General features: G+C 47.6%; 9 protein-coding genes, 1 long non-coding RNA gene and 2 pseudogenes across 23 annotated transcripts; 3 read left to right on the top strand and 9 right to left on the bottom strand.

Moving 5' to 3' along the window:
• Positions 1–19,763: 19,763 nt before the first annotated feature.
• LOC125407879 (amine oxidase [copper-containing] 3) lies at positions 19,764–27,304 on the bottom strand. The gene is made up of 4 exons (XM_048445720.3): positions 25,702–27,304; positions 23,554–23,839; positions 23,043–23,172; positions 19,764–21,934 (listed from the first exon to the last, which is right to left on the bottom strand). Exons 1-4 carry the CDS (start codon positions 26,162–26,164, stop codon positions 21,659–21,661), a joined length of 1,155 nt encoding a protein of 384 aa, XP_048301677.2. The 5' UTR covers positions 26,165–27,304; the 3' UTR covers positions 19,764–21,658.
• On the bottom strand, positions 26,250–27,302 carry LOC148120782 (amine oxidase [copper-containing] 3 pseudogene; annotated as a pseudogene).
• Positions 27,305–27,848: 544 nt separating the features above from the next.
• Aoc2 (amine oxidase copper containing 2) lies at positions 27,849–34,700 on the bottom strand. The gene is made up of 4 exons (XM_048445719.3): positions 31,408–34,700; positions 29,231–29,516; positions 28,921–29,050; positions 27,849–28,654 (listed from the first exon to the last, which is right to left on the bottom strand). Exons 1-4 carry the CDS (start codon positions 33,050–33,052, stop codon positions 28,388–28,390), a joined length of 2,328 nt encoding a protein of 775 aa, XP_048301676.3. The 5' UTR covers positions 33,053–34,700; the 3' UTR covers positions 27,849–28,387.
• A 145-nt stretch (positions 34,701–34,845) lies between these two features.
• Psme3 (proteasome activator subunit 3) lies at positions 34,846–41,889 on the bottom strand. 2 transcript variants are annotated; one of them, XM_087909958.1, is made up of 11 exons: positions 41,623–41,889; positions 40,906–40,938; positions 40,722–40,784; positions 40,402–40,506; positions 38,827–38,875; positions 38,346–38,458; positions 38,080–38,148; positions 37,930–37,997; positions 37,779–37,833; positions 37,576–37,662; positions 34,846–36,561 (listed from the first exon to the last, which is right to left on the bottom strand). In XM_087909958.1, exons 1-11 carry the CDS (start codon positions 41,662–41,664, stop codon positions 36,481–36,483), a joined length of 765 nt encoding a protein of 254 aa, XP_087766084.1. In that variant the 5' UTR covers positions 41,665–41,889; the 3' UTR covers positions 34,846–36,480. The 2 variants fall into 2 exon arrangements, with proteins under 2 accessions (XP_087766084.1, XP_087766083.1); XM_087909957.1 differs by lacking the exon at positions 41,623–41,889 and adding an exon at positions 41,021–41,110.
• A 5,572-nt stretch (positions 41,890–47,461) lies between these two features.
• On the bottom strand, positions 47,462–48,895 carry LOC125407830 (protein FAM50A pseudogene; annotated as a pseudogene).
• A 4,810-nt stretch (positions 48,896–53,705) lies between these two features.
• Positions 53,706–67,263, top strand: Becn1 (beclin 1). 2 transcript variants are annotated; one of them, XM_048445712.2, is made up of 12 exons: positions 53,706–53,860; positions 54,136–54,264; positions 57,082–57,149; positions 60,245–60,303; positions 60,949–61,039; positions 61,144–61,280; positions 61,399–61,593; positions 62,415–62,561; positions 63,971–64,120; positions 64,867–64,927; positions 65,434–65,576; positions 66,558–67,263. In XM_048445712.2, the coding sequence occupies exons 2-12, from the start codon at positions 54,138–54,140 to the stop codon at positions 66,724–66,726; spliced, it is 1,347 nt and encodes a 448-aa protein (XP_048301669.1). In that variant the 5' UTR covers positions 53,706–53,860; positions 54,136–54,137; the 3' UTR covers positions 66,727–67,263. The 2 variants fall into 2 exon arrangements, with proteins under 2 accessions (XP_048301669.1, XP_048301670.1); XM_048445713.3 differs by lacking the exon at positions 53,706–53,860 and adding an exon at positions 53,897–53,987.
• On the bottom strand, positions 62,001–76,300 carry Cntd1 (cyclin N-terminal domain containing 1). Of its 5 annotated transcripts, XM_048445715.3 has the most exons (8): positions 75,835–76,300; positions 71,865–71,940; positions 71,467–71,635; positions 70,421–70,583; positions 69,394–69,538; positions 68,642–68,738; positions 63,787–63,833; positions 62,001–62,594 (listed from the first exon to the last, which is right to left on the bottom strand). In XM_048445715.3, the coding sequence occupies exons 1-8, from the start codon at positions 76,001–76,003 to the stop codon at positions 62,540–62,542; spliced, it is 921 nt and encodes a 306-aa protein (XP_048301672.1). In that variant the 5' UTR covers positions 76,004–76,300; the 3' UTR covers positions 62,001–62,539. The 5 variants fall into 5 exon arrangements, with proteins under 5 accessions (XP_048301672.1, XP_048301671.1, XP_085551948.1 ...); XM_048445714.3 differs by lacking the exons at positions 62,001–62,594; positions 63,787–63,833 and adding an exon at positions 66,822–68,153 and having other exon boundaries at positions 75,835–76,296; XM_085695822.2 differs by lacking the exons at positions 62,001–62,594; positions 63,787–63,833 and adding an exon at positions 66,822–68,153 and having other exon boundaries at positions 75,839–75,977.
• On the top strand, positions 71,591–74,347 carry LOC146893310 (uncharacterized). The gene is made up of 2 exons (XR_015003836.2): positions 71,591–71,720; positions 72,111–74,347. It is a non-coding gene; the product is annotated as an uncharacterized LOC146893310 (long non-coding RNA).
• Positions 76,301–76,343: 43 nt separating the features above from the next.
• Coa3 (cytochrome c oxidase assembly factor 3) lies at positions 76,344–77,345 on the top strand. Its single transcript, XM_048445716.3, has 2 exons — positions 76,344–76,601; positions 76,863–77,345. The coding sequence occupies exons 1-2, from the start codon at positions 76,388–76,390 to the stop codon at positions 76,973–76,975; spliced, it is 327 nt and encodes a 108-aa protein (XP_048301673.1). The 5' UTR covers positions 76,344–76,387; the 3' UTR covers positions 76,976–77,345.
• A 526-nt stretch (positions 77,346–77,871) lies between these two features.
• Wnk4 (WNK lysine deficient protein kinase 4) lies at positions 77,872–94,051 on the bottom strand. Of its 8 annotated transcripts, none has more exons than XM_087909966.1 (19): positions 93,325–94,050; positions 91,710–91,882; positions 90,667–90,887; positions 90,266–90,423; positions 89,705–89,793; positions 89,406–89,622; positions 86,590–86,854; positions 86,246–86,367; positions 85,949–86,007; positions 85,736–85,850; positions 85,358–85,474; positions 80,774–80,911; positions 80,223–80,265; positions 79,543–80,123; positions 79,397–79,457; positions 78,893–79,292; positions 78,604–78,803; positions 78,394–78,449; positions 77,872–78,244 (listed from the first exon to the last, which is right to left on the bottom strand). In XM_087909966.1, the coding sequence occupies exons 1-19, from the start codon at positions 93,931–93,933 to the stop codon at positions 78,242–78,244; spliced, it is 3,627 nt and encodes a 1,208-aa protein (XP_087766092.1). In that variant the 5' UTR covers positions 93,934–94,050; the 3' UTR covers positions 77,872–78,241. The 8 variants fall into 8 exon arrangements, with proteins under 8 accessions (XP_087766092.1, XP_087766088.1, XP_087766087.1 ...); XM_087909962.1 differs by having other exon boundaries at positions 78,394–78,471; XM_087909961.1 differs by having other exon boundaries at positions 78,352–78,471.
• A 1,018-nt stretch (positions 94,052–95,069) lies between these two features.
• On the bottom strand, positions 95,070–100,334 carry Vps25 (vacuolar protein sorting 25 homolog). The gene is made up of 6 exons (XM_087909967.1): positions 100,176–100,334; positions 99,823–99,968; positions 98,977–99,030; positions 98,530–98,618; positions 97,683–97,758; positions 95,070–95,704 (listed from the first exon to the last, which is right to left on the bottom strand). Exons 1-6 carry the CDS (start codon positions 100,226–100,228, stop codon positions 95,592–95,594), a joined length of 531 nt encoding a protein of 176 aa, XP_087766093.1. The 5' UTR covers positions 100,229–100,334; the 3' UTR covers positions 95,070–95,591.
• A 5,252-nt stretch (positions 100,335–105,586) lies between these two features.
• On the bottom strand, positions 105,587–107,795 carry Ramp2 (receptor activity modifying protein 2). The gene is made up of 4 exons (XM_048445704.3): positions 107,262–107,795; positions 106,731–106,796; positions 106,185–106,290; positions 105,587–106,043 (listed from the first exon to the last, which is right to left on the bottom strand). The coding sequence occupies exons 1-4, from the start codon at positions 107,689–107,691 to the stop codon at positions 105,788–105,790; spliced, it is 858 nt and encodes a 285-aa protein (XP_048301661.3). The 5' UTR covers positions 107,692–107,795; the 3' UTR covers positions 105,587–105,787.
• Between the last annotated feature and the right edge of the window lie 14,903 nt (positions 107,796–122,698).

Genomic DNA, 122,698 nt, shown 5'->3' on the forward strand with positions numbered 1-122,698 from the left:
AACTGTTTTTTTTTAAGTATTTATATATTTATTATGTATACAATATTCTGTCTGTATGCCTGCAGGCCAGAAGAGGGCACCAGACCCCATATGGTTGCTAGGAATTGAACTCGGGACCTTTGGAAGAACAGGCAATGCTCTTAACCTCTGAGCCATCTCTCCAGCTCCTTTTGTAGCTGTTTTAAGCACACAAGACTGGGATCTCTCAGTCAGTAGAGTGCTCGTATAACACAAGGCCCTAATTTCACCCCCAGCCAAAAATAAATCCAGCCTAGTGGTAAATGTCTGTAATCCCAGAAAACACCTGTAAGCCCACTCTAAAGTCTACCAGTAATGTTTTCCTATTTTTACTTAAGTGAGTCTTGTCTTAGCATCTCTATGTGTGTATCATCCATCCATTCATCTATCCATCATGCACCTGGTAGTCTTCATTTTGATCACGATCCACAAGTGAGAATGTGTAGGTCCCTTCCACCCCCAGGAAGCAGAGCACTGTGAAGTCCTTTCTTCAGTTCACCCCAGTCCTTGAGACCACCCACCATTCACCGGGTCCCACACAAGACTTCTCTCTATGGAGCTGTTCTGAGGAGCCGCTGTTCTTAGCAGCAAAACCCACCACTTATTGCCATGGCTGCTGTCCAGCTACAGGGAGAGTTTGTTTTGACATATCTCTCCCTTTTAAAAGGACTTATTTCCTTTGTTCTACATGTCTGAGTGTTTCATCTACAAGTATTTATGTGCACCACATGTATGCAGTTTCTAAAGAGGCCAGAAGAGGGCACTGAATCTCCTGGAACTAGAGTTACAAGTGGTCGTCAGTTGACATGGAAGTGCTGGGAACCAAGTGTGGGTCCTCTGCAGAGCAGTAAATGCTGCTAGCCACTGAGCCATCTCTCCAGTCCCTGACATAACCTCCTAATGTGGCTCAGGATGGCCTAGAATTCATTATAAAATTCAGGTTACTCTCCAACTTATGATCTTCCTGCCTCAGCTTTCCAAATACAGATTCCAATGTGAGCCACAGCACCTGGTTACATCATCCAATTTTATCATTTATTAAAAGTGTGTGTGTGTGTGTGTGTGTGTGTGTGTGTGCTTGTACATGCACATGTGTATGTAGAAGGACCTTTTTTTGTTTTACCAGTCAGTTCCCAAATAACCACACAGATACTTATTATTAATTATAAATGCTTAGCTGACAGCTTAGACTTGTTTCTAGCCAGCTCTTATAGCTTAAATTAAGTCATTTCTATTAATCTACATGCTGCCCCAGGCTCATTGAACTCATCTATGAAGTTCCCATGTTGTTTCTTCTGCATCTGGCTTACAGCTCTCCTGGCTCTGCTCCTTCTCTTCCCAGTGTTCTCTCTGCCCCCCCCCCATCTTGCCTAGCTATGGGCCAATCAGCTTTTTATTAACAATGAGAGCAACACATTTTCACAGTGAACAGGATTATTCCACAGTGTGTGTGTGCACAGAAGAATACATATGGATGCCATAGGACAGCTGTATGGAGTTGATTCTCCCCTTCCACCTTTGTGTGAATTCTTGGAAATAATCTCCTTTCTGGGGCATCTCTCCATGGAAGGCCATCTAGTCAATAGCTAGATGCTCTGGCCAGCACAGAACACCGATAATAGGGAAGGGGGCTACCATGACACTCCACAGCCACATCTTGCATAAGGAGGTATGAGGTAGGGGCTCCAACACCTGCTCATTCAAATTGGGCTAGTGTTGTGCACCAAAGAATACAATGCCAGTGCCTCCTGGGCAGATGGAGGAGGGAGGCCCTGCTGGGGCCTCTGGTCAGGGTTTCAGCCTTTTCAGTAGTTGCTGCTCCACTGAGAAGATGCATTTGTTGTGGGATGGCCTTCTGTATATCTGTTGTTTTTATTGGTTGATGAATAAAGCTGTTTCAGCCAATGGCTTAGCAGAGTAAAGCCTGGCGGGAAATCTGAACAGAGACAGAGAGAGAGAGAGAGAGAGAGAGAGAGAGAGAGAGAGAGAGAGAAGGCGGAGTCAAGGAGAGGCCATGTAGTCACTGAAGGAATAAACACACCACACTGGTAACCCACAGCCTTGTGGCAATATACAGATAAATAGAAATGGGCTAATTTAAGATGTAAGAATTAGTTAGGAATATGCCTGAGCCTTTGGACAGTGTTGTCATTAATATAGCTTCTGTGTTATTATTCTGTGTTGTTCTTCAGGTCTGGGTGGCCAGGAAACAAAAGCACAGTCCCCGCTTACATGTCTGGGCTGCACCCACCAACTTTGGTCCCAGGTGCTTGGTCAGAAAGCTCATCACAGCTGTTAGCTCCCTGAGGCTCAGGTCTGCAAACAGCTGACCCTGGCCAGGGTATGTCAGGGCTGGATAGTAGGAAGTATGAAGGAACCTAACTCCCTCTCAAGTTTTTCCTTCCTCGGTGCTCTTCCTTTTCCTAGGCACGCTTAATAGGCAGAAAGAATGAAGACTCCTACCACCTCAGGCTCCGGTTCTGAATGTAAGCGGGAAATAGAAAGGCCACACTACAGAAAGGACCTTGGCAAAAGATACCTCCCTGCCTTGTTAGGGTCCTGGTCTCTGGATGACACCACAAGCACACAGAAGCCCTGGGCAGAATGACAGGGACGGAGCAGGCGGGTACCAGGGCCAGACCAGGAGCAGAAGGGGTGACTGGCCGAGGAACCTTGACTTAAGTGACTCATGGAAGTCGTCTCTGTCCTGTTCCAAATCAAGCAACACACTTAAGGTCAGGGGTGAGAGAAGTCACGTTGCTGCCGGGTGAGCTCTGGAGAGCAGTTGGTAGGCAGCGAGCGTGCTCTGGCCCTGGGGCTCTCTCTCTCTGCTCTCTCTTGGTTACAAGCAGCAGTTGAACCTTGCCCTGCACTGAGTCACAGCTGGCTTCCCTCATTCCCACTTTCTAGTTTGAAGCACTTCAAACCATTTTCTGCCCCGGCCCCGCCCCATCACAACCCTCCAGTGGCTTTTGATACAGCAGGCAAAGAAAAGAGGAGACGCTCCGGGAGGAGGCGGGCTGCGGGACCGGGCTGTGTCCTTTTGTGGCGGCCTGAGAGTTCTAGGCATTGGAAAGGAGTGTGCAGTGCGCTGAGCTAGCTGGAAGCTGGATGCTTCCTTGATGAGGAGCAGGGAGCACATACCAGGCAACCGAAACCCTCACATCCCCTTGAGCATGATTGACAGGCAGGCCAGGTCAGAGGTTAGGTGCGGCTGGGGCATTGACCTCCATGTTACCCATTATAGCCGGTGCTTTCAAATGGAAAATCCTCCGTGAGGGTTAATGTTCCTCATCAGTTTGGTGGACCTGGAGTTACTTAGAATGTAAGTCTCCAGGCTACCTATGCGGGTTATTCAGCTTCGGAGCAGCAAGTGGACTATGCCATGGGAGGCAGGGAGACCCACGCTGGAAGTAGCTGGCACCATTTCCTGGGTTTGTGCTCCAGACTACATAGAAGATAGGAAGGGAGTCAAGCACCAGCATTCATTCTGCCCTCTCTGCTGCCCCCTCTTCCCTCCAGACAAGGTTTCTCTGTGTAGCCCTAGCTGTCCTGGAACTAGCTCTGTAGTCAAGGCTGGCCCGGCACTCACAGAGATCCGCCTGCCTCTGCTTTCCTATTGCAGGGGATTAAAGATGTTTGCCGCTGCCCGGCCCTCCCTGCTCTCTGACTATGGGTGCCATGTGACCAGCGGTGTCCAGTCCCTGCCATGCTGGACTGCACCTAAAGATAAACCCTTCCCTTTCTTGCCACGGTGGGCTAAAGTTATGTTTTAAGTTTAAATTACTGTGCTTAAGAGTGCTATAAAACAACAACACCAAAAATGTCTCTCACCTGTGAGCCCCACTTGCCCCAGAACAGATGACTTCCTGGAATGCTGTTGTTCTTGTAAAATAACTAGCCGCATGTTTTCACTTCTGTCAATGAGCTTAGTTGCCCCAACTGCACAGGATGTGCTTGATCACTTGCAGGCAGGAGGTACGTACGCAGGAGGTACATCAGGATGTACCCTTGCCCACAGTTGGATGAAGGTGAAAAGTATTCAGCCTTGTGAATGTTGCCTTTATGAGTCCCTGTCTAATGTAGTTCAGCACCATACTCTGGGAATCCTGAGTAGAGACCTGGCCAGTGTCCATCATCCTGGCCAGTATTTAATAAAGTTTGCTTCAAATTTGTCAAGCTTTATTAATTAATTTTTAGTTAAGATTGTGGTAATGATTTTATTCTTGCCCAGTGGCTTTAGCAACAGGTTATTTCATCCTAGCAACAGGGAAAGTAAGTGAGATGCCTTCTGTCTTAGTTGGGGCTTCTATTGCTGTAAGGAGACCCCAGGACCATGGCAGCTCTTATAAAGAAAACCACTTAATGTGCTGGCTCATTTATGGGTCAGAGGCTTAGTCCACTATCATCATGGCAGGAAGCAAGGCAGCATGCAGGCAGACGTGGTGCTGGAGAAGGAGCCGAGGGTTCTTACTTCTTGATTCACACACAACAGGAAGTAGTCTGAGACACTGGGCATGGCTTGAGCATATATGAACACTCAAAGCCCCCCTCTACAGTGCACACTTCCTTCTACCAAGCCACACCTCCTAGTAGTATCACTCCCTTTGGAGGATGTTTTCTTTCAAACTACCACACTCTCCTCCAAGATGGTGCAGAAGCAGAGCACAGTGGCCCCCATTCCTCATAGACCTCGGGTGGGGGCTTCTTTGCCAGGTGGTGGACACGGTGAGGCCACTTGAAGGGAATAAAGGTGATGAGGGCCACGTAACGGTTCACACAAAGACGCCACTGTGGACATCTCCTTGACTTGGTTAAGATACAGGACGTCCAGGGAACCATGAGTAATAAACGTGACTGTTACGTAACTTGTTATATAGCTATGTAGAGAATCAGTGTGATACTCTACAAAATAGTCCTTGGAACCAAGGGCACATGTGCTCACTGAGTGAAGAAAGTATGTCACATCTGCCAGCAAAATCCCTGCATCATCTTTAATCCCTCAGCTCACTTCCACCTTCCTTTCTCAGTCCTCAAACTTAGCTCCATCACCACTGTCCACTAGACAGCCACATGCTGGCCAGAGGGCCTGAGGGTTCCAGAGAAGGGACCTGGTCCCCTCACATACCTGGAGTGGGGGCGGGGTTTACTTTTTACTGGTGACACGTCCAGGCAGAAATGCTGAGGGGACCTTAGAGACATTGTGTCTTGCCGGCACAGAATGGGAGGCTGTTCTAGTCAAAGGCAAGAGATGAACCTAATGGTTGTGAAGTGGGCAGGTAGATTGCCAGAAGCCTTCCTGGATGCTGGGAGTGGGGTCCCCTCAAGGTCATTGTTGCAGGAAGATGAGAGCCTGGAACTCAGTCTGGAGACTAAGTCTTCCCTGAAGTCACTGTGTCACTGGCTGGACTTATGGAACTTTGGTGGTGGCTCCTCCCCCTTCAGAGCTGTCAGCATGAGCTCATTCCAAGGCTGTGAAAACAGAAACTCTTCCAGTGGTATGGGATTGCCACACAGACGTGTGCTGTGGGACAATGGTCTTGTACTTTGAAAAGATTTGCCACTTGTATAAAATTCTGATTGGCCAGTAGCCAGGCAGGAAGTCTAATTGGGGTGACCAGGCAGGAAGTAGAGGTGGGGCAGCAAGAACAGGAGAATTCTGGGAAGAGGAAAGAGTCAGTCTGCAGTCGTCACCCAGACTGAGAGGAAGCAAGATGAGAACACCTCACTGATGAAAGGTACCAAGCCATGTGGCTAACACAGACAAGAATAATGGATTAATGTAAGATGTAAGAATTAGTTAAACCTGAGCTAATAGGCCCACCAGTTTATAATTAATGTAGGCTTCTGTGTATTTCTTTGGGACCAAAAGGCTGTAGAAACAGTCAATCTCTGTCAACAGTCGTGTGCCCCTGTCCCCGGTTTGTCTGTCCGTCAGTCCATCCATGTCCCTTCCCCCCACTCCACGGAGCAGCCCTCTTGTCCTCTCGTGAAGTGAGATGAGCTTCTTTCTTCCTCGTCCTGTTATGAGACCACTACCACAATTTAAAGCCACATTTGAAGCCAGTTTAAATAATTACCGTCCAGATGGATGAACTCTGGCCAGATTATCTGTGGGGTTCCAGGAAATGTCCCAGGACCACGAATGGCAAGGGCTTAAGAAAGAAAACCCATAATTCATTGCATTTTCTATCAGGTCCAACATCCTGACATAGTTCCTGCCTATGTACCTCCCGCCCACGTGTGATCAAGCACATCCGGTACAGATGGGTCAAAGGAACTTGCTTAGGGAGTGAAGATGTGTGACATGTCGTCTCCCATAAACAGTCACCTCCGTCCTCTCACCACCTCTCTGTCCCTGGGCGAGACGCTTGCAGGTCAGAGGCATTTTTGTCTCATGGATCTCTATGGCAGAGTCATTAAAACTTAAAATGTAACTTTGGCTCTCACAATCCGACTTTTGCATTCTGCAGCAGCTCTCTGAGGTAGGGGGTGGAGGACAAGACTTTATGATAAATATTGTTAACTGAAACATGTTTTCGGAACATTCTGGGGAGCATTTGGTAAACAAGCTCAAAATGTTTGGTTAGAGATTTAGAAAACATGACCGCAGGTAGCCTAGTTAGTACAGGATTTACCTGGTGTGCACAAAACGCCTGTTCCATCCCCAGGTGCACGAAAAACAGGCATGGTGGTGCACACCTGTAATCCCAGCCCTCAGGAGAAAGAGGAGTTCTGGGCTATCCTCTGCTACATAGAGTACTCAAGGCAAGCCTGAGCTACAGGAGACTTGACCTTCATTCTTTAAAAAAAGTATTAGACAGAAAGAGGATGCTGTGACAGACGCTTCTGTCATTTCTGATGAATTCCTTTGATTCCTCTTGCGTCTCCTTCCGGGGAGGTCCGGAGTGGACATGGAGGACAGATGGAGTTGAGAGGGAGCAGGAGGAAGACTTTGGAGAGCTTCCCTAACAAAGGAAAACACTGGGGAATTCTGTGGGACCCACAAGTGAAAGTGAGCATGTCCCTATCCTGGGAGATGAGGAACTAAGTCTTCTTCCCACCCAAGGCTTGGAGAAGTGACAGCCTCAGAGAGGAGCCCGTAGCCTGCTCCCTCCTCCACCACCCCATTATCAAGGCAGCAGAAAGGGGCTAGCCCTGCTGTGTCATCTAGATGAAGTCTGCACTGCCGCCTGGAGCAGTCCAAGCTCTGTTGTCAGAGACCGCTCCTTGGGTGTGAACACAAAGCACATCCAAGGGAGAAGACAGAGTTTATTCCTGAGCCAAATGTGCATTTTCCGTGTCCTGGTCTGGGACACGGGTTTAGGTTGCCTCAAGTAGCATATCTCAACGTGAAAATTATTTCATGAGTTTTTATAGTTACATACCTAAAGAAAGTCGTAAGTTATTGTGTGATGCTTTTGCTCTTTTGACTGTTTAAACTCTTTAGGCTTCTTGGGAGGCCCCCACCACCCAGCTCCCACATAAATCACACACGGAGGTTTATTCTTAGTTAGGAACGCCCAGTCTTAGCTTGGTTTGTTTCTTGCCAGCTTTTCTTAACTTAAATTATCCCATCTGACTTTGGCCTAGGGGCTTTTATCTTTCTCTATTCCTGTATACCTTTTCTTTCCTTTTTATTCTGGTCCGGCTGTATAGCTAGGTGGCCGGGTGGCCAGACCCTGAAGTCTTCCTCCTTCCTATTGAAAGACCCCCGAGGGATGTCTTCCTAGCGAGAGAGGCCCCTAACCCACGAACCCGACGAAGCCACACTTACGGATGCAAACAGCAAGAGGTTTATTCGAATACACAGGTACCTGGGGCGACAAGGTCTCTCGGAAGACTTGCGCGCCCCCAGGTTGGGGGTGAGGGGTTCTTATAGGAGAGCAAAAGCGCGGGTACAGAAGCAAAAAAAAGCGTGGTTACGGGGATTCATTCCATTGGTCAATTCAAATAAGGCTAAGCTGAGTGGCACATTCTTGACCTTTCACCTAAATACCAAGGAGGGGGTTGTCCAGGAGCTTCCTGTTTCCTTATCTCTTCCTGCCTTCCTAGCTGGAGACCCACCTGGATACCAAGGTGGGGGTTGTCCAGGGTGGTATTTCTTTTCCTTTTCATTCCCCCATTTTTTCTAGTGCCTAGTTCTAATCATAGAACTAGATTTCAGTATCTTCTTGACCTTATAAAGCACTGTATTGGAGGTGTAACATCAAAATCTGAACAGCACTTGTTCTTTTTCTAATAAAGGTAATATCAGTAGCAGAAGCAAAATTAGGAGTGGTCCCATAAGGGAGGATATCAAAGTAGTCATCCAGGGAGATCTATTCGCATAATCCTCCATCCTTTAAGAATAACAAATCTAATCCCCTTCTATTCTGTAAGACCACTTCTGAGAGGGAAGTCAATGACTCTCCGAGTTTGGAAACAGATTGTTCTAAAGCCCTCAAATCTTAATACATTGAAGTACTGAGGGGCCTGTATTAGGGCAGCAGTACCTGCCCCAACACCGGCAGCTTCTCTAAGGCCCAGGATTACTGCTAGTGTCAGGGAAATAGGTTCTCGTCGAAAGCGAGTTGGGTGCCTGTCAAACTCATACCAGTTGTGCAAGCACACAGTAATCTTTGGTATTATCAAAAACTTGACACGCAAGGCATCAAGCCTGTACTACAAACCCATCATCTACCTAAACCAGGAACCAAGTACCAGGTGTCAGGAGTCTTAGGGCTCTTTAGAGTCTCATTACATAACCTCAGTAAGAGTTCGTCTACGATTAGTCCTCCAAACACAAGCCTCTTGACTGGTAGTGTTGTCAAAAGCCTCAGATACTGTAATTTGGGTAGTTCAGGAGCTCGTTTCATGTGGGAGGCGTGGATCCAGGCAGAGATGCATACTTCTTTCAGTTTTTTTCAGATCTGGTGTCTCTCCACTTCAAGGGCCTTTAGACGGGGAAAATAAAGGTCTAGAAAGAATAACATCAGGATTATACATTTCATCCGACTCAGTGAGCAGTGGTGGTTCTCCACATAGGATCTCATAAGGGATGAGTTTAAATTGCCCTGGGGTATTCCAAACCTGGAACAGGGCAAAGGGAAGGAGGGCTGTCCAGTCATTTCCGCAGGTCTCTTTTAGAATTCTATTCATCCTTTCTACCTGTCCTGACTCTGGGGTCGGTAAGCACAATGTAATTTCCAATTGATCCCCAATTGGGCGGCCAGTCCCTGACTTACCTGGGCAACTAAGGCAGGTCCATTATCAGACCCAATTACCTTGGGTATCCCAAACCTTGGGAAGATTTCTTCTTTGATCTTCTTGGCCACCGCATTGGCTGTCTCAGTCCTGGTAGGAAAAGCTTCTACCCAGCCTGAAAAGGTATCTATAAAAACTAATAAGTACTTGTTGCCATATCTGGCTGGCTTAATTTCTGTAAAATATACTTCCCAGTAGGCTCCAGGCCAATCGCCCCTGAGCCTCTTCCCAGGAGCATATATGGAGTGTCCTGCATTAATCATAGCACAGGCCTTGCAGTTTTTGACTACTTCTTCTGCCAAGACAGAGAGTCTGCCATCTGATTTCCTTCAGCCACAGCATCTCAAGCTTTTTGGTGTCTTGGACAAGTATATGTCTTTTCCTGCAGATGTTAACAGTCCTCTTCGTCTGTATATTGCTCCATGAATATGGGCAGTGGCAAAAGCATACCTGCTGTCAGTGTAGATGCTGAGACTTTTTCCTCTGCCACTTGTAGAGCTGGTATCAAAGCCGCAAGTCTGGCTTTTTGTGCCAACGTCCTTCAGGGAGGCTATGCCCAGACTACTTGCTTCCCATCCACCATTGCTGTCCCCGCCTTCCGCTTACCTTCGATCATGAAACAGTTGCCATCCGTACACCAGCTCGGACTTTCAGGCCAAGGCTGATCCTTCAGATCATTTCGGGTACCAGCTTCTCAGCGCATTGATAAGTAGATGAGGTGTCATCAGTCTCAGGCAGTAGGGTAGTGGGATGGAGGACAGCAGGGGGAGCGAAGGTCACTGGTTCAGTCAACGAAAGGTTTTAATCATCTCCCGCCTGGTTCGAGTAAACCGGATCTGGGCCTTCAGCTTTGTTAGCAAGTCTCTTACTAATAAAGATAGGACGCTCGGGGATAACCAGGAAGGAATGAGTCACTTGTCCTCTCCCCAAATCTACAGTTCGTGAGGTGGTCCACAGATATTGTTTCTGTCCAGTTGCTCCAATTACTATAGTCTTTTATTCTCTCCCCTCTAATCATCTTCTGCTAGGGCCAGTACCTTAGAGTCCCTTCCTTTCTTCTTTGGGCATTTTTTTTTTGCCCAATGTTCTTTTTCTTTGCAATAAGCACATCGTCCTTTGTCCAAGGGGTGCCTGTCCATGTTCATCTTTGGTCTTCTGTTGCCCAGGTTCCCTATCTGTCTAGGTTCTATCTTTTCTTTCTTTTTTTTTTTACCATTGCGGCCAAAATTTTATCAAATTTTCCTTTTGTCTATGATCCCTCCAGTCTTCTTTCTTCTGCCTCCATCTCTCTTTCTCTCTCTCTCTCTCTCTCTCTCTCTTTCTCTCTCTCTTCTCTTCCTCCGTCTCTTGCTTATGAAACATTTTCTCTGCCTCCTTAACCAAATCCTGCAACCCTTTTAACCATTGTAACTTTTGTTAATATCTGATGCTGACTGTCCTATAAAGGCCATAGGTACCATTGACCCTCAGAGGTTCGGTCAAGGGGAGTATAATGTCTGTAAGCCTCCTTTAAATGCTCAAGAAACACAGATGGCAGAGCCCTGCGGTGATGGACTGTCAGCTGCTCCCTACCTGCTCTAAGTTTGACCTTGAAAACATACATTGGGAACTAGATAAGGCCCGTACCTGTTTATATTTTTTTAACCAAAATCTCCCTTGTTTTTTTTAGACAATACAGTAGACAACATAAAAACTCTTACTAAAGTCTTTCTTGTGGTTTTTCTCAGTGTGGATATATGGCTATATTTTAAACAAGAACAGCATATAAAATCCTATACCAGTGTGAAACATTTGAGATCAACAATAGGCTCTTTTTTAAAAAAAAAATAAAACATTAACCAATGATAATTTTTAAAAACATTTTGTAACCAGCCTCTATAAATGATGACAGATAGTTATAATATTTATAACCCATAGGATCTGAAAGAGTTCTTCATAGGTGGAGTTAGAGGTGCACAGCTCCCAGGGCAGACAGAGGGAACTCATCCATCAGCATGGGGGGGGCACTGAGGAAAAAAAGATTGTTAACCTCTTTAGGTCATAGTAATTACCCAGCCCAGCCATCCATACACGCATGCTGCTCCGCAGCCACGTGCTTGGGGCTGAGGCTGACTCTTTTTTTTTTTTTTTATGAAATGTACCCCTATGCTTATGGCCATATCTCTAAAGTCTTGTAAGTGATCACAATATCAAAGTCAAAGAAAGGCACAACATATATTACATAGACACACAGGACAAAGGCACCAAACAAACCAAAGACTTCAAGCTACTTCACGGGTGTGACCAGCCCCATTTCCAGTCTGGGCCGCGCACTACGCGGGCGCCGACGCCCCTCCATCATCACCCGGTTGTTGCGGGAGTTACTCATCGGGACCCGGGTTGTGGGCGCAGCCGCTGGCGGGGGAGCCGTGAGGGAGCCAGGCCCGGGCCGCACCCTGGGCGCCGGCGGGGGGCAGCAGCGAGCCCCCGCGGCCCGTGAGGGCGACTCAAAGGCGGGGCGGTGCGGTCACCGAAGAGCCCTTCCCCCCGGGCCGGGCTGCCTAGGCCTCCGCTCCCACTGGAGTCCCGCGACGGCTCGCAGGCCGAGGGCGGGCGGTCGTGGGCGGGGACTCTGCAGCTTGCCCCGGGCTCGCCTGCCGGGCTACAACATCGGCCGCAGGCAAACCTCGCTCTCCGCGGCGAGCGCGGCGGGAGGCCAGGCAAGCTGCTGGCCCTCAGCAACCCCCGGCTGCTCGCTCAGGCCTGGGCGCCCAGGCTTCCCTTAGCCCCCGCGCACGCCGCCGCACTGGGGGGTGCCGATCTATAGTAAGGCTTAAAGGGGTAGTTAGACACTGTCCCATGTTAGTATTTCAATAAACGAACAGACAGACCATAAAAATGAACAATAAAACGAACAGACTGACAATCAGACGCGCCGCACGGATTCAGATGGAGGCTTCAGAGAAGGTCCGGACCATATGCCTCCCAGAAAAACCACGTGACCCACGGACAAGGGTGGCGACCCAAAAAGTCCAGCTCTGGTCATGGGTTCCAACAGATGAGCCCCGAAAAATCGGGCTCCAGACAGATGAGCCCCGAAAAATCGGGCTCCAGACAGATGAGCCCCAAAAAGTCGGGCTCCCAACACCCTGGGACGTCTCCAGGGTCGCGCGGGGGGGGGGGGGGGGGGGGGGGGAATCCAGACCCGTCGGTCTCTCCCGAGGCCCGCCAGGTTCAGATCGACTCAGCTGAATCGAACAGAATTCAAATTCGCAGCGCAACACTCAGAAGCAAAAGACGTAAGACATTCACAGGACATAGAACATATAGAATGCTGGCCAGCTTACCTCCCGAAGGTGGATCGGTGGTCCCTGGGTGGGGGCCTCAATTCCCGGCCAATGCACCAAATGAAAGACCCCCGAGGGATGTCTTCCTAGCGAGAGAGGCCCCTAACCCACGAACCCGACGAAGCCACACTTACGGATGCAAACAGCAAGAGGTTTATTCGAATACACAGGTACCTGGGGCGAAAAGGTCTCTCGGAAGACTTGCGCGCCCCCAGGTTGGGGGTGAGGGGTTCTTATAGGAGAGCAAAAGCGCGGGTACAGAAGCAAAAAAAAGCATGGTTACGGGGATTCATTCCATTGGTCAATTCAAATAAGGCTAAGCTGAGTGGCACATTCTTGACCTTTCACCTAAATACCAAGGAGGGGGTTGTCCAGGAGCTTCCTGTTTCCTTATCTCTTCCTGCCTTCCTAGCTGGAGACCCACCTGGATACCAAGGTGGGGGTTGTCCAGGGTGGTATTTCTTTTCCTTTTCACTATCTCATTCCCAGATTTCTCCTTCTATCTATTCTCTCTGCCTGCCAGCCCTACCTTTTTCTCTCTCGCACCTTGCTATTGACTGTAAGTGCTTTATTAAACCATCAGATGTTTTAGACAGGCAAAGAATCACAGCTTCACAGAGTTTTTTTTTTTTAAAAAAAATGCAACATGAACGAAAGTAACACACCTTAAAATAATATTCCCCAACAATAAGTCAAGACATTTTCAAAAACATTGAAGGAAATCTTAGGTTAGTGGGATGTGGCAAAATGGGGAGATCCCTGGGATAGGTTTCAGGTGCTATCCAACATTATTTTTAGCTTTGAGGTGCTAGATGTTAGTTGTTTGCTAAGTGAATGCATCCCCAAAGAGTTTTTATTTGTTTGGTCTTTGTTTTCAGACAGGGTCTCATTCATCCCAGGCTGGTATTGAGCTCACTTGTAATGGAAAATAACCTGAACTCCTGATGCTCTTGCCACTGCTTTCTATATGTTGGGATTACAGGAGTGAGCACCCATTCCAAGCTTCAAACGATTTTACCATACAATTGCAAAGATGTTAGGCTAACCACACAAGTGGGTAACAGATGCCTCTTAAAGAGACTGAAAGTAACCCAGGATATCTTAGCTCAGAATCTGCAACATTTCAGCTCTCCACAACTGTGAATCAGTCATTCTGCCTTGCAGAATCTTTAACGTAGCCCTGGCTTTTCTCTGGGAATTTTAGTTCCAGGAGAAGCTGCGATTATTTCCTTAAATGCCTGTGTTGGTCACTTTTTCTTCTATTGTGATAAAACACCATGGCCAAGGTAACTTACAGAAGAGTTTATTTTGGGCTTTGGTTCCATAATGAAGTGGACAGCATGGCAGTGGGTGGCTGGAGCAGCTATGGAGAGTTTACACCTTGAACCACAAACAGGAAGCCCAGGGAACAGGCTCAACAAGTTCTCAAAACCCCGTCCCCAGGGACAAATTTCCTCCAGCAAGACCACACCTCCTAAGCTTCCCCCAAACAGGGCCACCACCTGGTGACCAAGCACTCAAATGCCAGAGACTACGGGGGGGGGGGGCATTTCTCATTCAAACCATCACAGTGCCTCAGAAAACAACTTCAGAAAGAGCTTTTATGAAACAGTTGGCATCTATTGAGAAACGGTCTTAAGGGCTGGAGAGACAGCTCAGAAGTTAACAGCTCTGGCCGCTCTTTCTGAGAACCCTGGTTCCATTCCCAGCACCCACATGGCAGCTCCCAACTCCCTTTTCTCCAGGTCAAGGGGTCAGATACCCTCTTCTGGCTTCTGCAGGCACCTGCACACACACACACACACACACACACACACACACACAGCAAAAGGGTTTGGGGGTCAAGGTGCACGCCTGCAGTCCTAGCACTGAGCTCCATGGTTGCCACGAGCTCCCAGTCAGTCTGGACGACATCATAAGCTCCAGGTTTGTCTGACCCACAGGGTGAGACCCTTATTTTACTTTGTGTTTTATCTTTTAATTCTTAAAGAAAATAAGGTGACCAAGTGTGATGGTCACCTTTAATCTCAGCATTTGGGAGACATAGACAGTATCTCTGTTTGTTTGAGGCCAGTCTAGTTTACATAGCAAGTTTCAGGATAGCCAGGGCTTCAGAAACCTTGTTTGTTTTTTTTTTAAAAAAAGGAGAGTAAAGAAGGCAGAAAAAAAAAAGAAGTAAAAGGTGTGTGTATAACTGTGTGTATCTGTGTATCATTCCATAATGTGTGTTTGATTGTACATATTTGTGCAGGCATATGTTTGTGTGTGTATGGACCTGTGTTTGCTGTGTATGTACATGTGTGAGTATGTTTATGTGTGAGTAAATAGATGTGTGTACATCTGTGAGTGTGTGTGTGTTTGCCTTTTGTGTAATTATGTTTGTATGTGTATGTACGCGTGTTTTGGGTGTATGGGTACATTTGGGTATATATGTGTTTTGTTTACTTGTTCACAGTGTGCATATATATTTTTTGTGTGTACAAGCATGTGTGTGTGTTTGGTCCCATGTTTATCTCTGCATCTGCGGATGTTCTTTGTGTTTACTTATACACATACTTATGTGTGCATGTATTCAAATACACATTTTCTGCCTGCATGAGTCTGTGTGTGTATGTGTGTTTGTGTGTGTGTTTATGTGTAGGTAAACAGGTCTTTTCCCCTTTTCTTCCTGGTGATTCGCAGGGCTGTTTGACCTCTGGCTCCCTGGAGATTCTGCACTAGCACTGGCTTGAGGGTATAGTTTAGAAAAAACTTGGCTCTCTTTTGTTATGGTGATTCCACCTGTAAACAAGGTTCCAGCTGCGGGCCCTATACGCCTGCCACGCCTGGCTCCCCCAGCTGCTTCTGGCCGGGCACCTGTAATCTTCTTCTACTGCTCCTAATGGGAGGGGGCCGTGCCCTTTTGCCCCCGTTGCCCACTGGTATAAATACCCGACTTGAGTTTAATAAAGTGGCCATTTACTCTTTGGTGAATGAGCAGGTCTCTTGTGTCTGTGTGTTTAAACCCTTAGGACAATCGTCCATTCTTGTGGACTTGGTTCAGGAAAGCGCGCACCTGGATCGGGTGTGGGCATTCACAGATAAGTGCGGAGGCTAACATTTATGCTTACAAATATGTGCCTGGTATGCATGTGCATGTTGGTGTCTTTAAATATGTGTGTACATGTAAAGATGCCTAGACAAAGGGTTGTTGTAGAACACGATAGTTTAGGTCAGAAAGACATACTTAGCCAAAACCTAATATCAACAGTCTGAAGTAAGCAGGAATAATTTTCAGAAAAAAAAAATGGAGGGCCAAGAGCACAGACCTAGAAAGAACTAGAAATCCCTGAAAGTCTTCTTAGAAAGAACAGATGCCAAGGAGGAAGTGTTGGAATTCCAGGTAGGGAGGAGCTCAGGGAGGAGTCAGCGGCAAGTGCTCTCCTCTTTCTCACCAAAGATGTCACTCTGACATTTGCCAAAGCAAATGACCATGACAGATGTCCATGGTCCATGGGTCACCAGGGGAAAGGACAACAGGTTGAGGGATGATTTCCTGAGGACAGAAGCCAGAGCCATGTGGTGTAGAGCACTGTTTGGAGGAACAGGTGTGCTCAGGTGAAGACAGAGAAATACTTCTGCCTTGTCAAGATGCAGGGCCCTAGGCAAGGGCCAATCAGTATCTAGAGATTGAAGAACCAGCATCTCAGCTAGCTCAGCAAGCTGAGAAAGGAGGGCCACACCTTTGAGGCCAACCAGGGCTATGTAGCAAGAAGGTTGCTCTGAGCTACATTTGTCTCAAAAAACCTACATAAATAAATGAATAAATATGGAAAGAAAATAGTGGGATATTCCTGAGGAGCTGAAATGGAGGCTTTGCCTCCACAGGCAGCGGAGTTGAGAATTAACACAAAGAAGAAAAGAAGCTGACAGGAATAAAGGCAGACTCTTTTACTCCCAGTAGTGGAAAGCAGAGTCAGGCGGGTCTCTACAGGTCATGGCTAGACTGCTCTGCATAGCAAGTTGTAGGCTATCCAGGGCTACATAGTGAGATCCTATCAAAACAAAAATCTTCAAAACGGGCTGGAAATTCTCCTCACTTCCCAAGGTTCATTCATTCCATGGTTTTCCAGCCAGGCTATACATTGTGCAAGTGCATACAAGTGATAAACCGTTTACTGGGAAATGAGCCTCCTGGAAAGGGAATTGATTGGTGGGGAGACTCTCTCTTTGATCAGCAATTGAACATGCTGTTCTCTGCCCTGGAGACTCTCCACATTCTCATCCCTCTATCCCAGGCAACGTCTATTTCTCTGTAAGATCAATTTAGACATCCCATCCTCTAAGACAGAGATTCTCAACCTTTCTAATGATGCGAACCTTTAATCTTGTGGTGACTCCAGCCATAACATTATCTTCATTGCTACTTTCTAACTGTAATTTTGCTACTGTTATGAATCATGATATAAATATCTGTGACTTCTGATGGTCTTAAGTGACCCCTATGAAAGGGTTGTTCAACCTCCAAGGGGGTCGTGACCCATGGGTTGAGATCCATTGCTCTATGAGGCCTTCTCCAACCCCTCATTACTGAGTATCCTTGATGATAACCACGACTCTGTGACCTTTCTTTGCCCTGACCGCAGAAACTGTCTGTGTCTGTTGGCACTGTATAGCAGGGCTGGAGTCCCTGAAGAGAGGCCAGGACTGAGGCTGAAGACTCAGTTGCAGCTGCAGTCCCAGAATTGAAGAGGTCGTGGACAGAAGTTGAAGCTTGGCACCATGTGGCCTGGTCCTTCTTTCTCTGAAGGGAGCCCAGGAAAGTCCATTGGTGATGGTGCAGCCTAGTCGCAGAGCCTGCAGCATTTTGGAGAGGCCAATACCCTGGAATAACCACTAGGTACGGCATAGTTGTGAAGCGGAAGCCATTCCGAGTCTGTGAGACAAACTATGCGCCATGGACGAGAGAGCCCGAGAAGTAGGACTGCTCAGATTCTCAGAAGCCCAAGAGATTGTGAGCAGATCCCAGACACTGAGTGGTTTACACTGTCGGAGTGACTGTGTCCTGGTTCCTTCTTCTTAGAGTAAGAAGTAGTTCACATTTTTCTCATTTTATGGGAGTCTGTAGTTAAGAAACATTGGCATTTTATAGAGACTTCAGATATTTTATGGAGGCCTGGAACTTTGAAAGAGATTTTGGATGCTTTAAAGAGACCAAACTTTTAAAGTATTTGAATTTGTAAAGACTGTAGAACTTTTCAACCTTTGCTATGCTTCATACTGTCATATGAACATTAACATACCATCTTGGGGACAGATGAAAAACGAAAGGTTGGGGGCTGGAGAGATGGCTCAGTGGTTAAGAGCACTGACTGCTCTTCCAGAGGTCATGAGTTCAATTCCCAACAACCACATGGTGGCTCACAAGCATCTGTATTGAGATCTGGTGCCCTCTTCTGACGTGTGGGCATACCTGGAGGCAGAATGTTGTATACATAATAAATAAATAAATAATCTTTATTTAAAAAAAAAAAAGGAAAGGTTGTAGCTAAACAGTGCAGTGCTTGTGTGTCAAGTTGATGAGGAGTTAATTGTGTTGATTAGTTTTTACATCAGTTTGACACACGCTAGAGACACTTGGGAAGAACACTCTCAACTGAGAAACCGCCTCCATATTACTGGCCTATAGGTCAGCAGGTCTGTAGGGCTTTTTCTTCATTAGTGATAGATGTGGGTAGACCCAGCCCATTGTGGGTGGTGCCACTCATGGGCGGGGGTCCTGGTTGCTTTAAGAAAAGCTGACTGAGGCCAGGCAGGGATGGTGCACACCTTTAATCTCAGCACTCAGGAGACAGAGGTGGGTGGATATCTGTGAGTTCAAGCCCAGTCTGGTCTACAGAATGAGTTCCAGGACAACCAGGGCTACACAGAGAAATCCTATCTCAAAAACAAAAAAACAAAATACAAAAAGAAAGAAAGGAAGGAAGGAAGGAAAGGGGAAAGGAAATAAAAGAAAAGAAAATAGAAAAAGCAAAGCCGACTGAACAAGTCAGTAAGCACCTCTCCTCCTTGGTCTCTGTATCAGTTCTGGCCTCATGTTCCTGTCTTGGGTTCTTGTCCTGACTTCTCTGGATGATGGACTATGAACCACGAGCTTCAATAAACCCTTTCTTCCTCATGTTGTTTTGGTCATTTTATTTTATCACAGCATTACACACCCCAACTAAGAGAGTTTTCATTTGTTTGGTTGGTTGATTGGTTGGTTTGTTGTTGTTATTTTGAGACAAGGTGTCTCTGTAGCTTTGGAGCCTGTCCTAGAACTCACTCTGTAGACCAGGCTGGCCTTGAACTCACAGAGATCCACCTGCCTTGCCTCCTGAGTGCTGGGATTAAAGGTGTGCGCCACCACCACCTGGCAAGTCTTTTTAATTTGTGTGTGTGTGTGCCTGAGAGTGTGTGCACCCTTGAGATGGGGAGGAAGGGAGAGAGAGAGGGAGATGAAGGGAGAGAGTAGGGGGGGAAGAAAGACAGGACCTTATAAAGTCTGAGGAGGAAAGACTCCTTTAGCCCATGGTTTAAGAAGGTTCTGTCTCTCACGATGAGGATGGTGTCGTAGAGCATAGCAGTTCACATCATGGTGAACCAGGAAGCAGAGAGAGCAAGACAGGAAGCGACTGAAGATAGCATATCCCAAGGGTTCATTCACCCAGTGGTCTGCTTCCTTCAGGTTGGCACCATGTTCTAAGTTTCTAGAGCCTCCCCAAATAATGCCAGTATCTTAAATCATGTATCTCTGGACTAAGTGCCTGTGGTGCTGTGACTGCAACTGACCTCACCATCACAGGGACAGCGAGAAGGGGTGAAAGGCCCCATGGTGGGGGAGCTCTTGAATGTGCCTCTCTGTTCAGAAACTGAGCGACACCGCATCTGTTCCTGGCACTTCTCCTCCCGGCCCGGCCTGAGCAGAGCTCCATGGCTTCTCACTTTCCCTTCCTCTGAGAGGCAGTGGGGATGGAGGGAGATGGAGGGAGCTACTGACTGAAGTTTAACATTTCCCCAGAGTTGACACAGGAAGGGCAAGGCAAGGGCAGGACCGCAGGCCACCTACTTCTTCAGGACTCAAGATCTTGGACTATCTACTTCTCCACCACGCACAACATATTTGAAAAAAAAGAAATAGAAAAGACAGGAAAGTTCATGTTGGGGCCACTTATTTATTTTGATGAAGCAATATAGTCACATGGTTCAGTACTTGGGATGTTCTGAGTGGCATTCAGTACCCAGTTTCCGCCCTCACCCATCCTCCTCCCCAGAGGTAACCAGTGTTACTCATTTCTCAATGCAGGAATAAACAAATACACACATACCCTCCTCATTTTTAGGTTTTCTTTGTCTTTAAAGAATACTTTTTATTTCTGTGTCGGCATCTGGGTGGATGTGTGCATGAGGACAGGTGCCCATAAAGAGGGCGCTGGGTCACCTGGAGCTGGAGTTACAGGTGGTTGTGAGCACTTAATGTGGGTGCTGAGAACCAAACATGGGTCCCCTGCAAGAGCAGTGTGTGCACCCTTAACCACTGAGCCTTCTCTCCGGTGCCTTTCTTTCATTTTAACGATGCTGAGAATTAAACCCAAGGCCTTGGACATGATGAACAATAACAACAACAAAAATGCATCTATATATTGTATAGATCTATATATTGTAAAACTGTGCCTCGGGTCCTCTACCCCCGAGTCACATTTTGAGCCCTTGGTTTTGTGAGATAAAGTCTCACTGTGTAGATCAGTCAAGCCCCCAGGTGAACTCTGGGATCACAGCTGGGCACTATCACAGCCCTCTATGTTCTCCTTGCTCTAAAAACACAAGTAGGGAGTGAACCAGAAGCATTTCTGCATGTCCTTTCCCCGTGAAGTTTGCTTCCTACTAACATGTAATGACAAACGGTTTTCAGGTCAGTTGGGTTGCACTGTAAGACTGTCACAATGGGCCTAGCTTGGTCAGTCTGCTCAGGAACGGTGCGTCTTGTTTCCAGCCACTGGTGTTTCTTTCTACCACCCCCTGTCCAGAACTCAGGGAAGCCAGCGACAGGAAGCCCTGAGGCAGGTCCCATGAAGCCACATCCCTCTCTATCATGCTCATTTGCATGTCTGCTTCTGATTGGACAGCCCTTGCTTTGGGCATGGAGTCCCAGGGCTTTCTGTTTCTTTGATGTCCTCACATGGTCCCTACTCCACTGGTCCCAAACTGGCTACTGCAGGGCACAGAGACTGTAGTCATGCATACCCATAGAATAACATAACTGTCATAATCATAGCAACTCCAAGCCACCTGCTGTCTCTACAACCATCTTCTTGAAGAGAGTGCAAAGCAAGACTGTAGCAGGGACAACGCCTGCTGTTGATATGTGGTAGGTGTTAGGAGCCAGGCAAGCCTGGTCCTTTCCTATAAAGATGTTGTTCCATTGCATCTTTGAGACTTCCACAGACTCGAGACCAGGAGAAGGGAGTACAGTTGAGAAATAAGGGCTGAGGGAACAGGAAAAACAGGTATCCCCTTTTAACTGAGTGGGAAATCCTAGACTGTAAGAGCGAGCAGGGACTCCAGGAGGTGAGGGCAAGAGAGAGGAAGGAGGGAGGCTGGGGGGAGAGGACTGTGTACAGGGGTCCCTTTTGGCTCATCTGTGAATGTTCCAGACTTGGCAAGACCCTACTCTGTGGTCTCTAGAGAATTATCCTCATTGCAGAGACCTCCAAGTGACTATAAAACTCTTAATAAAAACCAAAAAGAAGGAAAGGAAAAAGAACCATTTGGGGGAAAAAAAAACCATAGCCATCACTCCAGGTTCCGAGCCAGGGCACTCTTATCCCGAGGCAGGAACTCAGTACAGCCATGATCGACAAAGCCCAGTGTCCCTGTGTGTCAGGCATCATGGGCTCATCATCATGCTCAGGGAGGGGGAGACAAGGAGGGCAGCAGAAGAGAGATGGGATATCAGAGGTGTGAGGACAAACGAGGGAACCAGACTGCCCTGTGCACTGCCAGCTGTTGCTCCCCAGGGACCTTGGCTCGACTGTCCATCCAGGGGACACTTATTTGTGAGTAAAACCCCCATGGGAGAAGTCAGGGAGGTCAGGGGCACAGGTGGCAGTTTTGGGCAGGCAAGCCAGGGGGTTGACCTCACAGGCACTGACATCCTGGTCCTCCCGGAAATAGATGGAGTCAGCAGAGTAGAAGGAGGGGTCCTCATCAAAGAAGTTGTAGGGTCGGAGGAAGAAGCCCACCCCGTTTCCCACAGTCACCGTGTTGGGGATGTCTTCTGCATGTGGGATATGCAAAAACCCGGCTGTCACCCAGGCCACCAAGTCCTAGCGGGAGAGAAAAGAGGATGGTGAGGTTGGCTAGACACAGCCTCCCTACACAGCGGTCTGTTCATGAGTCCACAGAGCCTCCCTACACAGCGGTCTGGTCACGAGTCCACAGATCTTGAATCTTTAAACAGTGTCTCCTTCAGATGCCCCAGAAGTCAAAACGTAAAAAGCTCATTCCATTTTGGGAACCGCGGCTGCCTCCCTGAGACGGGGTCTGCATCTCCATCTCTGCTGTCCCCATCACAGCACCTTTTGCCTGCTCACACCAGAGGGTGATCACTTCAGGCGACTTCTGCTTTTCTTTTCTAATTCTCTAAGAGTCCCCAAAGTATAACTTAGGGGAGAATTGTGGAACAGGGACATTCAGGCCTTAGAAGGTGGGATCAGGGGCTGGAGAGATGGCTTAGAGGTTAAGAGCACTGGCTACTCTTTCAAAAGTCCTGAGTCCAATTCCCAGCAACCACATGGTGGCTCACAACCATCTGTAATAAGATTTGGTGCCCCCTTCTGCTGTGCAGGCACACATGCAGGCAGAACACTGTATACATAATAAATTTAAAAAAAAACTGTAGTAGCAAGTTGACATGTAGAATGCACCCTTCAAGGCAGGGCTGGGAGCTGTGGTCTGTGGTTTTCTCTGTGAATCCTCAGGCCTGGAAAGGGCTCAGTTTACAAACATGAGACTTGGAGGGCTTTAGGACCCAGTTGTTTGCACATGACTTCTCAGCTCTGGAAGAACCTAGCTAGAGCAGTGATTCTCAACCTGTGGGTCATGACCTCTTGGGGGGGTCACACATCAGATACTCTGCATATTAGATATTACATTACGATTCATAACAGTAGCAAAATTAAAGCTATGAAATAGCAATGTAATAATGTTATGGCTGAGGGTCACTCCAACATGAGGAACTGCTTGCACTAAGGGATCCCAGCATCCGGAAGGTTGAGAACCGCTGTTCTAGAGGTCATGATCACCTCCACTGACGTGCAAAAGGCAAGAACTAGCTCTTTTCCTGAGAAGCTCAGATGGTTTCCAGGGACCCACCCGTGAGGAGGTAAAGCTCATCCTTGTACCCTATCTCGGTTCATCCCACCAGCAGCTCACCTCTCCAGCAATGGTTTCGTTGCTGATGAAGTCAGAGAAATCCACAGTGGGAGTCCACGGGTCATTCTGGTTGAAGATGCTAGAGCTACTAGGCTCTTCCTCCTTCCTTCGGGTCACAGCCAAGTGGTACCTAGAAGGGCACTGGTTAGGTTTCCATGGATGCTAAGCCCAACATGATGCCCGTTTCCGATGGAGGCAAGCTCTGTGCTCTGACCAGCCTCCACATATGCTCACACAGCAACACCCGGCTCTAGAATTCCTGACACCACCTTGGAGGAGGGTCACATCATACCCCTGCCACTGCACAGTACAGCCCACCCCACCACCTGAACAGAAAAGAGTTCTTCCCTGACTCTAGTCCTCCAAGGGGATATGACACCCCTACCCATACCCTTTGTGCCCAGAGACAGGCAATGTCGGAAACACTCTGCTGTTTCCAGGTTCCCCTCCTCTGCCCCTGCCGCACCCCAAGGCGCACCTCCCCAACCATCTCTGATCACCTGCCACTCACCTTCCCCAGCTGAAGGCTTTCTCTATGGGGCTTTTTTGGGGCAGTGGTTCCCCAGTAAAGCTGAAGATCTGGATGCGGTAGCCTCGTCTATGACCCCACTTGTTGCTATGGTTACTGGCCAGGTACAGGTAGCGAGGGGTGACACCCCCCAGGGGGAAGGCAGCCTCCTCCTCAGTCTTCAGCAGCTTCCGAGTCACCTGCAGCCTTTGTATCTGGTACTCAGGACGCCAAGGTACGTTCATGGGGACAAAAGCCATGTCCTCTGCCCAGGCCCAGTTCTTCAGCCCTGTGTAAAGTGTGTAAGGGCTAGTCATTCAACCACTCTGGACATTTCTGGCATCCACCTGCCTTCAGAGCGTCCCTCCCTGTCCCAAGACCTCCCCCATCCTTCAGACAAAACTATTAACCCATAAATTTAAATATTCAGGTGCTGAAGATATGGCTCCAAGGTTAAGAGTGCACACTGGTCTTCCACAGGACTGGAGTGCCTCCCAGCACCCGTGCTGAGCCATTCACAAGTGCCTGGAACTCCAGCTTCAAGGAGACCCAACATCTCTGGTTCCAGTGGCATGTACCACTCATGTGCACTCATGTACTCATGTGCACATACCCACAGACACAGAAGTCAGAACAGAAAATACATTTTTAGTTTGGTTTGGTTTTGGCTTTTTGAGACTGGGTTTCTCTGTGTAACCCTAGCTAGCTGTCCTGGAACTCACTCTGTAGACAAGGCTGGCCTCAAACTCACAGAGATCCTCCTGCCTCTGCCTCCCAAGTGCTAGGATTAAAGGCATGCACCACCACTGCCTGGTTTTCTTTCTTCCTCTTATTTTTTATTTTTATTTTTATTTTTTTATTTAGTGGGATGCCTGAGCTTCTCTCTGAGGCCGGAGCTGAATAAACTTCATTATCACCCTCAGGCTCTCACAGGCCCACAGGGGTCAGAGAACCCATAGCCTGGCCTTGGGCGGGGGGGGGGGGGGGCAGGGGCGAGACAGGGTCTACATTCCAGGAATAAAGGTGCAGGCAGGGACAGGACTTCCCACAACCCTGGGATACCATTTCTGCCTACCCTTAAAGGATATCAGCAAATGTCGCGGAAGGCCCTTCTAGCTGGGAGTAAGGCCTGAGTTCAAACAGAAAACCTGTGTGCCCAGGACCTGGAAGCAGTGGGCACAGTTACAGCAGAGCCCTCGGAAGACTCTCGGGTGGGCTAGCAATGGCAGAAGGGAAGTACTCCTGCAGCGGACATTCTGGTGGGAGCAGCAGGCCGGCAGGAGAGGGACAGTTCTCTGTCTACAGAGTGGACCCTGGAACTAAGAGCATCAAGAGTGGACTGACCTGGGCGGTGGCGCATGCCTTTAAGGCCAGTCTCTGTGAGTTCAAGGCCAGCCTGGTCTACAGAATGAGTTCCAGGAGCAGGGCTACACAGAGAAACCCTGTCTCAAACTCCACCTCCCCCCAAAAAAGGAGTGGAAACAGTGTGACCCAGTGAGAGTTCTGAGATATTTCATATTGAGAACAGAAAAAAAATCAGGTGAGATAACTCAATGTACGGAAGAAAAAAGAAAGAAAGATGATCTTCAGGAAATCATGACAGCCTTGGCTGTCTCTGTGACACCAAACTTCAAGAGCCGGAACCTCTCCCCAGTACCCACTATCCCCCTGCACTGAAGCCAAGGGTGCCCAGAAAAAGCTGAAAAATCAGGGAAGAGGAGGGCCTATCTCCCACAGGAATGTGAAGCAACGGTTGTTCCAAGCCTGGCTTGCATGCCCAGGGACTCAGTAAACCCAAACACATCCAGAGCTGCAGTACCGTACGTGGGACAGAGCCGTGCTGGAAAACAAACAGCTGTGTGCTTGAACACAGGCCCGTGTGCACTCAAGGGACCCTGGGAAACCAGATGCTGCCTTCTCCCTCAGCTTAGCCATTTCCCAAGGTTTCCTAAGGCAGTCACATATGTAGAAACTGGCAGCTTTGCACCCAGCTTGGAAGCTACAATCCAAAGAAAACCCAGCTGCTATCTCTCCCAGCTAGCCCACAAGGAAGCATGAAACCCCAAATTGTTCTTTTGTGAATTACCTACATAAACCCCAAAGTAGGGATTACACTTATCCCCCTCCCTGATGTCCCTCAGACTGTCTTACCTGCCACATCCAGGTCCACTTTGAAGTGAGCACTGTGGGCATGGACCGTGCCCAGTGTGTGCTCCCCAACTCGGTTCCCGAATTTTTCACCAGCACCGAAGAAGAATGCTGAGCTGATGTAACCCGTGGCATGGAATTTGACTTCTATGGCCCCATTGGGATGAAAGATCATGTCCCACACATAGTCGTAATTGAGCAAGGTAGCCACAGATCTGACCACAAGCACTGTCTCCACAACACCCCCAAAATAGTGGGAGTAGAAATCCGAGTGGTGTCGTCGTAGCGGGAGGCCCTGGTTCTGTTCAAACACACAAAATGCATCACGTAGTGTCTTGGGGGTCTGAGATTCCAGAAGGAAATGCCAGTCCACATAGGTGGCTAAGTAAGGGCAGTCCACCCCACGGGTCAGTGGGGTAGAGTATTTGCCAATGCCAAAGTTACCATCCATATAGCAGGTCATCATTGCTGCTGGGGAATTGCCACCATACAGGGCTATGGCCTCCTGGACACTGATTTCATAGGCCACCCTCTCCCCTTGAAAGCGGATATCAAAGATCCTCGGGCCACTGAAAGCTCCAAGGCCAAAAGAGAAAGTCCACAATGAGGAGGTCACTCGAGTCCCCTGGACACTGAAGCGGGGGTCCCTGGGGATGGAACTGCAGAGGGGGAGCTGGACCTGGTGGCACTGAGGATTTTAGGGACCAGGACCCACCTGTGCCATTGTTTGGTACCAGCACCACATTTATCAGGCCATTCTCAAAGCGTTCCTCCAGCTGCATCAGACTGTCAAAGTAGCGGCCTTGATAGAACACCTTCTGGATGCTCCACAAGGCTGGGTCCAGGGCCTCGTGGTCTACCAGCAGCTCCAAGCCAATAGGGTGTGGGTAAAACCCAGCCCCTGAGAGGTTGTAATACAATCCAAACCAGGTGTTCCGCTCCCCTGATTGCAGACCACGGGGGGTTGTAGTCATCGTTAGCAGGTTGTGTCCCCCTTGTTTATAGAAGCAACAGTGATGGAGGAGCCCAGACACCTGGGGCAACTCCCTGTGGAAGATCATTCGGTCGATATCCAGATACTCTCTGGCTAGCACAGGGCGCCGGTAATAGGGCACAGGTCCACCATGACGCTCCACAGTCACATCCCGCATGTAGGACGGGCGAGGCAGGGGCCCCACCACCAGCTCAGTCACATTGGGCTGGGGTTGTGCACCAAAGAAGATGATGGCCAGCGCCTCTCGGGCAGGTGGCGGGCCCCCTCTGTCCAGGTGGGCCAGGGCTGCAGCCTTGGCAGGCAGCTGCAGCTCCACCGAGAAGACGCAGTTGTCTGAGGGCCGAGCCTGGGCAGCGTCCACCAGCCCTGGCCCCAGGTGCTTGGTCAGAAAGCTCATCACAGCTGTTAGCTCCTCGGGGCTCAGGTCTGCAAACAGCTGACCCTGGCCAGGATTTGTCCAGGGCTGGGCACTAGGAGGAATGGAGGGGCACTGGGGAGGCTGGCTCAGTCCACCCCCATCTCCACTCCTGCCAGCTAACAAAACACAAACCAAGGCAAAGATGGTAATGACAGCCAGAGCGAGGAGCACCAGGGTCGTCTTCTGGGTCATCGTTCCTTGCAGACGGCCAGCTTTCTATCAGACGGGACTCCTCTCGGCTGACTCCAGATGCTAACAGAGCTCCTTCGCATTCTGATGCTTTTGCTGAGGGCGGGGAGCAGGGAGGCTGGAGTTGGAGGCGGCTCTGAGCTGGCTGCAGTGATATTCACAGACCTTACATGGCTTTGTCCTCCGGCTTCCCCATCAGAATGTGCTCTCTGGGTCAGGGTTTGGGTTGAGAGAAGGGGGAGAAACCCAGTCTGTGCATGGGAACCCACTACCAGAAAGGAGCGGTGTCTGCCCCATAGCCCTGTGCCCCCCGGACCAAGTTCTTCCCCAGTTCCCACCTTTTGAGGGCCAGAGGCTTCCTTTGATCACTGGGAAGGATCCTTTGCCAAGGAAACCCCCCACCTCCAGCCTCTTTCCCAAGCAACATTCCTTGGCCAGGTCTAACCTCCCTTCCTGTGTATCTTTCTGTTGCTAAACGTCCTTGGCTAAAGTTCTTAATATTCTCCTGGGAACTCTACATGCTTTAAAAAGCCAAAGAGTAAACTCAAGTAAAAGTTTTGCAAACCATTTTATTATCAGTTACACACAACCATTCCTTTTAGATACACACATATAAGATAAGGTCTGGTGCAATGTGAACCCCAGCGAGTTTTGAAATGGTAGGATTTGTGGTGTTTTGTTTGAGTATTCCAAAAACACTTTAAAATAAATTATCATTTAAACAACTAGCAGAAGCCAAGAGTAGTGGTGCATGTCTTTAATCCCAGCAGTCCAGAGGCAGAGGCAGACAGATCTCTGCAAGCTGAAGTCAGCCTGGTCTACATGGCAAGTTCCAGGACAGCCGGGGCTACATAGAAAGACCCTGTCTCAAATAGAAAAAAACAACAAAACAAAACAAAACACAGGCAGGAGGCAAGAATCAACCCAGAAGCAGCAGCCCAGGGATTTAGTGTGGCAAGAGGCTGTTTTCTAAGGAACAGAGGGTGGAGATGGGGGGGGGGGGGGCAGGTGATAAAAACACAGGAGATAGAACAGAGGTGCATACATCTCACCCCCTGGCCCCCTGGGGTCTTACCACATCCTCGGGCCTATAAGCCTTCATAGGAAAAGGAGGGCAAGTTGGGGACACAGGCTGCCAGTTGTGGGGTGCAGGCCACAGGGTTGACACTGCAGAGCCCCGCATCCTCATCCCTCTCAAAGTAGATGTTGCCAGGGGAAAAGATAGAGGGATCCTCATCGAAGAAGTTGTAGGGTCGGAGAAAGAAGCCCACACGGTTCCCCACAGTCACTGTGTTGGGGATGTCCTCAGCATGGGGGATGTGCAGGAAACTGGCTGTCACCCAAGCCACCAGATCCTGCAAGAAGGAAAAGCGAGAGGCCTTTGGAGGCAGAGAATGTCCTCCTAGCTACAGTTTCCCAGCCTCCAGCCTCAGCCTGCCTTCTGCCTCTGCCAATCATATTCCTACACAGAACGCTTCATGACCTGTGTAAGGAGGTGGGTGGGGTCCCAGTGTGGTGACTAATTACCCCCTAGTAGGGATGACCTGTACTAGGTGGAGGCTGGACAGCCAAGATGCCAGGAAAAGCGAAGGCCTTCTCCTCTACCTCTGAAGCCACCAACCTCTCCTAAGAGGGTCTCATTGTTTATGAAGTCAGCAAAGGCCATGGTCGGGGTCCGCAGGTCATTCTGGTAATAGATGCTGCTGCTTTGGTACTCCTCCTCCTTCCTCTGGGTCACCACAAGCTGGTATCTGACCAGGAATTGTATGCAGGTGATGTTGGAAAAATCAGAGCTTTACAGGCTTACGAGTCCGTTGGATCGGATGCTGAGACCATTTCCCATCCCATATCTACTTGGATCTGAAGGCAGGTCCAGGGTACGGCTGGGGGACAAGTCCTTCCCTCACACCCATTCCCAGGGCCCTCCTCACCTTCCCCAGCTGAGAGCCCTTTCAATGTCACTCTCCAAAGGTACATGGATACCACGAGGGCTGTGGATCTGGATTCGGTACCCACGCTGGTGGCCCCAGGCATTGGTCTGGTTGGTAGCCAGGTAAAGGTATCGAGGAAGGGAGCTCCCCAGGGAAAATGCAGCCTGGTCCTCCGTGCTCAGGACCTGCCTGGTCAGCTGTAGGCGCTGTAGCTGATGCTCTGGGTTCCAGGGGGCTGCTACAGGCTCAAACACTGAATCTTCAGCTACCACCCAGTTTTTCAAGCCTGTCAGGATGAGGACAGGGACAATTCTACACTGAGGTGAGGTTGCTCAAACAGAATCCTTGGTCTCCTGTTGATGCCTATATTACTAGCCTGACCACAGGCATCAGAGAGTGCTATGCTTGGAGTCATAAGCTTGGGCAAGTGCTAACCCACCATTTCAATCGGATAATCGTTGGTCACATGTGGCTACATATACTAAAAATCCAGTCTTCAGTCACACTAGCTGCTCAGCATCGCTAAGCAGGGTGACACATACCTACAATCCAGGACCTGGGAGGCAGAGGCAGGAGACGGCTGCTAAGTCAAAGCTGGACTGATCTACATAGAGTTCCAATATAATCAGGGTTACACAGTGTGACCCTGTCTCAGAAATGAAAGAGAGAAAAAGGAAAGGAAGGGAGGGAGAGAGGGAGTGAGGGAGGGAGGGAGGGAATGTCCAAAGTCAGTCTACTAAATAGCGAGACCCAGTCTTAAACCACGTGGCAGTCACATATGGCTGGAGACTCTTAGGGCAGCCACAACACAGAAGGCTCTATTAGTATGGGCCTACCAGGTAGACCCTACAACAGTTTGCTTCTGACTCTCACCTTCTGAATCTCGATGGCAAACACAATACTGTTTTATGGCTATGCTCAACATGGAAAAACACATACGCTGATTGAAAAATTCCTGTGACTATGAAAGAGACTTGAAGTGACACGGAAAACCCAGTCCTCTCTCACAGATCCTGTAAATCCTCCCAGCTCCAGGACTCCACTCTTAACACAGGGGACACTACTGCCAGTCTTTTGAAAGTGAGCTTTATAGCTTCTTCGTTCCTACTGCATACACCAAATCCTGCATCATCCAACATAGCACTTTATCACTTTTTCCTCGAGGCTCAGGACATTTGGTTCCCTTAAATGTGACCATGATGCACACACTAGAAGCCTAGTAACTGGTAGCAGGCTCTTTAATGCCCAAAGAAGTTGAGTTTTTTTTCCAATTGTCAGATTGTATGTCAGATTATAATCTATGGCCATCATGTTAGTCTTGCTTCTCCTACCCCCTACCACCACCACCTCCCACCAAAAAACCACAAACGCAAGCACAGTGTGCAAGGTACACATGCCAGGGCCTCACACTTGAGAATGTTTCACAAGATATAAGCTTTGTCAGACATTACACTTGGGCAGCCACTTCCTTCCTGTTCCATCTCCCCTGCCTTCCTTAGTTTCCCCACGTGTAAAATGAAGGTCTTGGTGGAGTTGACTTCTTTCTGGATCCATGTCTGTGCTTTGATGAGTTTCTCTCCTCCAGAGTCTGCCAGGAGCAGCAAGCGCCAGACTGGCAGCCAGCCTATCCCAGGCTTGCCACAACAGAGGACTGTTAATAGTGACGACAGGAGAGGGTGGCCTTCCCACACTGTTAAGTGGCACTAACCGCAGGGCTACCCCCAACCCTGACACCTTCCTTCCCCATGTACAGACCACAGCATCCCTAGCCCTACTGCAGACTCTTCAACCAGACTTTTGGTTACCTCTGCTCAGGTCCTTGTCCCAGTCACCCACCCTGAGCTCAAAAGGCCAAGTGCTGGCTCTAGTCCCATCCAATTCTCACTGGGTCAATCCACTGGCCCAGAGGCTCCCTCTGGTTAAGGAAGCCGGGCGCAGCCATTACATTTAAATTAGTTTCACAATTGCAGATCTGGGGAAAGGGACCAGAAGGTGGGAGCTGGGCAGAAGAACCCTTTCATCCTTGGCCAGATGCCCAGGTGACTGCAGTGGCACTCAAACAATCCTCCTCCACCGGAGGCTAGACCGACCTCACCACCTTTCAGATGCAGCTGGGTCTGGAAGCTTCCAGCCCTGTGCGCTACTCCCTACCCTCAAGCCTTAGCCCCAGAACTCACCTGCCACGTCCAGGTCCAGCTTGAAGTGGAAAGCGTGTGTGTGCACTGCTCCCAGCACTCGCTCTCCCACGCGGTTCCCGAAGAGGAGGCTCTCAGCCCCTCCATTCAGGAAGGCTGTGTTGATATAGCCTGTGGCATGGACACGCCCTTCAAGCGCTCCATTTGGGTACAGTATAAAGTCCCAAATGTAATCATAGTTGCCCACTGATGACACCGACCTGATCACAAGGCCTGAGCTGGCCAAACCACCATAGAAATGACCCCCTACGTAGTTGTGGTGCCTTCGAAGGGGAAATCCTTGGGCCTCCTCAAATATACACACAGCCCCTGAGAGCAGCCGGACTGCCCCTGTGCCTACTAATATGTGGATGTCCATCATTGTGGCCTGGTAAGGGCAGTCCACCCCCCGAACCAAGGCTCGACTGTTTTGGCCAAGCCCGTAGCTGCTGTCCAAATAACGGAGCATCATTGTTTTGGGGGAATCAGCACCGTAAACAGTCAGGCACTCCTGGACACTGATTTCATAAGCCACACGCTCACCCTTAAACCGAACATCAAAAAGTCTTAAGCCAGTGAACACACCATGACCAAATGTAAACATCCAGAGGGGGGATACCACTAAGTTTCCCTGCACATTGTACTGGGGACTCTGGGGTGAGAACTGAAGAGGGGAAAGTGGGGGGTCTGGAGTAACTCGAGACCTCAGGGAGGAAGCCCCATTTGGTGTGGGTAGAGGAACACGAACCACTTCTAGGCGGCCAGCCTTAAATTCCCATTCCAACTGGGCCAAGTCTGCATAGTAGTGCCCAAGGTAGAAGACCTGCTGGACCACCCAGTGGGCAGAGTCCAGGGCTCTGTGGTCCAGCAGTAGCTCCAACCCCACAGGGTGAAGAAATATTCCGAGACCTGAGATGTTATGGTAGAGGGCTATCCAGGTAGTCCGGTCCCCTGATTGGAAGCCACTAGCAGAAGAATGCAGAGGTGCCAAGGTAGAGCCATTGTAGTTCAAGACAGAAGCCAGAAAGGTGGGTGCCTTTGGGAGTTCCACTTCTTTCAAATACCTCCAAATCTGAATGAACTCCACTTTCAGCTTGGGGCGCTGGTAATAGGGCACAGGCCCACCATGACGCTCCACAGTCACATCCCGCATGTAGGACGGGCGAGGCAGGGGCCCCACCACCAGCTCAGTCACATTGGGCTGGGGTTGTGCACCAAAGAAGATGATGGCCAGCGCCTCTCGGGCAGGTGGCGGGCCCCCTCTGTCCAGGTGGGCCAGGGCTGCAGCCTTGGCAGGCAGCTGCAGCTCCACCGAGAAGACGCAGTTGTCTGAGGGCCGAGCCTGGGCAGCGTCCACCAGCCCTGGCCCCAGGTGCTTGGTCAGAAAGCTCATCACAGCTGTTAGCTCCTCGGGGCTCAGGTCTGCAAACAGCTGACTCTGGCCATGGTGCATCCAGGGATGAATTCTGAGAGGAATGGAGGGGCATCGAGGAGACTGGCTGGAACTGCCTTGCCTGGTCAGCAAGACATAGGTCAGAGCAAAGACAGTAAAGAGAGCGAGCACCAGACACACCAGCAGCACCTTGAGAGTCATGGTTGATGCTGAGATGCAACCACTCCAACAGCAGCTCTTTTCTGCTTCTGACATTACGGCAGGACTTATATTCAGTACGAGACAGGAATGGACCAAACTCCACCCCGTGGGCTGGACAGGAAATTCCTGATCTTGTTTTATGTTAATTCTGTTCCAATTTTCTGCCCTGTGGTTTGGACAAAATGTTCCTTCCCTAAACTCCAACTGCTAATAGTCTCTAACTAAGACCTTCCATCATTAGAACAGATGAGAAGGCATTGGGATAATGATATGCAACTACCTTGTAATCTTAAACAGTCCTGAGAAGGCAATTTTGATGCATAATCCTTCCCCTGTGTCACACACAAGAACTAATAAAACACCATTCCCAGAATCATGCCCCAAGCAACAGTTCCTGGATCCACTGCCCAGCTCAGCAGTAAGTTCTTAGCTCTACCTGGGACCTAATGCAGTGCCTGAATTGGGAGTCTTGGGGCCTTATTCTATCCAGTCAGTGAGAAAATACTGGTTGAGGTTCTGGGCTTTCTGTTCATACTGGTACAATACACCCATCCAAGCTGTGGTGGCCTTAAAGCTACTCACCCTGGAGTTTCTTACTATAAATGGACAGTGGGACAGGGTCACTGATGTCACAATCTCAACACTCAGGACACTCCTAACACACTGTTAGGAGTTCAATGACAGGTGAACTACATAGTGAGTTACTGGTCAACCTCAGTGACAACCTGCCTTAAAAAATGACATAAATTGGGCGGTGGTGGCGCACACCTTTAATCCCGGCACTTGGGAGGCAGAGGCAGGTGGATCTCTGTGAGTTCGAGGCCAGCCTGGTCTACAAGAGCTAGTTCCAGGACAGGTTCCAAAGCTACAGAGAAATCCTGTCTCAAAAAACAAAAACAAAAAAACAAACAAAAGAGAGATTTAAAAAAAAAATACAGCTGCTAGGCATGGTAGCACACACCTTTAACCCCAGCACTCAGCAAGCAGAGGAAGGTGGATGTCTGTTGAGTTTGAGGTCAGCCTGTCCTTGAGTTCCAGGACCGCTAGGACTGTCACACAGACACAACCAAAAATAAAATTTAAAAAAAAATTGCAATCATACACACAAGTGCTTAATAATCCCACAAGGCAGGCAGAAGCTACTTGTTAGCTAGTGACACTAAACTCTGGGACAGAACAGATAGATGTCCCTTCCTTGCTGGGGACCTTAAACCTCTACAAAGTTGTCTTATTGGAAAAGGGGAGGGCATTTTACTTCTGAGGGACATGAGCCTCCTGCAAACCCTTTGAGTCATTTAAACCAACTCCAGGGGTCCCCTCAAAGAAGTTCAAGTATTATATAGAAAGTTATTATGACAGAAAAGGCAGGCTGGATAGGGCGTGGCTGAGAGGCTGTTCCCACACAGAACCACAGCAACCTCTGCTGGTAGCTATGGGTATCATCGGGGAAGGAATAGGATCTGGAGGATGGATAGAGAGGCAGTTTAAATTCCTGGAAAGGCTTTCACATAATTTATCTTCAAAACAAAGCAGGAACCACCTCCCCCTCTGGTCAAAAGCTTCACTCTTTTTTCTTCTTGGTTTTTCGAGACAGGGTTTCTCTGTAGTTTTGGAGCCTGTCCTGGAGGTCCACAGAGGTCCACTTGCCTCTGCCTCCGTAGTGCTGGGATTAAAGGCGTGCGCCACCAATGCCCAGCATAGAAGCTTCTTCACTCCTGCCACCATGATAAGAGTTCAACAGCAAGTGTACACACAGCAGGTTGGCCAGGGCATCGGTGAAGGTGGGTGTCTGAATGCTCACACATGACCACTATGTCCCTCAGTCACCAGAGTATGGCACAAGGGTCTGCAGCTTTAGAAAGAGGTCAAAGTACCTGTATTTTTAATAATTTCTTGACATGGTAAAAGAATTTTACATTACAATCCAAGGTTGGTAGGGTGAGGAGGGGCAGTGGAACAGTCAAACAAAAAGGGAAGCTGAGAAACACATGGTGGGAGGGGGTTTAGCTGGAAGGGATCTGAGGGGTGGGTAGGAGTACTGCCCAACTGAAATGCAATTGGTTTGTTACTGAGCACTATTAATGGGAAGAGAGCATTCTGACTCCTTTTCTATAGAATACTGGGAGTGAAATGATGCATCCCAGGTGGAATATGATTGGGAGTTGGAAGACAGAGAGGAGTAAAAGCCAAATAGACACTGAGAGTCACTAGCAGGTTAACTGCAGATACCAACTCTCACTTAAAAAGCTGGGGGCCAATGGGGTTAACACAAAAGCTATAACGAATGAGATCTCTGGAAGATTCGAAAGAGGCAACTCTTCTATGGGTTTGACCTTCGCAGCATATTTATACACACACACACACACACACACACACGGGCACGTGTGTATGTGCAGATACATATACACATGAATTACTGCTTTCCCTGGAAGCACAATACTATAAATATGAGAAATATTTCCCAAAGGGAAAGCACAGCGAGGAGTAGCAGCCTCTGGACCTCATAGCTGCCCATACCCTATCCAATGCACAAGCTGGCCTGGGAGAACGGCAAGTGAGGGCCAGAGGGGCCAGCTTTTGCATAACACCAAAGAACCTGAGTCACAGAGGAAAGGCCTTCATGAGCCCTCTGCTCCTCGGCTCTCAGTTCTCCTTCAACTTACCCTGGGCACCAATGGCTACATTATCAGAAGAGAGGGTGGGCCTGGGACTTGCCTGGGTGGATGACTAAGACAACTGTCACCTGCTGAGGTGTTACGTGTGTGACAGAGACTGAGGGGGTAGTGGTGCAGGAAGGAAGGCTACGTTCTATAATGGAACAGGAAGCATGTATACATGTCCCTATGTGTGTGTACAAGTGTACACAGTATCTGTGAAAACCCCAGTTATAAAAGCATCCAAAGGAGCTCTAGGGATGCAGCTGAAGGACTAAGGTATCCCTCGTCATGGTCAGGTTCAAGGAGGGGTAGACACAGGTGGAGAGCCCCAGGGCATCGCCAGGGCAGTTGCAGTAGGGTGGACCCAAAGTCCCACAGAAGCAAAAGACACTGGCCTTGTGACAGGAAGATGTCCCTTCCACCTCCACTCCCCCAGTTCCTAAAAAACACCTAACACTTCCCCTACAGTTCCTCCAGCTTTTAACACAAAACTTAAAAACAAGGGGAGGAGGAAGGGAAGGAAAGAAAAAACAAAAACCCCACAATTATTCTTGTGCGAATATCTCGCGCAAACCTGGAGTTCTCCAGAAATTAGGACAGGCTGGGTGTGGGGTTTGGGGAAGGAGATAGAAGAGTTCCTGAGGCCTGAAAAAAGAGGTAAACACATCACAGAACTAGATGAGAGTTTCATTAGACTCTAACTAAAAACAGAGAGGTGTGGTTACTATTTCCAGCCAGTTTCCCCATCACGATAGTCATGTAACAAACCAAGGCAATGTCGGTCTTGAGCCAGACTCACAGAGTCCCCTGGCCCTGGCCCTGGCCTCAGTATAGTGTCTCTGCATTGCTGCTCCGGGGCCGTTTGATTTTCTCAATATTCTTCAGGATCATGTCATGTAGAGTGACCTGGGAAAGGAAAGGTCAGGGAATCATTCATTTCTTCAACCTCTACCTCATCAAGCAATAACTTGTCTTACCGTAATTCTATCACTTGACTCAGTGAAAGGGGAACACTACCCCCTATATTCGTTCCTTGAGCAGGCTACCAGTATTTACCACACTAACATGTATAAGAAGTCCTTTAGGGCTGGAGAGATGGCTCAGAGGTTAAGAGCACTGACTGCTCTTCCAGAGGTCCTGAGTTCAACTCCCAGCAACCACATGGTGGCTCACAACCATCTGTAATGAGATCTGCAGGCAGAACACTGTATACATAATAAATCTTTTAAAAAAAAGTTCTTTAATGTGCAGCCTCATTTACTGCTAAAATCCATTTTTGTAGTCGGTAATCTTAACTCCCAAGTCTGAGCTTGAACATGATCAAGAACATACTTTCTGGGCTGCAGAGATGGCTCAGCAGCCAGGAGCAGGCACAGCTCTTGCAGAGGACCGGAACTAAGTACCTAGCACCCATGTCAGGCAACTCACAACTGCCACTAACTCCAATTCAAGGGAATCTGACACCTAGAATCTTCTAGTAATCCCAGCTACCAGCACTCTCACACATGCACATACTGACACAGAGATGATAATAATAATTAAAAAAAAAACTGGTTGGTTATGGTGGCACACATCTTTTAACACAGCGTTTGGGAGACAGAATCAGTGAGTCCTGATACCAACACAGTGAGCTTCAGGCCAGCCTGGGCTACAAAGCTATCTTTCTGATTCCAAGACCCATGCTGTATAACACCTCCACCTAGATAGAACAGAAACAGCCAACTAGATGTCCTCAGCGAGTTCATGTTCTCCATACCCGGCTGATGAACAGTTATTCATGTACCCTAGCCGGCCTCCTGCTTAGTCTCCTGAGCAGTTGGGATTATAGGCAGATACCATCCTGGCCATTCAGTTCTCCAGAAATTATCAGAGAAATAAGCAAAGCCAGGACAGTTATGGGCAGGGACTGACTTTACTCACATATTGATTCCTTAGTTCTGAAATGATGAGACGGAGGCTGATGTATTCTTTCTCATCAATCTCTGTGACAGTGCGGCGATAGTCCTCCTGCATGGGAAGGAGGGAAAGCTAGTCTTCCAAGGCCCAAATGCCCAGAGACAGCTCATTCCTAGTATCCTACCTATCCTGCCACCCCTACCTCAGACCCCAAAACCCCTACTTACCACATGGGGATATTTAGCTATTTTAGAAACCAATTTGGCTCTTGTAATATAGTATCTGGAAGGAGGAAAAAAGAGAGGCAACTGAAGGGGACACAGAACATGTCTCCCACTTCAACAGTTCAGCTCCTAGGTACAGCCCAAGCAGCCCTACCTAGAAATCTGGTCCAGATAAGATGCAGCTTCACTCTCGACAGTTCTTAGTTCTGCAACTGTTTCCTCCTGTGGGGAATTACATGTGAGTCAAGTTACCTCCACATCACCCTACAGCAGCACCAGAGAGACAAGGCAGGGGATACATTACCTGAATAGACACCCCGAAGTTGTTTCCATCTTCTATTCTGGGAATCAAGAGCTGTACCCACATTTTGACCTAGAGTGTGAGAAGACAAAATGCTCATAGGACCTTGGTCTTTTTTACTAAAGCCATGAAGTACACGATGCTTGTTGCTGAGGACAGATGTCAGAAACAAAGTAATCAAGAGACTTAACCTGCCAACCCCACCCACCATTCCATAGGTCAAGTGGAGATATTTGGGTCCAGTCATAGGTCACTAGCCCGTGCCTCACCGTGTTACATTTCTCGATCAGCAGCCGAATCTCAGGTTTTACTTTCTCAATAATGTCCACCAGCTGCTGGTTGCTTTTCAACATCCCGTTGGGCATCACAAACACCTTGGTTCCTGGAAGACACAACAAAGTCACATGTTCAGGGGAGTAGAAAAGCGAAAGCACCCTCCATCTTTTCCTCTTTCCTAGACCTAGAAGATGGAGTGACCTTTGCCTTTTATCTTTCGCAAGCTAAATGATTCCACTGTCCCTTACTACCACTACCACTCCAGAGGGAAAATGACACGGAACATGGACTTCTGTACAAGTGTGAGGTGTGGCTTCTGCACGAAGTCAGACCCTCCTGGTGTACTAGGAGACGAAGCAATGACCACTGTAGGAAGATACTAAGTGTGGATTCTCACTTTTCGAGCTGGTGAAAACCAGAACCATGCTACTTCTCAGGACTGCTAGTCAGCCTAGATTAGGGGCCAGCTCTTACCTTGGAAGGCCTCTTCACATTCATCCAACCTGCGCTTCTTGTAAGTGGGCTAAGGGTATAAAGAAGCAGGAATTAACTTTCATTCAGCACCAAATGCCCATTACAAGATACTATACAAGTTTAATCCATTCCTGGCCCCTATAGGTTATCTTATTAATTTCTGCACCAATATCTATAAAGCTTTTAAAAGAGGCTCTTGCCATAAAAACAACAACAACAACAAAACATACTCTATCTGGGAAGGCCAAATTTTCAACAAATAGAACACAAATAAAATTTACAAAGTATCAAAGGGGTCAGTGGAGCACGTCCGCAGGTAGGGACACATACTGCCAAGTTTGAAAACCTCACTTTGATCTCTAGGATCAACATAGCAGAAGGAAAAAGAGTCAGTATGATCCCTACCCACACGCTAAATAAGCAGTGTTTGTTTTTGAAGCAGTCAAGGAGCAGGAAAAATTCTATTTTTAAAAAAGAGGAAGAAGAGGCTGGAGAGATGGCTCAGAGGTTAAGAACACTGGCTACTCTTCAAGAGGTCCCGAGTTCAATTCTCAGCAACCATATGGTGGCTCACAACCATCTGTAAAGAAACCTGATACCCTCTTCTGGTCTGCAGGCATTCATGCAGATGGATCGCTGTACATATAATACAGCTTTAAAAAAAAATAAGAAGAGAGCAGTCTAGGCAGGTAGAAAATAAGGGGAGTATACACAAATTTGCTGGTTCTAAAATAAAGCAATATTCAATCAACAAATTCAGAACAGTACCTTCTATATGCTAGAAGTAATATTGGGAGTTAAGGATATAAGCAATTAAGATGGTTCCTCCCTTAACTGCTGATTTATTTTTGCTTTGTGTTAGAGAAAGGATCCTAGTATGTGTCCCAACAAGCCCTCAATTCACTATGTATCCCAGACTTGTCTTGAACTCACAACTCTCCTTCCTCAGACAAGTTGAGTGCTAAGCCATCACACCCAGCTTAATTAGTTATAATTAAGACAGTTCTGAAAGCTAGTAATTAAAAAAAAATCACAGGAATCTAGACAAAATTATTGTATCACTGCTGTTACATCGCAATGTAGACATGGAACTAATACAGAATAGGTATTAGCTGGCATGGTGGTGTACACACTTCAACCTGGCACTCAGACAGCAGAGGCAGGAAGATCTCGGTGAGTTTGAGGCTGACCTAGTCTAATCTACATAGGGAGTTCCAAGCTAACCAGGTGCTAAAGAGACAGCAAAGACAGGGACTGCAGCTATGCGGCAAGAAGAGCTTCTCTTCCCACCATAAGACACAACACACTGAACAGAAAAGTCTTATTCAGGGGCATGGGGAAAAAAACAAAATCCTAGTTTAGAACTAAAATCTCAGGCTAACACTGGGAGCAGCACTAAAATACTCACCTTGCTAAAAATGAAACTAAACGTCCAAAACGTAGTATTCTGGAGTCACCTTAACCACCTAAAACAGAACCCCAGATCCCAGAAGCAAAGCCCACGTCCTCTGCACATCCCGAGGCTTACCATGAAATAAAATACTAGAAACACAAACATAAATGCAAGACACTCACACCATCCAGTCCATCGTGGCTATTGGTGAGGAGAATGGGGTCAGGGACTGGGAGATTCATGTCTGAGTGGATCTGAGTTAGGTCATGGATATTTAGGATTGGTTCCTGAAAGAGAGACATTCACCCCAAAACAGTATTAGTGTAAGTTAAAAAAGAGAGAGAGAGAGACAGAGACAGAGAGTGAGTGAGTGAGTGAAGAATTTCTTGCAAAAGAAACAAAACGAGAGCCTCATAATAAACAAGAGAACAGAACCAACACACAGTCTGCCCCATTTGTCTCAAAGACAGGAACCAAAGAGATGGTTTCAGTAACTTCTCACCTTCAAAAAACTATCAAGTTCTAGTAACTTCTTTGGGAAAAAATTTGCCACCAAGTCTTCTGCCTAGACAAGAGAAAAAACATCCGAATTAATAAACGTGGGCTCATCACTCCCTATGGATAGCTCTTGTTGGGAAACCCCCAGCTGGGAACTAACACCTCTTTTCTCCCGTGCAAACACTCACCTCACTTGTGATCCGCTCCCTGAAAGAATCAACCTAAAATCAACAGAGAGTAATTCAATGCCAGGTGACACAAGGGTAAGATGGGGAACCCCAAATCCAACTGTCTCTCCCTCACCTTGAAATTATAATGAGAAGGTGAGAGCCCACCAGACTGCAAATACTTTATTTTTTTGAGGATCCATCTCTCCATCTCAGGAGAGTCTGTCGGGGCTGGAGGCTTTTCTCCCCTTCCACCTTCCTCCCCGTCCTCCCGCCCTCCCTCCCTCCCTCCCTCCGGTAGTCTGAAATCCTCTGAATTTGATAAGCAGACAATGGCCAGACTGAAAGGCGTGAGCTCACAAACGTGCCAACTCCCACCCAGACCTGGCCTGTCGCGCGCAGCAGGCTAGCCTCCAAAGGCAGGGTCAGGGACAGCGTCCGGGGGCGGGGACGTAGCTGGGTCGGGGGACTTCCACCTGTCACTAGACTAAAGTACTGAGTTTAACACGTGTCCGCGGAGGAGAACCTGGTGCGCTCCATCACCAGAAGCAGGGCAGAAAGCCACCCTACATCGTCTTCTCCAATGCCGTCTCCAGGCGTGGGGGGCTGGGTTGAGCCGAGCGGAAGCTCAGAGCTGGTGTCCCCAGGGAGACAAAGACGCCATGGGGAGTAGGGAGCAAGTCCGACTGCTGGGGGGTTCCAAGGGAGGGATGAGGAGGCCCGGAGCTGTGCCGCTACCTTGAGCTTCACTTCCTGATCCACCTTCAGCAACGAGGCCATGGCCGGGCAGGGCCGTGTCCGCTCCGCTGAGTGCTGGAGGCGCTGTGGACTCCGGGGAGGGCGCCGGAGGGGCCTGAGGAATCTCCACTGCCCTCGGGACCCGGCTGCCCTCGCTGGCTTGCTCACCGCTTGCTCGTTCCCTCCCTCCGTGCCGGCCGGCCACCCGCCCGCCTGCCGCCTGCTGCCTGCTAGCTCTCTCGCTCGCCCTCCCGGCTTTCGCCGCTCACGCCGGAAGTTACGTCACAGCCAATCGCCGGGACTCCGGCAAGGATTAGCACGTGCTTCGCGCAGCCGCGCTGATGTTCGGCTCATAGAGGTTCCTGCTGGGGCTCTTACGGCTCAGGCCCTTGTGCCCTGTGGTGCTAAACCTGGGTCAGGGATGCTGAGACCCAAGCCGCCCGGGACTCAAGAATGGTGTGTCCTATTGTCCCGGAACTCGACTTCACCGTGGGACCGCGTGTGCCGCTGCTTCTGGAAGTGTAGCCGTCGCGTCCTAGTGACGTCGTCTGGAGAAGCCCGCGTCTCCGGTCCCTAGCTGAGCGTTCCGGGCTGACTCTCTGACTCCTGCCTCCCTTCCTTTTCTCCCTCCCTCTAGCACCAAACAGAAGACAAGTTCCATTACACCGTACTTTCCTAGAATAGTTATAAACACGCAGGCCTCAGATATCAAATACCTGAGGGACAAAATTACTCCCAGAAGATGACTGTGGCTTATCTAAGGTAACCCATTGTTTCTGGTGACTTCACTAGACTCAAACCTTCCCAGTTCTAGGATAAAACTGTTACCATTTTCCTAATGGAAGCCTGAGACAGTATCTCTTTACCAATTTATTGTCTTTGTATAGGTTATTCAATACAATAAAATAGAGCAGGGTTCTGTGCTAGATTCTAGAAGTGTTACACAGATACTAGAAATGTTATGCAAATATATGTAGGTTAATCTTCTAACAACCACAATAAAAAAGGTTAAATAACTTTAGCGACGTTTAATTCAATTTATATTACAATGTAGTTAGCCTCCTGTGTCTGTGGATTTCCAATTCACTGGGCTCAATCAACTTTAAAAACAAATGGAAAATATTCAGGAAACCCTGCGCTACAGAGACCTACAAGAAAGATGACACAGCAGGTATTAGGCACTAACCATGTAAATTCGATCCATAAGACACATGCTGTGAGAACCAAGCCCTACAAGTGGTTTCCTGACCTCTGTGCACACATGAGAAAGCAAGCTTACACACACACAAAACACACACACACACACACTCTAACAGCAACCACAGAAGCTGTGGCCCATTGTAGTATTCAATAGCAACATGGAAACAACAGATCGGGGAAACTGAAAATGAATAGTCCATTTAAGGTTTCTTGCTATCCGTCATTGATGCTTCATATTGGCAAAAACACGGGAAAGTAAAGTGACAGTCGCATCCTATCTACTCCTAAAACCTCCACTCTGCCTTTTCATTCACCTTCATTTTATGGTCTTGGATCATTTTTCATCGAGAAGACAGAAGCAAAAGAGAAGTTCCTTATCACCTGGCCTGGTTAGATTTTCATTCATTCTTTCTTTTTTTTTCTTTTCTTTTTTTAAGACTCAGCCAAGATCATCTAGAAAGAGGGAACTTCAAATCTATTAGATTGGCCTGCAGGCAAGCCTGTGGGCACGTTCTTGATTGATGATTGATATGCAAAGGGCCAGGCAGCTGTGGGCAACCTATCCCTGAGCAGGTACTACTGAGACTAGTAAGAAGACAAACAGGGCAAGCCAGGAAGAACATTCCAGAAGCTATATTCCTTTCTAGTCTACTATAGTTCCCACCTCCAGGTTCCTGCCTTGAGTCCCTGCCCTAACTTCCCTTCACGTTGGACTGAAAGATAAAATAAACCCCTTCCTCCCCAAATTGCTTTTACTCATGGTTTTGATTTCAGCAATAGAAAGCAAACTAAGAGGTCACCTTACCACCACATTGCCAACTTACCAATCCTTTCTCTTCTTCTTCTTCATCTTCATCTTCTCTCACGGGAGGAAGTAGCTCTCCTCCTACAAAAACACTTTCTTCCTTTTGGGCGTTGGCATCCATTCTTTCAGCTCTCAAGGAGACGCTTCCGGCAATGGTCTTCTCTTTTCCTTCTTGACACCTTCTTCCCCCTCAACACGCTGAGGCAGGGGCTTGTGTGTACCTCAGGGTGACCTCCAACTCAATATATAGAGTAGGCAAGCCTTGAACTCTCTGTCCTCTTGCCTCTACCTCCTAAGTGTGGGCATTACAGGTAGGCACTGCCACAGCTGGCTGCAAATAATTGAACTTTAACAATACCTGGTGTGTTCCTCTTTCTCCTCTGACATCTACTGCATGAAATAATTACTTTTAAAGGAATTAAATGTAGGTTTCCCTAACAATCCTGACATATCCTAAGATCAAAACCAGAGCTTCTGGCCCTAGGGTAGCCTAGTAAGGGAGACTACTCATTTGATGATTTTAATTTTTAAGACGTGAATCACCACCTTTCATGAAGTTAATGTTTGTGTTTCAGAGCAAACTAAAAAGTTGTAAGTATTACAAAATTATATATTTTTAATTTTTAAGTCAGGAAAGCATTAGCTTAGTGGTGGCAGGGGGTATACATTGACATATGTCAACAACTGAAGACATAACCTGAAATATAGTCACTGAAGGACAAAAATAAATGCAGTTAACTTAAGGCTGACCATCCCTACCAGCACCCCAGCCCTTCCTCTCTCTGATGTGAGCTTCCTTGTCCTGAGTCTCCCACTAAGAGCTGAGCCAACATAGACAGCTCTGCTTAACTCCCAAGTTGGCTGGGCCTGTGGTCAAATCTCAAGCTGAGGTCCCTGATTAGGAAATCAATGATGGTAGCTACTTGAGAAGATGAAACAGGTAGAAACCTTGAACCCAAGAGTTAAAGGGCAGGCTGAAGCAAAGTAAGGCCCTACACCATGTACAAACCAATCCTGGCAGATGTAACCATGGAAAGGAACCCTAAAATATAGAAAAACAAGATCTTAAAATTAGAATTTCTGCAGGAAATCCCACAGGAGTCTGGGGGTTGAGAACACCCTAAAGCCCTGTCACTGTGAGAAAATGTATCCAGGAAAAGAGTGGTCATTCCACGGCTGGACAACTTATTTTTTAAATGATTTATTTATTTTTATTTTATGTACGCTGATGTTTTGGAGGCACGCATCTGAGTGAGGGTATGGGATCCCCAGGAACAGGAGTTCCAGATAGTTGTTTTTTGCCTTGTGGGTGCTGGGAATTGAACCAAGGTCCTCTGGAAGCGCAGACAGTGCTCTTAGCCACTGAGTCATCTCTCCAGCCCTGAAAGTAATTTTAAATGTTTATTTATGTCCTGGTAGCCCAGTTGCATGCCACAGTGTGAATGTGGAGCCTGGAGGACAGCTTGTGGGGAGCTTGTTCTCTCCTTCCATCATTTGGGTTCCTGGGATAAAACTTAGGGCTTTGTATACACTCAGAAAACATTGACGGCTGAGCCACTTTTCCTAACTTCTGATACTAGCTTTCACTCAAAATCTCAATATCTACATATTCATATTTAACTTTGTTTCATCTTTTTTGTCTGTTTATTGAAACCAGGTCTATCTATGCCGTTCTGGCCGTCCTGGAGCTTGCTAATTAGACCAGCTGGCCTTAAACTCAGAGATCCTCCTGCCTCTGCCTCCCCAGAGCTGGAATTAAAGGCATGAATCGCCATTGTTGGTTTCCTAGTTTTCTTTTTAAAAGTGTACTTATTATTGTGTGCTTCTGTGTATGATGTGTGTACACGTCAGGGAAGGGTGCAGGCGCAATGCTACCGTGTACTCAGGACGGAGGTAGAAGGGTAGTCAGTGAGCTAGCCGGTGAGTCCTTCTCTCAAACAGCCCAGAGTAGGTGATGGAGAGACAGCTCAGTAGTCTGGAGCACTGAATTCTCTTCGAGTACTTGGGTTCCATTCCCAGCACCCATATGGAGGCTCACAACTCTATAGCTCCGGTTTCACAGGAGCCCACATCCTCTTCTGGCTTCCACTTGCTACCAGGTTTGATCACGGTCCAGACATACATACTGCACATACAGGCACATACACACACATGCAGGCAGATCACCCATACACCTAAAAGTAAAAAAAAATCTCTTAAAGTCTACACAAAGGTAGACTAAGTGTAGGGATGTGCACATTTAATCCCAGCACTCACAAGGCAGAGGTAGGCAGATCTCTGTGAGTTTGAGGACAGCCTATCCTATTCTAGCTAGCAAGTTCCAGGACAGCCAGGGCTACATGATGAGGTGAGACCCTGTACCATAAATAAATAAATAAATAAATAGCAAAGGAGAGCAAGCAACAACAACAAAACCGTTAAGAGCCCTGTTCTGATTGGTCGCCAACCTCAATGGCGATTTCTCCGTTTCTTAGCTCTGGACTCCCCACTTCTTGGCATCGCGTTCCTGCACCCCTGCTAATGTTCCTTTCGCTTACTTTAGGGCATGCAACTTTGCCCTAGAAGCTCGTCCCCACGTTCATGGTCCAGGCATCTCAGAATTAATATGACCAAACAAAATTCCAATTCTGTTATTGTCCTTTTGTCCATTTCAGATACCTTGCTGCTCAAACCAAAAGCCTCACAGCCTCCTGATTGCTCGGTTCCGCATCTTGCTGCACTCAGTCTGTCCGTGGGTCCCGTCAGGATTCGTGTCCCTGCATGATGCCTTTTCCGTGCTTCGCACTCTAAGCCACGCCATTCTTTCCTGGGATATTACAATTGGCTCCTCTTTGATCTCTACATTTCCATTCTTGTCACCCTCCCACTTTTCTATTCCCCACCGAGTACCCAAAATTATGCTTCTATTGTTTTCAGACAGGGCCTCATACACAACTCACAGTGGCCTCAAACTTAGTATGTAGCTGAGGATGACCTTGAACATCTGATTCTCCGGTCTCAAGTGCTGGTATTAGAAGCACATACCGGCACATTTGTGCCGGATAGTTTTACGTCAACTAGACACAAGCTAAAGTAATCAGAGAAGAGGGTACATCAATTTAGAAAATGCCTCTGTAAGATCGGGCTGTAGGCATGCCTGTAGGGGATTTTCTTAATTAGTCATTGATGTGGGAGTGTTGCTTTGAACAAAATCTCAACCTTTCAATTTTATCAATAAAGACTAGGGTATTGTGATATTTTATTTATGTTTTAATAAATAAAGCTTGCCTGAAGATAAGAGGGTAAAACTAAGTCACTAGAGGTCAGGCAGTGGTGTCACACACCTTTAAACTCAGGATTTGGGAGATAGAGGTAGATGGACAGAGTTCAAGGTCACCGTGGGCTACACAACATCAATGCAGAAACAGATCCAGGTGATGGTGGCTCACAGCTTTCATCCCAGTACTAGGGAGTCACATGCCTTTAATCTAAGCGTTAAAAGGGAATATGAGACAGGTGGAGACAGGGGCTCAGGGCTCAGTCTGCAGTCACCCAGCCTTGGTAGAGGTAAGATTTCCCTAGTGTGTTAGCTGCTTGGCTTTTCTGATCTTCAGGTTGAACCCCAATATCTGTCTCTGGATTTGTACTATTCGCGCTACACTAGGGAGCTACACAGATGCTGGGGTGAAAGCCTGCTAGCTCAGAAAGGTAAAGAAAGCACCCAGCTGACCCTCCTCCTCAGAAGTCCCAGAAGTCACCTCCTCCTAAGCCATTTCAAACAAGACTCCCCAAACTCAATGTCCCTCTCTCCTACTTCCCGTGTGTCCTTCTATCCATCCTCCTGACTCCCTCCTACTCTCCATAGGTTTTTTTTTAATAATCTTATGTTCTTTTCCTGTCAACATTGGTCTACTTCTTTACCTATGATTGATTTTATTTAATCCTATTTACAATACTCAAGCAGACAACTCTTGGGTTAAAGGCGTGTGCTACGGCTGAGCCACACCACAACTAGAAACAGGTTTTTCCAGTAAATAACACAATCTCGGGGTTCACAGTGTAATCAAATATCCTGCAACATTTCCCTCTTTTTATCTTTTTTCCCCCAGCTCCAACATGTGTATTTCTTTACTGTAAAAGAGAAAAGCAGTAATGACAATATTAGGGCCAGGGAATGGCAACTAACATCCTCCCAGACTGTTCTGGCACAACCCCAGGGAATGTAGGCATCTGGAGTCCTGGAGACAGACGCCGGGGACACTCTGGGGAAAGTCAAGGTCACGCCACTTCTGAACCATCACCGGATGGTGTACTTGTCCCATTTCTTCTCTGGGTCATAGGGCTCCCAGCGACTGGCAGGAAAGATGTGCTTGTTCCTCCCATAGCAGCTCCTCATCACCACCTTGCCTGCGTGGGACTCATCCTTCTCCACAGTGACATCACTGAGCAGTCACACGTCATCATGAACATCGAAGTCGAGGAGCGGCCCACTCTTTCCTCGTGCTTTGGTGACGGTGAAATCGTGGAATCCGTGATGGTGGGGGATGATTAAGTCCTCCTTGATCTACAGGAGCTGCTCCCCCCACACACCCCCGCCGACCTGAGCTCACTGAAGTCTTCGCGCAGGACCTCGAGTGCTTTCGGCAGGAACTGCTGCATTGTGTTGTGTTGCCCTTCTTCATCCTAACTGTGCGCCGGTGTCCAGAGCCATCCCAGTAACTAAGGGTGATTTCAGTCTCTTCGCTCTTGATTTTTCTCCTGCTTGGCTTCCCACTCCTGACGCAGCTCTTCTCGAAGCCTGTTCTCCTCCTCCTCTTGGTCCTGGTAAGGCAAGAAGCTTGTGTCCACAAGGGTTCTTCCCCAATTTCCTTTTCTTTGTGGTGATCTCGTCTCTCTCCAGTTCCTCCTCATGCCTCCTCTTCTTCCTCCAAGGCGAAGGTCAGGCTAGAGATCTACTGCTTGGCCTCCTTCTTGGGCTCTTTTCCTCGCAGCTTCTCTAGCTTCAGCTGTAGCTCCTTTTTTTGCCAGCTGCCTTTCTCGCTCCTTCACCAGTGCCTCCTATTTGGCCTTCATGTCATTAAGGGTCACGAGACCCACAGTACTGGACGGGGGCTCTGCTTCCACAGCATTATAGTGTGCAGAAAACTTCTTATCAGTGCTGGATTTTATTTTCTTCTCCTCTGCAATTCTCTGCTTCGTCTGCTCCACTTGCTCATGCTGTTTCTCCCTTTTCTTGGTCAGGTGCACGGCGCAGCCCGCTTCGCTTGCGGCGCCCTTGTACGGAGCCATACTGGTTGTGGGGATAGCACAGCGGTGCAGACATCTGCTAGATGGAGTCCCGGTGGGGGCCGTTTAGCCAACTGACCTCCCTCTTCTTATCTAAGTAGGAAGGAAAGGTTTTAACTATTTACAGTAATGGAACTATTTCTGTCAAGCTTTCCACGGTGCCCAGCTTGGTTGTATTTGGCAGTTTTAGGACTAAGAATCTCTGAGTTTACCCTATTCTTGTAAAGGTATAGTAAAAAGGCAGTCTTTTAAATCAATTACCATAATAGGTAATAAAGAAAGCAAGGGAATTCCAGACTGTAAAGAACCCATTGACTGAATCATCTTGTTTATGGCTCTTAATCTGCTAACAGTCTCCATTTTCTAGTTTTCTTTTTAATACCAAAAATAGAAGAAATCCAAGGACTGGTCAGTTCTTCAATATGTTGAGCATTTATCTGCTCCTGTTCCAGCTGTTCTAGTACCTATGATTTTTCTGATGTCAAAGGCCAGGGTTCCACCCATGTCAGCTAACGTGGTGGGGCAGTTGGGAACCTTGAAGGGACAGCAGCAACAGCTGTTGTGTCCTGTTTACTTAACAACCTGAATGTCCTGTTTACTTAACAACCTGAGCAGTCTAGGACTGTTTGTTTGGTTTTTTGAGACAGGGTTTCTCTGTAGCTTTGGAGCTTTGTCCTGGAACTAGCTCTGCAGACCAGGTTGGCTTTGAACTCACTGAGACCCATCTCCCTCGGCCTCCCAGGTGCTGAGATTAAAGGCACGTGCCAAATTTTCCTTTTTGTTCCTCTAGTCCTATAAACTCAACCCATCTCACACTTTGTTTTATGTAGATGGAAGTTTCTCTGTTCCACCCTGGCCCACAACCGTTCATCCCCAAAGAAACACAACACACAGAGGTTGATATAAATTATAAACTGGTTGGCCTATTAGCTCAGGCTTATTTTTAACCAGTTTTTACAACTTTAACTTCTGTCTATGTTTAGTCACATGCTTTGATACTTTTTCCTCTCTCTCTCTCTCTCTCTCTCTCTTTTAAATATTTATTTATTTGTTTATTATGTATACAGTATTCTTTCTGTAGGCCAGAAGAGGGCACCAGGCCTCATTACAGATGGTTGTGAGCCATCATGTGGTTGCTGGGAATTGAACTCAGGACCTTTGGAAGAGCAGGCAATGCTCTTAACCGCTGAGCCATCTCTCCAGCCCTTGGTACTTTTTCTCACTAAGGCATTATCATCTTGCTTCCTCTGTGCCTGACTGGTGACCAACTCTCTGCCTTTTCTCTTCCCAGAATTCTCTTACTGTGGTTGCCCCGCCTTTACTTCCTGCCTGGCTACTGGCCAATCAGCATTTTATTAAACTAATAGGAGTGACAAATCTTTACAGTGTACAAAAGGATTATCCCACAGCAGTTTTAGCTGAGATAAAGTTCCAATCCCTAGAAGTTAAATATTTACCTGTTGAAGAGGCCAATCTGGATACCAAGATTTGGGTGAACTTGTTATATCTACTCCTATGCCAACTAAACCTTCAATTCCAACACCATTTATTTGTATGTTTAGCTTTAATCTCTGATCATTTATAGCAGTTTGCCAAAATACTTATTTTCTGGTCTCTCCTGATTTTTTTTAAGCTACTGAGGCTTTTGTTACATCCAGGGCAGTGTTTTGTTGTTGTTTTTCTGAGAGTTCTCTGTGTAACTAGCTCTTGTAGATCAGTTGGCCTTGAACTCAGAGATCCACCTGCCTTTACCTCCTGAGTGCTGGGATTAAAGGTGTGCATCATCTCCACCCAACTGCAGTGCTGTTTTTAACAACAGACAGACATTAAATCTTTTAATTATTCTGTGGATGAATTTCTCCGATGCCACCTAAATTGGCCCCATACAGAGTCCTAACATCCTGTATTAGGATATTTTCCATCCTTAACCTGCGAAAGATTTTTCCTTTTAATATTACTTAGCGCTCTTCTTGAGGACTTTCCAGTTGTCTTAATCAAATCTGCCGGCTTCTCAGTTTGCCTGCAGCTGGTATGATTTCTCTGTGCGGTCATACTATGTGTTGGGGTGAAAATGTTGTTTTTAACAAAATCTCAATTGTTCTAGTTTACCAGTAAAGCCAGGTACTGGAGTGGAAGCTTGCTAGTTCTGAGAGGCAGAGAAAGCCCCAGCTGACTTTCTTCTTCAGCAGATGTTCCAGAACTTTCTCCAACACCATCTTAAACTGAATGTGTCTTCCTCCTACTTCCTGCATCTCTCCATCTGTCCTTCTGACTCCCTCTTACTCTCTATTTTTTTTCTTAATAATCTTCATGTTCACTTCCTGTCAACAGGCTGCCTGCACCGCCTCTCACAACCTATGGGTGATTTTCTGTAATCCTGTTTACAGTATTTCAGCAGAAAGCTCTTGGATTAAAGATGTGTAGTAGAGTTGAGTCACACAACTGGAAACAGGGTTTTGTTTTGTTTTGTTTTAGTTTTTCGAGATAGGGTTTCTCTATGACTTTGGAACCGGTCCTGGAACTAGCTCTTGTAGACCAGGCTGGCCTCAGACTCACAGAGATCTGCCTGCCTCTGCCTCCTGAGTGCTGAGATTAAAGGCATGTGCCACCACTGCCCAGTGAGCATGGTAGTTTATGTGCTCTTTTAGGTTCCTTAGCAGCCAGACGGTCCCATGACTCAATGATGGCTTAGGAACCAGGCTGTTGCCCACCACTGCCCACCTCTGGGGGCCATTCTTATTGAACCACCACAGGGCTCTACCGGATGCATTCTCCAAAACTCAATCCACTGAAAAGATATGATTTTCAAACCACATTCACTGTCTTCTGGGCAGAAAGCATCCAACCAGCTGGGTGGTGGTGGCTCACGCCTTTAATCTCAGCACTAGGGAGGCAGAAGCAGATGGATCTCTGACTTCGAGGTCAGCCTGGTCTATAAGAGCTAGTTCCAGGACAGGATCCAAAGCCACAGAGAAACCTTGTCTCAGAAAAAAAAATCCAACTCATTACATCTACCATTGTCTAAAATGATCTTGTTTACATGTCTGTTTGTCTAATTTCCCCCTCTAGAAGGAAAACCATTAGAGCAGCTTACTACTGAGTCCTCCCAGATGTTGAATAGTGGCGTGCACATATTAGGTCTTCAAGAAAGGGAGTATTGATTCTCATAGCATATAATAGCTATCAAGGACTGTCCCTAGCAGAACACTGGGTATTTTCTATGTGCCAGGTCTTGCTGCTCCCGGTTTTCACCTGTATCAACTTATTTTATCCCTACAGTGCCCCGTGGGTTGTAGACTATTGTATAATATCTTATTGAACAAGTGAGATTTCAAAACAAGGCACAGAGAAGTTGTTCCAGGCCCCAGGGTGGGTGTACAGCAACAAGCAATTTTGAATCCCTGTGGTGTGGCTGTACAACTGCTTGAGCCCTTACCTCTCTAGAAGCTGGCTAATTTTCTCTGCTTTTCTGATGGCAGCCAAGCAGGAAGAAATAAAAGACTTTAAACAGCCACACCAGGCCTAATTGGAATTCTTTGGGTATGATTCCATCTCTAGAGGGAGTAGGGTCTTACGCTGAAAGACTCAAAAAGAAAAAGGCACGTGAAGACACCTCTAGTTAGGAGGAGAAAATCAAGGAATTCCACTTATCCAGAACCAATGATAGGAGGACCACACCCTTTTGAAATAAAGGAAAAGCATTTCTGAAAGTTAGGATAACTTGGTTCTTTCCAAGGGTCTAATGATTTGTTTATTTGTTTTCCTTTTTCAGAGCCTTAGCTTTCCTGGAACTCACTCAGTAGTCCAGGGTGGCCTTGAACTCACAGAGATCTACCTGCCTCTGTTTCCCAAGTGCTGGGATTAAAGACAAGTGAGTGTATCTGGCCCCACATGACTGTTTTGAAACACCACTTTTATCACATACTAAATGTGTTTGTATCCTTAGTTATTTTTCACCTCTGTTCTGGTTCATCGACCCATTTATTACTGTACCAACACAAAAGTGAGTGTGAGTTCATCTGTCTCTGTAGGGGTGGGAGGGTCTGATTGGTTTTACTAGTGATTCACATCTCAGTTTCCCCAAATGATAGCTTTATAGTTTTATAAGCTTTATAGTTTTATAAAATACATATATATAAATATATATTTATATAAATATAAAATAAAATAGATTTAGCTTTATAGTTTTATAAGACTTACCCAAATCTGGAAGTGCTGAACATTTCCTAATTAATAATTATTTAGCCGGGTGGTAGTGGCACACGCCTTTCATACCAACACTTGGGAGGCAGAAGCAGGCGGATCTTTATGAGTTCGAAGCCAGCCTGGTCTACAGAGCTAGTTCCAGACAGCAAGGGATGTTACAAAGAGAAATCCAGTCTCGAAAAACAAAACAAAATAAAAAACAAAAAACTTGTATGATCTCCAAAAGCAGGATGTCCAATCTTTACCACTATCACCTTTTTAATTTACATTTTCATTTTATTGTATACATACATGCATATTATACACACACAAACAATAAAATTTACCAGCCCACCAAACGCACTCCCTCAGAGGGGTTTGAAAGACAGTTTGAATCTCCCAAAAAGACACTTTCAAAACTGACACCAAAGGAGTGATGGAAGTGGCTCCACTTGGAAGTAACATATCTAAACCTCTAGGACCTTCTCAATCAGAAGCAAGCACGGGTGGATTCAGCACACCTGCCGGCGCAGGCTACGCTTCCACTTTCAGCCTCTAGATGGCGCCCCGAGCCGGGTAAACAGTGATCTGGACCAGGGGTCCTTGCGTCAGCAGCCGTCAAGACGTCACGTCTGGTCCCGGGCGGAAGTCTTCAGCTAGCCGACCGGGAAGTAGCTGAAGACCGGGCGATGGGAACTCTAGAGGTCTCGCTCTGGGGCGGACCCGAGGCCACCGTGCCCCCGCGGTAGAGCGAGCCTGGGCGGCGGGCTCTGGGGTCCTGAGGTGAAGGGCGTCGGGGCCTGAAATGAAAACTTAGAAAGAAGCCTGGGAACCCTGACAGCTACTTTAATGGCCCCTTTCCCCGCCCGGGAGTCCCTACTGCTTTAGGCTGGCTCTGCCCCGGAAGCAGGTTCTGTTGGTGTCATCCCACTCCCAGAGGGAAAGGCGCGGACCGGGATTTTCCTCTTCACCTCCACCACCCGGGCAGTGGGTAGCCTCGGGCCCGAGGTTCAAGGGCGCCGATTCTTCTTAAACGTGTCTCTTCTTCGCTGCCGCAGGCATGGAGGGGTCGAAGGCGTCCAGCAGCACGATGCAGGTGAGCTTCGTGTGCCAGCGCTGCAGCCAGCCTCTGAAACTGGACACGAGCTTCAAGATCCTGGACCGGGTCACCATCCAGGAACTTACAGGTCAGCGGGACCGGTGGAAAGCGGTTGGTCAAGAGTGTGGGAAATGGGCAATTTTAAGAGACATTGGTCTTGTGGTGGCCGTCTCTGGTTTTCGGTTTCCTCATCAGGGGTCTAGAGTTCTGACATTGTCTCCAGAGTAGAGACATATCCACATTTACCAAACAGAATTTCTTGAGGACATACAGTGTACCGGATGCAGTCCATTTCTTGTTTCATTTGGTCCCTCTAACAGTCCCCGTGGAAACCAGGCTTGGTGGCTCCCATCCCATAATTGCAGCACTCAGAGGGACTGAAGCAGGAGCTGCCTCAAGTTCCAGGCAAGCTTGGGCTACAGAATGAGACCCTGTTTCCAAAAATAAGAACAGAGAAGGGCCATGGTCGCATCCTTTTACAGGTGAAGAATGGAGGTTTAGAGAGGTCACGTGATTTGGACTTCTCTGAGGACCACCTCAGTGTAGTCTCCAAGCCTAAAGAAGTGAGCGAGGTGAACAGGGAATTTAAACAAGCTCACAGACCTGGCAGTAGGCTTTGTTGTGTTTCTCTATACCGTGCTTTATTTTTCTTCGTTATTGCTGTTATTTATGTGTATGGGTGTTTTGCTTACATGTATGTCTCTCCACCACTTGAGTGCCTGATGCCTGAAGAGACCAGAAAAGGGTGTTGGATTCCTAAATTGGAGTTATGGTGGTTGTGAGCAGCCTGTGGGTGTTTAGAATCGAACCCAGATTCTCTGCAAGAGCAGCAGTGCTCTAAATTGCTTAAATGATCTGTCCAACCTGTTTCTTCTATTTAAAAACATTTTATTTTATTTTATTTTGTATTTTTAGACAGAGTCTCACTGTGTAGCCATTGACTGGCCTCAGACTCATAGAGATTGTCCTGCCCTGCCTCCTGTGTTCTGCGGTTAAACACATGCACCCCACACCAGACTTATTTTTCACATTTTTAAAGGTAAATTGTTCATTGAACGTATAAAAAAAGGTAAAGACAGGGCCCACCCTTCATCTTCCAAGTGTTGTAGTAAAGGCATGTGTCACCATGTCTGACATATTTTTTAACTTTTTAAATTCTGATATATTTGTGGGTTACCATTTGATGTTTGACTACATGTTTAATATTCAAATCAGGGTTTCCTTGAGGTTAAAAACATTCCTAATCTTCCCCTCTGACCTTTTGGGGCTGTGCAGTGATTATTGCTACCCACAGCCACACTGCACAGTGGAACTCCAGAACCTGTTTCTCCTCACTACCTGGCCCGTTGGCCTTTACCCATCTCTCCCGTCACCTGCAGCCCTTAATAACCACCATTTTGCTCTCGGTGTAAATGAGATGAACTGCATCTGAATGAGATCATTCAGTGCTTGCTTTTCTGTGCCTGGAGAATTTCATTTAATATTTTTCTTAAATGACAGGAGTTTATGCTTTAAGGAAAAAGACTGACTAGACTTCCTTTGTATGTATATTAGCCATGTTTTTGTTGTTGCTGTTTTGTCTTTGAGATCCAGTCTTACTCTATAACCCAGGCTGGATTTAAGCACATGATTGAATTTTCTCAGCCTCCAAAAGACTAGGACTATAGCCATGTACTACTGTACCTGACTCCTCTGCTCTCTCCCGATGCCGGGGTTTGAGAATCGGGCTTTGCTCATGCTAGACAAGTGTTCTACCACTTAACCGCATCCCCAACTCTACATCCTTGATACGTGGATACAGACAGGTTACAGCTTCCCAGGAAGTTCTCTTATTCCTTCCCAGTTATGCTAACTTTTGTGATGGAAAAGCTTCTATAGGCTTGGAGGGGTGGTTTTGTGGTGAAGAGAGCTTGCTGCTCTTCAGAGGACCTGAGCTCAGTTCCCCGTCAGGTCACTCACCACTGCCTGTAACTCCAGTTCCAGGTGATTTGACACTTTCCTCCTGTCCACAGTCACTGCACACATGCGCACAACCCCACACTCAGACGTATACTCACAGGTATATAAACCCCATACTCACACATACACACACTGTTTTTCTCCCCGTGACAGGGTTTCTCTGTAGCTTTGGACCTCTCCTAGAATTTGCTCTGTAGACCAGACTGGTCTTGAACTCACAGAGATCTATCTGTCTGCCTCTGCCTCCTGAGTTCTGGGATTAAAGATGTGTGCCACCACCACCTGACCATATCTTTTAAGTTGTTCTAATTTTTAAAAAGGTTTTAAATATATAATTAATTCCTACATGCTCATCACCTAGTTTCAACCAACACATGTTCAGTTGAGTTTGGTCTGTAGACCCATCCGTCCTCTTGACCCCGAATACCTTGAGGTAAATGCCTAAGACATGAAGACTGTAGCTCTCTCTGTATGACTCTTCAGGTCATGACACCCATGTGCTTTTAGAATTCTAACATTCTCATAATAGGTGGGGAAGAAAAGAGGTTTTTCTTTGTGTAAAGAATTAAAAAAATAATTTAATCCCAGCACTCACAGAGATCTCCCTGCCTCTGCCTCCCGAGTACTGGGATTAAAGGCATGCGCCACCACTGCCTGGTGCTCTAAACTGTTAATTCACCTATCCAACCCCCAATTTCTTCTGCTTTTCTAAAAGCTTTTTTTTTTTTTAAGACAGAGCCTCACTATGTAGCCATTCACTGGCCTCAAACTCATAAGAGATTGTCCTGTCTCTACCTCCTGAGTTACACAGTGAGACCCTGTCTAGAGAGAGATTGTGGTAGGGCTGGGCTGGTAATGAGACTATTTCGGGATCTTTCCCATGCTTTGGGAAGCTCTCCTGATTTGATAAGACTGTTCTGACTGAGGATTTTCCTTACCCCCTTAGCTCCATTACTTACCACAGCCCAGGCGAAACCAGGAGAGACCCAGGAGGAAGAGGCTCACTCAGGAGAGGTAAAAATAAAAAAACAAAAAAAAAACAAAAAAAAACACCCTCTCCCCGTCCTCCTCACAGTCTGCTAAATGGGAGACTGATGTGAAAACACCAGAGTACAGACTGGATCTCTGCAGACTACTTGGTGTCCCAGACTTTAGGGGCTAATACTATAGAGTGGTTAATAACAATATTCCAGCCAGATACAGTATTGCCCACCTGTAATCCACTTGGGAGGCTGAGGCCCTAAAGGTCACAGATTTGAGGCCAGCTTGGGCTACATGGTGAATTCCAGACCAGCCTGAAATACATGTATTAAAAACAAAACAATAATAGGGGCTGGGATGTAGTTCCGTTAGTAGGAAGTTTGCCTACTGTGCACAGAGCCCTGGCATCACATTAACCTGGGCATGGAGGCAGGAGGATTACAAGTTCAAGGTCATATTTTATGTTTATAGCAGGTTTGATGTCAGCCCAGTATACATGAGACTGTTCCTCCAAAAACAAACAGAAAGAAACAAAGTTAAGGACTGGGGTTATAGCCCTGGGTTATGCAAGTTCCTGGATTCAATCCCAGCACTGCAGACAAAGAAAAAGGAAAGTTGCTCATGGTCAGTCCACTGTGAATCCTGGAGGTACTAGAGTGTACTCCAAGGCACAGGGTTACTGAATAAGGCATCCATTAAAAAATAGAATTATAGCCAGGCAGTGGTGGTACACTTAGGAGGCAGAGGCAGGTAGATCTCTGGGCATTCAGCCTGGTCTCCAGAGCTAGTTCCAGGACAGCCAGGGCTACACAGAGAAACTCTCTAGAAAAACAAAAACCAAAAAATAACAACAACAAAAATTAAGAAGGGAAAAAGGAATTATAAGGCCATTGAGATGGTTCAGTGGGTAAGCATGCTTGCCACTCATCCTGTCACCTGAGTGTGTGTGCGCTTGTACACACACACACACACACACACACACACACACACACACACCCCAATGCGTCAATAAATATTTTTAAAATGGGTTTTAAAATGTGATTATAGACCAGCATAGTGGTTAATGCCTGCAATTCTAGGTACTTGGAAGACTGAAGCAGAAAGATTGTTGCAAGTTTCCAGCCAGCCTGGGCTCAGCCTAACAGTCTTAAGTTCAAACCCTTGATCCCACACAGGGGAAAGACACCTGGCTCCTACAAGTTGGCCTTTGTACTGTGGCATGAGCATGCACCTACACATAATAAATAATGTAACTTTTAAAGGTAAATGACTAAGGTCAGAGGTGGGATGACCTGTGTGTCCGGGTGGCTCCAGGGCATTCTTGGTTCATATTTTTTATTCTCTATAGTTATTGTCTCCATTCCCCTCCATTCACAAACACATCTCATTTGGACAGAGGGTTGTATATTTACCATAGACATAGCAGATTAGCAGTGTTAGAATATATGTCATTTTTAAATTTCAATGCTGTCAGTGATAAAGCTGGGGGTGTAGTTCGGTGATAGATCCCTTGCTTTGCATGGGCTCTCCAGCACTGCACAATGATGATAATAAAATAGTAATAACAGTAATAATAGTAATAATAGAGGTGGTTTTCATTACTAAAGATATATGTTGTAAATTGCTTTTAGTAGGAAGCAAAGAAGGGAAAGGGAAGGAAGCCAGGATGGAGGAATAGTCAAGCCCCAGTGGGTACCTGTTAGAGGGCGTTGGCTTCACCCCTGAGAGTTAGCTTGCCAGGGCAAGAAGGGAATATTTATCCACCTGGCTGTCTGTCATCTGGAAAGCAAACCTTAAGTGGACTGAGGGCTGTTAATTCTGGCCACATGCTCTGCAGGCAGTCTAGGATGCAGGGGCCAGAGAAAACCTGCCAAGAAGCAAAAGAGGCAGACAGGACAGCTGAAGCCAGTGATACTATATAAAATATTGAACATAGAAGATCTGTTATATAAAAGTTGACAGTAGGCATACAGTTCTGTTAGGCCTACTGCTTGTTTTTTGTTGTTTTTTTGTTTTTCTTTTTATAAAAATATTTATTATTTATTTGTTTATTTATTTATGTATTTATTGTGTATTCAGTATTCTGTCAGTGTGTATGCCTGCAGGCCAGAAGAGGGCACCAGACCTCATTACAGATGGTTGTGAGCCTAATTGAACTCAGGAATTTTTTAAGAGCAGGCAATGCTCTTAACCGCTGAACCATCTCTCCAACCCTTGTTTTGTTTTTCAAGACAGAGTTTCTCTGTGTAGCTTTGGAGCCTGTCCTGAAACTCACTCTTTAGACCAGGCTGATCTCAAACACACAGAGATACGTCTGCCTCTGCCTCCTGAGTGCTGGAATTAAAAGCGTGCACCACCACCGCTTGGCACGCCATTTTATTTTTTGGGAGAGGCTCTAGCCTAGATCTGATCCTTGGGCTTACAGATTAGGCTGGCTGGCTGCTTAGGCCCAGGAGGGTAGAAAGATCTCCCAGTTCTGCAATTACAGGTGCACAACACTCTGCTCACCCTTTATTCTTCTTTTTGGGTTTTTTTTTTGTGTGTGTGTGTGTGGGGGGGGTGTTATTTTGATTTTTTTTTTTTTTCAGAAACTGGGTCTCTATATTATCCTGGCTCTTGTGCTATGCAGACAAGGCTGGCCTTAAACTCACAGAGACCTGCCTTATCTATCTCTGCCTCCCAGAGTATTGAGATCAAAGGCATGTTCCTCCCTGCCCCATTTGTTTGTTTAACTGTGGGCATCTGAACTTGGTCCCCCTTCCTTGAATAGGAAGAATGGTATTTACTTAGCCATCTCCCAGCCCAGACTCTACCCACTTCTTGAGTTGCTCTGGTTTATCAAGTTTTGTGGTTAGCTATCTAGGCTAAAGTCAAATAGTTCTTGGGCTTTAAGGGAAATAGATTTCCCCAAAGTTGCCAGAATTCTAATGCCCTTTTATTTATTTGTTTTCCTCGAGACAGGAAAACAGGTTTCTCTGTAGCTTTTGGAGCCTATCCTGGAACTAGCTCTTGTAGACCAGACTGACCTCGAACTCACAGAGATCTGCCTGCCTCTGCCTCCCAAGTGCTGAGATTAAAGGTGTGCGCCGCCACCACCTGGCTCTAATGAACTCTCATTTCTTTCTCAGGAGCCATTTATTGAAACTCGCCAGGATGGTGTCTCTCGAAGATTCATCCCCCCAGCCAGGTGCTTACTATTCCTCAGTCCCCTGTTTCTTGCCAAGGGCCAAGGGGATTTTAATTAAACCTGGGAATTAGGAATTGGGACCAGGTGATGTAGATGAATTATCATCTAGCCTTTTAGCTCTTAGGAAAGATATGTTCCCTTACACATTACCCATCACCTTTCAGCATTGATTTTTTTTTTTCTTTTTTCCTCTGTAGCCATTCCCACAGTGAGAAGGGTTAGTGCCTCTGATGTTGAAGAAGTGAGGGATGTTGAGGGAGTGATTGAGATGGGTTCTGGAGAAGTTTTTGGTGGTGCTTGTTAGATGTTTAGGTTCGTAGTTCTCATCAGTATAGCAGGTAAAAGTTGCTGTCAAGAAGTGTAGTATTAAAAAAATGGTCTTTCTTGATCCTCCTTGCTTTTTGCTACAAACATACATATCCGTTTTTGATTGCCCCCCCCCTTCTCCTTAGCCCACCTGGGGTAACTTCCTGCTGAGTAGTGCCCTGTGGAAGACAGCATGGCCTTCTCTTGGGAGATAGGTACTCTTAGGAGGTCCAGTCGGGCCAGGAGTGGGTATGACCCTTGAGGCCCCTCAGCCAGTGCTTAGGTGGAGGAGGCCTCTCTGCTCCCTCATGTGGCCCATGGGCGGGGGGCTGTCTGCAGGATGATGTCTACCGAAAGTGCTAATAGCTTCACTCTGATCGGGGAGGCATCTGACGGTGGCACCATGGAGAATCTCAGCCGAAGACTCAAGGCAAGTTGGCCTCATTTCACTGTCAAGAGTTGTGTGTAGTTGTTACAGGGATTGACTGGGCAGATAGCCCAGAAGAGGCCCTATCCTGACTGTCCCGTCTCCAGGTCACTGGAGACCTTTTTGACATCATGTCGGGTCAGACAGATGTGGATCACCCACTGTGTGAGGAATGCACGGATACTCTCCTCGACCAGCTTGACACCCAGCTCAATGTCACGGAGACTGAGTGTCAGAACTATAAGTAAGCACCTCTAGGGCCAGGGTGCGCCTGGGAGACTGCTCAGTCCCTAGGACTTGGGGGCTGGTCCTCGGGCTTGTGGAACAAGTGCCCTCTAGTCAATAGACTGTGTTCTTGGCAGACGCTGTTTGGAGATCCTCGAGCAAATGAATGAGGATGACAGTGAACAGCTACAGAGGGAGCTGAAGGAGCTGGCCTTAGAGGAGGAGAGGCTGATCCAGGAGCTGGAAGATGTGGAGAAAAACCGCAAGGTAGTGGCAGAAAACCTGGAGAAGGTCCAGGCTGAGGCGGAGAGACTGGACCAGGAGGAAGCTCAGTGAGTGCTCGCCCTGCTCTTCTACCTTCCTGTCTCTAATACCAGGCCAGGGAGTGGTTTCTGGCTGAACATGTCTGATTAGGTCAGCTGTCAGTCAGTGCCGTGTCTGCTCCAATCCTGCCTGTTGTTTCTGGGCTTCAGGAGAGTGTCTGGGGCCGTAGAGAAGACTTGACATAATAGGTGAAGAAAAGATGTTTTGGTTAAGTGGGGTGATGGCACCAGGGCTCTGAAAACATCGCTCTTGGGCCAGCTAACCGGTCCAGTGGGTTAAAGCATTTGCTGTCAAGCCTAATGACCCAAATTCAGTCCCCGAGACCCACATGGTAGAAGGAGAGAACCAAAGCCTGCCCACACACACACAAATAAAAAAGGTAATGAGAGACCCATTCTTTTTGTTTGAGACAGGGTTTCTCTGCGTAACAGCCTCAGGTGTCCTGGAAATCACTCTGAGATCAAGCTGGCCTCAAACTCAGATCCGCCTGCCTCTGCCTCCCGAGTGCCGGAATTAAAGGTGTGCACCATCACGCCTGGCTAAGAGACCCATTATTATTTCACTTCTGACAAAAACAAAAAAATACAGAAATGTTTTTGTCATAGTTCACAAGAATCCTTTTTTTCATCTATATTTTTAAATATGGGCATCTGGAATTTGAGGTGTTTTTATGCCTTGTAGGCAAGACATTCCTCTGAGAGGAATCAATCCAAATGGAGATTTCTGTAATAAGATGTAACTCCACCACTAGAGTAGGTCCTTGAGAAGAGTGGTGAGAAAGACGACAGCCTCCATGGTCAGCCTTTATGGTCCCTTTGGCTGCTTGCAGGTACCAGCGGGAATACAGTGAGTTTAAAAGACAGCAGCTGGAGCTGGATGATGAGCTGAAGAGCGTAGAGAACCAGATGCGGTATGCCCAGATGCAGCTGGACAAGCTGAAGAAAACCAACGTCTTCAATGCCACCTTCCATATCTGGTAATGAGGGCTGCGGGACTGGGGGAGGCACATCTGGGAAGCATTTTGTATTTGTCAGCAACATACCAGGGTGAACACCTCCCCATAGAACATACCAGGGTGAACACCTCCGCATAGAATAGGCCCTGGGGATCTTCGCCTAAGCCCGCTTTGTGTCATTTCTTGTAATAGGATAGCCATAATGTGGGGTGTATGTGCACACAGGTAGGAGTCTAGAGTGGTGAGTTGGGCAGTGGTGGTTGACAACTTTAATCCCAACACTCAGGAGGTAGGGGCAGGCAGAGCTCTGTGAGTTTGAGGCCAGGTTGGTAGTCTACAGAGTGAATTCCAGGACAGCCAAGGCTACACAGAGAAACTCTCTTAGAAAAAGAGAAACAAAAACCAACAGGAATTTAGTGGTGTCTGTCCACCAAATCCTGTTGCCTGGTGCTGCTTTTAAAATTTTTGTATTATGTTCATCTGTGTGGGTGCTTGCCGTCATATATGTCATTGCACCACATGCATGCCCACAGTGCCCACAGAGGCCAGATGAGGTTGTCGGACCCTTGAGATTGGAGTAACAGAAAGTTGTGAGCTGCAGTGTGAATGTTGGGAATCAAATCTGGGTCCTGTGGAAGAGCAGCCAGTGGTCCTAACAGCTGAGCCATCTCTCCAGCCCTGGTACTGATTTATTAACCCCAGGCTCATTTGTGTATTTATTACTGATTTAATAACTATTGAGTATCTGATGTGTGGAAAGCCCTGTGCTCGACACCAGGAGGGTCCCAGCAAGAAATCTACAGTATACCAGCTACTCATTACCTACAAGGAATGCATAAATAGCAGGCTGGTGTCATACAGTGTGATAGTGTGACCAGGGTGCCGTGAGAACATGAAATGAAAGGGGACCTTCCCAATTTGAGGAAGCTCCATGGAAAATTTCACCCAGACAAAGCTGATATGGCTGAGGGGTGAAATATATGTCTACAGAGAAGGAGTTATTCTGGCAAAGAGAACTTGTGTGCAAAGAAACAGGAGCAAGGGAATGGCAAATTCAAAGAACTAAAAGGATCTTATTATGACTGAAGATTGAGTGTAAAGGGGCAAGTGACCAGATGTGAAACTGGAGAATTACCATTATTAAGGCATTTGGAGTTGATCCCAAAGGCAGAGGGAATTATTGAAGCATTTCAGACAGAGACATGACATAAGCACATTTGCATCTGTGGACGGTAGTTTTACTTACAGGGTGAGAAGTGATCTGGGAAGGAGGTATGCTGCTGGGACTCTACACTGGAAAAGAATAGGGGGAAAGATGCCTTAGGTTTGGGGCAGCCGAAAGAAGTGTATGCTAGGTTCTGGGTGAAAGTGGGAAACCTCAAACGTTTTATAATCTCTATTTCCCCCTGGGCCCCTCTGCCCTTCTGTAGGCACAGTGGACAATTTGGCACAATCAATAACTTCAGACTAGGTCGCTTGCCCAGTGTTCCTGTGGAATGGAATGAAATCAATGCTGCTTGGGGCCAGACAGTATTGCTGCTGCACGCCCTAGCCAATAAGATGGGTCTGAAATTTCAGAGGTGAGAACATGCCGCTCTCCACAGCACCGTGGGCACGGGGTGTCTGTGATGTCATCTGTCTATACCACATAGTACTGCTTCACTATGGCCAGAACTCTTGCTGCCAGCAGACAGAAGGGCCTGTGCCCTGCTTTCCCTTCATCACAGGGCTCTTACAGTGATGTCATAGAGCAGTATCATCAAACTGCATGACTCCAGCAGTGGTCCCAAAAGTTTCCAGAACCTAATTTTTCCCTAATGAAGTTTCAGTGTTTGTTTTTAAAAACCTACCAGGGTGTCCAGCCTTTTGATACTATGACATGATATTGTTATCTACAAATGTGTTGAGTGTTATTCATAGCTGTCCTGGGAACGAGGGCAACCCACGGGCCTCAAGTTATCCATACCTTCTAAAGCAAAATACCAGTCACAGTGTTGAATACCTTGTAATCTCAATACTGGGGGAATTGAGGCAGGAGGATCAAAAGTTCAAGGTCAACCTGGCCCACATAGGGAGACCCTGTCATTTTAAAGACAAAACAAAGACAAAACATACATGAGTTGATGAGTACCCTGTTACACAATAGATGAAATCTTTTTAGTTAAGTCTTTAAACGTGGACTCTAGAGGGAGCTGGAGGAGGTGGGAATAATAAATAATAAAGTCCTTGGGTAAGATGCAGATTGAAAAATTACTGGGTTATAACTTTGTAATAATCAGCATAGGAGAAATCCTGTAGCCATCTCTCTGCATCTCCTCCACTTTAGGTACCGGCTTGTTCCCTATGGAAATCATTCATATCTGGAGTCTCTGACAGACAAATCTAAGGTACTCTGGGAGCTAGAGTTCTTGTTTATTCTAACAAAATGGGTACATTTGGGGACTAGGGATGTAGTTTAGAGATAGAACACTTGCCTAAGTACACAAGACCGTGTGCTTAAAAAAAAGTTTAGTTTCTATACCTGCTGACATTTTTCAGTTTCTTTCTCAGGCTATCTCATAAGGAGCCAACATCTTGTTCAGACTTAGCTCTTTGGGGTTGGTGGGAAAAATTCCGGTTTAAAACAGCCTGTTGAGAAAGGGCCTGGGCAGATCGGGGGAGTGCATGCACTTGGGGACTTGGGGTGGGAATATACTGAAGTTTAGTGCATTTCCAGTGGTAGGGAGGCTGCTGGGAGTTGGTGTTTGCCCAGGGCTCTTGGAGTGATTGAGGGTTATAGAAGACATCGGTCAGCTATAATACATGTTCTGGTGGGTGTAGACAAAGCTTGGGTGATTGGAGGGCAGGGAGTGACTGGGGACATGCCCATAGCCAGTTCTCTCTTCTTGGACAGGAGTTGCCGTTATACTGTTCTGGGGGATTGCGGTTTTTCTGGGACAACAAGTTTGACCATGCAATGGTAGCTTTTCTGGACTGTGTGCAGCAGTTCAAAGAAGAGGTGGAGAAAGGCGAGACACGGTTTTGTCTTCCATACAGGTGAGAGTTTGCCCTTTATCCTCTGCGGGCTCAGTGAACTTGTAGCAGGGACTAACTGAATTAAAAGGTAGTGAATGGAAACAGATTCTAAAATGGCAAGAAGGAAAACAGTGTGCAATCACAGGACGCTGATGGGCAAGGACTGATTTGATATTGCAAGCAGAACAGAGCACGACCACTTGGTCCCTGGAGTAAAGAATATTGTTGTAAATGGTAGTGGGGATTTTCTTGGCACAGAGATCAAGTTTGCAGCCTCATTTCAGAAAGGCTTTTCCTGCAGCCTTTGGGAGTATACAAGAGTGCTTCTCTTAGTGTAATAGCCCAGCATAGAGAATAGTTCAAGAGACTGAGTTTGAGAGCCAAGTAAGATGGGCACACCTATAATTCCAGCACTCAGGAGGCTGAGACAAGAAGAACGTGTGATTTTAAAGGTCAGTCTGTGCTTCGTAGTGAGAGGAGTAAATACAAACTGTTTATTTCTTTTGCCTCTTTCTGCTCCCTGAGTTCAGGATGCCTAGGCAGACAGTGATGAGTACTGTAACCTTCACTCCTCTCCTGCTCCAGACTTGTCATGTGTTTGGGTGTGTCCCGCCCTTGTAGTCTGCAATGACAATGAGGCTCTTGTGACAGCCTTTTATTTTAGGGTTTCAAGCAAATCCAAAATACACACTAGCAGTAGCTCTTTGCCAAGCGCTGTTAGATAAGTGATGGGAATGGTCTTGTGGTCAAATCCCTGCACATTTGCCTGAACTGACTTAATTTGGATCTGTTTCTTTTTTTTATTATTATGTATATAATATTCTGTATATGTGTGGATTCTGCAGGCACCAGACCTCATTACAGATGGTTGTGAGCCACCATGTGGTTGCCGGGAATTGAACTCAGGACCTTTGGAAGAGCAGGCAATGCTCTTAACCACTGAGCCATCTCCAGCCCGCCTTGGATCTGTTTCTTAATGAGCTCTGCTTTGTCTGTCTGCAGGATGGATGTGGAGAAAGGCAAGATTGAAGACACTGGAGGCAGTGGCGGCTCCTACTCCATCAAAACCCAATTTAACTCTGAGGAGCAGTGGACAAAAGCGCTCAAGTTCATGCTGACGAATCTTAAGTGGGGTCTTGCTTGGGTATCTTCACAGTTCTATAACAAGTGACTTATTCCTTGGGGGATGTTCGCCTTTAAGGTTTTACATTTGGTTTGGTTTGGAAAGATGCTTTAAATTAAATCTGGGTAATATTAAAACACATGTTTACAATACCAAAAGAGACAAAAGCCACTTTATTTTAAAATATCATATGACAGATAGTTTCCAGAGCTACAAAACGCTGTGGATAGCAAACAGCCATTGCCATAGTATTGACTCAACCCCATGCTTTCCTTTTGCCATTCCCTTGAAAACAGCTAATTGATATTCACTTTGTTTATTTTAAGTTAGTTGATTTGACATTGATGTGTTTTCACTGGATTTTATCTTTCTCAACTTCCTGCACTTAAAATACGAAATAGGAACGTTTTGAGGTGATATTAGTGGTACACAGTTGGACGATGTGGGAAAGGACACCACAGTTCTAGTATTAAATGCCTACTCTACTGTCTGTCATGATTGCAAAATGCTGTTTGGTACTGTTTGAGACATGGAAAGATTTAATTATTTGTAATAAAGAATTTGCTATGGTCTATTAATTACCAAGAGATGTGACGGCAAGTTTTTCTTTAAAATTGAATATTTTATATTCTGGAAGAATTGAGTTCCAGTCAGTTTTGTAGAAATTCTGTTGAAAAATGTTTTAGTTTAAAAAATAAAATAAAATGAAATTAAATAGTAAGCCAGACTTGATGGTATTTAATCCCAGAACTCAGGAGGCAGAGGCAAGTGGATCTCTGAATTCCAGTCCAGCCTGGTGTGTATAGTGAGTTCTAAGACAGCCACATCCAAATAGTGAGATTCTATCTTTTAAAAAAAAAAAAAAAAAAAAAAAAAAAAAAGGAAGAAGAAGAAGAAAGGAAGGAAAGAAGGAAGAACGAACAGCTGTAGGGGGAGCAAGGGAGGAAAGGCTACTTCTGAGATATTCAGCCAAAGCCATCCATCCAAAAGTATGTTTTAAAACCCTGGGTAATACTTATCTATCTGGTGTTCTCTGATAATCAGATTAAATTAGGAAAACTTAAATGTCTTGTCAAACAAAAATGAACCAATTTCATAATCTAACTCTCTCCAATGTTTTTAGCCTGCTATGAACATATAAGGATGTGTTTGTTCACCATAACTGTCTCTGATGTAGGAAAAAAGTGCCTGAAATTGGAATACAAAATACTGTCCAAAGGAAACTTGGAACTTTTGTACCCTGAGAATGAAAGTAAACAAAGAGAAGAATACAGCGACAGAAGGCTGTGTCTGGGGTTTAGCCAGCCTCATGTGTTAGAGGAAGCAGCAGTCCTCAGAGCTCTGGCTGCCTTGTGGGGAACAGGCTGCTGTTGCCCAGGAGTGTGTGTTCCCACGCTGTGAGTCAGGATTGCATAAGAGAACTCAGCAATGCTTTCCGAGGTGATGCCAGTGATGCTCTGCAAATGCCCTACAACCTTCAGGAAGACAGAGTAACTTCTTACTACTAAAAAGTCTCAGCACATTGTAGTGCACAACACTCTTATGCACACACTAACAAATTCTTGCTTGAGATAGTCTCCCAAGCCTAACAAGCTTTTCATTTTTCTGAACACAGAATTAAATCCAGATTCCCATGTTTGCTGATGGCCAAATGTCATTGCCCTGATAGTGTTAACGTGGATTCTTTCTCTAGTTAGCTATTTCCCTCTGTTAAAGATAGAACAGTGGGTCATAATTATAAAGGAGTTGGACAAACTGAACTTGGGTGTCTATTTCCAATTCATAAAGAAAATGGAGACACTTCCATCCTACTCTGGTTTTCCAACTTTCCCTTCTTGACTGACTGCTCATCAGTTCCTGGGTCCTGGCACTTCTCTTCTGCAGACTGTCCTGTGTTCCTTTAACTGACAAGGAATGCTTTCTATTAAATTCTGGTCATCTGGCCCTGCTCAGTGGTGCGTACCTGGCTCCAGCATTCATGGTTTTGGATGAAAGCACTTGCTGCAATGATTCCAACTGCCAACAGCATGAAGTCCTCCTTCACAGAGATAAACTTCTCCCTGAGTAATTAGAACCATATCAATTTTGGAGCTAGTATGAAATGTGATTCTCAATGCTAGGGTCATAGAACTTCAACTATGCATTGTTCATGTTGATCGTCTTGCACTTTAGACCCAGAAAGAAGCCATCGTCAGGTAATAGCTTACCTGTCGTTGTTCCCCAGCTCAACTGGCGTTAAAACACACACCTGTGTCTTGAGTGTCTGCTAGGCTTTTATTTCCCTCTCCCTTCCTAACAATTGTAATTGTGAGGTTTTGGTCAGTCCGGCTGTACAGTAATCAAAGTCACTTTTGTCCAAGTTAGAGCCATGTGACAGGCTTCCCCCGCTTCAAGTGACTATAAAAGCAATCCAGCACTCTCAAATTTTAACTAATGGCAAAGGAAGAACTAGAAAAGAATGTTAATTGTTTGAAGTAATTTACATTTAATAGTAAAAACCTTGAGTTTTTCCGATTTGGTTCAGTAATCAGCAAGTGAGCCACATAACGGAAGTCAGTTAGAACCAATTATCCTGTGTTGTTTCTCAGTGCTGGGTATTGAATTTACTAGACAAGTACCCTAACACCAAGCTCCAAACCCCAAACGCCTCACATTCATAGATCTGTCACCTACTAGGCAACCCCGGAAGGAGCCACTCCTAGAAAAGTTTCTTACCCTTGCAGTTGACTGGGTGTAGAATTCTCAATTGAAGCCCTCAACAAGCTCTCATAGATGGGTTCATGCAGAAGATAGACCAGGTCGAGGAGGGTCAGGCAAGTTGTATGCAGCTGTGTGGCTGGGACCAAGCAGCCATTGTACCCTACACGGAGCACAGGCATGAAAGACAGCATCAAGTTGTGCTCTCTAGCCGCAGTCTTGGGTCAGCTGTCCTGTTGCTAATGTGCTTCCTGATACACGCTACCATGGAAGATCTGTTAGCAGAGGGTCAGTTTTCTTTTATTTGAGATAGGGTCTCGCTGTGTAGCCCTAACTGGCTTGGAACTCTGTGTAGACCAGGCTGGCCTCAAACTTAGAGATCCATTTGCCTCCCAACTGTTGGTATTAAAGTTATATGTCTGGCCAGAAGGTTCATTTTAAAGGACAGATCTCCATCAGTAATGCATATATCCAATTACAGCACAGTTGTTCTGTCTTATGCTTCTCCATAAACCTAGCTCTTGGATCCTGCAATAAGAAAGTGTCTAATAAGCCTGGCATAATGGTGCACACCTTTAATCCCAGCACTTGGGAGGCTAGCCTGAGTCTACAAAGAGAGTTCCAAGACAGCCATGGCTGTTACACAAAGAAACCCTGTCCCAAAAAAATAAAGTGCCTAATGAATCCAAATCAGGTGCTGAGACCTCTGAGCTACCTTCCTTGACTAGTACTGGGGGGACATCTACATTATTCAGAAATATGCAGGCTTCCTACTGCTCCTCATTGGCAGGGTGTGACTCCTGTTCCCAAATCCCTGGGCACATTTGTTTTTTTGTTTTGTTTTTCGTTTTTCAAGACAGGGTTTTAAGCCTGTCCTGGAACTAGCTCTTGTAGACCAGGCTGGCCTCGAATTCACAAAGATCTGCCTGCCTCTGCCTCCCGAGTGCTGGGATTAAAGGTGTGCACCACCACCACTCGGCTTGTTTTTGTTTTGTCTTGTATGGCAGTCTCCAGCCCACATTTCCTGAAACATTTAATAAAGTACCTAGAACTTCAAGGAGCATCTCCACATATGCCAAAGGAGTGGGCAGATTTATCTGGAAGTTCAGGGACTTCAAGACATCAAGTTCTGACTCCAGAAGTTCTTCTTTGGTGTACATATAACCAAGAGCCTGGAGGAAGTTCAGGACTGTAACGTTGCTGACTATCTGAGAAAGAAAAAAAAAAAGGCAGAGGAGAAATAGCAGGATGCACGTTATAAGCCCTAGCAGTCCACTGCAAGTCCACACCGGTCTTCTCTCTTGGTAATCCCACTAAGTTATGCAAGCAGGATTACTTGCAGTTAAACCCAGGTTCTCCCTTCTGGTCATTACACATGCTGGATTTCCCTTACCTTCTGCCTGTTCCTTTCTCCCTGCCCGCCCTAATTTTGTTTAGACTTTTTTTGTAGCTACTATCTCCCACCTACCAATTTCAATAATTCATTTTCTCTGAATAAACTTCCGTGACTCCCCAAGCTGATGAAGTTCCTTTCCTAGCCCTGTTACACTAACATCACCTTCTCACCTTGTTTACCCCCATGCCTTTTCCCATTGGGTAAGGGATTCCTTGAGAGCACAGACAATAAATATTTTTTACTGTGGTAGCCATGGTATCTACTGAAACATCTAGCCATAGAAAAAACTCAATAAATATTTGCTGGACGAGTGGTATTTTACTGTATAGGCACTGGATATAACGTGGAAACATTTTATCTTTAGGTGTAATCATTTTCCTTTAATGCTGATAGGCATGTTGGTAATTCAGGTACCTTATGTAAACTGTCCTTAAGTCCAAGGGGAGGAAAGGTGACCTGTATGAATGATGGCATCTGTCCAGCAATTATACTTTGGGAACAGAACTTCAGGCTGTTTAATAACTGCCTCTGTGTGACTGTGTGTATTCAGGCAGTGTGCTTAGGAAGCATAATTACACTCTGGAATTTCCACATGAGTAGTGTCACCTAGCTTAGGAGTGGGTTTCTCATAGCCGCCCTCAATGAGCTGCTTTCTTTCTAACACTCAGGTGCCCACGAGCAACCCCGCTCCTTACTTTGTAGTGGAAAGACAGTTTGCTGGCCAGCTGAACACATGACACCAAGCGGAGGATAAACTTGTTGAAAAGCTGCTCTTTCAGAGCCCTCCAGTTCTGCAATTCGGTCTTAGCTCTCGGCTGGATTGTGGCTTGCTGACAGATGTTCTCTGCCTGCTTCACCATAAACCTGTAAGGGAAGAAAAGGATGGAGAGAAAGTTACAATCACACCAACTAAAGGGACTTTGTGCTGTAGACATGCTCCACTGATCAGGTAATGAAAGCTGGCTGGGAGATCTCCATTTGCAAGTAAAAGAAGGGTGCCAAACCAGGGGCTAGGTAAGGGGCAAAGGACTAGTGCTGTGGGCACCGCCATTCTGAGGGGCACTAGCACAGTGGCCTTCTGCATAGGCTTTACCTTTCTAGGATTTCTACAGCCTGGTAGCTCACAGATTTCTCCAGACACCATTGTTCAGACAGGAGAAAAACAAACTCTGCCAAAACAGGAAAGAACAGCTTAATTCACAAGATGCAAGCCAAGCCGCTCTGCGAACTCTTGGCGTTGTATCAAAGCTCTGAGGGAGCTGAGAGAAGAGGGTCAGGAGGTGAGAAAGATGAGACTGGAGCAACCAAAGCTGAGCTCAGTTTCCTTTGCTGCCAATAGGCAGATCAGAGGCATGGAAAGGAGACCGACTCGGTGCCAAAGTCAAGGGTTTACCAAGCTCCCTCCGCGACCCTTGAGCCGTCCTGTGCGGCTCAGCTGTTAAAGGTCAGTTACACACAAACACACCAGCTGGCCTAGCTGGTCTCTACCTCATGCTGGGAACCCCTAGCTTCATGGAAGGTTCTTGGATGGATAAAAAACCCTAACCCCTATATTCTGTTTTCAGTGGAATGTTGGCAGGAACAGAAAGGTCCCTCCTGGAGCTTCGACAGTCTTTATGACACTGTTTGTTTAGTAACCACCCTCTGCAGAACTCCCATTGCTTTACAAACACAATTCACCTTGCAGCTGGCCACCGCCTCTCCACCGCCAGTTTGTTGTGTAAATCTCTATTGTTACTGTGCAGTGACTTGTATGGAAGAAACATCCCCTAACTCAGAGAACACAACCTAAGTCACAGGGAAAGAATCATTGAGAGGGTTGGGAGGGTAAGGTACTTTGGCAAGATTTTATCCTGCTTCTGTTTCCTTTTGAAAGAACAGACTTAGATAAAATTCTATTTAGCTTGCAATATCATTTGAGGGTGGAAACGAAGGTACATGGCAGTTCTCAGTAAGGAGAACTGCGGACCCAAGAGCCTTTATCATTGATAAGCAAAGAATTACAGAGGGGGGATCCTTTACCTCAGCCTGTATGCACATAATCATACTGTCATATGTCTCCCGAGAAAATCTGACTTTCTTAGAAGAAAAACAATGTATCGGGCATGATGGCAAATGCCAGTTAATTTCAGCAGGTGGAGGCAGGAGGTCAGGAGTTCAAGAACATCTTTACTTATATAGCAAATTGAACATGGAACGCCAGACTGGGCTACAAGAGACCCAGTCTCAAAAAAATGTTTTAAACCTTAAAAAAAAAAAAAAGTCAAACTATCCCAAGACAGTTTAACAATATACTTAACTTACAAATAGATTTATACACAAAGCTTTGCTACAAAGACCACAGCCAGGCTAACAATCTCCGTGGAGAAGAGAACCGAGCACACCTATATGTTACTGGCCAGACCTTTGTCCTTTTATTCTTGAACCTTGGGCTTTATTTCCTAGCAGACCTTTGCTTTTGTTTTGGATCTGTTAGGACTTATTCAGGTAGTCGTTTCTGGTTTTTTATTTTAGTGAAATAAAATAAAAGTGAATTTGGGTTAGGCGGAGTAACTATGGTCACACCTGCACTTGCCTTCGCCTCCTCTGCCTAACGAATATGCTCAGATGGACTGCTACACACAAGGCCTTTCAGCCTCCGCCTTGCCATCACATTGGGACTGATTTCTTTAATGCCCAATTTCTACGCTTGCTCCTTCCACATCATCATTCGCTCCCTGAAGTTGCTGTGATTTCCCTTCCGCTTTTCCCAATTGGCTAAAATGATTACACCAAAGTCAGCAAGCTTTGCAAACTGTCCTCTTCTGACCTTCATTTCCTCTGACTCCCTGGAAGCATCTGAGACTGCTGACCACTGCTACCCTTCCCAACCCTCCTGTTGACTTCAAAAATGTTTTCTTCTGTGCTTCTCTCTTGTTGGTTGGTAGGGTTTGTTTGTTTATTATTTTACTTTTTTAAAGATTTTTAAAAATTGTGTGCGTGTGAGTGCAATGCTTTCAGTGGCCATAAGTTGTTGGAGTCCCTGGAGCTGAAGTTAGAGGCTGTTGTGAGCTGCCTTGTGTATGTTGTAGGGGATTGAATTTGGGTGCCCTGGAAGAACAGCGTAAACTCTCAACTACTGAACCTTCTCTACGTCTCTATTTTTTGTGTATGTGTGTGAGATTGAGTTTGTATGTGCACTATGTTCGTACCAAGTATCTGCAGAGATCAAAAGAACAGGTTGGGTCCCCTGGAACTGGAGTTACAGCTGGTTTTGGACTGTCATGTGGGTGCTGGAAACCAAACATGGGTCCTCTGGAAAAATAGCTTAACTGCTGAGCCATCTTTCCAGGCCCTTGGTTTGGTTTTTGAGATGGGGTGTTGGTGTATTTTAGGCTAGACTAACCTGGGACTATGTAGTTCACGCTAGCCTAGAATTTGCAATTCTCCTGCCCCAGCTTCCTAAATCCTGGGATTACTGCATGAGCCACTCATCAAATGCAGCTCATTGTATTGTTGACTCTCCCCTGTTCCAATTCCCTGAGCACAAAATGTTTCCCAAAGAACTGTCCTTGACCTGCTTCTCTTCTCTCCTTAGAGTATCATGAAAATAGTTTAAAAACCTCGATTTCTAGTTCTGACCTTTCTAAACTGTCTGCTATTAACCTTCCTCTGAGTATTCTTCAAATATCTTAAACTCAAATAGATCCAAATCAAAACAATTTCCCCCTAAAACAAAGGCCACATTTCCTTATTTCTGTATTTTGCGTGTGTACGGATGTGGTTCTCTCAGCGGCACCACTGTGCTCCAGGCTCTGGTGCAACCCTTTGACAGTCATTTTTACCTTCTTTATTTCTTAAACGAAAATTAGGCTTTCTAGAGTTTGCCTCGGGATGCTGTAAATCCATTCTTATCATCCCTCTGTTATCCCTCTGGCTACGCACGGGCTCCTCTAGCCCCCCCGCCTCCTCCAGTCAGGTCCATTATTTTTACACATAAAAGCGTTTTGACCAAGGCAAAAATTACAGCCACTGCTTCCTCATTTAAATCCCAGTGTCTTCATGCTGGAAAGATGGCTTAGCAATTACGAGCACTGACTGTTCTTCCAGAAGATCTGAGTTCAATACCTAGCACCCACATCAGGTGGCTCACAACTGCCTATAAGTCCAGTTTCAGAGAATCTGGCACCTTCTCCTAGCACCAAGAATACACATGGTGCCCATACATGCTTGTTGGCAAAACACCCATACACATAGAATAAATTAAATAAGAAATAACAAATGGTAGTAACTTTCTCATTTTTCTGCTAAACCAAGTAAAACGTCCTCCCCCTTGGCATTCAAATTTCTACTCTGAATATCTCCAGACTACTTTCCTGGTCTTAATTTCTAATGCATTTCTACATGCTCTGGCCAGCCTGGGCTACAACTGCACCCTCCACTCCTGCCTTCCAAGCTTTATCCATGGCATCCTTTTCTGGTAGAGATGAGATTCCCTTTATCTTCAAACAAAATGTCACCATTCCCTCAAGGTGTACCTCCAAGGTCACAAGCCCTGGGCCACAGCTTATCACTCCTTTAAATGTATTCTCTCTGTCAATTATTCTACACTTGTACCTACCTGTTTGTATATTTAAAGTCCCCACCCAAAGTACCTAGTTTGAGAGCAATGACTATACTGCGGTTCCATCTTTCTCGCCCAGGCAATGTCAATAATAAACACTCTAAGCATATTTGCGAAAGGAAGAGTAAAACTCTGCATGGTGCCATACGCCTTTAAATCCCAGCACTTGGGAGCCAGAGGCAGGCATATCTCAGTGAGTTCGAGGACAGCCGGGCTATGGAGAGCTCCAGGCCAGGACCTTGTCTCAAAAAAAAAAAAAGGACAAGAGAAAGGCAGGGAGCGGGGTGGGAGTAGGGGGTGCGGGAAATGAAGGGGAAGAGTGCTGTTGGTAAGCCTCGTTCATCACTTACAACCCCCACGGCCTAGCATAAAGGGTACTAACAACATATATTTGAGTGAAAAGCAGAGGTTAGTGCTCCCAGGACTCCCATAAACCCGACTCCCCACTGTGCATCCACACCCACGATCCGGCTCTCCCTGAAGTTGCCCATCCGTCCCGCAGCCTCCTTCACGGCTTGCTCATTCTGCTGGGCCAAGTGAAGCAGCGCGTTTTCGATGGTCTCTGTGGCAACCGCTCCAAACTGGAAGTCACTGGAATTAGCTAGTCTGGGCCTCAGGGATCCTTCCATATTCAGAAGTCTTTCGGAGCACTGGGACAGTTCACGGGATCCATAAACTGGCTTCCTTAAGTTATTTCCAGAATCTTCTGCCACACCTTGGAGTCTTCCTTCCCTCTCAATATGTCTGCCCTGGCCTCGAATCTGAGGAAAACGTAATTCCCACCACAGCCTCGAACCGTCAATAGCTTTTCGCGCCCCAACTGCCACGCAGCGCTCAGCCAATCAGAAAACACAAACGCTTCTCGCCTTTCCTGCCCCTCCTCCAGAGCGAAGAGACCCTGTTTCTACCCAGAAAACACCACGCGGACTACAACTCCCAGGGTCCCTTGCGTCGACCAAAGCCAACTATTCCCGGCGAGTTCCGGGCTGGGCGGCTTAGGGCGGAGCAGCAACATGGCGGCGCCTGGAGCTGGTGACCCTTTGGATGCTAAGGATGGAAATGCCCCATTCGCTCAGCGCATCGACCCGTCGCGGGATAAATTGACCCCAGCGCAAGTGCAGTTTATGCGTCAGGTGCAACTTTCCCAGTGGCAGAAAACACTGCCACAGCGGCGGACCCGGAACATTGTGACCGGCCTGGGCATCGGAGCCGTGGTCTTAGCTATTTGTATCCGTTCTGACTATACCACTTACGAGGTTAGGGAAAAGGGAACGAGACGTGTAGCCTTTAATGTGTGGTAAAAATGGGGTTAATACATAATCTTACTATATCTACGCTGCTCTTAGTGGTTTAATGATAGCAATTCAGTTAAGGGTTCAAAAGGGGAAAAAGGGTGGCAGTTCACAATCATTAATTTGGGGTGATAACGAGGGTGGTTGAAGAAAGAAATGCCCATATGCTTTTGGTTTCCTGAACCCACCCCGCCAGATGGTTATACCTTCTATTCAGTGGCTCAGGAGCGTTTCCTTGATGAGCTGGAAGATGAGGCCAAAGCTGCCCGAGCCCGAGCTCTGGAGAGGGAGAGAGCATCGGGACCCTAACTGTACGGACCGTCTTCAAACTGCCGGAGCTCCTGTACCCCTTAAATAATGCCTGGCGATCTCACAGCATCACTGGCTTAACTAACTTCGAACTATGATTGAGCCCAAGAAGCCAGAGACTGTGCGTTTGGCCACTGCCAGAGGGGGGGGTTGCTCATTTCACATGCAGTTTGTACAGTTACTGAACCTTCTGATTTCCTTGTTCGAGAGGTATGCGACCTTGCCTTTCCTCAAACTTTGTGGTTTACCCCTTCACCTCCCAGGGGCCCAACTATTAAGAGGGAGGGTGTGGTGTATCTGCAGAGTTGGAACCTTCAGTGGGAAAGATGGGGTCAAGTGAAGAGAAATAAAATGAGTCATCTCTCCTGAAGGCAAAGCTAGTGTTTGGGGGCCGAGGGACACATGGCACTTCATGCTGGAAAGCGCCCTAGCAGTAACTGCCCTGGCAGTAACTACGGGGGTGGCACAGCCCCAGGGAGCGGTAAATGTTTAACTAGAATTACTTTTTCCAGCAGATCTTTCCACCTGATTTAAGGGAGAGATTACTGGGCTGTTTGAGACTGAACCAGGTCTTAGGGAGAGGAAGGTCACTTTTTTGCTCTGAGCCTTCACAGCCTTTTCTCGTCGCTGCATGGGTATATGAAGGACAAGAGACAAGCACCTTCATTCTTTTGACATTCGCTGGTACCTGCCTATACAGGTCTAGGGTGGAGTCTGGAGAGGGTCATAGCTTGGCCAGGTGGATCACTGGTCATGGAGTTTCCTCATGACCTGATGGCAAAAAGCCAGAAAACTGGGCAGCGTCCATCCTGCCTTGCATTGTGAGAGGAGAATGGCTTCTAGATCCTCACCCGTTTTTCCCCCTGCTCCTAAGACATGACAGATAAAGACCCACAATCCTTCCCAGTATTTTTATTGATTGCTGTTCACTTTGGAGGTGTGAGCACACCTGCTACACTCCCAGCTGGAAGCTGGCCTTCTAGAAGCATCTGGACTTGAGTGGGATTGCTTAGTGGTTAGCCCTTGCCTGGGGAGGAGCAAAGACGAAGGTGGGGTAGGGACAGAAGTGACATTTCCACACAGCAGAGCCCCCACATTGTTTGACTCTCTTCAGGATAACACAATCGCACTTTCCATGCCCCCAGGCCTTCTACACCCTCAGTGCTGGGCTGTTCTGTGCTGAGTTCAGTTGGTCACAAAAGCATCAGATTCTGAGAGCCACGGTGGGCCCTGGTGTTGGGGAGACATAGGACTTCTGTTCTGAATTCACTGGAGGGGAAAAGAAAAATGCTGAGGAAACACCCAAAGGTGGGGGAAGGCAAAGCTGCTGCCAGTCACCATTCCCTGGGCTCGCCCTCCTTTGGGCCCGCCCTCACCATCCTGCCAACATCCCCGGCGAATGTCACCCCCTTGCTTGCCCGCTGCTCCTGGGAGCCGGTGCTGCTGCCACTCAGGGAGTTCCTTCGCATGATGCCTGGGAGCAGGGAGGGAGAGCTCTAAGTGAAGGAAGGGGCAGCGAAGAGCGGGGATTGGTCCCCCAGAACCAAGAATAGACCACCAGGGCCCAAAAGATCGTGTTGGGAAGGAGTCTCAAGGGAAAGATGAAAGCTGGGTGGCTGCCATCTCACCAGGGCCAGGGAGGTCAGAGCGCTGCAGGCTGTTGCGGCGGGAGGTGGGGAAGCTGCCCTTGGAGAGGCGGCGCTGGCGGCTGGACAGCATAGCAGCTGGGGCTACGATACCAGGTGGGGGCTGCTTCCCCAGCCGGCTGTACAAGTCCTCGATTTCTTTCTTCTGTAGGGTCTGCAGTGCCTCCACTTCCGATAAGTGTCTGAGGATGCACCAAGGGCAGGAAATGGCTAGTCACATACTTTGTGCTCCCAGGTTTACCTCTAGTTCCTCCATCTTCCCCAGACTCACTTCTGCCGAAGAGTCTGCAGCTCAGCCCAGAACTCCTCATCCTCCCCGCTGCTCTCTGACTCCTCGCTGCTCAGACACAGGCTGCTGTAGGAGTAGTTCATCCACACTGGGCTGGGATGACTCAAGAGTGGGGAACTTCCCCCAGTCCGGGCCCCGTCATTCCCTTCCTCTTCGATCGCCACCCCTAGGCCCTCGGCTGCACGGTCACTCTCTGCCAGGGCCTCCCTGGTCTCTGGTCCTCCGGCGGCACTGTCCTCTGTGTCTGAGCTCTCCGAGGTCAGCTGAGGGGTTGGAAGCTTTAGGGAACTGGAGAGAGTTGGGGGTGCTGGCTGCAGGGGCAGCTCTGCTGGTTCCTTGGATGAAGTCACTTGGAACCGCCCAACAAGCTGGGGCTTCCCCTCTGCAGGGGGATAAGGTGGAAAGTGAGGAGGACAGAAGAAATTAGCCAGACATAAATGTGTTGGGGGTAACAGGCAGGGGAAGGTCAGGGATTAGGGGCCTCACCTTCAGAGATGGGTGCCAGTCTAGCTTCGCCCAGTAGTGGCTGAGCAGCGTTTTGGGAAGCCTACAAAGTGTGGTGCCATGAGAAAGGAAAGGATCCAGAACGGATCCTCCCCTCCCCCCATTATCCCTCTCCAACCCCTACTCACCTCACTCTGTGTCTCAGCCATTTGGGGTAAAAGGCTCTCCTGGCCACAAGAAGCAAGGGGAAGGGGCAGGCTAGGCAAGGGACCTGGAGGAGACTGAGAAAGAAGCCCAGGGGAAGGGGACAACAGGGACTGGGCCACAGTCATCACAGCCAGAGAGAAGGCACTAGCCAGAGAGAGGAGGGGGCCTGCTGTGGTAGCGGGGAGGGGGGGAGGAGAGGGGCAGGCAGGAAAAGAAGAGGGGCTAAGAGTAACTTGGGAACAACTAGGAGGGAATGGGTGAGAAGAGCTAGTGGGGAGGGCACTCACAGGGAGGTGAGAGGATGGGAGTGGGAAGTGAGGAGCACTGGCAAAGGGTGGAGGTGGGGAGCTGGGGGTCTGCGGACAGGGATTTGAAGAGACCTGGGAGAATGGGCAGGGATGGCATGAGGGTGAAGGGATTGGAAAGATGGGGCATGGGAAGACAGGGGGCGTCCCAAGGGAAAATGGGGTTCCAGGGGACATGGGGGTTCCAGGAGAAGATGGAGAGGTAGAGAAGGCTGCCCAGCTCCTCTGTTCTGGGGAGATGCTTCTCTGGGGCTCTGCTGAAAAGGAAGGGTTGAGATTTCAGACCCCTGTGCCCTGTGCCCTCCACAAGGTCAACCCAAGGGTTGTGATGAACAGGAACAGAACATAGAACCTACCATTTGGTGGGCCTGGGAGGGCAGGCGGTGCTGCTGGCTCTGCCTGAGGGAGAAAGGGGGCCTTCAGTCACTGTGGGGAAAGCTGAGTCTCAGATGGAAAGTTGCAGGCTGGGATTCTTAAGATAGGACCCATGAGCCTCTAGGAATCCGGACACAAGCCTCTTGGGATTCAAAAGCATATGGCTGAAATATTTGGAGGTAAAGAGGCATGAGATCTGCCAAACTATTCTCGAGCGGTTCAAAGGAACATAACTTAGAATACAGAGGAAGAATGAGAAAGCTAGTCAAAGCTAGTCTTAACCAGGAAATCCGGGTAAAGGGCATCTAGGAATGGGTTCTATAGTTCTTGCAATTTCTGTCTGCGAGTCTGCGCTTATTTCAAGATAAGCTAAAAGTGTCTGTTCACTGTTTTCTAGAACAAGAGTCTGTAGCTTTCATCAGACTCTCAGAGTTAAGAGCCAGTTGTAAAGTCCTCAAGATTAAGAGAAGTTAATCCAAGCAGACTGCTGAGGGCAGAGTCTGTTCCTGCTGGGGATGTCCGGAGGCCTGACCTGAGGGCTCAGGGCATGTTCAGCAGTCTCCGGAGGACCAGGATCTCTCTTCAGCAGGGTCTCCACTCGCTGGATAATCTCTCGGATCCTGCTCAGGAATCCATCTCGCTCCGAGGGCAGAATGAACTCATTGTACACCTGGCAGGGGTTACGGGATGGGAGGAGGCTGTTATCTCACCGTTGCTTCCCTGCTTCCAATGTTTAAACCCAACAGTTGATACCACTGCATCATTTCCTGGGTATGTGTTGTGCGCCAGGCACTTGCGGTCCAGGAGGAATGTGGTCCAGGAACTGACGTGCCTAGGATGTGTGTGCTGTGTGCACCAACGCTTTCCATGTATCGTCACATATAACACCAGCAGCCTGCTACGGTCTATTAATATCCTCCCTGTGCAGTGAAGATAACTAATGCTCAGGTTAAGTCCAGCTGGCCTGGGCCTGGAGAGATGGCTCAGTGGTTAAGAGCACGGTTGCTCTTCCTAGAGGACCCGGGTTCCATTCCTAGCAAGTGTAACTCCAGTCCCAGAGGATCTGACACCCTCACACAGACATACATGCAGACAAAATACCAATGCACCTTAAATAAATAAATGAGATATTTTTTAAAAAGTTCAGTCGGCTCAAAGTCACGCTATTTGAAGCCAGGTACACTGAAAGCCAGAGCCTAAGTTCTTTGCACAGCTGCATGCTTTTGGACACAATTTCTGCATTCATAGAAAGATTATAAAGTACATCACACAGGGCCCCAGTCACGCATGGCAAGGTTAAGGGAAACAAGGTGGTCAACGGTAAATGTCGCTTTCCACTCCACAGCCATCGCGTACCTACTGTCTACCACACATTGTGGGAAACACTATTGAGTAGGGGAAGCATGGAACATCGTAGTCTTCCAGCCCACATCACTACACAGCAGGCTGCAAGTCGTCCTGGGGTGGGGAGAGCACTTGAGCGCCTTGCTGGTAGTGAGTATGGCTAAAAATTCCTTTTTTTTTTTTTTGGTCTTTCTGGAGGTGGGAGGATCGTTAGCAAGCATTTCAGACCTGCAAGGTCTGGAAATCAGGTTCACAACAATGTGGGTACTGTACTACTGAACACATGCTTCCAAGTGGTTATGGTAGTAAATTTTATGTTGTGGTTTAGTCTCTTACATTGTATTTGGTTAGTTGGTTTGGCGCTTTGTTGCTGTTTGGAGACGGGGCAGGTGGGGGTCTTGCTACATTGTCCAGAGTGGCTTCAAACTTGTGGCAATCTTCCCACCTCAGCTTCAGCTTCCTGAGGGGACTACAAGAACATGCCACTATACCCCACTTACAGTGTGTCTGGATTTTTTTTTCTTTTTTAAACCGCAGTTTAGTCAGGCATGATGTAACACACCTTTAATCCCAGCACTCAGGGGGCAGAGTCAAGCTGATCTCTGTGAGTTTGAGGCCAGCCTGGTCTACAGAGTGAGTTCCAGGACAGCCAGAACTACACAGTGTGACCCTGTCTCAATATCACCCAAAAAACACCACCAACAACAGCAAAAACCCACAGTTTAAAAAGTGCTAGTAACCTGTAATTGGGGCATCGAGATGGGTAAAGTTGCTTGTCATGAAGCCTGACTATATGAGCTCAGTCACATGACCACACGTGAAAGGAGAAAAATGACTCTCACAGGTTGCCTTTTGACCTCCACATACAATTAAATAAACGTAATAAAAAGTCTCTGTAATTGGTCTTCCCCAGTGCTGCTCCAGTAAAGGAACGGGTCATCCAACCTCAGGTTGGGAGAACTGGGGATAGTGTTACACAGGAAGTGTTTGATGCTAAACCTTACAAATGTGGAGTAAGAAAAGCCACCCTTCACTGAGGGTCTGTGGCCACCTCCATGCATCACCATATTAGATCACATCTTTGAGAAACAAATAGTAATCGATGGAGAGTTGAGGCTCAGAAACCTGCCCAAGAATCGAGGGGTGCGGCTCTGATACTGCACTTGCCACAAGACCCTGGGTCTGATCTCCAGCACCACAAGAAGGAAGGAGAAGGAAGGGAAGAGGAGGAAGGGGAGGGAATAGAAGAGAAACCTGGCCAAGTTCACCAAACTTCAACACATGAAACTTGAACGCAGGTGTTACATAAAAGCCTAATGACTAGGCAGTTCTCAGTCTGGGTCTCAACCCCTTTGGGGTCACATGTCAGATTTTTTTTACATTATGATTCATAACAGTAGCAAAATTACAGTTATGAAGTAGCAATGAAATAATCTTATGGTATTATATTTATTATTATGATATTATATATGTTTATGTATTATAGGGTCTCAGTAGGAGGAGGGTTGAGACCCACTGCTAGGCTAGTCATTCTTCTACTGCACCCTGGCATCAGAAGAGAAGGGAGCACAGCTGATGCCAAGGACACAGCCTTGAGGCATGAAAAGCAAGCCCCATTAAAGGTGGCAGCGGTGCACACCTTTAATCCCAGCACTCCAGAGGCAGAGGCAGGCGGATCTCCGTGAGTTCGAGGAGGCCAGCCTGGTCTACAAAAGTTAGTTCCAGAACAGGCTCTAAAAAAACTACAGTGAAACCCTGTCTCATAAAACCAAAAAAAAAAAAAAAAAAGCAGAGCACATCCTGAGGACAGGACTCTGATGCAGCTGGGTGAACTATGGTTTTTATGGCCATGCTTCCTGAGTTTAGGATCACAGATAACTGCTGCTGCTGCTGCTGCCGATGATGATGAAGATGATGATGATGAAAAGCAGCAAGATTTGATCCAAGTCTCAGACTCTGCTGCAGAGACATGAACTAGTGAGGAGAGAAAAGAAAATGAATCCTGGATCCAGGGGCGGGTCACTTGGATTGTGTGGATTCTGAGTGCACGTGGGAACCATGGGGAAAGGTTTTCAGACCTACAGAACCCTGGATAGATAGAAACAGAGATAGGAAGGCACCCGGCCTCTTCCAGAACTGTTCAGAAACGTGTGTGGCTTGATAAAGGCTCTGGAAGGGTCATGTGGCTTGACGGAAGAGGACAAGCCTTAGATGTCTTTGCTCTGGCGACTAGGTGAAGGGACTCAAGGAGGAGGTGCTTTGTGAAGGATTCCCAAAGCCAGATGTTTTCTCCACCATCTCAGTGGCTGACATAGGCCACCCCACTCTGCTGAGACTGTGTACCACTGAGACCCCTAACAAGAGCCGGTGTGGTCTTGCTCAGGAGTCTCCCCGTGCCACCTGCTTGGAACTCTGCCTTCACTAGAATCCTCCTACTTCTTTGGTTCCACCTTGCTGTCCTTCAGTAGCATGTCCCCACTTCTCATTCTCGAACAGGATGTTTGCAAGAGACACAGTCTAGAAGCTTCCATGTCTCTCACTTGCAGATCCATTTTCACCCTCAGCACTGGACTGAGGACTCCTAAACCCATCTCTCTTTAGCTCTTCCTGACCATATCCTGTTGCCACGGAGGACCTTGACTCAGCTGTTGCTCAAGATCATCATGACCCTTAAGAAACCCTGCTTTCATTCCCAACTTCTCTCATTGAGTAGTCTGCTCCTCTTTGTTCCTCTGATACAGGTTGCCCTTGATATCTCTTCTCCTTAACTCCCTAGCATATCAACTCAGCAAATATTTATTGGACATCCACTACCCACACTGTACTACGTCAAGAACGTTCTGGATTACACAGCAATTTTCCTGAAGCAACCCTTAGATCTACCCTTTCTTCTCCTCCACATTCCATTTCACCTCCATTCCCGTCTGGCTTCTTATGTCCACCTCCCAACCAGATTCCTTATTCCTAAAACCCTCCCACATCTCACAGCAGAATGATCTACTTAAAACCCATTCTCAGGGCTAGACAGATGGCTCATTGGTTAAGACCACTGCCTGCTCATCCTGAGGTCCGGAGTTCAATTTCCAGCAACAACGTGGTGACTCACAACCATCTATAATGAGAGCTGATGCCCTCCTCTATCATGTCGGCATACATACAAATAAAGCACTCGTATACATAAATAAATAAATCTTAAAACAAACAAAGCCATTCTAGTCGTGTTTCTCTCTGCCTAACTTTCTTTGCTTTATAAGGTCTTGTGTAGCCTGTGTCGGCCTTGAACCCTTGATTTTCCTGTTTCCACTTCCTAAGTGCTCAAGATATCAGGTGTACACTGCAGAGCTGGCCTTCGGATACACTCATGATCTGAATCCCACTTCCCGGGATTTACTGTAGGACCCCTTTTCTCCTGTGACAGTGGTTTCCACAGTACGTGCGCCCCCCCCCCCCAACACTCAGTACTACTGCACTAATGTTATCCGGTGCTCACGCTGTGCCTCCAGCCCGGCAAGCCCTTCTCATCCTTCCCTGCCGTTCCCACTCATTCACTAGGACACAGGTCAATCCCATTCCTTCCTGCTCCCGTCCATGCTTTACTTCCAGTTGCAGTATGATGCCTCTAGCAGGATCACGTGCACACACCAGTCGTGTCTACCCAGTCCTTAATGATCTCAACGTGTTCAAGCCGACCGTGGGACCAGGGTGTGTCAGCACCAGTGGCCGCCAGGAGGGAAATGCTTATAGCCAAATCTGCCCTGTCTCTCCCTCTCACCATGGCCGCTGCAATCTCCTCCGGGCTGTCCCCATCCAGATCAAATCGGAAGGTCACCATCTTGCTGTTGTGGGTCTGTAGCTGGCACTCCACAACTCTGTCATTCTGGTCTGAGACCTTTAGATTCAAAGCAGAAGGAAAGAAATCAATGCTTCTGCCTTAATCATGCCCTCCCACCCTCCTCTAGCCAAAGCGCGTGGGCCAGAATGGACACTGAGAGCAGATTCTACCCCCAGAGTCTGGCATTGAAGCCAGACTAGATGCCTCGTGGGCACCAGTCATACGCTGCAGCTCTGCTTTTCTGGTCCACCTCCCCTGCCTCCCTGGCAGTTCCCCCGGGTTCTGTAGGCTGTTCTCCAGCTCCTATGCTTGTCGTACACTAGTGACCCGCAGCCGGGATCGGGGTCTCCGACGAAGGCTCTTCACTGGAGGTTTCCTCGTCTGCCCCCCTTCTCCCACGTCACTGAGGCCTGATGCTGCATCTGAGGCACAGCTGGGCAGGGGAAAGAAGATAGAAGTGTTTAAGTGGACAGTGGGGACCCAGAACTTTCTGTGTCTCACTCTGGTACCCCAACTTAAAACTGAACATACCTATCCCCAGGAGAAAAGTCACTGCCAGGGCCAGAGCGTGGAATGGACAAGGCGAAACCCTGAAAGAGGATACACTTCGTGAGATCAGGAGATAATAGCTGTTGATGGTGATTGTGGTGACCCAGGGAAATGGAGCCAGGGATGGGGGGGGAAGAATACTAGGGAAACAGAATTGGAGAAGATAAGGGCAGGAAGAGTGTATTTCAGGAACAAGGGAACAGGTAGGGGGTTGGGATTCAAGAGAAAGGGATAGGTCATGATCACTGGAAGGTTCCCGAGGGACCCCCCCCCTCTCACCGAGGGCAAGCAGAGATGGGACTCAGCGGGGCTGGATGGCACCCCCACGGGGGGCTGAAGGGCAGGGTCTGAGGCATCCAGGAAGCCGGAGGAGCTGAGGTAGCCATCAGTCTCGCAATCAGCTGGCAGGGGAGGGAGTGGATCAAACAACAATAATAACAATAAAGGACTGTGGTGGTAGAGGAGGGGACCTGCCTGTCAAAGAGGAGCCTGGAGCCCGGAGGGAATTGTGGGAGTATTTGTCCCTAAGGGAAGGTTCACAGCTAGAGTTTGCAGGCTGGATAAGTGACAGCATTTCTGGGTTGGACTTCTGGGACCTAGAACTCCAAGCTGGGGTCACTTACAGGTGGTAGATGAGTAGCTAGCATGGCGGAAGAGGAAGGATTGGTGCTGGTCAGCCTCTGGTTCCTCGGGCTCCGGGGGGAAGGCACTGGTGGCACCAGGAGCCATGGACACAGTTGCTGGAGGAGGTCCTGACTCCTGTGGAAGAACCTTCAACTCCCTAGCTTTTCGAAGCTTCTCCCGCTTCCGCTGAATGGCAGCAACCCGTTCCCGGACTGCACGGGCCACTGGCTGGTAGTCAGCTTCGCAAACTAAGCCCAAGGCTACCTGGAGTCGGGGATAGAAAGGGAGACAGCTCCAGATTTCCCCCTCTCAAAGACTCACCAGGAACTGGGGAGCTACCCAAGTTAGTAAAATGCCTACTGCACAAGTATGACAGAAGTCTGATCCCCAGTGCTCACGTAAAGGGTCAGGCAGGCATGCTTGTAATCTCAGTGCCGGGGAGGCAGAGACAGGAGCTTGCTGGCCACCCAGTCTAGCCTAATTCGCAGGCCCCAGGTCCCAGTAAGAGACTCTGTCTCAAAAAACAAGGTTGCTGGTTTCTGAGGCGTGACACCCAAAGTTAACTTCTGGCTTCTACACATATGCACATACACATCTGTACATGCAGAGAGACAGAGACAGACAGACAGAGAGGATGGATCCATCAGGACACCTTTAAATTGGCTTATGGCCTTCACACATATGCACATACACTTCTGTACATTCAGAGAGAGAGAGAGAGAGGAGAGAGGGAGGAAGGAGGGGGAGAGGATCAATTAGGACACCTTTTGAGGCCTCTAGGAATGAGGAAGGAGCTATTTATTGACTAAGTACCATATCTGTTACCTGAAAACTCATCCTCGTTAAGCCTTCTCCATAACATTGGGGAATAAACGTTGCTGCTGTTGTTTTAGAGATGATAGTGATCATGAAGGCCTGCATTCCAACCCCCAGCATCTATATCAAAGCATGCATACGCATACATGCACACCCACACAGAAAAGTAATACAGCACACACACACACACACACACACACACACACACACCTTGCAGGTAATAGATCAAGATTTGATCTTGAGGGCAGGCAGGCTGGCTTTGTGTATAAAGGTGCACACTGCCAAGCCTGACAGCCTGAGTCAGAATGATGGAAGGAGAGAAGTGATTCCCACAAGCTGTCCTTTGACCTCTGCTTGTATGCTGTGGCACATGGGCACCCACATACATACACACAGACACACACAAATAAGATGTAACTTTTTTTTTTTAAAAAAAAATCTTTTCAAGACAGGGTTTCTCTTTGAAACAGCCCTAGCAGTTCTGGAACTAGCTCTTGTAGACCAGGTTGACCTCAAACTCACAGAGATCTGCCTGTCTCTGCCTCCCAAGTGCTAGGATTAAAGGCGTGCACCACCACGGCCCAGCTACAAGATGTAACTTTTTAAAAAGATTGCATCTATAGTCAAGCTGGGCAGTGCTTTGGCAACTGCACTTCTGCCACATTTCAATCTCAAGTTATTATTATTAGAGATGGGGTCTCACTGTGTATCCCTAGCCTCACAATATAAACCATGCTGGGCTCAGAGACTCATCTACTTTTGCCTCCTGAGTGCTGGGGTCAATAATTTGCGCCACAGGGGCTGGAGGGACAGCTCAGAGGTTAAGAGCACAGGCTGCCCTTCCAGAGGTCCTGAGTTCAACTCCCAGCAACCACATGGTGGCTCACGACCATCTGTAATGAGATCTGACGTCCTCTTCTGGTGTGCAGGAAAAATGCAGACAGAACACTGTGTACACAATAAATATATTTTTAAAGAAAAGGAAAAAGAAAAAATAATAATATACACCACTATGTCAGGATAGTCTCAGGTTCTTGACCCAGCACAGATGACCCTTGCCCTTGCTACTGCCATTTCTCTATTGAGAACCCTATATTCTCGCCCCTTCTCCCATTCAGGCTCTCCTGAACAAGCTTTTAAAGCTCTGCCCTGGCATTGCCTATGCCCGCACCTGCTTTCTCTTCCACCAGTGTCTGCTCCTCCCCGCCCCTGTGCCCCTGTCCTTCCCTTTCAGTTTAGCTGTGAGTTTTGCAGGTGGAGTAGAAGAAGAGCAGCAGGGCCACCTGACCAAATCTGAATGGCTTGAACTTAAATCCTGCTTTGTCATTTGTTTACTTGGGACTCCAGACAAGACAGTCTCTCTGAGCTTGCATTCCTTCATCGATAAGTTGGGATAAAATTGCCTTCCAAACAGGCTCACATGAAAGTGCTTTGAGTCACGTGTGATTGTTAAGGAGGACCTACCACCTGCCAAACAGTAAGGGATTAGAAAAAAAAAATCAATAAGTGTTGTCTGGTCACGGATAGTTTCTAGTCTAGCAGAGGAGAGAGATGGTAAATGCACTCAGGTATAAAACAAAGCCCACGGCTGAGGCTGTGTAGAGGCCCCACTGATATGGAAAGAAGCATTCAACTTTTAACTCCAGAGGAGTGACCTTCCTGGAATTGATGGTGCTAAGCATTGGGAGTGGGGGAGATGACAAAGAAGGTGGAGAGGGAAAAATAAATAGATAAATTGCCAAGAAGGACATTCCATGATAAATGAATCTGCAAGAAACAAAGAAGCGAGGTTAAGGATCCACGGTTGGTTCTGGAAAAAAACCCTAGTGTGTGCAGGTGAATTAGGGCAGGAGAGGCAGGAAGACCCCTGTAGGAGATGCTCCTCTCGGTGGGAATCTCCTCTCGCCCCTCTAGTGGCCCACCCTGGCCCTCCTATTGACTGGTGACAGATTGGCTGAGCCCTTTACAGGCTCAATCAAAGCAGGACCTATCTCCTCACCATCTCCTGAGCCACCTCCTCAGCAGCGTCCCGGCCAAGCTGGAACAGGAACTCGATGGCCTGGTTGTCCCGTGGGCGCCCCCCGCGCCGCGCATCCTCCATGCGCAGCCAGAGTTTGAGACCCGGCTTCTCGCCGTCATCCTCTTCTGCCAGCTCCACGTGCACACCTCGTTCCTCGCGGAAGAACGCGTGGGCCAGGAGATCCTGAATGGTGAACCTGGGGACCGTGGAGAAGTGAGGAGCGGAGCCTGCTGCTACCCGAGCTTCGTCTCCATGCCCTCTCTGGCCCGGGACCCCACCTCTCATTCTTATCCGTGCGGATGCAGCCTTCAATGATCTCCTTCACCTCCGGCATCTTCACCTTGTAGAAGCTGTTGGGCTTTGTGCCCTGCGAGAAGAGTTGCATGAGGCCTTGGGTCGCCTGCGAGCCAGCTCTCTGGAAGTGTGCAAAGCAGGCAGTCTCCAAGGCTCGGGTGGGGGAAGGGTGCTGGTACTGAGAGACTCCACATATTTCAAATCCATTCCCTCCACATATTGCTGGTGTGACCTCGCCTAAGACTTCCCGGTTGGTTGTTTTCTCATTTGTAAAGCGCAGAGCAGAACATTTGCCTGGCTCACCTGGTGGGACAACTAGGAAGATCTGCCGAGACTAGATGTGAACTCTTAGGATTGCACATATTCTTACTAGCTTGTGTGAGGGGCTTACGTGCATACAACACATTTCCGCTTCACTGGGGCATCTTTCTGTCTGGCCTGTTTTTATTAAGATAAAGGGTACCTGCTACACACAGGCTAGTTAGAGGGCAGGAGAGTGGGAGGGCCTCTGGGGATCCCTTCTTCCCGAACCCCGTCCTTCTCACCGACGTGACCTTGCGGTAGATTTGTGCTGCGTTCTGGCACTCAGAGTAGGGATACTCCGATGTAGCCATCTCCAGCATGCACATGCCAAAGGCGTACACGTCCACCGCCTCGTCGTACTTTTCCTCATACATCTCGGGGGCCATAAATTCCGGGGTCCCTGTTGGACCCACAGAAACGGTCAGGCCTTCCTCTTGGTCCCCTCCCTCCATTCGGGTATATCATGGGCTAAGTAGCCCAAGGGCAACCCCGGGAGTTCTGGTGACCAACTCTTGCCCAAAGTGTGTTCTGGGGGGCAGGAAGAACGGGTTGCCCTAGTTCGGGAGCTCTCCAAAGCCCCGTTGGAGCTCTTTTCTGATGTGGGGGAGCTAGCAATGACAAAGGCCCTGCTGGAGAGACGCACCGATGACGCTCTTGGCAAAGGAGGCGCGCTTGAGCGTGGCCAGTCCAAGATCTCCGATTTTGACCGAGCCTGAAGGGCCGGTAATGAAAACGTTGTCACACTTGAGATCTCGGTGCAGGATGGGGGGCACTCGAGAATGTAGGAAATGAAGTCCCCTCAAGATTTGGCGACTCCAGCGCTGAAGGACTCGGGGCTTCATTTCGCGGAACCGCCTCAGGTACCTGGGAGAGGGCGCATAACCATGGTCGCCGTGGGGATATCGATTCCTGGACTGGAAATTTTCCTCTCATCCTACCCTTGCCACCACCTCCGCCTTCCCTGCCAGCATTCTTTTAAATCAGGTCCGTCGGGCCCAAAAAGAAACTGAGTCAATGAGTTCGGTAAATAGGTTACAAAACGGCTGACGGTAAATTCGGAGATAGGGTGACCGCCAAAGAAGGTGCTGTGGGAGCAGGAAGGAATGACTAACTGTCCCAAGCACGGGGGAGGATTTCACTGAGGAAATAACTTTTGCCTTGAAGGAGGAGCATTAAGTTCAAGGGTGAAAATGGGAAGAGATGGAGATTTTCCGGGCTGAAGGGCCACAGGAGTGACAGGCAGGGTGGGAGAAGTCACTGAGAACTGGCCTTGTCTGTCTTAAGCTAGAAATGAGAGTGTTATTTTAGGGACTTTGTGGACTTTACCCCAGGGCAGTAGGAAATCTTGAAGAGGTTTGAGGAGGCAGTCAAAGGGTCAGATTTCCTCTAGGTTGCAGGAAGATGGGATAATGAGGGGTGGGCATACCGGGAAAGGCCCTTTAGGGGTGCTGTTGTGTATGTGTTTGGGGGGGGGAAGACATCAGTAGGTAGGGAGGGCAAAGATGAGCAGTGAAAACCCAGAGGGAAGATATTAAGCAAAGACCTAAGAGACACCGCTGTTAAGCACAACAAAGATATAGACATTTTTGACTGGTGTGCTGGGAGGACACTGTCGTGATTGGGAGAAGTTCCCAGGGCCTCGGAGTGACGTCCCATCCTCCCCCTCCCACCCAGGCCAGAGCTCACGTCTTGAGCGTGCCGGAGGTCATGAGTTCAGTGACCAGTACGATGCAAACCTGGCCCCTCAGCACCGACTTCCACGAGTCATAGAAGCGGACGATGTTGGGGTGCTGTAGCCCCTTAAGCATCTCAACCTCCTCGGAGAATCGCTGCCGTTCCGCTCGAGATAGTTTCCGAGTCTGTGGGATGGGACGATCGGGGTCACATCAGACCCAGAACCCCAGGAAGAAGAGCACGGGGTAACTGGGGCAGAGCTTGGGGGGTGGGAGGGATGAGGGCAGGATCATATGGCCAGGGTACGATTGGTGAGCTCGCTAGCCTGAAGGGCAGCAGACCCCGACTTTTGGTTGGTCTCTTCTTATTGCTCCAAGAACACACCCATCCTGGGCCTGGGGCAGCACTCCGGACCCCCCGCTGGACACAAGCGTCTTTATGCACAGGTCTGGGAGCCGGGTGCTCAATAGCGCCTTTGTGGCCTCCAGAGCCGACTGTGGAAGTGGGGGGGGGGGGGGCTTGTGCCCTGGGGCTGGCAGCCGGTAGGCAGCAGGCAGACCACGGGCCGGGAACTGGGGCCGGAAAGAGGTTGGCCCTAAAACCTAGGAACTGGAGGCTCTAGAAAGAGGTAGTTGAAAGTACCAAGAAAGAAAAGATCCAGGACCAGGGCCAGGAGACCGCCCCCCATGGCTGGGGGTGCCCCACCCCTCCTTTCTCTCTCTCCATCCCTCCCCCTCCCCTGAGTCTGGCCGATTCTCCTGGCCTGGCTTAAAGCCTGGGGCGCGGCACTAGCAGGCACTAGCAGAGAGTCCTGTGCCAGAGCCAAAGTGGAAGGACCCCTCCTCCTTTTTTTTGTTCCCTAATCTGAATCTTAAGTTTCTGGGACCACTCACACTGGGAGCAACGGGCGAGGAAGAAAGTGCTAAAAATCTGCATCCTCCCGAAGTCCAAAACTTGTTAGAGCTCAGCTCTTTTGGCAATGGAAAGGGAGAACCCAGGTATGTAGAGGGGTGTGAAACCGGACTGGACTCCAGCTTCAACTAGAGTGTCCTGTCCCTGCTCCTTGAAGTTGCTGAGAAGTCTGTAAGGCTGACTGCTTCGGAAGGGACCTGGGGAGCCCCCTTCTGCCATAACTACCCTAAATCTTTTTGGAGGTGGAGAGGGCTTTGGCCTCAACTCCAGGCCTCCCACATCCCAGTCACTTAAGTTTGTAAAGAGGAAGGAGGAGGAGCAAGAGGACCAGGGTCACAGCAGAAAGTCTCTCAAGACTTAGAGGAAAAAGAGAGGATGGGGCAGTGGTGCCCAGGGCAGGAGACTGGAGGGTCTGCCTCCCTCCCTACTCAGTTTCCCAACACTCAGATTTGTAGAGAGGCTTGAAAGTGAAGCTAGCTATGCTCATTGGCTCATTGGGAGCCACCATATACCACCTGCCTCAGTTTCTCCTGAACCCACCCAGAGTCAGTCCATGAGATCATGCCGGCAAGGAGAGCAAGAGTGCCTGGACATCTGATAAGAAAAAAAAAAAAAAGATCCTTCCCTTGATGATGTCCTCCCGTTTTCCCAACCTGCGACCTCCAAAGGGCCCCATCCCGAGGTACCACAGAGGGGGGGGGGCGCCCAGCCACACCTGCAGTTCACACCAGGCCACCTCTACCGTGGTGTCGGTGTCTAGCCCTCGATACACCGTCTTGAAGGAGCCTCTTCCAATCTCAATGTCAAACTTGAGGTATCGGCCGTCTGGAGACGTTGCCACAGCCTGGGTCTCTGTGTCCTCTTTCTCTTCCTGCTCCCGCCGCCGCTCCCGGGCTGCAGCATCAAGAAGTCTCGGTGGTTCCCGGGACCCGAGACCTCCCGAAGGTATCGTGAGCTCAGGACTTGCCGAGTCTGCAGCCTTCACCAGGGCTGCCCCGGTCCATGTGCCCTCGGAGGTTTCTTTGGCGCTAGGAGGTGGGCTCTTCGTGTGGCCAGCGGGGTCCGGAGGATCGGGGGGTTCCGGAAGGAGTGACACTGGTTGAGACCAGGAGCTCAGCAGTCCCAAATCGACTGAGCTGCGGCGGTTCGGTCGTGAAGAGCGGGGTCGGGGCTCAGCCTTCCCAGAGAAGCGGCGCACTCGCCGAGGAGGTGGCCCCAAGCGGGTTGGCCCCGAGGAGGTGAGAGCCGGCGGCGGCCGCAGAGCCAAGTCAGCCTCGGTTTGGGACATGGGGACCCCGTTTTCCGTAGTCCGAGGTGCTAGCATGGGGAAGGGCCGGGCACCGCAGGGCGAAAAGCCAGGCGACTGGAGGCGGCGGCCTGACAGGCGGACCTGCTGGGTGCGCAGCGCTCCGGCTGAGCGGCTGGGGCCCCAGCCCCCGGCCGGCCGTCCTGGCGACCCGCCCCCAGCTCCGCCCCACGACCCGCCCCAGCCGAGACCGGTCCTCACCCCTAGGGCCACCCCCTTGTGAGCCTGGCGCGTTGCACCGCGTGGAGCTGGGGTGCTTCCCTCACCTCTGCCGCCCGCCGCTTAGCCCCCCGGCCGCCCGCCTAGCGCTCCAGAGTCCCCGCCTTCAACCCTTCTCTCCAGCAAAGAGCTGAATGAGTGGGAGGAAGCGGTGGGTGTGCTCCCGCACAAGGAGAGCGCAAACATGTTTGGGGTGGGGGAGTTGGAGGACACTGGAACAGGAGATGAAAAGTGACGGTGGCTCCAATGCCTCCGTGGGGAGGAGGGTAGCTGGGGAGGGGCACCACTAGCCTGCTTGCCCCTGATAAGGCTGCAAGCACTACCCAGCCCTAATCAGGAGTAGCCCCAGGCCTAACATCGGTGTTGGAAAGGTAAGGTTTTTCTGACTCAGCTGGACCCCCCCTGTCCCCACAGATGGGTGTGTGTACTCCAGGACAAGTGCCACCACCCCCAACCAAGAGCTGGACACCCATCAGCTCCACCCTACTTTGGCCTGAGTCTGGCCCTGGCCAGAAAGGCTGTTTTTGCTGTGGGCTCTCCTTCCTCCCCTTCTGTTTGCCAAAGTCTTCAATAAACCAAAGTTCACATCCGGTTTACCCCCCCCCCCCCCACAACTCCCCTTGGCCACAACTACCCCACCCAGACCAGATGGATGGAGGGAGGGGCTTCAGAATAGTTCAGGACTTCCATGGGAGAGCAATTAAGTGACTCCAATTTAGAGAGCAGTCTGTCCCCAAGCTATGTTCCAACAGCACTCCTCCACACAACCCACCCAGCACATGGAAAACCAGGGACTCACTGGAGACCCCAAACCCAGAGGCCCTCCTCTTGTACAAAGGCCAAGGGATTCTTCTCTCTCCTTGGCTGGGACTCAATCAGGTGGAACCAGCTCCGCCTTCTGCAGTCCTATTCCAGCAGTAGTAACAGGCAGGCAGTGGGAGTAGAGATTTTAATATCTTAAATCAGAGTGGGCCCGCCTTTCACTGCCAGGCCCCTTCTGGGGCTTCCTATCTTGTATTGCCTGGAAGGCTGCCTGCAGCCAGGGCTTCCCCCATCCCCTAAGAAGGATCCAGCACCAGCCTGAGAAAGGAGGCAATAGCAGCTAAAGGAGTGGGAGGAGGGAGGAGAAAGAAGCGTGTGCAGGCGCATATAGGTGTGTACTTATGTGTGAGAACACATGTAAAGTGTCAGGTTTATAGACCCTGGCCCAGAGACAGTCTAGGATGGGAAAGGAGGTAGGGCAAGAAACATCCTTTCTCCCTGGCACCGTGGGCTCACCCTGTCCCAGGGGTAGGTAGAATGGATTATGTGGGAAATATCCCTAAGTCCGAGCTTTCAGGACTTGAGCCCTTTGAGTCTGGTGGAGTGAGTGATCCAGTCTGTGGGACACTTGGTCTGTCTCCTTTTGAAAGCCCTGGAAAGGTGGGAGGTAAGAAGTGGAGGGAGACAGGTCTCTGCTAGAAGAACTTGACTCCTCGGCCATCACTGACAGTGATAATCTCAGCCTTGTGCTCCTGCTGTAGGGCCTGCAGAGCGCGAAGGAGGGTCGCCTCATCCAGCCCATGGAACTCTAGAGAGGAAGAGATGGTCAGTCAGGACACTCAGTTCTTTCGATGGCTGAGCTAGAAGCTGAAAACTCCAAAGCCAGGGTATTCTATTCGTGTGCTATCTGTACCACTGCAGCTGTCACTCACTTCCTGGGCATTCACTGGGAGTGAAGAGTGGAAAGCAGCCTGGACAGCATGAAATGAAGCAGGCTTAGTTCACCCTTCTTAGTTCTACCTCCAGAGCCCTCTTTCCCTTTGCTGTTATCAAATATCTAGCGTACCATGGACACATTTTGCCTTTAGGATACAAGTAACCCTGATAATCTGAACTAGGTCAGGGCCCATGCACTGGACAGTGACCCCCATCCAAACATCTATACAAACCAGGAGATCTGCCTTAACACATGGAAGTATAGCTGGCACCCCTAGCTAGGAGACTGCTAAAGATCACAGCCAAAATCTGTCCTTTCCTAGATGAAAGGGAGTCAAGGGCCAGAGGAGTATCCAGAGCTATGGGAAGTACTGTCAAGATGTGAGAGGCAGCAGACAAGCCCTGACAGGCTTGCTCACCTCATCCCCCACCCCAGGGAGCCCAGCTCCAGTCAAGGAGTGAGCATTCTGTGGAAGCTTCTAGCTTTGTACAGGCTGAGTGGTGGGCTGGGCAGGCTGCAGTGCTGAACTCACGGGGTGACGGGGGTGAAGGTGGGAACAGCACGCAGAGGCCTGCAGGGAGGGGAGACAGCCAAGCAGTGTAAAGTCTGCTGGAACACTCACAACCTGGCAGAACACCTACCCCCTACCCTGGCAAAGACTCAAACTTTTGGTGATCCTGAGGATCAGAATAAAGAGTCACAGGAAAAAAAAAAGCTACGAAGGTCTTTTCCCTATGTAAAAATCAAAGGCCATACAAATCCTTAACTGGCACAAACTCAATTTTAAATGGGCAGGGGGTGGGGCTGGGGGTGTTGGCCCGATCCCTTCAGCTGACACCCACAAATCTTGAGCCTTCTATGAGAAGGAAGGGTGAAAGAGAGCTTGAGTCAGCAAGAAATGAAATCCCAAGTTTAATCCCCCACGCTGGTTCCTCGCTGGCTTTTTCAGCAACAATTCTTAACACAGCCCTGAGAAATCTTCTAAAAATACACAAACATCCACAGCAATAAAAGTTTGTTTGTTTGCAAACTGAAGTGGTATGGAATGTTTAGATGAGAGTTAAGAAGTTTTGAACTGCGCTGGAGAAATGGCTCAGTGGTTAAGAATACTTGCTGCTCTTGTGGAGGTAATGGATTTGGTTCCTAGCACCTATGTGACTGCTCACAACAGTTTTTTTTTTTTTTTTAAATATTTATTTATTTATTTATTATGTATACAATATTCTGCCTGCATGTATGCCCGAAGGCCAGAAGAGGGCACCAGACCTCATTACAGATGGTTGTGAGCCACCATGTGGTTGCTGGGAATTGAACTCAGGACCTTTGGAAGAGCAGGCAGTGCTCTTAACCTCTGAGCCATCTCTCCAGCCCCCTGCTCACAACAGTTTTAGGGGATCCATCCAATGACCTCTTCTGGCCCCCATGGGCACCAGGCATGTATGTGGTGCATATACATATGTTTAGGCAAACGCTCATGTGCATAACATAAAAATAAACTTTTTTTCTTTCTATTTTTCTTTCTTTCTTTCTTTTTGTTTTTTTGTTTTGTTTTTTTTTGAGACAGGGTTTCTCTGTGGAGCCCTGGGGGTCCTGGAACTTGCTCTGTAGATCTGACTGGACTCAAAATCAAAGATCCACCTGCCTCTGCCTCCTGAGGGCTGGGATTAAAGGCATGCGCCAACACTACCCAGCTAAAAATAAATCTCAAAAAACAAACAACAACAAAACCCACAGAACTTTGCGTTATGGAATTCAGAGACAGAGAAATGGTGAGTCTGAAGATGCATTAAATCAATACTGGAGAGAAGAGGGTTCTGATCAGAGACCTGGAAGATGAAAATGGAATTACCTTCATCCTCTGTGTCTTCCCCACTGGTCAGTTCATACAGGGTAAACACAGAGTTGTTCTGGCCGCTCTTGGAAACCTGAGAGCACAAACAATGAGGGCTGAGCAAGGCCCGCAAATCTGGGAGAAGGTAAATGTCAGCTCTACCTTTTCCCTCCAGGAATGGTGCCTACTCGCAGATCAGGACTGTCACCTCTGCAGGGCCCTAAACCCATTAGCTCTACAGGTGCTATATTTGTCTGTGTGTACACACATTTGGAACCACTAAACCACAGCTGTTCACGTGTCTCAAAAGTGACCTCTCATTCTGGTTGTTTTCTGCTCAGGAATGGGTGGTGTGTGTTTGTTATATTTAGGTTGTTGGTGCTTCCTCCCCTCCTTCTCTCTTGGGAGTGTTTGGGAATGGTGGTAATGTGGAATCCAAGGGACAGAGTATGCTGTCCTCACACCCACACTGGTTCAGAAGGTCTCATTCATGGGAGTGACACCGTGAAGGCACAGTGGGAGAGGGAACCCAGGTCTTTTTTTCCCCCCCTCTCCCTTCCTTTCCCCATTTATCTCCTGTGGCCAGAGGCTCCAGCCAACAATAGCACTCATGGTTCCCAGTACTACATTCTCCAAACATGGCCTCATGTAGCCTCTGGCCTCCTGCAGGCAAAGAAAGGGAGATTCTGTGCAGGAGAGACATTGAATCACTGAAGGATGGTTGCCAGAAAGGCCCGTGCTTCCATTTTTGCCCACTCCCACTCTGCCAAGTTTGGATCTAAAAAACGCCAGCTATCGGCTGGGCACAGGCAACAATTCTTCTTTGCCATGGGTCATTGCTTAGTGCTTAGCAGGGTGGCCTCACCCATTGATAAATGAGTTTCCCCCATTCTTCTGGCCTCCGCCACATGATCAGGAAGCTAGACTTATTCTTATCCAACCACTCGAGGTTCCCTGTAAAACAGATACTTATGAAAGCATCATGCTCTAAAAAAAGGGACAGAGAGGCAAACACCAATATAGGGCAGTGTGGAAGAGACTCTGCTTTCAGAATAAGAGAGTCAATATTTACTTTACTATTCTTATGTATAAAACATCCTATTCTCCTTAGTCCATCTCTCTTCAGGCTTAGGCCATAGAGGGATCTTAATTTTGGCTACTAATGGGGGAAAAGAATTGGGCCATCTCAGAATACTTGGGGCTTCAAGCTAGAGGAGAGGAAAAAAAAAGTCATTAAGAGGAAAAGAGATGCCCTGCTCTACCCTCAAGAAAACCCAAGGAAGAACACAGGTATCTGAGGAATTGAACCTACCTTTCTTTCTTAGCTCCTCTAATACAATCTGGATTGACTCCACAGGAAGTTTCCCTGGTTTAGGGTTAAGGGGATAGCCTATGTGTGAACTGGCTTAAATAAAAATCTTCAGAGCAGGGGCCCATGATGAATATAATCTAGTCCCTTCCTTTTCCTGCTATACATACATGTAATTTTTGAAGAAGATACAAGTTAGCATTTTCTGAATATTCTGGAAAGGTAAATAGACACTCCCAAGAACTGGCAGAGTGTGGTTGTACAGGCTTGCAATACCAGCTCTTATGAAATGGATACAAGAATCGCCAATATACAAGAATGGGCTGGGTCTCAAAAAAAAAAAAAAAAAAAAAAGAAAGAAAGAAAGAAAGAAAGAAAAAAAAAGCAAACAAAAACCCCAAGAGTTTTAGAAAATAAAGGGTGTTACCATTCCCCATTCCCTTCGTTCTCTGTCCTTTTCTTCACATATTTTACCTATGAATCAGTCAGCAAAAATAAATGACCCTCACTTCCTGAGAGAGGTGGAGTAAAGCATAGGAAATTATTAAAGGTGGTTTAGGTGTTTGAATCTCACGGAGAGGAGATTCAAATTGTTTAAAACAGTCCAGGTTGTAAAGCTTGGAACTTGACTTAAGGGCCCAGATTGTAAGACCCAGAACTTATTAACGCTAGGGTAAGGGGCTGGCACTGCTTGGGAGGGTGCGTGTAAAATGATTGCCATGTATCTCAGTTTTCTCCCAAGTCCAGTTTAAGCAGAAACCTGCCTAAAGCGGGGAGCTGCCGTCTGGACATGTAGAGAAGCGTGGGAGTGCGTGTGTGGGGGCTATGCAAGAGCCTGAGGGAGGATACGCTGTAGCTTGACGTTGTTGAAGAGCGGGCTCTCCTGGGCTTCCATCACCGTCATGCTGGACTGTTTGTGCAAGCGGCAGAAGGACAGAACCAGAGAGCACCAGGCGGCCAGCTGCTTCTGCCGAGTGTCCACGTTCGGCTGTAACCTGCCGGGTGAAGGGAGTGGGACGCAGAATTAGAGAGCGTGAGAGGGCGAAAGCAGCACCATTAGGGAGAAAGTGAGGGGCTGGCTGGACGGAAGGCGGCCGGAGGCTCCTGTCTCCCCCGGAACCCCAAGTGAATCATCTGGGCTGGGCCCTGGACCCTAGGGAGGGGAGAGAGGTGCACGGGGTCTCTCGGGGTCTGAGCCTCACGTAAAGAAGGGCGGGAAGCGGTACTGCCACGGCCACTCGAAACTCATCGCCATCGTAGTAGCCCAGAAAACCCGGAACCGACAAGGGGCTTCCGGTCTCCGCGTCGGCACGTCCGGGTAGATGGCACAGCAGAAAGGTTCCGGACTCCTCTCTGGAGGCGGAATGAGAGCGGTATTTGTCGCCAACCAATCTGACACTGTCCAAAAAAAAAAAATTTCACCGTACAGACCAGAAAGGGTCCTGGAAGTCTTCTGGATTAAACCGAGGAAAAATAAGTGACTTCTGCAAAGTGCGCAGTTAGCAGAACGCAAGTGTAGAATTCTGATATCGAGGCTTCTTTATTTTCGTAAATTACCATTTTTTCCATTTCGTCAATTACCATTCCATTTAAACTCGCAGCCTCCTGCAGTCCCACCCATGCTAACTTCACTACTTCGTTTCCTGTAGAACCGTGGGAACATATTGTGTGATTTGCATCACTATAAACAACTTTGTTCTCTTCAAAGATTAAAAACTAACATTTAGTTCTCACCTCTCCCACAACCGTACCTTTCTAGACTCAAGACTTGGAATCCCTGTTGGCTTTATCTGACTCATGACATGACCTGTACACTTACTCAGTACTTTTGCCTGCCTAAACTACTAGTCAGTTTCCAAACCAGAATTATTTTCCATTCTCCCAACACTATCTCCACTCCTGAGTTTGCTGAAGGAGAAAAATGACCAGACTGTGTTTACTGAGCCCTAGGCTCCCTGAGTATAACCTCACGACTGGGCTCTCAGGGGAGCCTTGTTGAATCTAGAAACATGAGTTTGGGAATCTTCTGATCTGAAATGCAATATGAATCCATAATAGGGATGAGAGCGCTAAACAGAAGGTGAATTGAAAAAAAGGCTGATGTTGGATTGCTTGGAAACCGTCACTTTTAAAGAATGAGGGGAAGCTGGGCTGTTCTCATTGATTCCTTGCTATCCTCATTCATCAGGATGGTCCATCTGTGTCTGTCCTTCTGCTCCCTGCAGAGTGATTATGAGAATCCCTTAATCTGTCTCTGTCAGAATGTCTAATTCATAGCTCAAAAGTTCCTCCTTACTTTTCCTTCCTCGCTCTTGCCTCTCTTTTCCAATTTCCTACAGGACGTTCCTATCATCTTACCTCTCTCCCTTTCTCCACAGCTCAGTTTATTCCTATTTTAAAGTAACGTTAGCCAGTAGTGGTGCACACATTTAATCCCAGGCAAAGGCAGGCAGATCTCTGTAAATTCCAGCCTGGTCTATGGAGTGAAGTTCTAGGACAGCTAAAGCCCTTTGTGTGGTGTGTGTGTGTTTGTGTAGGGGGTAATGTTAACTGAGCATGCCTTTAACCCCAGTGCTCAATCTTTAACCCTACTGTCTCAACCTTCTGAGTACTGAGATTCTATATGTATGCCATATCTATGGTCTTGTTTGTTTGTTTGTTTTTATATGAGGTCCTATTAGGTGGTCAGACTGGCCTGAACTCTCATCCCCCTGCCTCAGCTTTCCCAGTGCTGGGTTTATAGGTATGTTCCACCACACCTGGCTTTCTCTATCTCTCTCTCTCATTGTTTTTTTTTTTAGATTTATTAATTATGTATACAGTATTCTGCTTGCATGTATGCTGCAGGCCAGAAGAGGGCACCAGATCTCATTACAGATGGTTGTGAGCCACCATGTGGTTACTGGGAATTGAACTCAGGAACTCTGGAAGAGCAGTCAGTGCTTCTAACCTCTGAGCTGTGTCTCCAGCCCGTTTTTGTTTTTTGAGACAGGACTTCTTTGGGTAGGCTTAGTTGTTCTAGAACTCACTCTGAAGACCAGGCTGATGATGAACTCAGAGGCCAACTTGTCTCTGCCTCTCAACTGCTGGGATTAAAGGGTGCATCACCGCTGCCCAGCTCTCTTTTATGTTTTAAAGGTGAGCATTTCCCTAAAGTCAAACCTCAGTCATATTCTTTTCAAAACACTTTTTTTTCTTTTTTTTAATGGACACATATTGTGGTTGAGGGTGGAAATAATCCCCCAATGATATTTCTACACTCAACTCTTTCTCCCCTCCCCCACCCCATTGTTGATGCTCTCTGAGATATAACCACTTGTCCCATCGTTACCTCATGTTACACACTTCTTTCTTTTCTTTTTCCTTCTCTCTTTTTAATTTGAGACAGAGTCTCATGCATCCCGAGATAGTCTGGAACTCTTTATGTAGCCAAAGATATTTTACTTCTTATCTTCCCGCCTCCACTTCCTGATTGCTGAGATTAGAGGGGTTCACTGCTACCACACCTGGCAACATCCTTTCTTTCTTTTTAAAAAAGACATTATTTTATGTACATGTATGTCCGCATTTACGCAGGTGCCCATGGAGACAAAAAGAGGATCCGCTGGAACTGGAGTTACAGGGGTTTGTGAGTGGCCTGAGGTGGATGCTGGGAATCAAACTCTGGTCATCTGCAAGAGCAGTGAGCGCTCAACCTCGGATCTATCTCTTCAGCCCCCAGTACCCTTTACTTTAGGTCAGTCCTGAAGGTCCAAGTCCAACTACCTCTCATTCACCCCCCATGCCTGATCCAGTAGATTCTCTTCATTGATTTTAATCATACCTTCTGCTTTGTAATTAGTTTCTACTTTCCCACTCAAAAGTTTGACAAATCTTTCTTTTCTTTTCTTTAAAAAAATTTATTTATTTTTATTTTATGTGCATTGGTGTTTTGTTTGCATGCATGTCTGTGTGAGCATGTCAGATCTTGGAGTCACAGACAGGTGTGAGCTGCCATGTGGGTGCTGGGAATTGAACCCGGGTACTCTGGCCAAGCAGTCAGTTCTCTTAACTGTGAGTCATCTCTCCAGCCTCAAATATTAATTTTCTCATTCATGAATGCCTTTGTTGTTTGCTTCTTGTTTTGTTTTTTTTTTTGAGACAGGATCTTACTTTGTAAGTCTGGTTGGCCTGGAACTTGCTACATAGACCAGGATGACCTCAGACTCAGAGATCCACCTGCCTCTGCCTTCAGAGTGCTGTGATCAAAGGTATGGGCCGCAAGCCGGACACTGGTAGCACACATCTTTAATCCCAGTACTTGGGAGACAGAGGCAGGCGGATCTCTGTGAATTGGAGGTCAGCCTGGTCTACAGAGTGAGTTCCAGGACAGACTCCAAAGTTACACAGAGAAACTCTGTCTCAAAAAACAAAACAAAACAAAAAAGTGTGAGCCACAATGCCAGGCTTCACTCCTAGATTCCTAATTCTTGTTCATTTTCACTATCTCCTTTAGGTGATACATTCTACCTAATGCCTTGCCATGTGCCAACTCGGCAGTCACCTTCTTTATGAGTACATGTTATGGCTGGGATAGGAAATGTTCCCCCGAAGGTTTATGTGTTGAAGGCTTGGGCTCCAGCTGTGTTTGTTATTGAGAGGTGCTCGGATCACGAGGAGTCTAACTTCATCAACAGGTAATTCGTTAATGAATCTATGGCAGAATGGACTATTAGCTCTTGCCCAGACGTGGTAGTGCAATCCCAGCACTCAGGAGGCAGAGGCAGGCGGATCTCTGTGAGTTCAAGAACAGCCTGGTCTAAAGAGCGAGTTCCAGAACAGCCAGGACTGTTACAGAGAGAATCCCTTTCTTGGAAAAACAAAACAAAGAAGCAAAAAGAAGATAGGGCCTGGTGGAGAAAGTAGGTCACGGGGGACAGGGGGCATACCCTAGAAAGTTATACCTTATCCCTAGTCTCTGACATTCTGCTTTCCAGCTTCCATGAGGGTTCTGCTCAGTCACATGCTCCCTACTGTAATGTTCTTGCCTCACCGTGGCCCCACAATGAAGCCAAGTGGCCATACTCTGGAACATTAAGGAAACACACACACACCACACACACACACACACACACACACACACACACAAAACAACAACAACAACTTTGCTCCTTGAAGTTGCTTTGGCTGGGATTTTGTCACAACCGACAGAAAGTCTAACACCGCATCTCTTGGGATCCTCTCAGCCAGACATCCTTCCCTGCTTCCTTTGCGCTCGTTCGGATGCTAATGTGGGCTGCTTCCTTTGCGCTCGGATGCTAATGTGGGCTGCTTCCCTTGCATGGCTGCCTCCATATGGTCTATGGTTTTCATTTATTTGCACGTGTCAAGTTCCCCAGAGGATGAAAACCATGTAGAGTAGGAACCAGAATTGCTCTAACTTGCCTTTCTAACATTATGCTGCACAATGTTTTACAGCAGCAGGCCCCTAGCACACAGTAGTAAAATGAATAAAAACAGATAAGTATTCATGGAAATAGAGCAAATATTGTCTCAGCTGAAAACTAAAAACACATCCTTAGGTTACTGGGCTGTGGTGGCACATGCCTTTAAACCTTCTCTTGAAAAACAAAACAAAAATCCGTAGGTGACAGATGTGGCCTGAGAGAAGCATATCTTTAACAACACAATGGTAGTCCAAGAAACACAGGCATGTATCTGTAAAACAGATAGGCGTGTGCCCGGACGTAGACGTGCGCTATTTAGGGAAGCAGACATTTCAGCAGGGAAAACAGTAGCCTCTAAAGAAGCTGAGAGTGCTGCAAAAGATAGATGTTTGCGTGGAAAGCAGAGCGGCTTTGCCTGTGTTTGGGGGAACCTGGCGAGTGTAGCTCTGGAAGGGTGGAGATGAAACACTGCTCATAGAGAGAGTAGATTTGTCAGTGGAGCATCCTATCCATACTTCTCAAGAAGCTTATACAAGGGCCCAGCTAAGAACTTGGCTCTTGAGGACATAACATGTTTCTGAGCCCCAGCCAGGGTCCAGCGTTCCTCAGCCTGGAGCTTCCTCTAGATCCCATACATTGTCTGGTTGCTGACTTTAGTGGACACCAGGGGGCAGTGTGTGGCCATGATGAGTCTAAGAGGATGGGATGAAGGCCAGGAACCTGGGGTGGGGGTGGGGGAGGACGACCTTAGACGCTTATAGAGGAAACCCCCACGGCCTTAGACCTCAGTCCTGAGGTCCTGAAGGATAAATTCCTGCTGGTAACCATATTTCTTCTTCTTTCTGTCTCTGGAGTAAATCGAGGCACAAAGAAAGGGCAAAACTGGGTTCCTGGGTAGCCTTTCTTCCTTACAGGAATCACGGTAGAGATTTCTTCCCTCGCCTCCCACAGCTCCCCAACTAAAGGCCCCCAGCTGCTGTCCAGACCGGAAGGGAGTCTCTTCCTGCTGGTTTCCTGGAGCTGGGTTTGGATAGGGGCAGGAAAGGCCCCTCCCTGGGAGGAAAGACTATAGGAACATGGCCTTCTTATGGAGGCAGAGAGCAGGTGAAATGACTAACAGCAAGCCCTGTTCCCAGGAACGAGGCTCCGCAGAACAATCATCGACACAGACCCCAGGAAAAAGGGAATATTGTACAAACACACACATATATTTTTTTTTAATTTTAAAGACTACAGAACTTGTGCCGTGACTGTACTTGGGTTCCATTTCCACCAATTCAAAGGTCTGTGGGAAAGGTGAGAATGAGAAACGGGAAGAGAGGGGAGGAGAGATTCCCGGTTCCAGCAGAGGAAAGGGGAAAAAATGGCTGCCGAGGACCAGCCGGCCCCTAGGCCTGGCCATCGCTGTCTTTACTCCTCCATACTACAAGAGTGACCAGGAAAGGGATGAGGCAGATGGGAGCGATGATCATGGCTAAGAGCACATCCTCTGGGGGATCAGAGAAGGTGGGCTGCACCAGGGAGCAGTTGGCAAAGTGTATCAGGTGAGTCTCCAAGATGCGCCTTTCTGCCAAAGGGTTTGGGAAACCCAGGCCAAACCGGTCCGCATGGTACTCCAAGCAATATTGCAGGTCACTGTAATGCCTGGGGAAGGGAGTAGTAGAGGATTTGAGTGAGGGAAGGGTTGGGTGCAGGGAGAGGGGCATCCCACATTTATTCAAGGTCCATCCACAAGATGTGTGGGCCCCACTCCTGGCCCGAGCCACCCTTCAACACTGCCCCTACCTGCTAATCAAAGTCCAGTTGCACCAGTCCTTGACAGAGTTCATACGACTATTATAATAAACCCAGCAATGTTGGACATTCTCTTCGTAGCTCTCCTCCGCATTCTCTGTGGGGACAGAGGCTTCACAGTGACCACGCCCCTGCCCCCCCCAAGCCTTCTGACCCAGGTATTTCCAAAGCATAGTCCTTTGCCTTTAGAGAAGGGAATCCCTCCGCAAATTTCCCTAGCAGGACACTTGTGGCTAAGGGGAGGTGCGGGCTCTGGAATCCTGTAATGGCTTCCATGTGTACAGTGTTTCCCTTCCAGCCTCGCAGGCACACCCACATCCACCTTATCCGGGTCGTTTTACCCAACTGGGGTAGGACACCTTAAAGTTGGATTCGGGCTCTGCAGGATAACAAGCAAAAAGACCATAGGGACCCCCAGAGACACCACGGAGGTTGGCAGGGCATCAGCTGGCCCTCGGCTTGTCTGTGAAAGGACTCCTCCCCTGTGCTGGCTTTATCCTTCCACTAGGTCGTTCTCCCACAGGCTTGGACACCCACCTTTTGACAGCAAGCTGTCCTCAGTGGGAAGAGATTGATTCAGGGACTCCGGAGAAGTTGAGACAGCTGTAAAGACGAGCGAGAAGGGCGAGATGATGTGGGGAGAGGTCTGAACAGTGGTGCCTGGTTAAGGGGTAGTGACCAAGGCTCCGGAAAGCAAGCACTACTTTGGAACATAAAGAGAAATAATCTCCCCCTCCCTACTTTATGTCCTAGTCCGGGAAGGGAGCGGCTGGTACCAGCTGCGCCCCACTCGTACCCGGGCCCAAAGCCCTCTCCTTTCTTGTCAGACCCGGACCTCCCAAGACCTCTCCGCCAGGTCCTGGCAGGAACCCCAGTTTTCCTTAAATGGAAAGCGCCGTCCTGTGCCAATCGGGAGTTGTGCTCAGGGCCCATTTGCAGGTCAGAGCTGCTCCCTCCGCACGTCGGTTGGTACTCGCATGGTGGTCCCGTGCTGGCCTCGGTAGTCCAGGCCCCTTCCCCTCCCGGACCTCGCTGGTCTCCCACCCGGTCCCCCGGCGTTGCGCTCACCGCCCAGCAGCAGCAGCAGCAGCAGCAACAGCAGCGGAGGGAGGCGGAGCGCTGTCGGCCGCCCGGCGCGGATCCTAGCGAGCCGCGATCCACCCGGGGCGCGCTCCTCCAGGAACCGGGTCATCGCGTCTTGGGCGAGAAGGCGAGGAGGGGCGCTGGAGCTGAGCTGGCCCGGGCGGGGAAGCCTATATCCCCGACCCGAGCCGCAGGAAGCCGCGCCGCTTCCTCGGAGGGGCTGGGACGGCGGCGGCCACGTGGGGGGCGGGCTGCAGGGGGAGTCACTGCCGCACCCGCGCCTGGCGCCCGCGCCTCGCTCCGCCTGGCGCGCCTTGGCCCACTCTTCCTTCCAGCTGGGTCTGTGGGGCTGGACAGCTCCCCTGTAACCCCAGAACCCGGGTTTCACTTCTCGCCCGGTACTAACTCCCAGCATCAGCTGAGGGATTCAAGTCGCCTCCTTCTTCTCATGCCAAATGTGGGGACCAGCTGCCATCCTGGGGAAGATGCGAGGCGGCTTGTCGCTCCAAAGGCCTCCAGACGCCTTGCTTGGTATCTGAGGCAGGGGTCTGAAGAAAGCGGTGCTAGGAGCTGCGCCCGCCCGCTTTTCCCAGGGAACACCCACTGATGTCAGCCTGTCTGCCAAGTCCCAGGGAGGAGAAGAGAGGCCTGGCTCTACTGAGAAATGGAGAAGGGCAGGGAAGCAGGGTAGGGAGGAACTAAATTCTGGGTCTGTCACCCACAAACCTGATCTGACAGTGCAAAAAGTAACATGACTACATTTCCAGGAATATGGCCACCCAGGTTGCTATAAAGAAGGGAGGGATTAGAACTTGCAATATTCCTCTAGTGTTTGAGGTGAGTTATTGTTTGCTGCTGTGGGTGGAACCTCAGCCCCAAGATGTGCCTGCTGGCATCACCCCCTGTTTGACCGAGGAGGCAGCCCCTAAAGCTCAAGGAAAGACCGCAGGACTTGAACTGGGAACTTCTGGTCCCAATTCTCCTTTCCCACTCCCCAACTGTGCAGCCTTGAAGCCCACATTTGCCACCAGGGCTTCTCATAGCCTATTGCGATGACTTACCTCATCTGTGAAAAGAGATTGCACTTACTCTACAGAAGCCGGGTTTTCCCTTTCCCTTTCCTGAGTGACTTGACTAAGGTCACATTATTGGGAAGCCCCAAGGCTCAGCTGAGGTCTCCAGGGAGGGACCCTGTCTGCTATCACAGCTCAGCTGTTGCCGTGTATTGAGCCAGCAGTTTGTTAGCCGGAAGCAGCGCAGGAGCTGGTTTGGCTATGATGTGCAACCCCAGACACACAGCTGTCAGCACAAAACTTTCCCAATTACTCCCAGACGTTGACCCTTGAACTCAGCTGCTGCTGTTGTCACAGTTTACTGATTCCTATCCACCGAAGTTCTCTTTCGTGATCTCTTTTCTGTAAAGATTATTGTCTCAGGACCTCCAGCTGCTGCACTGTGGCCTCGCGTAGCTGGAATCGGCAGGCAACTGTGAGAGGGGTGGCCCTTTGGAAGGACACCTCAAAGGTCCATTGGTAAGGATTGTTCTTGCAAAGGTGCAGAGGAGAGTCAGGTAGCCTCAGAGCCACTTCAAATTGGGGAGCAAGATCTATAGCTTTCATTCTTTCTGGAACTGCCCCTTTCTTCATTAAATTTTAAATACTATTTTATTTATCTGTGTGTGTGTATAAGTGGACATGTATGTATGTACATATATGTACAGGTGCCTGAAGAGGCCAGAGTACAGTGTGGGGTTCTCTGGAGCTGGAGTTACAGGAGGGTGTGAGTTACCTGATGTGGATACTGGGGATAGAACCTCCATCCCGTGCAAAAGCAGAAAACGTTCTTAACCACTAAACCACCTCCCTAGACTCTCTTTCTTTCTTCCTTCTTCCCTTCCCTTCCCTTTTCCTTCCTTCCTTCCTTCCTTCCTTCCTTCCTTCCTTCCTTCCTTCCTTCGTTTTGGATCAGTACCTCTTAAAGCTCTAACTGACTTCAGCACAGTCAAGGATGACGTTGAACTCCTGATCTGTCTGCTCCACTTTCTGGGTAGAGTGTTGGGATGACAGGCGCATACCCCCACACCCAGTTTATGCTGTGTTAAGGAGAAAATCCAAGGCCTCATGACTGCAAGGCAAGCTCTCCATCAGCTGAACGTACTTCCAGCCCAGGGTGCCCTTTTCAAGAAGGAAATTTGGTCAAGAGGGAGGTTTCTGGGCCATAAAATTGAGAGAAAGAGAGATAAGCCGGGAGTTGGTGGCGCACGCCTTTAATCCCAGCACTCGGGAGGCAGAGGCAGGTGGATCTCTGTGAGTTCGAGGCCAGCTTAGTCTACAAGAGCTAGTTCCAGGACAGGCTCCAAAGCTACAGAGAAGCACTGTCTCAAAAAAAGATAGAAAGATAGAAAGATAGATTGGTTGAGAGGTGAGCAAGGAAGTGCAGAAAGCAAAAAGAACAAAAAGAAGGCATTTCCACTGGGTGGGACTAGAAACCACTGTGGCTCATAGTTAAGGTTAAAGGTCACAGAAGCAAATATAGTTTTAAATGAGACAGTCTAGCATAATGGAAGGAGGACGCTTGCAGGTTCAAGGCCAGCCTGATCTAATGAATCTAATGGTAAGTTCCTGGTCAGCAGAGCTACTTAGTCAAACCCTCTCTCAGAAATGATGGTAACAAAACAAAACACACAAAAATATGTATTTAGAAAAATTTGGACTTACCAGGTAAGATGGCACATGCCTTTGATCCCAGCACTTGGGAGGCAGAGGCAGGCAGATCTCTGTAAGTTCGAGGCCAACCTGTTCTATAATACAAAATGAGTTCAAGGACAGCCAGGCTGTTACATAGAGAAACTGTCTCAAAAACAAAACAAAAAATTGGACTTATTTATTTCATGTGTATTAGTATTTCATCTACATGTATACATATGTGTGATGTATGTGCCTGGTGCCCACAGAGAGCAGAAGAGGGTGTCTAAACCCTTGGAACTGGAGTTACAAATGGTTGAGAACCACCATGTGGGTACTGGTAATTGAACCCAGATCCTTTGCAAGAGCAACAAGTGCTCTAAATAAGCAAGCCATTTCTCCAGTCCCTGAAAATGTGTATTGTATCCCCCTCCATTATCCAGTCTCCTTTCCTTCTTCCCTTCCCCTTAAAGTCCTTTCTCCATCCTCATAGCCCCTGTTGACATGGGAGTGGCCCCACAGACTTGCATGCTTGAGTACTTGGTCCCTAGTTGGTGGAACTGTTCGGGAAAGATTTGCAGGAGGTGTCCCAGTGGGGCAGCAGGGAGGTTTTGAGGTCTCATGCCGTTCCTAGTATTCTCTCTCTGAGTTGTGGGTCAAGGTGTGTGGTCTCTGCTGGTCCCTTCACTGTGCTATCATGGACTCCAACCCTCTGAAATAATAAACCAAATTAAATGCTTCCTTTTCTAAGTTGCTTTGGCTGTGGTGTTTTATCACAGCAATAGAGACCAGGACAGTCCCCTTCTAATTTCCTTTCCCCCTCTTCTGTCTCTTCCCTCTGTCTCTGCCTCTCTATGTATGCGTGTATTTAAATATAGATTCAACAGATGAGAGAAAACATGCAATGTTTGTCTTTTTGAGCCTGGCTTATTTGGCTTAGCGTGATTGTCTCCAATCCCTTCCAGTTTCTGGCAAATGACATAAGTGTTGCAGAGTTCATTTTCCTTTATTGCCAAATAAAACTCTGCTGTGTACGAGTCACGTTTCCTTTTTCTTCTGTTTTAAAGATATGGTGTCACTCGGGAGCCGTGTGTCGTGACATTTTCTTTCTTTCTTTTTTTATTTATTGTATTATTAGTTGGGGGCTATCGGCATCTGCCTGTTACAGCTCACATGTGAAGGCCAAGAGATAATTTTGGGGAATTGGTTCTCTCCTTACATCTTTCCATGGGTGCAAGGGATTGAACTTAGGTAGTCAGGATTGCGTGGCAAGTATTTTCCCAAAGGCTGAGGCATCTTGCCAACCCTCACATTTTCCAGGCTATCTCCACTTCTAGGCTGTTGTGAACAGTGCAGCAGCAATAACTTGCGTGTGCAGATATCACTATGCTAACGTGACAGAATCATTTGGGATTTCCCAGGAGTGATATAGCTGCATTATATGCTAGTTATACATTTTTTGAGCAACCTCCATACTTATTTACATGCTCACAAAGGACAGCCTATCGGGGCTGGAGAGATGGCTCAGAGGTTAAGAGCATTGCCTGCTCTTCCAAAGGTCCTGAGTTCAATTCCCAGCAACCCCATGATGGCTCACAACCATCTGTAATGGGGTCTGGTGCCCTCTTCTGGTCTGCAGACATACACACAGACAGAATATTGTATACATAATAAATAAATAAATAAATATTTTTTTAAAAAAAGGACAGCCTATCAAAATCATTCCTGACTGGGCAGTGGTGACACACACATTATTCCCAGCATGTGAGAGGCAGAGATCAGGTGTATCTCTGTGAGTTCAAGGCCAACCTGGTCTACAAAGAGAGTTCCAGGCCAACCAGGGTTCCCAGTGAAACTTTGTCTCCCCAAAGCCAGAAAACAATAGTTATTCCTGAACTTGATAGCCTAGACCCTCCCTTGCAGAGTCTGGGAATGTCCCTGCCTATTGATTCTGCTCTTCCCATTCCCCATACCAGTTGGATATTTGGACGTTTCATTGACCCCTTGAGTACATCCTGGTAACCAACGGTCTCTTGGGGGAGGGAAGGATCCTCTGAGGTGGACCGGGGACTACAGACCTCAGCTTCCTCTTCCAAGAAGCCCTAGGAGACAGCCTTATGATCCCAAGCTACTGGAAGGGGAGGGTTCACTGGAGACCTAGCTGGTCCTTTCCCAGAAGTCCTTCATTTTTCTCCCGAAGGGTTATTACTTTCCCCTTCCAATCCCACTTCTGCTGTTAAGTATATACTTAGCGGAGGTCTTGAGAGATGGCTTGGTCGGTTAGCAGGTAAACGTACTTGTTGCCAAGCCTAATGATCTGGGTTCAATCTTTGGGTCCCATATGGTGGAAGGAGATAACTGACCCCTACAAGTTGTCCTCTGTGCCATGTTCATGCACATACACGTATACATACAAAATAAGTAAATAAAAATACAATAAAAATTAAAACAACCTCACACAACTTTGTTTTGTTTTCCGAGAGAAGATCTCAGTCTGTAGCCAAGGCTAGCCTGGAATTCACTGTGTAATCCAAACTAACCTCAAACTCACAGCAATCCTCCTTGGTCAGCCTACTATTGTGCCAGGATTACAGGCATAAGACACCACCTCTGGAAAAAAGTATATGTTTTATTACAAATAGCACATGAGTATATACCAATTGCAGAAGATTTAACACAGAAAATTTTATACCCCTACTTCTTTCTTCTCAACATTTTCAGTTTTTTAGAAGATAATTTGCTGGAACTGGCAGTGGTGGTCATGCCTTTAATCTCAGCACTTGGGAGGCAGAGGCAGGGGAATCTCTGTGAGTTCAAGGCCATCCTGGTCTACAGAGAGAGTTCTAGGACAGGCTCCAAAGCTATACACAGAGAAATCCTGTCTCAAAAAAACAAAACAAAGCAATAGTAGTAGTAGTAGTAACAATAATAATAATAATTAATAATAATTTGCTGGGGTGGAGAGATGACTCAGCAGTTAAGAGCAAAGACTGATCTTACAAAGGTCCTGAGTTCAATTCCCATCAACCACATGGTGGCTCACAACCCTCTGTAATGAGATCTGGTGCCCTCTTCTGGCCTGCAGGCATATGTGCAAACAGAACACCATATACATAACAAATAAATCTTTTTTAAAAAATAATAATCTGTGGGGCTGGAGAGATGGCTCAGTGGTTAAGAGCATTGCCTGCTCTTCCAAAGGTCCTGAGTTCAGTTCCCAGCAACCATATGATGGGTCACAACCATCTGTAATGAGGTCTGACACTTTCTTCTTGCCTGCAGGCATACATGTAGACAGAATATTGTATACATAATAAATAAATATTTTAAAAAATAATAATTTGCCTAGCCAGGCATGGCAGTGCACACTTTTGATGCCAGTACTTGGGAGGCAGAGGTGGGCAGATCTCTGAATTCAACAAGGCCAACATGGTCTACAGAGCAAGTCCCAGGGCAGCCAGTGCTACAGAGAGAAACCTTGTCTCAAAAAATCAAATAGTAGCTAGGCATGGTGGCTTAAACCTTTAATCCAAGCACCCAGAGGCAGAGGCAGGTGAATTTCTGTGAGTTCAAAACTATCCTGGTCTACAAAGTAAGTTCCAGACAGTCAAGGCTATTGCACAGAGAAACCGTGTCTTGCAAATTCTATAATGATAATGATAATAATATTAGTAGTAGTAATAATAGTAATAATGATAATTTGCATGGTGATGCACATATTTAATCCTAGCACTCAGGAGGCAGAGGCAGGTAGATCTCTATAAGTTTGAGGCTAGCCTGGTCTACAGAGAGAGTTGGAGGGCAGCCAGGACTACATAGAGACCCTGCTTCAAAAAACCAAATTAGTAACAACAACAACAGCAATTTGATGTGTATGAGTGTTTTGACTACACATGTACCATATGCATGCCTGGGCCTGTGTAGGCCAGAAGAGGGTGTTGAATTTCTTGGAACTTGAGTTACAGATGGTTGTGAGCCACCATATGGGTCCTGGGAACTGGTACGGGTCCTCTACAAGAGCAACAAGTGCTCTTAACTTCTAAACCAGTGGTTGTCTACCTACGGGTTGCAACCATCCATTGGACAATGCATACTTAGGAACTGAGATACCATTTCTCTATAAAATTGCAGTTATGAAGTAACAACAAAAATAATTTTATGATTGGGGGTCATCACACCATGAGGAACTGTATTGAAGGGTCGCAGCATTAGGAAGGCTGAGAACCCCTGCTCTAGGTCATCTCTCAGTCCTACACACATCAAACATAAGCATAAGCCGGGTGGTGGTGGTGCACACCTTTAATCCCAGCACTCGGGAGGCAGAGGCAGGGGGATCTCTGTGAGTTCGAGGCCAGCCTGGTCTACTGAACGAGTGTCAGGACAGCCTCCAAAGCTACACAGAGAAACCGTCTCGAAAAACAAAACAAAACAAAACAACAACAAAAAAAGCATAAATTAAATTTGATATATCTTTTACTCAGTTACTTTAGAATTTTTAATTACACTTATTTTTATCTGTGTGTGTGTGTGTGTGTGTGTGTGTGCGCGCGCGCGCGCTCATACCACAGAGGATGTGTGGAGATCAAAGGACGATTTGTCAGAGTCCATTGTCCTCTCTTTCCACCACGTGGGGCCCAGGGATGGAACTCAGATTGTTGGGCTTAGCGGCAGGTACCATTACCTGCTGAGCTATCTTTCAGGCCCATTCAGTGCCCCGCCCCTTTTAAACACCTAATTGTATGACTTGGATAGCATCTGTGATACTGCATTCAGATATGTCTCTTTTCTTTTAACCATGGCACTATATTTATTTCCTTTCTCCTTTTATACCCGGTGGAATCTGCAAGGCTCTCACAGTCCTTGATTCCTCTGTTCCCACCCCACTCCCTATGCCCCAGTGCTTGCAAACAGAAGACTCTGGTTCTCCTCCAGCTGGATACTATCCTGAGATTTCTTACCCCAGTGTAGATTGATTCCTTCTGAGCGGGGATCTTACTACAATAGGAGTTCCCCTCTTGTTACAGGCCAAGGGACATCTTGCCCGCAGAAGGGAAAGAGGTGACTCAACTCTTTGAAGGGGTGCCCTTTAGACTCTTTAACCTCCCCCTACACACCCACAAACTCAGAACAACACAGAAGGGAGTCAAAAACACCAGAGGCCTCCTACACCGTGAAATTCTGTGCAGAGCATCCTGCAGTTCTTTCACGCATGCTGGCCTCCTCCCCAGCTGTTTGCAAAATAAAAAGCGGAGCTCAAGAGAAATGAGGGGGAGACACAGGGTAAGGAAAACCAGAAGTCCTAACTAGGAGGAGTTGATCCTTCCAAACCAGAAAGAGGAGACAGACTCCTTGAAGAGGGGAGGGGCACCAGGAAGAAGGAGAGGAGCTACCAGCCTGGAGCCAGCTGGCTAAGAGGGGATGTAAAGACAGTAGAGACACAGGGACTCAGGGACTTCTCCATCAGGTTTCTCCAAGAAGGCTGGCGCACCTAGTGCGACACCCAACTCTTGCTCAGAGAAAACGATGGTTATCGGAGGGAACTTTGGCTCGTGAGTTGGTCAGAGGCAATGGGTAAGCCTCTAACTTAACAGCGTTGTAAGTTTAAAGTGGAGCGATTTACTTGAAGTACTGAACTTCCTACCCAGCATTCTCGGGGCTCGAACGTGTTATGCCCTGTATTATATAACACCCAGGCTCCCGGAGTGCTGGGACATGAGGATGGCTTCACAGGACAACGCGGAGGAACAGGGAAACACATAGCAATCCTGACATCTGGCACTGGGTCCTGGCAGTAGCCCTGAGAGTCCCAGGTATTTAGAGACCAGCAGTTCTCAGTGCTACTGGGTACTTTCATCCAGCGCTGGGGATTTGATAGCAGCTAACTAACATACATTGAAAACTGACCGTATGTTACATTGTGTGTCTCCGACACTTTTTCGATGTGCATGTATGGTGCTTGGAATTGAATCTGTGTGCATGTTAAGTGAGTGTTCTACCAGTGAGCTATATTCTCAACCCCCTTAGTACACATTCTTTCTTTTTTAATTAATTTTTTTTTTATGGGCTGGAGAAATGGCTCAGAGGTTAAGAGCATTGACTGCTCTTCCAGAGGTCCTGAGTTCAATTCCCAGCAACCACATGGTGGCTCATAAAACCATCTATTATGAGAAATAATGTCCTCTTCTGACATGCAGGTGTACATCAGGCAGATACTGTATAATAAACAAATAAATAAATAAATCTTTAATTTTTCTTTTTTATTTAGTAGGGTGGTGGTGGCACATGTCTTTAATCCCAGCACGGGGGAGGCAGAGGCAGGCGGATCTCTGTGAGTTCGAGGCCAGCATGGTCTACAATAACTAGTTCCAGGATCGGCTCCAAAACTACAGAAAAACCCTGTCTCGATAAATAATAACAAAAACCAACCAAACAAAAAACTCAAACATTTATTTATAGCTGGGCATGGTGGTGCACACTTTTAATCCTAGCATTCTGGAGGCAGAGGCAGGTCAGCCCAGTCTACAAAGCAAAATCCAGGACAGTCAGGGATCTGTTACACAAAGAAACCATGTCTTGAAAAACAAAACAGAACAAAATTTTATTTATGTGTATGTTTAAGTACCTGCGTGTATGCATATGTACACATGCTGCACACATTCTTAAAAACCTAGCACATTGGATCTGGGCATGCTGGTATACACCTTTAATCCATGCAAGACGCAGGTGGAGCTCTTCGAGTTAGTGCAAGACCAGCCTGGTCTACATATGAAGTTCTAGGCTAGCCAGGGATATATAATGAGACCCTGTCTCAAAATTAAAAACTTAATAACTTCACATTTTTATTCTCAATGGGGGAAATAAGATAGTTGAGGTAATAGCAGAGCCAAGATTTGAACTTGGGGTAGCTTGACTCTAAGGGCCACCTATAAACCATATGATTTATCACACTTCTTATTCCAAACCAAAATTTTATTCTCTAGTAGGCCTTTTTTTTTTTTTCCATTGGAGGGTCAAGTAGTGGAGATTGGTCCCAGGGTCTCTTTCATGATAAACATACACTCTGCTATTGAGCTATATCACAAACTCTCTTTGCTGAGTTCTGAGAAGAAGACAGAAGTTCTTTTAGGACCAGATGGACTCATCTGGAAACAAGACGTGTGCAAACCGTTTCCCCCTCCCTCTCTGGCCCAGGCTGGACCATTACATCACATAATAGAAACTGTTTTTCTGAAAAGAACCCAGGCCAGATTTACAAGAAGGATACTCAGACAGCATGACTGAGAAGGACCGAAGCCAAAATGAGCACAGCATACGCCCAGCAGTGCTGAGAACATAGCTAGTCCCTCAGCACCTGGGGTTGACTCATCGTCACCCTCAGGACCCAATGCCAGACGCAAAATTGCTGGGACCCTCGCCCTGTCCCTCACGACTGTCCTGTGAAACCACCCTTAGGAATACCGGCTCATCCTAGAATCTCAAGAACCTGGAAATCACGTAACGGAGTATACTACACTAATTTACCAAGCCTGGGGACACCAAGAAGGATGCCCAAAGCGTCACACAACTTGCTTCATTTGAAATGTGACTATCAGATGAGGTATGGTAGTGACCCACATTCTAGACAAGGAAGATGGAGCTCAGAAAAGTTGGGTAACTTGGGCTGGAGAAATGGCTCAGCGGTTAAGAGCATTGCCTGCTCTTCCAAAGGTCCTGAGTTCAGTTCCCGGCAACCACATGGTGGCTCACAACCATCTGTAATGAGGTCTAGTGTCCTCTTCTGGCCTGCAGACATACACACAAACAGAATATTGTATACATAATAAGTAAATAAATAAATATTAAAAGAAAAGTTGGGTAACTCGAGGCTGGAGAGATGGTTCAGTGGTTAAGGGCACATATTGGTCTTGGAGCTCAGTTCCCAGCACCTACTTCAGGCAGGTCACAACCTCCTATAACTCTAGCTTCAGGGAATTTGAAAGCCTCTTCTGGATCCTGTGAGAGCCTGCTCTCTCTCACACACAGACACACAAAATTTAAACATAGTAAAAATAAATCTTTAGGTGTGGAGAGATAGTTCAGTGGTTAAGAGCACTGGCTGCTCTTCCAGAGGTCCTGAGTTCAATTTCCAGCAACCACATGGTAGCTCACAACTGTCTGTAACAAGATCTGGTTCCTTCTGACCTGCAGCATGCAGGCAGAACACTATACATAATAAATAAATAAATCTTTAATCCCGGTACTTGGGAGGTAAAGGCAGGTGAGTCTCTGTGAGTTCAAGGCCAGCTTGGTCTACATAATGAGTTCAAGGACAGCCAGGGCTAAGTACAGGCTAAACACAGACATCCTGTCTTGAAAATCTACCTAACCAACCAAACAAAAAATAAGAACAAAACTCATTTAATGTACAATGAAAATAATAAATAAATCCAACATATGCTAAGTAAACATGATACTAATGGCTACATATATAACTAAAATATAGTATTTGTAATGCAAGCTTAACTAATATTATAAAAGACAATGTGCAGGGGCTGGAGGGATAGGTCAATGGTTAAGAGCGCTCACTGACTTCTTCCTGGGAACCCGGGTTTAATTCCCAGAACCCACATGGCAATTCACAACTGTCTGCAACTCCAGGATCCAGCACTTTTACATAGACATACATACAGGCAAAACACCAATAAAATAAAAATAAATTAAAAAAGACAATATGTTTTTCTCATCGGTTAAATGGGTATTATGAATTAAAATGTGTTTGGGTGGCAAATTGACAAGGGATGGACTTCCGATGATTGATCATCATTGTCAACTTGATTAGACGTAGAAACATCTAGGACGTGTGTCCACAGGCATGTGTGTTTCCGGAGAGGTTTAAACGAACAGGGAAAACCTAGCGTGCACGTGGTTGGTACCATCCCGTGGGTTGGGTCCTGAACTGAATCAAAACACAAAAAGAAGACCGCCAACAGAGCATCGGCGTTCATCTCGCCCTGCTTCCTGACCATATAGGCCATGTGACTGTCTGTCTCATACGATCTAGAGTAGCCCTCACCGCCGTGCCTTTCCTATCGTGATGGACTCTACCCTCCGGATGTCTGCCGGAAATAAACCTTCCCCCTCCTTCAGCTGATTTAGTCAAATATTGGGTGATAGTAATGTTAGAATAAATCCTCTCAGCCGTGTTAGTTAGAATCTGAAATGTCCCTCATAGCCCTTCCTTTTGAACGCTTGATTCCTAGCTAGTTGCCCACCTTTGGGGAATTCTGAAAACTCGGGGAGAAATGAGTGCCACTGCTCAGGTTTCTCCTTTCTCCCTTTCCCACTTTCTCTTCCACCTCGGACCCCAGGCCATTCAATGGTGCCATGTGGAATGTTTCTTTACATTGTGTGAATGTATGTCAGTGTGATGGGTTTAATAAAGAAGCTGACTGACCAATAGCTGGACAGGCAGAGGTTAGATGGGACTGACAGACAGAGAGTGGGAAGAAGAAAGGGAGGAGTCTCTTGGAAGTTGCCAGGAAATGCAGAGGAAGCAGGAGATAAACTTGCTGTGTACCTAGCTACATGGCAGAGCATTGATATCAAATATGGACTCATTTAAAATGCAAGAGTTAGCTAGTAACAAGCCCGCACTATTGGCCGAGCATATAAAATTAATGACAAGTTTCTGTGCAGTTATTGGGGAACTGGTTGACAGGAAAGAAAAGTCTGCCTACGGTGCCACATTCAGAATTGTTCTTCTCTCCTCAGTTAGACCTCTCTAGAAACACTGCTGTAGAACAACTCTTTACTATGATTATGTATTACTCTTATTTGCTACTGAAAAGCTGATTGGCTGATAGCTGGGTTGGAAGAGATTGAGCGTGAGTCAGTTGGCGACAAGTGCAGAGAAGGAAGATGAGAATGCCATTCTGAGAAAAGGAACCAGAGCATGTAGCAAAGTCTATATAGAATTATGGGTTAATTTAAGTGTAAGAGTTAGCTAGTAATAAGTCTGTGCAATTGGCTGAGCATTTAAGAATAATAATACTAATAACAAATAAATTAAGCCTTAGTGTGTTTATTTGAGAGTAGCTACAGGACAGAAAAATCCTGATTGTATATGACACCCAATGTGGGACCAAGATTTCCACATAAAACCTGACAAAGCTTAAAAAACGGATTCTAAACACATAAGAATGGAGTCAAGCATGGCGTCTTGGTCAGCTTCTTTAAGAGGCAGCGTTCTGGCTTGGTGCTAGTGGCAAAACAGGGTGTATCTTTTAAGAGGCCCTACTACCAAACACTTAAATGGTGATGGTGAGCAGCAGGCAGCACACTACTCAGTGGTGGCATGGACCAAGAAACTTCCCAGAGTTGGGGAAATCAACATAGCTACCAGAGCTGGCAGTAAATGTGCCTCTACCATGAGATTAGAGTCTCAGTGAACCAAGGAGGAGGAGCCAGGACCAGCAAACTGTGATCTAAGTTGCGCAATGGTTTTTTGCTCATGTAGACAGAAAAGGTTACAGATACTCAATAAGGACAGATTCAGTAAAAACAAAAACAAAAACAAAAACAAAAAATCCTTCTAAACCATTTACAGTGTGCTAAAAGATATTTGCAGGCATGGGAGAGAAAAGAAAAAGGGTAGAAAAAGTCCTTTAAAAAGGAGTAGGGTAATAAAAATTTATGATAAGCCACATAAAGATGGAAAATACACAGAGAGTCTGGATTATGTATATTATTGTGTTGTCCTTAAAATTTATGATTGTTAAGAGACAGACACCTTAGATTGTGGAAACTGCTATATTAAATCAACCTATATATTTTAAAATTATCTTGAGGGGCTGGAGAGATGGCTCAGAGGTTAAGAGCATTGCCTGCTCTTCCAAAGGTCCTGAGTTCAATTCCCAGCAACCACATGGTGGCTCACAACCATCTGTAAGGGGATCTGGTACCCTCTTCTGGCCTGCGGGCATACACACAGAAAGAACATTGTTTACTTAATAAATAAATAAATATTTTTAAAAAAATAAAATAAAATTATCTTGATTTCAAAATTTAACTCAAAAAATATGTTACCTTGAGGGAGATGTTATGTTTCTGTTTCTACAGGAAATGAGTGGCTATGGATTCATTCCAGGTTAAGAAAAATCAGATTTTATTGAGGAAGAGCCCCTGAGAAATCTCCGAAAGGAACTGATTGCCCAAGTGATCCTGCATCCAGAAAGCTTCCAGCCCCACAAAATACTCCAGTGAGGACTTGACCATAATCCTAAATTTTCTCAGGGTCCCCCAAAGATTATCAGCACTCCTAATCAACAGGAAGTAGTTTGGAGAATTATGCCCATGTTCCGAAAATATTGGTTATAAATGTTTGTTATTATTTAAGGGGGGTTAGTTACAAATTGTTATTGGTTATAGTAAAAAAATCACTAAAGGAGTTAATAATATTAAGCCTCTGTGTGCTTATTTGAGAGCGGTTGCGGGACAGGAAAGCTCCGATTATAAAACATTATTGAGGAAGTCACTAGCAGAGGGCCTTGATATATATGTTATATCTGTTCCTGCCCATGGTTTCTATGGTTCTCTCTGCTTCTGCCATAAGGTCAACAGCCTCTGCCACATAGTCCAGCCACCATGACGGGGCTGCTCTGTCTCTGTGTCCCTTCTTTTCTGCTGTGATGAGCTGGAACTTTGAAACTATGACCCAAATAAAATCCCTAGTTCCTTAAGCTGGTTCTCTCGGGTGTCATGTTCACAGCGATGTACAAGGAACTAATACAGGGGATCATATGAGTAAGTTATAAGACACAAACCACTTAGCCATTGCCAGTGTGTATTGTTTATTATTGCTGCTGTTGCTGTTGCCTTTGTTGTTGCAAGCATACTCTTTGGCATCGACTAGGTGTGGGTTTGCATCCGAGCTCCATTGCTTATTTACCTGTGAAGAGCTTTATTTATTTATTTATTTTTAAGATTTATTTATTTATTATGTATACAACATTCTGCCTCCACATATACCTGCAAGCCAGAGGAGGGTGCCAGGTCTTATTACAGATGGTTGTGAGCCATCATGTGGTTCCTGGGAATTGAACTCAGGACCTCTGGAAGAGCAGCCAGTGCTCTTAACCACTGAGCCATCTCTTCAGCCCCCTTCCTTATTTATTTTTAAAAATATTTATTTATTTATTATGTATACAATATTCTGTCTGTGTGTATGCCTGCAGGCCAGAAGAGGGACCAGACCTCATTACAAATGGTTGTGAGCCAGCATGTGATTGCTGGGAATTGAACTCAGGACCTTTGGAAGAGCAGGCAATGCTCTTAACCTCTGAGCCATCTTTCCAGCCCAAGGGCTTTATTTTTAAGGCACCTAACCCTTCCATGTGTGTATCATATCTGCCAAATGGGATGGACCTCACTGATCAGTATGATAACACACACACAGCGTTTGACCAAAGGCCCTAGACTGTGTGAACATGCATGAATCTGAGCAGAAGTTACCAGGGATCCCACTCAGCCGGTTGAGTGTTTATCTAGTGTGCAATGAGCCTTAGGTGTGATCTCCAGCACTAGGTGAAGCAGGTGTGGCGGTGTACGGCTATAATCCCAGCACTGGGGAGGTGGAGGCAGAAATTCAAGGTCATTTTCTGGGACATAGCAAGACCAAGGCCAGACGGTGGTACACAAGAACCTCTCTCATGAAGTAAATTCACAAATGGCAAGTTTTAAAAAGAACTAAAAAGAAGTGAC

This window comes from Myodes glareolus, chromosome 9 (genome assembly GCF_982192425.1).
Source record: "Myodes glareolus chromosome 9, mMyoGla1.1, whole genome shotgun sequence".
In the NCBI taxonomy this organism is placed as follows: Eukaryota; Metazoa; Chordata; class Mammalia; order Rodentia; family Cricetidae; genus Myodes; species Myodes glareolus.

Bases quoted from the DNA above. Each gene is read 5' to 3' on its own strand.
- LOC125407879 (XM_048445720.3), bottom strand. From the start codon at position 26,164: ATGATGACCTGCTATATGGATGGTAACTTTGGCATTGGCAAATACTCT. The intron at 23,840-25,701 runs GTAAGACAGTCT...CACTTTACACAG, and splicing joins AGTGGACCTGGATGTGGCAG to GGCTGAAGAACTGGGCCTGG. The intron at 21,935-23,042 runs GTGAGCTGCTGG...CTCTCCCGCTAG, and splicing joins ACGAAACCATTGCTGGAGAG to GACTTGGTGGCCTGGGTGAC.
- Aoc2 (XM_048445719.3), bottom strand. From the start codon at position 33,052: ATGTCAGAAGCAGAAAAGAGCTGCTGTTGGAGTGGTTGCATCTCAGCA. The intron at 29,517-31,407 runs GTGAGTTCTGGG...TCATCCTGACAG, and splicing joins GCTGGACCTGGACGTGGCAG to GCTTGAAAAACTGGGTGGTA. The intron at 28,655-28,920 runs GTTGGTGGCTTC...TCCTTCTTGCAG, and splicing joins ATGAGACCCTCTTAGGAGAG to GATCTGGTGGCTTGGGTGAC.
- Psme3 (XM_087909957.1), bottom strand. From the start codon at position 41,095: ATGGAGAGATGGATCCTCAAAAAAATAAAGTATTTGCAGTCTGGTGGG. The intron at 37,834-37,929 runs GTAGGGCTGCTT...TCCTCCTTCCAG, and splicing joins TATCTGGACCAGATTTCTAG to ATACTATATTACAAGAGCCA. The intron at 37,663-37,778 runs GTAAGTAGGGGT...CTTCCCATGCAG, and splicing joins TAGCTAAATATCCCCATGTG to GAGGACTATCGCCGCACTGT.
- Becn1 (XM_048445712.2), top strand. From the start codon at position 54,138: ATGGAGGGGTCGAAGGCGTCCAGCAGCACGATGCAGGTGAGCTTCGTG. The intron at 54,265-57,081 runs GTCAGCGGGACC...TTACCCCCTTAG, and splicing joins CACCATCCAGGAACTTACAG to CTCCATTACTTACCACAGCC. The intron at 60,304-60,948 runs GTGCTTACTATT...GGCTGTCTGCAG, and splicing joins AGATTCATCCCCCCAGCCAG to GATGATGTCTACCGAAAGTG.
- Cntd1 (XM_048445714.3), bottom strand. From the start codon at position 76,003: ATGGAAGGATCCCTGAGGCCCAGACTAGCTAATTCCAGTGACTTCCAG. The intron at 70,584-71,466 runs GTAAGGAGCGGG...TTTCTTTCTCAG, and splicing joins AACTGTCTTTCCACTACAAA to ATAGTCAGCAACGTTACAGT. The intron at 68,154-68,641 runs GTACGCACCACT...GTCTTCCTGAAG, and splicing joins ACCATGAATGCTGGAGCCAG to GTTGTAGGGCATTTGCAGAG.
- Coa3 (XM_048445716.3), top strand. From the start codon at position 76,388: ATGGCGGCGCCTGGAGCTGGTGACCCTTTGGATGCTAAGGATGGAAAT. The intron at 76,602-76,862 runs GTATCCGTTCTG...CCACCCCGCCAG, and splicing joins AGCCGTGGTCTTAGCTATTT to ATGGTTATACCTTCTATTCA.
- Wnk4 (XM_087909959.1), bottom strand. From the start codon at position 93,933: ATGCTAGCACCTCGGACTACGGAAAACGGGGTCCCCATGTCCCAAACC. The intron at 89,623-89,704 runs GTGGGGTCCCGG...CACGGTCCCCAG, and splicing joins CGCACGGATAAGAATGAGAG to GTTCACCATTCAGGATCTCC. The intron at 79,293-79,396 runs GTGAGGCCCCTA...ATCCCCCTGCAG, and splicing joins ACTGGCACCCATCTCTGAAG to AGGGGAAGCCCCAGCTTGTT.
- Vps25 (XM_087909967.1), bottom strand. From the start codon at position 100,228: ATGGCGATGAGTTTCGAGTGGCCGTGGCAGTACCGCTTCCCGCCCTTC. The intron at 99,969-100,175 runs GTGAGGCTCAGA...TTCACCCGGCAG, and splicing joins CGCTTCCCGCCCTTCTTTAC to GTTACAGCCGAACGTGGACA. The intron at 97,759-98,529 runs GTGAGGCCACCC...TTGTGCTCTCAG, and splicing joins GGAAACTCATTTATCAATGG to GTTTCCAAGAGCGGCCAGAA.
- Ramp2 (XM_048445704.3), bottom strand. From the start codon at position 107,691: ATGCTGGGAGTTAGTACCGGGCGAGAAGTGAAACCCGGGTTCTGGGGT. The intron at 106,797-107,261 runs GTGAGCGCAACG...TCGTCTTTACAG, and splicing joins GCTGCTGCTGCTGCTGGGCG to CTGTCTCAACTTCTCCGGAG. The intron at 106,291-106,730 runs GTGGGTGTCCAA...CTGTCCCCACAG, and splicing joins GGACAGCTTGCTGTCAAAAG to AGAATGCGGAGGAGAGCTAC.